The sequence below is a fragment of the Pseudorca crassidens genome, chromosome 3 (assembly GCF_039906515.1).
Source record: "Pseudorca crassidens isolate mPseCra1 chromosome 3, mPseCra1.hap1, whole genome shotgun sequence".
Classification (NCBI taxonomy): Eukaryota; Metazoa; Chordata; class Mammalia; order Artiodactyla; family Delphinidae; genus Pseudorca; species Pseudorca crassidens.
Window position 1 is genome coordinate 133,007,472 of NC_090298.1, and position 109,361 is coordinate 133,116,832.

General features: G+C 47.3%; 2 protein-coding genes across 5 annotated transcripts; one reads left to right on the plus strand and one right to left on the minus strand.

Moving 5' to 3' along the window:
* The first annotated feature begins 5,068 nt into the window (after nucleotides 1-5,068).
* NIPAL4 (NIPA like domain containing 4) lies at nucleotides 5,069-21,185 on the plus strand. 3 transcript variants are annotated; one of them, XR_010942212.1, is made up of 7 exons: nucleotides 5,069-5,341; nucleotides 8,477-8,716; nucleotides 12,164-12,220; nucleotides 13,395-13,485; nucleotides 15,725-15,885; nucleotides 17,063-18,329; nucleotides 19,178-21,185. XR_010942212.1 is itself a non-coding variant. In XM_067732391.1 (6 exons), exons 1-6 carry the CDS (start codon nucleotides 5,305-5,307, stop codon nucleotides 17,686-17,688), a joined length of 1,212 nt encoding a protein of 403 aa, XP_067588492.1. In that variant the 5' UTR covers nucleotides 5,069-5,304; the 3' UTR covers nucleotides 17,689-21,185. The 3 variants fall into 3 exon arrangements, 2 of the variants coding, with proteins under 2 accessions (XP_067588492.1, XP_067588493.1); XM_067732391.1 differs by having other exon boundaries at nucleotides 17,063-21,185; XM_067732392.1 differs by lacking the exon at nucleotides 12,164-12,220 and having other exon boundaries at nucleotides 17,063-21,185.
* ADAM19 (ADAM metallopeptidase domain 19) lies at nucleotides 20,315-109,122 on the minus strand. Of its 2 annotated transcripts, XM_067732390.1 has the most exons (23): nucleotides 108,923-109,121; nucleotides 106,196-106,281; nucleotides 101,727-101,797; nucleotides 75,103-75,181; nucleotides 69,761-69,837; nucleotides 60,600-60,792; nucleotides 59,860-59,925; nucleotides 55,060-55,131; nucleotides 51,540-51,706; nucleotides 49,302-49,386; nucleotides 48,476-48,615; nucleotides 46,245-46,422; nucleotides 42,706-42,795; nucleotides 40,070-40,265; nucleotides 38,700-38,808; nucleotides 37,283-37,487; nucleotides 36,464-36,541; nucleotides 36,245-36,353; nucleotides 35,060-35,204; nucleotides 34,130-34,214; nucleotides 33,619-33,843; nucleotides 24,783-24,935; nucleotides 20,315-23,964 (listed from the first exon to the last, which is right to left on the minus strand). In XM_067732390.1, exons 1-23 carry the CDS (start codon nucleotides 108,987-108,989, stop codon nucleotides 23,911-23,913), a joined length of 2,730 nt encoding a protein of 909 aa, XP_067588491.1. In that variant the 5' UTR covers nucleotides 108,990-109,121; the 3' UTR covers nucleotides 20,315-23,910. The 2 variants fall into 2 exon arrangements, with proteins under 2 accessions (XP_067588491.1, XP_067588490.1); XM_067732389.1 differs by lacking the exon at nucleotides 20,315-23,964 and having other exon boundaries at nucleotides 24,556-24,935; nucleotides 108,923-109,122.
* Nucleotides 109,123-109,361: the final 239 nt, after the last annotated feature.

Genomic DNA, 109,361 nt, shown 5'->3' on the forward strand with positions numbered 1-109,361 from the left:
ATAGCAGTACCTAACTCATAGGCTTACTGTGAGGAGTAAATGGGATAATGTGTGTAAAATTCTCAGTGCACTGGCTCAGCCTTAAAAAGTGACCGAAAAGTAATACCTCTTATTATTTGCCCTAAGGTCACCCCTTTCTGCCTAGAAAGAAAGCATAGTAGTAGATAAAAGTGCTGGATTGGGATTCCAGTGACTTTGAGTGAAGTACCGATTCTGCCACAAATTAGCAGAGTGATGTTGGGCATGAACTCACCCCTGTCTGTGCCTCAGTTTCCCCATCTGCCAACTAAGAGGGTTGGATTCCTTGAGCCCTTCCAGCTCTAACTCTGAAGGATGGCTGATGAGAAGATCGTATGGCCGCTCCATGTAGTTTCTGGATGGTCCCAGTCTTCCCAGCTACCCCATACAGAGGAGGATGAGGAGCAGGTCTGGGAAGAAGACCCTGGCCTCCTCAAACCAGTGCCTTGGTTAAGAGCACTACTCTGGGGATGCTCAAACCCAGCTTGGAGTTCTGTCCCCACCACTGTGTGTGACCTTGGTAAAGTCACTTCACTTCTCTGAACCTCAGTTCCTTCATCTATAAAATGGGACTTAAAATGGTACTCAGAGTAAGGGATTGTAATGACCAGGTGAGCCAATGCCTGCAAAGTTCTTAGCATACAGAGGAAGGACTCAGTGTGCTGTTTTAATAATCATGATTGATGCCAGTTGCGTGTAGACCTCATCTCTGGGCACGGTGCTCTTCTTAGGGCCAGTCTGAGTGCACTTGTGTCCATTCCAAGCATTATTTCTTAACGCTCTTTATGAGCATAAGACAGTAAAGTTCTTTTTGAGGACAGCAGCCATCCTGGGGAACCACATGGAAGAGAAGAGTAGGCTGGCCTCTTCATACTGACCAGATCCCATGGTTGGCTTGAAGGAGGAGAGAGCCCTCTGTCCTTCCCCTCCCTGCCCAGAAGACCAGCTCTCTAGGACTGGAAAGGACCATAAGCTACGTCTTTTTCAGCCCTTTTACCTGGTGTAGGATGCCAGGAGAAGTGGCCTACCCAAGTCTCATGGGATGTTTCTAGACTTGGGATTCTAAGCAGTTTGTGTGGTATTGAAGAGAGTGTCTGCATTTGATTCTTGGCTTCTCACGGAACAGGCTGTGTCCTCACTGGACTGGAAAAGGGGATAATAATAAACCTTTGCTTTCTAGGGTTGTTGCAAAGATTAAACAAGCATGCATATAATATATAGCAAGCCCTCTATAAATAGCATTCCTGTTACTCATGTCTCTACTCTATATTCCTCCCCCAGTGCTTTTCAGCCATACCACCCTGGAAACACCCAGTGCACTGATTTTGGGATTTCTTTTCAGCTGTGAAGGTGTGTGAGAGTAGTAGCATTGGTCTGGAGTACCAGTCTGGAAACCTGATTGGAACCCTGACTCTGCCTCTCTGTTGCTCTGTGACCCGCCACTGGTCATCTTCCCTCTCTGGCCCTCAGTCTCTTCCTCTATAAGAGCACTGTCCAATATAAATAGAATGTGAGCCACAGTCTATATGTAGTTGTAAGTTGTTCAGCAGCCACTTTATAAAAAGTAAAAAGAAGTAGAGAAAATTAATTTTAATAATATATTTTACTTAACCCAGTGTATCCAAGAAATAATCACGTCAACATGTAATCAAAACTAGAAAATTATTTAATGAGATATTTTACGGCTTTTTTCTTATTAAGGTTTGAAATCTGGATGATTCTTGATCTGGGGTGATTCGGGCAATTGTCTGGGATGTTTTTGGTCATCACGCCCAAGAGGGGTAGAGGATGGCAGGTAGAGGTATGTGTGTACTATCGGCGTCTAGAGGGCAGAGACCAGGGATGATGCTAAACATCCTGCAGTGCACAGGAAAGCCCCCCACAGAGGATTATCTGGCCCCAAACATTAACAGTGCCTATTTTACACATACGGCACAGTTCAGATTCGCCACTTTCCAAGTTCTCAGTAGCCACATGGAGCTGGTGGCTACCATATTGGACAGTGCAGCTCTAGAACATAAAACATTTGGACATGCACTTAAAAGCCAAATTTTTAGGAATTTGGGTTTTGGTAAATTTGTTTTCCTGCTCATCCCTGAATAAGTGACCAAATGAGATGTGGCTGGTTCACCCGTCCCTGGCTGGCTAAGGACAGATCCCATCTGTCTCTGGCTAGTTAGACTCTTCCAAAGCTATCCGCCCTCCCCTGGGAGACTGAGCCCGGGGTGGACAGTGAACCCTGTTGTTCTTTTCTGGGGAGACAATGCTGCAGGCCCTGCTGCCTACCTGACAGGGCTTTTGTGGCTCAGGGAGAAAAGGGCTTTGTCAGGACAGCAGCCGAGGAGCCTGCAGTTCAATGGGGCCCTTTATGTCTGCACTCCCGGGATGCTGGGATGCTCGATGCCAGCCCTGGGGAGGCCCCGCCCCCTCCTAGAACAAATGGGGACCCTGAGGCCCAGAGAAGGTGTAGAAGGCCCTCCAGTAGATCCCAGTTCCCTCCACCTCAGCCCACTGCCCTGAAACATGAAATCCACCTAACTCTGAAAAGCCCTGTCTCAAGTCACAGGGTGAACTCAGTATTGTCCTTAACCGGGGCAAAGAGGCCCCTGCCCCCTACCCTGAACTTTAGCAGCTCCACAGATCACAAACACATACACAATTAATGTATTAAAGTCTCCCAAGATCCAGGCCCATCTCTGGCACAAGGCAACTATAACCGAACATCTTCTCTTGTGACTTAAAAAGCCCAGGCCAAAGCAAAGCGCTCCATCTCTCTCATCCTATGTCCTTGGAACAAAAGCGATGGAGTTTGAATGCAGTGAGAGTTTGAGGGTTGTACCTTGGCCAGCCTCAGAGGTGGACACTCTTTTATAGCACAAGTGGGATCTGAGCAGCAGAAATGCTTAGGTAAGAGAAAAGACAAACTAAATTCCTTGTCAAGTCGTCCCTCCCTGGTGGCATGGATACATTCACTTTTCTCTAATGAAGTATCATTTCCCAGTAGGGCCAGTCTCCGGTTTCTGGCTCCTTTGTGTCTTGAAAGAACTCATGCTGGTCTTGGAAGTATTCACCTCCATTTGAACTCTGGTGCCACATCCCTCCAAGGTTAGGGACAGGCCTGGGTGTTAGGGGTAAAGTACATGAACTTGGATCTGGTATGTGGGCAAGACCTGTGGCTTCCCTTTCCTTTCTAACCTCTGCCCTACCCACCCCGCCCTGGACCCCATGGTGGTTCACAGACACAGACACACACAGACACACACAGACACAGACACACACACACAGACACACACAGACACAGACACACACAGACACACAGACACACAGACACACACACACACACACACACACACACACACACACACACGCGAGCAGGAAGGGCTGTCTTATTTGACAGATAAGGAAACTGATCCTTCTGGAGAGAAGGTGACTTTTTAAAGTCATCCAGCAAGTTAAGGGAAGCCACATGCTGCGAGGACCCTCCCTTTGAGGCCCAGCTAGAAGGCCACCAGCAGAGGGTGGAGGGTGGTGGCTTGGGAGACAGGGTGAGGATATAGCAGCTCTGTTTACTCCTGGCGCCCTCAGTTATTGGCTATGGGACCTTGTGGGGATGGGGCGGGGGTAGTTTATCAGTATTTAAAATATGGCTTTTTCTATTCCTATACAAAATGTTATTAGGGGAAGCTGGTGACAGGTATATGGGAACTCTGTGAAATATTTTTGTAACTCTTCTGTAAATTCAAAATTACTTCGTAATCAAAAAAATTTTAATACCGTTTTCCCTCATCTGTACCATGGAGATTAGCACCTGCCTCACAGAAGGCTTAAATGAGATAATGCCTGTAAGCCTTTAGTACAGTATCTGTCCCCGAGTGAAGACTCAGTAAATAACCACTTTTAAAAGCTACTTGCTCCAGAAGGCCAGTGACCTCTCGGCACCCACCACTACTTTCTTGGCAGTCCTCACTCCTTGGGAGCAGAGTTATTTCAGCCTAAAATGCCAGGCTTGGTGTGGTTGCTGGGAGCATGCATTTCATCTTGGCTCTTCTGCTTCCTAGCTAGGACCCCGGGGCAAGTTACTAGATCACTCTGTGCCTCAGTTTCCTTTCTATAAATCATAAAGCTACAAGTAAGTTTGTCATGAGGTTTAAATGAACTGGGAGTTTTCAGCACTAACAGCTGTGCCTGGCCTATAGCAAGCAATACACAAGTGTTTTTAAGGTCCAGCTCAGTGTTTCTCGAACTCGTTTTACTAGCACCCACAGTAACAAATATACTTTCCATCACCACCATTTTTTTTTTTTTTTTTTGCGGTACGTGGGCCTCTCACTGTTGTAGCCTCTCCCATTGCGGAGCACAGGCTCCGGACGTGCAGGCTCAGCGGCCATGGCTCACGGGCCCAGCCGCTCCGTGGCACGTGGGATCCTCCCGGACCGGGGCACGAACCCGTGTCCCCTGCATCGGCAGGAGGACTCTCAACCACTGCGCCACCAGGGAAGCCCCACCACCATTTTTCTTTTTGATGGTGATTTGGAAAACACCAGTCTCTAGATAGTTGATCCCATTTTGTTTCCCCTATTAATAATATATAAGGTTCTTGGGGGACAGGGAATATGTTTGATTCATTTTGGTCTCCAGTTACTTCATTTCCTTCTTTCATTCAATTTACCAAGCTTGTATCACCCATTCATTCCACATATATGTATCGCCCTTTATTGAGCACCTACTATGTGCCTGTTACATATTAGTGCCCCAGTGCAGATCAGACCTACGTTAAATGAATAAATAAGGCAGGGAGGTAGGAAGCCAGGAAGGTAGGCAGGAAGGGAAAAAAACCGAATGTCCTGGATGCCCATGGCCCGAGAGAGCCCCAACTGGCAGCAGTTCCCCCTTTTAGTCCCCACGTTCCCACTTCTACCTCAGCCAGAAAATTGAACCCTCTCCAGCCACCCTGGAGCCCATCAGCTGTCTAGGTGCTGGTCCGGCGTCTCGAGGAGAGGCGGCGCCCGGGGACCCGCCCCCTCTGACGCCCGCTCCGGGATCCAGGCAGCCTCCGCGCCCCCGGAGGGCATGCGCCCCTCCGCGGGCAACTCGAGCACAGGGCCCCAGGCCCACGGAGTTGCCTAAGAGGCCGGGCGGCTCCTCCCCGGGGACCCTCCCCCTCTGGGGCGCGTCATTCTCCCCACCCCCGGGTCCGACCCCGGCTGCTCCTCGCACGCCGGCCACGCGGGGGACAAATCTCAGCCACCTGCTCCGGAGCCGGGGAGCCGGGGCACCGTCCGCCCCATGGAGCTGCCGGCCAGCAACACCAGCTGCGAGAACGGTGCGTGAGGCCAGCGGGGACCCCGTGCGCTCTGCGCTTCGCCTTCCCTCCCTGCTGCTCCTTTCCTCTGCGTCCTCTCCTGCCAGGGGGACCGAAACGGGGAGGGGGTCCGCATGCGTCGTCCCCCACCCAGTTCTCAGGCCCGTCTTGGGAGGGAGCAGGGTTCTGGCTGACTTTCCCCCTCTTTGGAGCTGGGTAGCTGAGGGGGGAATGGGAGAAAGGGGGACGTGCGTGGGAGGGAAGAGGCGGGATTTATCGATTGGAGCGGGTCTACCAAGAGGTGTGGGGGGGGGGGGGGGTGTCTTTTATGTATAGTTGCTTCAGATTTTAGTACCTGCCCAGGTCTGTCCCCCTGGGGCTCATCAAAGACAGGGTAGAGGGCGCAGAGACTCACCACCCCCAAACCCACATCCACCTTTTAGGAAAAGGAGGGAAAGAACAACCCAGGAAAGGATAAGGAAAGATTCTGGGCTTTATGCTCAAGTTCTTATTATGAACCTGGGTAGTGGACTAGGCTCTTTACCTGCATTATCCCAGTTAATCCTTAACACAACTCTAGAAGGCAGGTAGATATTATTACCTTCCTGTCACCATTCTGGAAGTAGGGAAAATGAGGCTCTGAAAAGTCTGATGAACTTGCTCAAGGTAGTACAGTGGGGAAATGGAATATAGAACCAGGGCTCTTGGATTCTAAAACCTGTACTGTGCTCATCTCCTTTCTTGGTATTTCTCCATTTTCCTACCTGGTCTTGGTATGCAGCCTGTGGGATATACCTGTTTTTCTAACTTCTCCTCTCCAGTGAAGCTTTCAAAGCGGGCCTGTTGGGTGTTAGCTGGCCTTGGTTTTCTGAACAGTGATGCGGTCCATTTTCAGCCTCGTCTTCCCCTGGGGAAAAACATGTTCCCCAGTCTTAGCATATTCAGGAAGAGAAGCAGGAATCATCTGGCCCAACACCCATTTGCCAAGATGAGCACGCTTCTCAGAACTGGATTTCCTTTGGCCATCAGCCCTCTCTCCTTTTCTTTTTACCCCTGTGGGAGGACTTGACTCGATGGAGGGCACTGTGCCCCTTGGATGCCTCAAGCCTCCCCCAAAGAGCCAGGCCCACCCTTTGGCTCCACCTGCTGGAGGTGAACCTTCAGGAGGGCGGGGGAAGGGGGTGGAAATGGGCTTGGCCTTCCTCTTGGGAGTCGCCCTCCTTGGCCCACATCCTCCCAGGTTCTGGCTCTTTTCCTGAACTCAGGGAACTCCCAGGATTTGACTCTTGCCCTAACTGAGGAACAGGAGTGAGCAGTCAGAACAAGTTTGATTAGGGACCCAGATGGTTTCTCGTCTCATCTTCTCTGGATTGTGACACAGGTGTTGGAAAGAGAGGTCTCCCACTGCAGAAGACACATGGGCGTCCCCTGGTGGGTTCCAGACCCAGCTCTGCCACCAGGCTTTTATGAGACTCAAGCAAATCCTTCCCCATCTCAGGGCCTCAGTTTCCCCAGCTGAAAAGAAAGAGGGTTAGACAGGATGCCTTCTAAGGGCTCTTGCCGCTCTGCTGTTCCATGCTCCTGTGCCGTGGAAGAAAGGTCAACAGTGCCCTTCCTTCGTTACGCCAAAATGCCACTCTGTGCTCTAGCTATGCCAAAGCTAAAGCTGCCTGGCCTTTTGGACTTTGGGCCCTTCTAGTGCAGGCCTAGAGATCTAGCTTGGTTCAAGGAGAAGTGCCTGGCCCGGGCCTACATCCTTGGCACACGAGCCTGGGTCTTTGTGACCCACAGTTTGAAAAAGACCTTCTACTACCAAAGGTCACAAAGTCAGATGCTTATAGGGGCCGAACACATAACAAAAATGACTGAAGGGAGCCGCGTGTGGACTCAGGGGAATCGCAAAGAGCACATCCTCTCTAGGGGTAAAACCACTGCTGAGCCACAGCTTACTGTTGCCTATGGGACCGTGTGCCCAGCAGAGTAAGCAAAGGCAGCCCTGAAGCTGGACTTTCATGGGAAATCTCCTGATTTTTAAATGTTATCAGGGAGCTCATGTTTTAAGGTAGCCTTCAAGAGGCTAAATGACACCCCATCCCCCTTGCCACCTGCTGTGTCTGTGTGTGTGTGTTGTGTGTGTGGGGGCGGGGGGCGCTGGTGACTGAGAGCATGAACTTTGGTATGATATGGGCTAGGGAAGCAATTCTGGCTTTACCACTTACCACCAGTGTAGCCTTAGGCAGGTTACCAAGCTTATCAGGGCCCCAGTTTCTTCAGCTAAAACCCTGGGCATGACCACTCTGCCGTTTCCATGATAAGGGATGCTCCTGAGAAGCCCCAGGGTGGTGGGCCCTGGGAGTACCAGAGGATTATTGCCGTGCTTTGTACTGTCTCCTTGAACTTGGGCAGCTTAGTTCTTCTGACTGAGGGTCTGCCCCGCATGCCCAAGTTTGTCCTGTTGTCCTTGGTATTTGTGCCAGAAGAGCCAGCAAGGGTGTGCTGGCTCAAGGGCGTGAGAACTGATTGACTCTCATGGACTCTAGGACTTGGAAGGAGAGCTAAAGACAGATCCTGCATGGGGTGGCAGGGACACTGATCTCTCTGAGGCCTGAAGGAGGCCTCAGCCCTGACCACAGCACCAGAGGTCTTCGAAGTAAGGCCTGGGGATGGTCGGTTCTGACAAGCAAGGATGCTCGTATTTCATCATCTTCAGGCCTAGGAGGGGCTGTGGACTCCAGCCTCACGCCCTCCTGTTACCTGTCAGGACTCTGCACTAGGGCTGCAGTTAGGGATACGTAAGTGAAGAGGCCTCTGGGAGGGGAGAATCCCTGTATGATCCTGAGCTGTTGGAGGCCCATGTGCCCAGAAGCTGGGAGGGGATTCCTGTGGAGGCCGGGAGGTTGGATTTGATGAGGCCTGAGAGCTGTGGGGCCCTATGTGGTGGTGGGGGGGCATCAGTCTGACTTAGTGGTGAGGTGCTGGAGTTCTGGAGTCAGACAGCCTGTGTTCTTAGGCAAGGCCTCCATTTCCACATATATGAAGTGGGAATCAAAGACAGCACTTATCTGACACATGGTTGGAAGCACTTGATGAGTTCACGAAGGTCCCTAGCCTGCATGCAAATGTCCCCAGCGTGACTCTCACCGTGGTCTTCCCTAGGTTCCCTGATCAGCCTGTACTGCTCCTCCCAACAAGTCCTGTGCCAGATCGTCGGCGACCTCAGCCCCCAGGTGCCCAGCAGTGTCATCTCCAGCAGCTGGCAGGAGGGGTTCAGGCAGAACTACAGCTTCTACGTCGGCCTGGGGCTGGCCATCCTGTCCAGCTTCCTCATCGGCAGCAGCGTCATCCTCAAGAAGAAGGGTCTCCAGCGACTGGTGGCCTCTGGTGCCACGCGGGCTGGTAGGCTCCTGGGGGGCGGGGCTGGATGGGGCGCTGGGTGGCGAGCCCTCGGCCAGCCCCGTGAACCTCCCTTCACGGGGTCCACTGTAGCGGCTTGAGAACCTGTCCTAGATAGGCACAAAAGGCTCATTGTCAGTCCCGTTGGGAGGCCGATCCACCCACAACAGGAGACCTTCCTTTGTAATCCAGTAGTTCCTGAGAACTACATGATCAGTTAATTGGGGTGAAGACAGGGAAAAGTCTCAGGGCCAAGAATCAGAAACCCCGGGTCTAGTCCTGGTTTTATTTCTTACCAGTTGTGTCATCACAGGCAAGTCACAGTCTCCCTACAAAATGGGAATATAATACCTTTGCCCAGAACAATGTCAGACACTGGTGCGTCCTCACGTACTATCAATCTGAGCTCCTTTATAGGCTACAAAAGAATTACTGAGTCTCTGTCCACAGGGATTTGCTTGTTTGAAAAATAAGACGTGTATCCATGAAACGATTGTTGAGAAAAGGACTCCTATGTTAAAAAATGTGTTCATTTAATCATCATTCATTGTGTACCAGCTGTGTGCCAGGTGCCGTGCTAGACCTGGGGACACAGTGCCCTTGTGGGGCATTGAGTTGAGTGGAAGAGACAGGCAAGTCGATAAACAGTTGTTCTGTAGCATGTTAAATGCTATCATGGGGAAAATGAAGAATGTTATGGCAATATTTTGGAGGGCCATGTAAAGCCAGGCTTGAGGGGTAGGGGAGGTTTTCTGTAAGAGTTGATTTAGAAGCTGAGACCTACATGATGTGGAGATAACAAGGTGAGGGGAAAAGAGAAAGAAGTAGTATTCCAGGCAGAAAGAAGAGCATGTGCAAAGGCCCAGGGGTGAGAGAGCATGAGTGATATTAGAAGCTGAAACTGTCTCAGGATGGCTAGAGCATGGAGGGGTAAGAGATGGGGTGAGGGCCAGCTCATGAAATGTCTTGTAAACCGGGCTCCAGAGTTTGAGTGTAATTGTAAGTGACAAAGGTTTTAGGCAGGGGAGAGACATAGTTCGATTTACGATTTGAAAATCGTTAATTTTGGTTGCTGGGTGCAGAGTGGATTAGGAGACAAGACTGGAGGGTGGGAGACCAATTTGGGGAGAAAAACAACAGAACTTGGGCCAGGAAATTGCAGTGGGAATGGAGACAAGTGGCGAAGTCCAGAGATAGATTTTGAAGGTAGGACTTACTGGGTTTGGGTTTGGTGTTGCCTGGCCCCAAGGGGAGGATGAAAAAATGAGTCAAGGTGACTCAGAGCGCTCTGCTTTGAGCAACTGGGGAGATGATGGTGCGATTTTCTGAGACAAAGAAAGCAGGAGGAGCAGGTTTATAGGAAGATGATGTGTTCAGGTTTGGACGTGTTCAGTTTAATGTTCTATGGGACACTGAGCTTTGGAAGCAGACTATTTGTGTTCCAATTCTAGCTCCTCAATTCCAGGTGATATGATCCTGGGCAAGAAAACTAGTTTTTCTGCCTCAGTTTCCTCATCTGAAAAAATGGGGATAGGAATAGTTCCAGCTATATCTTGTTGTGAAGATATGTAGTATGTTTAGAAGGATGCTTAGCATGGAGTAAGCACCAGTATTAGTTTTACTGTGATCTAAGTGGGAGAGCCTGACAGATAGTTGGATACCCAGGACTAGAGCCGGGTGTGCTCTAAAATGGAGAGATGTGAGGTGTGGGCATGAAGTCAGGATCAGTGGTCATTGCTGCTCTATCTCTTCTTCTGGACAAGGGTTTGAAAGGCCAGAGACCTCCCAGAGTGCCAGAAAAATAGCTGCTTCCACTCAGGAGAGAGCAGAGCAAGTATCACTGACCATTCAGAAAGGCAGCTTCCCCAGAATCCATTTTTTCTCCCATCTGCTCTTTCAATATCTTCTCTGAGATTTCAACTCAGAGTAAAATGCTCTCAGAGCACTTTTATGGGAGATTCTGACTGCTTGCGGAACCTGAGGAAAGTTAAAGACCATCTTAGAAAAAAGGGCATTCACAAAAAGCAACATACAACTTTGGGATTTTCACAAAACTGTCTAAAACCCACCCTAATCATCATCATCCTCATTGCTAATACCGAGTATTGACCATGTGCCAGGCTCTGAGTCCATCATGTGAACAAAGCAGACACAATTCTTGGCTACATGGAGCTTCCATTTTAGTGGGGGAAATTTCAGAAAATAAATAGATCAAATTATAAATGACAAGTGTCATTAAGGAGAACTGAGTGTGACGAGAGAGAATCCCGAGGAAACAATAAAGATAAGGGGACCGGGGAGGGCATTTTAGTGGAAGCAGCATTCAAGCAGAGACCTGTAGAGTAAGTGTAGTTATAGGCAAATATTGTTAAGAAGACTATTCCAAACAGGGAAAAGCACATGCAAAGCCCTTAAGGCCAAAAAGAGCTCATCATTTTTGAAGAACTCAAAGACAGCCTGAGCAGCTAGACTGTAGTAGGAAGTGTGGCAGGAGAAGCCTTTGGAGAAGTGAGCAGGGTCAACACTATGAACAGGCTTGTTAGGGATTCTGGTCTTTATCCTAAGAGCATTTCAAAGCCACTGGCCAGCTAGACGCTGAGGTGTGACATAATTCTTAAAAGACTCCTGGCTGGGCTTCCCTGGTGGCGCAGTGGTTGAGAGTCTGCCTGCCGATGCGGGAGACATGGGTTCGTGCCCCGGTCCGGGAAGATCCCACATGCCGCGGAGCGGCTGGGCCCGTGAGCCATGGCCGCTGAGCCTGTGCGTCTGGAGCCTGTGCTCCGCAACGGGAGATGCCACAACAGTGAGAGGCCCGCGTACCGCAAAAAAAAAAAAAAAGACTCCTGGGTACTATGAAAGGAATGGATTATAAGGGACAAGAGAAGAACCAGAGGAGTCCTAGGAGGCAGTTGCCCCAACCCAGACCAGAGGTGATAGTGCCTGGGAGTTGGGTGGTGGGGTGGCAGTGGAGTGGACACACGTGAAATGCATTTTGGAGACAGAATCAGCAGGATGGAATGGATGCAGAAGGTGGAGTAGTGGGAGGGTCAGGTGTGATTCCCTGGTTTCTGGCTTAAGCAACTAGGTACACGGAGGTGCCGCTTACTGAGCTTCATTTGGTGGGTAGGGAGCATTTAAAAATCAAGAGTTCCATTCGGGACAGAGTTTGAGATGCCTGTGCGAGACCCAAGAGTTGTCAAGTAAGCAACTGGATATACATCAGGGCTAAGAAGAAAGGATCAGGGTGCATATATGACATAGGGTATCTAGATGGAATTTAAAACTTTGGAAGGGATGAACTCACCCAGGACAGGGCCCAGAAGCAGGCCTGGAGGACTCACCACAGCTGACATATACTGAACCCTTAGAGACTGGCGAGTGAAGGTAGAGAAGGAGAGGTCCTGAGAAAGTACGGCCAACCTCTAACTTCATGCCCATTCCTTTCTACAGTGGACGGAGGCTACGGCTACCTGAAGGATGCAATGTGGTGGGCTGGATTTCTCACCAGTAAGTGGGATCTTTGCTACTAAGGACAGTGCCCTATTGATGACAGAGGCAGAGATGAAAGGAGGGGTGGACGGGGCATTTCTGTCTCTCTTGTGCAAAATATGAATCCAAGGCCCAGATTTCTAGGGGGAGAATCTAAACAGTCTTTGCAGGTAGAACATTTTACCTGCATCTCAGGTCACTCTCTCCATCCAAAGTCAGTCTTTCATCCATAAAGCATCTGTCCCCAGAGAGGCTTGTACAGAGCTGGTAGTGATAAGGTGTAATTTCTCAACTTCCCCTGAAATTCAGGGAGCTATGACTGCCCGCTGGAATCTTCTGGACTCCTGCAGGGCACAGCCTGGGACTCCTAAGTCAGCTGCCCCATTCCACAGGCAATTGTTGGCTCACTTAGAACATGGCTGGTCTGCCACCTAAGGTTTGCCCGCATTTTCACATTCACACATTCCTTTCCACCCACCCTCTCTGGCTTTCAAACCCTAATTCTTTGGGACAGAAAATTAGCCAGCTTTCGATTTGTAATCCCCTAAGTCAGGTTTTGATCCCTGTCTTAGCCAGAGTTATCACATTCATCATCTGCTTTCAAAGGGCAGACCCAGGTCATTCCCTACGAGCAGGGAGACAGAAGAGGCACTTGCAGGAGTCTGCAAACTGGAAACTCATATGGGGAGAGGTAGGCCCTTTGGGAATGTCTGACTTTCTAACCACCCGCCTGTCAGTCTAGACCATCCATAACTCCTCTGGGAAAGACGGCTCCGTGGACCATTTGGTGCCTGGAGAATCAGTAACTGTAGCTGTGTCTTTATTTGATAATTAACACTTTCTAGGGCTTACCTTGAAGATACAGACCAATCATTCGCAGTCCCTGAGATACACTTAACCGTGCCTAGGCTAGAAGCCAAGGGACCTCAAGAACCAGAGAGCACCATGTGACCCTGGACTCCAGGCCACCTCCCTATCTTTAACATGGGAGGATTTGGTCAGGATCATCTGGGCCTGACCTTCAGATCAGATTCTGCAGGGAGACAGCATAAGGGTGGGGATTTTAAGGAATGCTGGTCTGGGATTCTGTGAGTGATTGAACACTGAATGAAGCCGTCTCCACCCAGATTCATTTGGGCTGGAGATGGCGCATCAGAGCCACTGTGACCTCTCTTCCCCCTTAATTTCCTAGTGGCTGCCGGAGAAGTTGCCAACTTTGGGGCCTATGCGTTTGCTCCTGCGACAGTCGTCACACCACTGGGAGTGCTGAGTATCCTCATAAGGTTGTTGTCACCTCTCTTGCTGTCTCTTCCTATTTTCAGTTTGTTGATGTCCGGAACTGCACATGGGGTCAATTGCTACTTGCAGTCAAGGACCTGGGTCAGTCTCAGCTTCCAGAAGGAGGCAGTGTGCTGTTCAGAGCTCCGCACCCTTGGATGGTTTGCTGCCTGGGCGGTGAAGGGGCAGGCCAAGCCCAAACCAGGTGGAAGGGCTTCCCCTGCCGCAAGGCTGAATGTCTCATGTCAGTGTTTTGGTGCCCCAATAGGAGAAGCACACAAGTTGAAAGTACAAGCCCTAGATGAACCCTCCCTGGGTTCTATCTAACCTTATCTCTGCCACTTCGTAGTTACATGGCAGGTCACTTAACTACTCTGAGCCTCAATTTCCCATCTGCTAAGTGGGGATGTTCATAATACCTGCCTGAAGGCACTGATTTAAGGACTAAATGAGATGACGGACAGAAAGTGCCTAGTACAGAACAGGCGCTGAAGAATAACCACAGCTAACATAGATTGAGGGTTTACTCTGCGCTAAATGTTCTAAATGTATTCCCTCATTTAATCCTCACAGCATCCCTACTAATTAGAAAGGAGGGGAGACCTGAGGCCAAGAGGGGTTAAGCATCTTGGCCGAGGTCACCCAGGTCCCAGGAGGCTGGGCCAGGATTCCCTCCCAGGCAGTCTAATTTCAGAGTCTGGGTGCTTCACCACTAGGCCCCATGGCCTGGAAGATGTTTGATGGTATTAAAGATAGCTGATATTAAATGTGTGTGCTTCCCATTGCCCCGTTCCTCCCAAGCTACAAACACAGTTCCCCTGTGGGGGTCCTGAGCCCCATTTGAAGCTGGCTCTGATTGTCACCCTAACCTTGGAGCCCCGGTAAGTCCCTAGCCCACCACACCCAGTACCTGTAATTTCCTGTTTTGTTTTACCAGCTTGATGACAATTTTGCAGCATTTATGCAGTCAAAAACCAGATAGAGCCGTGACTCACATGGCACGGTTGGCTGATGTAGCTGAGATACCAGTATTGCGTATCTGATTAGTTTACAGATTCCCATCCCAGGAAGTTGGGAGCGGCAGGGGATCCTCCACTGTGTGACCTCTGCCTTTGCTAATGCTACTGGGCGCTGATGAACAGGCATTGTGGGTAAAATGGTTTTGGGAGATTTAGAGGAGAGATGGGAGACATTCAAAGGAGGTTAGACATCAATCCCCTCTTTCCTGATACCTTTAAGCAGGACTCATGAGGCTCATTGGGTTACCTTAGGTCAGCCAACAGGTCTTTGCCCTAAACTAATGCCACCTGTTTAAAGAAACAGAAGCATGCCCCAGCAATTGTACCTGTCTCGTCTCACCACCCTTCTTCCTTCACCTTTGCTGGCTCATTTGGAGGATGTGACGGGAATGAAAGTCACATCACCAAGGAACAGCAAGGAACTGGAGGTGTTTTGTCCAGAAAAGACTCAAGGAAGTCAGGAGAATTCTTCTCAGTGAGGTGTAGAGGAAAAACCATAGGCTTTATAATTAGACAGAACTTGAGTTCAAATCCTGGCTCGTGTCTTACCAGTTGTATGATCTTGCCATCATTTAAGCTTCTATGGGACTCAGTTTTCTCCTCTATAAAATGGACATATTTTACTTCTCAGAGTTGCAAGATGTTAGTGAGATAATAAATGGGAAGTTCTTAGCACAATATCTAGTATGTAAAGTGTGCCCAAGTGTCACTGTGGTGGTTTATATTGGCATATACAAATGGAAGAAGGAATGGATTTGTTTTGTATGGCTCAAGGAATAGATATGGGATGAGTAGAAACTACCATATTTTGGGTTAATAACAGAATGAACCTACAAGGGATTCATTTGCCTTGTGAAGGGGGGAGCTGCTTGCCACCAGAGGTATACAAGCCAAGGCTGAAAGCCTTCTGTTTGCAATGTTAAGAGAAGATGTGCTCATTGGGTAGGAAGTTAGACAAGAGTGCTTTGAAGGGCTCTTCCAACTCTTCTCTTTGGGGATATTGTCCGTCTCTAAAATGAAAGAAATTCACATGTATGTCGTCGATTCCTCCAGCCCACACTGTAACCCTCCCCTAAATAAGTTTCTATTTCACACATTTCCTAGGGGGGGGTCTAGAAAAGCTTCCACGTGTGAGAGTAGTGAGCCCTTGCTCAGCCCTCACTTTTCTCCAGGATGCTGGGACTGGGCTGGCTGCTGTAATCCCTTTCTCCACTTTCACATGCAGTACCATCCTTTCCTCATATTTCCTGGGAGAGAGTCTGAACCTGTTGGGGAAGCTGGGCTGTGTGATCTGTGTGGCCGGCAGCACAGTGATGGTGATACACGCCCCCGAGGAAGAGAAGATCACCACCATCGTGGAGATGGCTGCCAAGATGAAAGACACAGGTAGGCTCCAGGCTCCCAGTGAGCAGGAAGGCACTGGGCGTGAACCATGTTAGAGGTCTGACTGGGTTCTGGCCATCTCAGGTGCTGCCATGTGGAGGAGGAGGCAGCAAGCTCAGGGAGGAAAGCTGATGGGCTGGTACTGAGGCTAGCTTACAGGTTCCCAGTCTGATAGGTAGGGATGCTATTATTATGTATTTGTTATGTGCCAGGTACTGGTCTAAATGCCTTGTTTGCATTGTCTTAGTTCAGGTTGTTTTAACAGAATATCATAGATCGGGTGGCTTATAACCAACAGACACTTACGTTTCACAGTTCCGGGGATCACGATCAAGTCCTAGATCAAGGCCCGATAGATTTTGTTCATAGATGGCCAGCTTCTCGCTGTGTCCTCATCTGGTGTAGAGGGCAAAGGAGCTCTGTGGAGCCCCTTTTATAAGGGCAGTATTCCCTTCCTGAGGGCTCTACCCTCATGCCTGAATCACCTCCCAAAGACGTCACCTCCGAATACCATCCCATTTGGGATTAGCACTCAACATGTAAATGGGGGGGGGGGGTGGCATTCCGTCAATTGCGTGTATTAATTTAATCCTACAAAAAAGCTCCTATGAGGAAGGTCCTAATATTAATCCTATTTTACAAAGAGGAAACTGAGGTCTTGGGGCTTTAATAACTTGTACAAGTTATTAAAAAGTTGTGTTGCTGGAACTGGGACCCATGTTTGACTCCAGAGCCCACGTTCTCTTTTTTTTAATTTTTTGGCCACACCAGGTGGTGGCATGTGGGATCTTAGTTCCCTGACCAGGGATCAAACCAGCACCCCCTGTCGGAAGCACGGAGTCCTAACCACTGGACCGCCAGGGAAGTCCCAAGCCTAGGTTCTTGCTTTATTTATTTTTGCGGTACACGGGCCTCTCACTGTTGTGGCCTCTCCCGTTGTGGAGCACAGGCTCAGCGGCCATGGCTCACGGGCCCAGCCGCTCCGCGGCATGTGGGATCTTCCCAGACCGGGGCACGAACCCGTGTCCCCTGCATCGGCAGGCAGATTTTTAACCACTGCGCCACCAGGGAAGCCCCAAGCCTAGGTTCTTAATGAGACATCCCATTGCCATGAGTGGAGGGCTCTAGAGGCTACTGGCATCCTCCCAGGTCAGGTTACCTGTCTCCATCCCCCACAAAGGGTACATCGTGTTTGCTGTGCTTCTGCTGGTGTCCTGCCTCATCCTCATCTTCGTCATCGCCCCACGTTATGGACAAAGGAATGTCCTCATCTACATCGTCATCTGCTCTGTGATCGGGGCCTTCTCCGTGACCGCCGTCAAGGGTCTGGGCATCACCATTAAGAACTTCTTCCAGGGGCTGCCAGTTGTGCGGCACCCTCTCCCCTACATCCTGTCCCTCGTGCTGGCCCTTTCGCTCAGCACTCAGGTCAATTTCCTCAACAAGGCGCTGGACATCTTTAATACCTCCCTGGTGTTCCCCATCTACTACGTGTTCTTCACCTCGATGGTGGTGACCTCCTCCGTCGTCCTCTTCAAGGAGTGGCACAGCATGTCGGCCGTGGACATTGTGGGCACCCTCTCTGGCTTTGTCACCATCATCCTGGGTGTGTTCACGCTTCACGCTTTCAAAGACCTGGACGTCAGCCGGACCAGCCTGCCCCACATGCACAAAAACCCAACCCCGCCTCCCGCCCCAGAGCCCAGCATCGTTAGACTCGAAGACAAGAATGTTCTTGTGGACAACATAGAACTCTCCAGCGCCCCATCACCAAAGAAGCCCGAAGTATTTATAATCCATTCGTAAAGCTTGGAATACATGAGTGAGAGGGTGAGCCCTGTGGTACAGCCTGACTGCTCAATTTCAGAGCCACCTGGTTATTTTCAACACAGCTCTTACCAGTGGGCTCTCTTTTCTTGAGACGTTCATTTATACCTCACCGCTGTTTCCGGGAGAAAAGTCCCTACCCAGTGAGCAGTGGCGGCAGAACCTCCTGGAAACACAGCCTCAGTGACCAAATACCCTACTACACGTTGGTGCCAGCAGGTCCCCGGCCCTCCCGTCCTCCTCGTTTCCTCGGTGCCACCTCTGTGCTGTTGGGAAGAAGATAGGATTTGATCCGCTGAATGTAGCACAAGCCAAGAACTTCCCTGAAACGTTGGTCATCAGGAAATCCTTCGCACTGGTTCTCCTCCTGAGACGGATTCACCGTTCCTGAGCCCAAGACTGAAGTGCAGCTGGCCCTCCGAGGCCCAGAGAGCAACTCGCCGTGCCTCCCACCCGGAACCAACAGACACACAATTACTGTAAAATGTCTTGTTGCATTTGCCACCTCATCTTCGGAGACAGAGGCGAGAACCTCAGCTGACCTGCTTACTGTGAAAGCCACCTGACGTCTCAGGGAAACACTTCCACCAGCCCCGTTCCCGGGAGCAGCCAGCCTGGAGGTCAGCATCTGTTTCCATCCGCCCGACCCCTTCCCCACCCTTCCCTCTCTAGACAGATCCTAAGGAGTCAGTCATGGAGACATTCAGGCAGTTATCTGAGAACTCAAAACAACACAACAACAACAAAAGGTGCTGGCTTCCCAGCCAAGCTCTGCTGGTCAAGCCCAGGGTTTCATTTTGCCTCACTCTCCAAAGAGAACAGCGATTGCACTGCTCTTAACAGTCGCCTGGCTGTCGAGCAGAATGCACTTTCCTTTTCCTCAAGGAGTAAACCAATATGATTTGGGGAGATGGGGAGAAGAGTAAGGGGCAGTCAGGAAAGCAGACACAGGCTCTCTGGAAACCAGGGGCTAACTTTTGTGTTTACTCTGGTGGTGAACCAAGAACCCAGGTGGAAAAGGCTCTGGGTAACTTGTTTTTTTTTTTTGGACACACTGCGCGGCACGTGGGATCTTATTAGTTCCCTGACCAGGGACTGAACCCGCACCCCCTGAAGTGGAAGTGCAGACTCTGAACCACTGGACCGCCAGGGAAGTCCCCTCTGGGTAACTTCTGGGCTGAAGCCTTAGAGGCTTGGCCAGTGGGATCAGCTTTGAACTTCAGTGGCCAAGTCGGGGGGTGTAAGCTCGGCACGGGGTGCAATCTGGCTGTTGACCAGATCACCACCAAGTCCCCAGCTCCACTGATGAGCTGCCCACACTGGGAAGCAGTGTGTCACGACTGCTCCACCACCACCTGCTTTGGGGACTGCCTTTGGTCCCCTCACATTTGACCAGAGGCAGTCAAAAAACAAGAGCAGCTGGAGAGAGACATAATTAATATCCCCTCCCTTCCTGTCTTCTCTCCAGCAGCAAGAATGTGAGAGTTGATATGAGGACCATTGACAGGGAGGTAAGGGAGCCAGTATATCTATAAAGAAGGAAGACCTGGCCCTCAGCCCCCAAGCTGGTGCAGAGCCTCCCCTGTGTAACTCCACACCTGTGCCTGTGTTTACGTCCTGTGCCCTAAGCATAGCCAAGCCCAGGCCAAACTGTTGCTGGCCTGGTAGCTCCAAGGAACAGACTGGCTTCCTGCACCGCCAGCCTCAAAGCCACAGTTTTTAATGAATGTGGATTTCTCTCTGTAACTAAAATCAATGCAACATGTTGGATCTTGAGAATGACTGTAATCTGAAGGCCCTGAGAGCGTGGTCTGCAGGGTCAGGAATAAAGACCTCTGAGTGTGTTTACTTGATACTTACATCTTGGCTTTCCTTGGACACGGAACAATTAAAGTGGTTCCTCTAGTGCCGGGGGGCCAGTCCCCAATCTCTGGAGAGTTCTGGCTGCCAAGGAAGTCCCTCCAGTGCCTTCTACAGCCACGCCTTCACTAGAGAGGGAAAGGCTGTTTGGGGAATAGCGTCAGTGGAAGACACCCATCCCATGCCTGAGCCCTTACGAGAAGCCAACCACAGTGCTAAGAGCTTCACGTGAATACTTTTTTTTTTTTGCTGCACGCGGGCCTCTCACTGTTGTGGCCTCGCCCGTTGCGGAGCACAGGCTCCGGACGCGCAGGCTCAGCAGCCATGGCTCACGGGCCCAGCCGCTCCGCGGCATGTGGGATCCTCTCAGACCAGGGCACGAACCTGTGTCCCCTGCATCGGCAGGCGGACTCTCAACCACTGCGCCACCAGGGAAGCCCCATGTGAATACTTTTAAGCTCTCACAAATCCTCAAGTCGATCTATATTATTCATGCCGTGAGTGACCCCCAGACCTATTAAAACTAGACTGGCCTGTGTCCAGGTGCAAAGACAAACAGCTCCCTCGACTGGTCATGGGAAAACCCAGGGCTTTTCTGTGGCTCAAGATCTTCCGTGGTGGCCTCACAGGCTGGACAGACGGTCTCTGTAGGAACTCTTCTGAGGAGTCCTCGGTGATGGATCCTATCCAGGCTGGCCAGTGCAACGTTAAAACAAAGAAACAAACAAGAGTTGCCAAACCGGACAACATTTCAAATGACAATTTAATTAAATACAAACAAGGAAAAAAGGCACCACAGCCCATTCAAGTATTTTGCATAGATATACAAATATTGTAAACAATTAATAGGTGGACGAGAGAAAAGAGGATCTGTTTTCTGTGAACAATCTCCCAAATAAAAAGAAAATTCACATTGCCCTGGATCCCAGACGCACACGTACATACACACAGTGGATGGTAAGAGAGGATGCATGGAAGGGTGACGTTGGGGGCACTTGGCTTGGGTTCTGCAGAACCTCTCCTTTGCACGGTTCCCTAAGGATGGGTGGAGCACCTTTCCAGTTGGCATACTCTTGACTTTCTTGCGTGTCCAGCAGAGCTGTTACATACACATTTAACGCCATCACCGACTTTAGAACTGGTCCCCAATTTAAAACGCGCAAGTTTTCCATACCCTCGGCCAAATAAGAACAAATTCTGACATAGGTAAGGGGAGGCTTTGTTCAAAAGGATTATTGCAAGAGATGGCGAGGGGCCATGGCCACAGGGGGATGGGGCTATGACAGTACTGTAAGGTCTACAGTGAGACCCTAAGATCTGCGAACCTCTCAGAGCTGGGGCAGAAAGGAGCTTTTCTTTCATAGGGAGAAGTCAATAAGGCTAAAAAGAACCCACGGCAAGCAGGCAGTTACCACTGGAGCCTGGTGCCGGGGCTAAAACTCCCACTGAGACAGGGAAAGAGGGTGCAATCCCCCTTGATGTCCCTTGAGGTTTACATTTCAGAGATGCCTCCTAGGCTCTTAAGGAAAACACACCTACCAAAAAAAAAAAAAAAACCAAACGAACAAACGAAAAAACACACCTAGGGTTGAAAAACTGGCAGGAGGCTAAGTTAGCTTCTAAAAAGATTTACATAGTCTCCACCTGAACAGAAGGCTGGTTAAGTCACTCCACCAAGCCTCAGTTAGGCTCCCCTCCTACCCCCCAGACCCTGAGCATGGACTCACCCTTGGCCAGAGCCAGCATACAGCCCCTCCCCCAAAGGCTGACCACAGAGATGGTCCCTGAATGTGGTTTTTTCCAGCTATGCTCACTCCTTCCTATAAAAGGCCCCTTCCGTCTGAGCTGTGGGATGCTCACAGATCTTGTAGCTGCTCAGCTCACCTGAGCATTCTCCTAATGCAACTGCCCCCTGCCCCTATCGCAACACTCCCTTCCCCAGTCTTGCAGTAATCCTTGAGAATAAAGTGCCTCTTTCCCTAAGTCCATATTGGTTTCCATCACCTCAACGCAGCACATGGACACAGGAGGGGAAGAACGGGCTATGACAGCCAGGCTTGCTCCTGGGCAGACTCCCCGCCGGCCTGCCGGAACACAGCCAGGAGTCAAACAGTAAATAGAACCGGCTGCTGAAAGTCTTACCAAATTTAGAAAATTCAACCATTTTCCAGTTCACAGTACAATGTTTATGGGATGGAGGTGGTATTAAAAAAATTGAAAACAAAAACGGAAACAAACAGGAGAGCAACAATCCAGGTCTCTTTCTGGTATGGTTCCAGGGAGGGTGGATTTCAGGTTCAAAAGGCTCATGCAGCCACAGTGGCTGGGGCATTTTCACTTCAGAGCCTTCAACCTCCTGACGTTGGGGAGAAAAGCTGGACAGGCCACAGGAATGTCAGTGAGGCAGGGGGTTGAGTTTAAGGGTGATTTCAGTGGAGAGGTGTTTTCACCGTTAATTTTCTGGGGCCCAGCCTCAAGGCCTGGGGCGTTTCGAGTAGCACACTTACATGGAAGGCCGTCCCCTGACCTCATGAGGCAGCAAGGATGGTGGACATCGGCTGTGGGGAGCAACCAGGGCCCTTGTCAGCAAGACAGGGGTGTGAACATCACCAATAACACAACCTGACTACCTGAGGAAAGAGAACTTCATTTTCCTGAGCTCTTTCTAAATCTATCCCAAGTGTCCCCCCGCAGGTGCACAGCCTGAATATCCCACTTGTCTACAAACCCAAGAATATCTAGTGAGCACCTATTGTATACAGAGAACGATAAGGGGGCCCCAGGGTAGTGGTTGGGAGTGAAAACTCAAGCCTCTTCCTTGCACTGAGGTTTTCAAGAGCAAACGTCTGTTCACTGCAGGAGGCGGGGAGGCCCCAAGCTGCCCGGCACCTTTCTGGGGTGGGAGACCATCCCAGACTACATCTCCTATGGTTCTCTGAAAATCCTCCCAGCTAGCAGAGCACCACACAGTCCCCATTCCCTGCTGCGGGGAGGACAGGACCAAAGGAAAGAACACAAGGAAGAGGATGAGAAAATGTCTGGCTGGTCCCGGCACAGACTCTGTTCCGTCAAGGCTGCTGCTTCTCTAGGGATCTCTAGAGACAGGTCTGCTCTCTGCTCAGAAGACAACGGCCCTGCCTCAAGCCAGTGACCAGGTCTGGAGACAGGCTGGGGCTCCCAGGATGTCCACTCTCCTCCCTGCACCCACCACTGTCCCTGAGGACCTTACTCAGATTCAGGTCAGGGAGTAAAAGGAAGACCCACACTCTGCTGAGGTCACCACACACCATGGAAAGTAAAGCTACGACCCCACAGCCATGGCCTGAGTCTACCCGGGTCAACACTCTTGAGAACCAACATAGGAGATCCCGTGGCCAACCTGCAGGCAGGACCCTGACTTGCAGGTCACAGCACCAAGTCCCAGGAAGTCGGGACTGCTGGGGATTCACTCTTCACAGCACCACACATTAGGCGGGTCCCAGCAGAGAAGGAGAACTCAGAAGCGTGAGGCACTTGGAAAATGCAGAAGAGAAAACAAGGAGCACTCAAGAACAGTGGCGAGCGGAGTCGAAACCTTTGGCTTGACGGCTCAGAGGGGGCCGGGGCTGTGCTCCCCCTGCTGTCTACACTGCCTGCAAATAGTACCTGTCTGAGTCAGAGTGACCCTTGGGAGTAAGGGGATGCGGGGGCTTTGGTGGGGGGAGGGGGGCGGCGTGAGGAGGGAACTTGACGTGTTCACATATGGCCACAGAGCCAGGAGCTGTGACCTCAACCAAGCCCTGGCTGGAGTGACCCCTCCTGATCAGTAAAGCTAAAAGGGACAGTAAGTGCCCAGCCTCTGTCCAGCCTGGGACCTCTGAGGAAGATGGAAGCAAAGGAAAGCTCTCATGCGTACCCTCCTCCATAGGACGTGGATGGATGGCTTCTCCAAGCTGAGTCCTGGCCTCAAGGGCTAAACAGACTTTTCCCAGCTGGGCTCGCCAGCTCGGACAGCCTGCACCAGCTCGACTGTCACCTCTGGGGTGAGGGGCCAGCTGAAGGGCGGATAGGGGACGAGCAGCCATTCAACCTCTTCGGCTCTGCCCTCCCTACCTGGGGCTGAATATTGCACAAAACAACACTTGGATGCCGTTGATGGTAGGCACTCTGGGCCTCTGTGGAAGCCGAGGTGGCACTGAGTCAAGGAGGAGATTTTTCAGAGATGCAGTCGTTCCAGGAGGAGGGGAGGGGGGGAGGGGGGGCTCAGAGGTGGCCAGGCATGCTTCCTCCAGATTCCGTGGCCACGGCTCCTCTGTGGTGTTCAGAGTCCTCACAGGAAGGGAGAAGCGCCTTCAGACGGGTCTAGATTTTCGAGCTAGCCATCCCCACAGCCCTCTGTGACCTGTATTCAGGAAACTGCAGGGAAAAAAGAGAGGGAGAGAGACATCAGCTCCGTGCTATCAGCGGGGAGCTGTCCTCTGGCTTGTGACAGGTGGGCATGAGTGGCAGACTGTCACCTGAGAAGAAGGGTTTCCGCAGAAGTCTGTCCACATGTCTGCTCGTCCAGACCATCAACTCTGCAGTAAGAGGCATGGTGGCAGCCCCCAACCCCCAGCTGACAAGCCATTCCCCTCCTCCCTCCCAGCAAAGCTGCAGCTCAGTCTGCAGAGTTCCCAGGGCCTCGTAGGAACACAGGGAAGTGAGCCAGCTTCCTCACCTGCTCCCCTCTGCCCCAACTCCCAGGACTAAGACTAAGTCCCAGGACTAAGTCCCAGGGAAGATGTATTAAGAGGGGCCATTTGTGCACAGCCTACCGTAGGCCAGCGGTTAATGTAAATTAACTGCCTTGACCTTCACAGTAACCCGATGGGGTTGGCTATTTCTGCTTCGTAAAACCTCTTTCTAGATAAGGAAACGGAGACTCAAGAGAGTGATTTGCTCAGGGCCGCTCAGCTCAGCTCATCAGTTGCAGACCCAGGTTTGAAGCTACCATAGCTCAGCCTCCTAAACATCACCTTTCACATGAAACCAAAAAAGGGGGTGTGCAAGGGTCTCACCAATTTAAGGGACAGTTATGCAGGCACCAAGAAATGCTAAGCTTCTGTCCTTTGCTTTTGTTCTGGAAGTTCAGCACTACATCAAGAAGCATGAACTGGTCTGTTTTCTCAACTCTTATTTTTGTCCCCTGGATCCCTCTGCCCCAGCTTCCACCTCGAGTGTTTCTGAAGACTCACCTTTGGGGTAAGCACAGCCAGGGGCCGGGTCTGCTGAGGTCTAGAGGCAGGGGGCCACAGAATGGAGACACCACCTGGCCTGGGGAGACTCTTGCGGCCTGGCACCGGGTTAGCCGGGAGTGCCTTCTGGGGCGGCCGAGGCCTGGAGAAATCCTGGGGAGAAAGCCACAAGCCTCACTCAAAGGCCAGAGGGGCCTGTTCGAAAGAAAATGTTCTCAATATTTTACAGGTCAAAAGCAGATGAGAAAAGGGATATAATATTTAAAAAGAATGGTCCCTCCGGAGCCTGTGCTCCGCAATGGGAGAGGCCACAACCGTGAGAGGCCCGCGTACCGCAAATAAATAAATAAATAAATAAAAATAAAAAATAAAAAGAATGGTCCCATTTAAAAAGAAATTGTGTACATACATGTTTACATGCTCAGGAAAAAGCCTTTTTGGAGAGCAATTTAGCAGTATCTATTAAGATTAGAAATGATCATTCTCTGACCTAATACATAATTTCATTCCCTCTGAGAACTATTTGCACAGGTGCACAAAAATGAAATTGCAAGGATGTTCCTTGCAGCACTGTATGTGACAGCTAAAATAAACTATAAATAACTAAAATTTCCATCAACAAATTACTAAAATTATACAGTGATATATAAAGCAGCATTTCAAAAGAAGGAAGTAGGTTGATAACGTGCTGAGGTGGAAAGATGGTCAAGAGTCATGGCAAGCTGCAGTACAAGCTATACAGGATAGTTTAGAGAAAATAAGTCACCCCACTACCCCCCACCAATGTAAATGCAGAGGTACAGAGGAAAGTCAGGAAGGATGAAGACCAAATTGATAACAGAGGTCAGAGGTTCAGAGTGGGCTGTGCATAAGGAGAGGGGTCGTCCAAGTGAACATTCAGTTTTTTTAACAAAGCATATATGTGTATTACTTGTGCAAATAAAAATAAAAATTGTAAAAAGAAGAAATCATATTTTCCGTATTGTTTGTCTATGGGTGGCACAGTCTTTCCTTTGTGCTTTTACATTACCTTCATGTTTTGCCCCCTTCTCAATAAGGTCTTCCCTGATGACCTTATTTAAAACTATAACACCCCCAAACACAACAATACACCATCAACAGGATGCAGCAAAAGCAGCCTAAGAGAGAAGTTCATAGCAATACAGGCCTTCCTCAAAAAACAAGGAAAATCTCAAATAAACAACCTAACCTACCACCTAAAAGAATTAGAAAAAGCAGAACAAACAAAACATAAAGTCAGCAGAAGGAAGATCAGAGAGGAAATAAATAAAATAGATTTAAAAAAATAGAAAAAAAAAATCAATAAAACCAAGAGCTGGTTTTCTGAAAGGATAAATAAAATCGACAAACCTCTGGTCAGGCTCACCAAGAAGAAGGAAGAGGACCCAAATAAAATAAGAAATGAAAGAGAAGAAATAACTACTAACACTGCAGAAATATAAAAAATCATAAGAGAATACTATGAACCATTACATGCCAACGAATTGGACAACCTAGAAGAAATGGACAAGTTTCTAGAAACACACAGCCCACCGTAACTGAATCAAGAAGAAACAGATAATTTGAACAGAATGATCACTAGAAGTGAAGTGGAATCTGTTAAAAAAACAAAACAAAACAAAACTCCCTGCAAACCAAAGGGAGTGGCTTCCAGGATGGCTTCACTGAGGAATTCTACCAAACATACAAAGAAGAGCTTACACCAATCCTTCTCAAACACTTCCAAAAGATTGAAGTGGAGGGAACACTCCCTAAGTCATGCTATGAAGCCACCATCACCCTGATACTAAAACTAGACAAAGACACTAACAAAAAAGAAAACTACAGACCAATATCTTTGATGAATATAGATGCAAAAATCCTCAACAAAATATTAGCAGACTGAATCCAACAACGTATAAAAAAGACCATATACCATGACCAAGTTGGATTCATCCTAGGGTCACGAGAATGGTTCAACACATGCAACTCAGTCAATGGGAAACACCACATCAACAAAAGACAAAACTCACATGATCACCTCAACAGATGCAGAAAGAGCATTTGATAAAATTCAACATCAACTCATAATAAAAACTCTCACCAAAGTGGGTATAGACGGAACATATCTCAGCATAATAAAGGATATTTATGACAAACTCACAGCCAACATAATACTCAACAATGAAAAGCTGAAAGCCTTCCTGCTAAAATGTGGAACAAGAAAAGGATGCCCATTCTCATCACTTCTATTCAACATAGTATTGGAAGTCCTAGACAAAGCAATCAGACAAGAAAAAGAAATAAAAGGAAATTGGAAAGGAAGAGGTAAAATTGTCATTATATGCAGATGACATACTATACAAAGAAAACCCTAAAGACTCACACAAAAACTACTACAACTGGGACTTCCCTGGCAGTCCAGTGGTTAAGACTCCGTGTTTCCAATGCAGGCGGTGTGGGTTTGATCCCTGGTCAGGTAACTAAGATCCCACATTCTGTGCAGCACAGCCAAAAAAAAAAAACTACTAAAACTGATAAATGAATTCAGCAAGGTAGCAGGATACAAGATTAACATACAGAAATCTGTTGCATTTCTTTACACTAATAATAAAATTATCAGAAAGAGAAGTAAAAATACAATCCCTTTAAAAATTGTATCCAAAATAAAAATACTTAGGAATAAATCTGATGAAGGAAGTGAAAGACTGATATGCTGAGAATTATAAAAAACATTGGCAAAGGAAACTGAAGATAATTCAAAGAAATGGAAAGATGCTCTTGGATTGGAAGAATTAATATTGTTAAAATGGCCATACTAACCAGAGCAATCTACAGATGTAATGCAACCCCTATCAAATTACCCATGACATTTTTCACAGAACTAGGGCAAATAATCATAAAATTTATATGGAACCACAAAAGACCCAGAGTTGCCAAACGATCCTGAGGAAAAAGAACAAAGCTGGAGGCATAACCCTCCCAGACTTCAGACAATACTACAAAGCTACAGTTATCAAACAGTGTGTTATTGGCACAAAAGCAGACATATGGATCAATGGGACAGAATAGAGAGCCCAGAAATAAACCCACACACCTATGGTCAATTAATCTCAACAAAGGAGGCCAAAATATACAATGGAGAAAAGACAGTCTCTTCAGCAAGTGGTGTTGGAAAGCTGGACAGCCACATGTAAATCAATATTTAGAACACTCTCTCACACCATACACAAAAATAAACTCGAAATGTCTTAAAGTCTTAAATGTAAGACATGACACCATAACACTCCTAAAAGAGAACATAGGCAAAACATGCTTTGACATAAGTCGTAGCAATGTTTTCTTAGGTTAGTCTCCTAAGGCAAAAGAAATAAAAGTAAAAATAAACAGATGGGGCCTAATCAAACTTACAAGCTTTTGCACAGCAAACGAAACCATAAACAAAATGAAAAGACACCTATGAAATGGGAGAAAATATCTGCAAATAATGTGACTGACAAGGGCTTAATTCCCCAAATATACAAACAGCTCAATATCAAAAAACAAACAACCCAATCAAAAAAATGGGCAGAAGACCTAAATAGACATTTCTGCAAAGAAGACATACAGACAGCCAAAAAGCACATGAAAAGATGCTCAACATCACTAATTATTAGAGAAATGCAAATCAAAACTACAATGAAGTATCATCTCACACCGGTCAGTATGGCCATCTTCAAAAAGCCTGCAAACAATAAATGCTGGAGAGGGTGTGTAGAAGAGGGAACCCTCCTATACTGTGGGTGAGAATGTAAATTGGTGCAGCCACTATGGAAAACAGTATGGAGGTTCCTGAAAAAGCTAAAAATAGAGCTACCGTATGATCCAGCAATCCCACTCCTGAGCATATACCCAGAGTTTTATGGTGTCATGTCTTAATTCAAAAAGATACACGCACCCCAATGTTCATAGTCGCACTATTTACAATAGCCAAGACATGGAAGCAATCTAAGTGTCCATCGATAGATGAATGGATAAAGAAGGTGTGGTACATATATACAAGCAAATGTGCCATTTGCAGCAACATGGATGGACCTAGAGATTATTACACTAAGTGAAGTAAGTCAGACAGAGAAAGACGACTATCACATGATCCCACTTATATGTGTGGAATCTAAAAAATGATACAAATGAACTTATTTACAAAACAGAAACAGACTCACAGACTTAGAAAACAAACTTATGGTTACCAAAGGGGAAGAGGCAGGAGGGATAAATTAGGAGCTTGGAATTAATAGATACACACTACTATATATAAAAGAGATAAACAACAAGGACCTACTCTATAGCACAGAGAACTACATTCAGTATCTTGTAATAACCTACAACAGAAAGAATGTGAAAGAGAAAATATATATATATATATATATATCTGAATCATTTTCCTACACATCAGAATCTAACACAACACTGTAAACCAGCTATACTTCAATTTTTAAAAATTGCAACACTCCCCCAGTCAGCATTCCCAGACCCGTTTATCCTAATCTACTTTTTCTTTTTTGGTATATATCACTTATCCCATTCCACCATACTATACAACTTACTTATTTTTTATTTTCTGCCTCTCCATCCCCCACTATATAAGAAACAGGGGCAGGGGTCCTTTTCTGTTTGATTCAGTGACACAGCTCAAGCTTTAGAACAGTGCCTACTATACAGTAAGCACTCAACACGTATTAGCTGAAAAAATAATAAAACTCTGCACCCGTCAAAAAAATTTAAATAACTATATTTATTCTGTGATCCAAAAAAAAATTTTAAGGGTCAAAGAATGGATCTCATGCCACCACCCACAGATCCCCAAGCTGGTGGGGTGCAAGAGAGAAGCTGATTCCACGGGTGAGAGTTCCAGTGCCTACTGTCCTGGATCGCTCCCCTTCCTGAGAAGATCACTAGCAAGCATAAAAATGGCTCAAAGGCAAGCATGAGGAGAGAATGGGAGTAAATCAGAGATCTTCTGAAAGCAGCTTCTCAGCCAGCAGAAAAGTGAGAGCAGAAATGAAAAAGAGCAGCAGATTCTCATGACCAAAGCGCCCCGTTGTCCAGCGCCATCCCTTCCCGGAAGGACAATGCGATCCCACACGCTTCCAGCCCAGAAAGCTGTCAAATCAGTGGCTGCTGGAGGCCAGGACAGAGACCTTCTGGGGGAAGCAACAGCTGGGGGCAGATGTCAGGATGCCGTGGGGAAATGCTGTGCTCCCTTGGCTGCTTTCTGTGCCAAACGAACAATTTGTGTGTGTGCAAGTGCACACGCAGGGCGGGTCATCTGGGCAGAAGCCTCATCAGCATGGCAACACTGGGCCTCCCAGAGCAGGGTCATGCACTGGCCACGTCGGCTTTGACCCAGCTCGGCTCTACCAGGGGCCTCACCCAGCACTGTTTTCTAGAGGCAGAAACTGTCCTTGAACCGCTCTGGCCCACTGCTCCTGTCCTCAGCGGGTGGCACCTCCATCAGTCAAGCTGCACAAACCAGACACTGGGCAGTTGTGTGGGGGGGGGGTTTTGGGGGGGGCGGGTTGTCATCCCCTCCCAACCCTCATCAGCAACTGTTCCCCTGTCTTTTCTCTTCTACACATCCCTCATCAGCAACTGTTCCCCTGTCTTTTCTCTTCTACACATCCCTCATCAGCTTCACCCCATCACCGCTGTCACCCCCCCTGCTCCAAGCTACCATCACCTTTCCTCTGGACGCTGTTTAAACTTGTAACCCCTGCACCCAGTCTCATCCCTCGGATCACAATGCCGCTACAGTGAGCCTTTCATTCTTTAAAACTAATTTTTTAATTAAAGTATAATATACATAAAAAGAAATGAGTCATACAAGCAGATGAATCATCAGAGTGAACACACCTATGTAATCCTCACCCAGGTCAAACAATGGAAGATTAATAGTCTCAGAAGCATCTCTGGGCACCCCCCCAGGCACTGTGCCTCCCTCTTGCCTAAATGTAGCCCAAAGTGAGATCCCTGTAGATGGCAAATCTGTAGGGAAATTTCCCTGTAGATGGAAATCCCTGTAGATGTCACCCATGCTCCACCACTGCCCTGTTCCCATCAAATGCAGACCAAATTCCTAGTCCGTGCCTGTGGCACAGTCTGGCTTCCCCTGGCTCTCCAGCCTTTCATCATAGCTCCATGGGCCCCAGGCAAAGGGGCCTTGAAGTTCCTTCCATCTGTGGGCTCTCTCCATCACAAAGCTTCCCTACCATCAGGTCCCTGGTCCAAGAACCTCTCCCACCCCTCACAGCCTGCTCACCCCGCAGGTCTCAGCTCAAATGTCACCTCCTCACGGAAGCCTTCCCAGATTTCCCAGGCTAAGTCAAGTCCCCCATAACTCTCTTTGTAAGAATGCTGAACCTCTCCTTCATAGCACTTACCACTACTGTCACTACATGTATACCAGTCTCGTCCCCAGCAAGCTGTGAGCTCTGTGAGGTGGAGATGGCATCTGCTTTGCTAACCACTGCCTAGTACAGAGTAGAAGTTCATACACATTAGTAGACAGAATAGAAGAGGTTACGAAGCTTCACCCTCCACCTCTCCAGAGTGGTCCATGTCACCAAGCTAGGAGGTGGTGGAGCTGAGATCTGGAGAGCGTGAATTCCCCCAGGGCAAGTGGTATCTCAGCTCTGGGCTCCAGGGCCTAAGCCAGGACCTGACCCACAGGGTGGTGAAGGGTTTGGAGTCAGCCCTGGGTGCAAGTCCTGGCTACTCCACTTACAAACCGCCACCTTGGGGTAGCCCCTTCAACTCCATGAGACACAGCTACCCAACACCGAAAATGAGGGCAGCAGAAACTCTCTTCTTGGAATGGTTCTGAGGAAGGGGGCGGCGCCCCGATTTAATCCCCGCCGCCTGCTCAGAGAAGCTGCCTCCCACTCCCTGCCCTTGAGAAACCCCCATCTGGGCCCGGGCCCAGCAGAAGCCATGCTTGGCATGTGTTTTGGGATAACTTCCACCGGCCAGGTGGCCCTCTGAGCTCTGGATTCCTGCCAGCAGCCACCAGGGAAAGTGGGAGTCAGGGCAGGACATGGAGCCTCCAGGCTTCCCGTCCCCCCAGCTGGAGTCCACTGCCCCTGGAGACCCCTCCCCCAACCTACTGCACGGCACCTTGGGGTGAGGCTGACACCATCTCCACTGAACAGGCCTCCAGTGTGGGTTTTTTAGGACCAGTGGTTTCAATGGACTGCTCCCTCCTCCTACACCTCTGTTCTTCCCATACCCCTGTCTGCACGTGGCTGCTTTCTCCCCTCTTCCTCCCTTTCTCTCCTCTTTCCTTCTGTTATGGGCTGAACTGTGCCCCGCCAAAATTCATACGTTTCCGCTCTAACCCCCAGTACCTCAGAATGTGACTGTATTTGGAGACAGGGCCTTTAAAGAGGTGACTATGTTGAAATGAGGCCGTTAGAGTGGGCCCTAATCCGGTCTGACTGGCGTCCTTATAAGAGGAAATGTAGACACAGAGAGACATCAGGGTGCACGTACACAAAGGAAGGACCATATGAGGACACGGCAGAATGCAGTCATCTGCAAGCCAAGGAGACAGGCCTCAGAAGCAACTAGCCTACTGGACTTCCAGCCTCCAGAACCATCAGAAGATAACTTCCTGTTGTTTACACCACCCGGTCTGTGCTGTTTTGGCCACCCAAGGAGGCTAACGCACCCTCCGTCTCCTCGTCCCTCCTCTACTCCTCTTGCTCTTTTCCCTTTCTCCTTCCCTCTTCTCTCCCTGTCAGTCTTTCCTTTCCCTTTCTGCATGGAATTTTCTATCCCCCCGCTGCCCCAGATGAGAAAAGTGGGATAGTAGCAGCTTCGCATCATCAGAGAACCAAAACTGATGCTCTCGGCTCTGCTAAACCATGACACTGCCATGTCCCAGGGACCCCCCCAAGACCCGGAGCCAACCACAGTCCTTAGGGGCAGAGACAGCCTGGGCCCCATGGAGCCCTCTGGACCATGCCCAAGAACAGCAGTCCCAGGAGGAAAATGGGCAAGTCCCCTACCCCACCTGAGGGGCTCCACACCAAAAAGCACAGGCCGCTCTGGAAGGCACCACGCCTGGCCACCGTCCTGGAAACATCTGTGTCTGTGCTACAGGAACTTCTGCCAGAAGGTAGAGCTGGAGCCATCAGACACACCGGGTGAACAGACTGCTGGGCAGGCAGCTCTGCTTCCAAAGAACACCAGTGGTGGGGGGATAGCCCAGCCCCTACTCAGCCCTCCCAGAGGCCCGGCCCCTTGACCAGCCTCCCAGACGAGCGAGGCATCACCACCGTATGTCCCTCAGTAAGACTTCCCGACTAGTGCAAGATACCAAGAGGCACAATTTGGTGGAATAAGTACTATGATGAGAGAAGTACAGAGGCACCAAACTCAGGCTTGGGGGTCAGAGGAGGCTTCTTAGAGGAAGTGGCATCTAAGAGGAGACCTAAGGATGAACAAGAGCTGGCCGTGCAAAAGGAAGTATATGTGGCAGAAGAAACAGCATTTGCAAAGGCCTAGAGGAGAGAAAAAAGACCATGGGGAACTGAAACATTAACTGAACATTAACATTTGGGGTGGAAGGTGGGTAGTGGCTTGTCACAGAAGAGGCCAACCAGGAAGGAAGTCCTTGGTAGTGTATTTCCTCATGCTCATCACCCTCACGCTCTGTGTGCCCTGTATCTACCAGAATGCAGAAAAGGCAGCCAGCCCATGAGTCAGCAAGCTCCCTCTTCCCAGCCTCTGTCATTCCTCATGGCTGATGGCCTGAAAAGTGATGCTTCCGGCCCAGGGTTGCTGAGAAACCACTTACCTGGGAGAGGATGCACTTTGGTGCGGGGGGCACTGGCCGGCTTGGGGGAGGCCTCCTGGATGATTCTTTCCTCTCTACTGGGGGTCCGGCCCCTGGGGAGTTCCTAGCAGTCCTGCTGAGGTGCGCTGGCAATGGCGCAGGTGGGGACCCACCATGCAGATAGTCCGCAGGGGGCCTGGGAGGAGGCTGGGAGGGCTTCCGTAGGGTTTCAGGGGTGTTGGTCACCTGTATGCATAAGACGAGGAATGCCTGAGACACAGGAACCCTTAATGCACTTAAAAAGTCAGGGGTGGTCTTGTGTGTCTCACTGACATGCACAGAGGCCTAGGATCCCAGAGGTCAGATGCAACGTTTAAAGTCATTAGGGGATGGCAGAACCAGCTGACCATCTCTCAAGCCAAGAAAGTGTCTTATCACCAATCCCGTGGGCCCACAGAGGCGCTTAGGAAAATCTAGCAGAGTCCTGAGGGACAAAGTTAAAGTGGCAAAGTTCATGGTGCAAAGCCCTTACCTTTCGCTTGCCCTGGGGTGTCTGCAACTTGAACGTTGGGTTGGCGTGGCCAGTTCCACTGTTCTGAGACACCCTGAAGGGACAACTAGTAACAAGGAAGGAGAGAGGAAGAGTAAAGGGGGTGTTGTTCATTGAGGATCAGTGCCTGACATCCCTCTGACCGAGGCATGGCAGTGAGCAGCTCAGTCATCCCAAGTCTGCTCTGGTGGAAGTGGGATGGGTCCTCCTGAAGCCCAGCTCCCTAGGCATGGACACGGTGGCCAATGGAAAACTCCCAAGGAAAGACAATTGGCCTCATACAAAGCAGAGTGTTCCTCAGCACCTTTCCTTCACCCTTTTAAGACCTTTCTCCCCCAAGAAGACGAGGATGTCACCAGCCATCAACCAATCTCCCTCAGGCGTCGTGCCAGGAGGACCTGGGATTTAAAATCCCCTCCGGAAAAAGTGTCATCTAATAGAGGACTCAGAGACTATACACCTTCAATATTCAAAGGAATGAACTGCTTAGGAAAAAAAATTACTCTGTCTTGAGCTGATGTCCAGCCACCCCTGTGATTGACGAGCTAGTCAGTTTTTCTCTGTTGCCTGCCTCAGTTTCCTGCCCTTTAAAATGGGGAGCAAATCAATTAGATAGATACACGCTAGCAAAGAGGTTTCATTTCTATTCCGACTTGAATTGGTGGGGGCATTCTGCTGAGAAGGATTCTGAAGTGATGACCAGGCTCAGCCAAGCTTACTTATTAATAAAAATCAGCTAGTAATGTCTGCCACGGTCAAGGAGCATGGCAGCAGCGGAGAGAGCGGCGTGTACCTGGCATTTGTCTTCCCCGAATTAGACCCACCACCACCAACTTCTTCACCAGGTACTGCTTATGGAAAGCTCTGTGATCTCCAAGTGGACCCCAAATCCTTCACGGTACCCCGTCATACCTGAACTGTTGCCTCAACTTGGAAGGGAGGGCTAGGGGCTTGAGGTAGCCCAGTTTGTTGTTCTGTTTACAGCAGCGGTACATCAGCATGAGGACCGCCAGCGCAAAGATGGCCGAAAACACACCGGCTACCACAGGACCAGCACCTTCCAGAAATAGAACCCAAGTGAAAGACTTAGAAGCGGTCTGAGCTTTAGCTGTGGATTTCAAATACTGTATTCCTGACACTCTTCAGATATTTGATCTTCATTTACATTGTATTACTTACTTTAACTTAAAAACTGTAATAAAAAAACACACATTATGTCCCACTGGGAAGCCACTATTATTAGCTTAAACAACCAGGTCAACTTGCTTGGCACAGATCTCATAATGAAGCTTCTCCGGCCACTTTGCCTAATTGAAGAGAGTGCCTTTTAAGGCAAGGAGTTTCAGCTCTATTATTATTTACCACTAGTTTTCAGCCTGAATCATGATGTTCCTGGACACAAAGCAACCAACACAAAACACTGAGAGTCATAGATTGACGTAAGATTAGAACTTTCACACATAATCCACAATTTCACATTGGGTTTCACCAAACTGCCTCAATGTTCTCACAAATGATAAATCTAAATGCACAAAATATATATAGACCAGTGACCCACTACTTTTATGTTTTACATGTTGAGGTTTCTTCCTTAACAAAAAAAAAAAAAGTTCTCTATTACTTTTTAAAAGCTTGGAAACCAAAGAGCTAGAATCCCTTAGATTTCCACTAAAAAAAACTGTAACATTTTCTGAGTTTCTGGTTCCTCATTTGAAGCTTTGTTCATCCAAGGAGATCTGAGCCACTATAACGTGCCCTAGGTTCGTGATTATTTTTAAGTGGCCGAGAAGGGGTAGTCGCCTCCACCGCCCCCCAGAAAGAATGTGATTATTCAGTAACCTGTGGTCTGTCTGAATCTCTCTCTAAGCAGAACCATGCCCCTCAATAGAAGGGACAGAGGAAGACCAACTGAGGCTGAGCCCCACACCAGGCTGCTAGCCTGGGCCACTCCTCCCACTCGGTCCCTCTTGTTCTCTCATCTACAAAATCAGGATAGTGATGCTGACTCGTCCTCTCTCTGCATCATGCCACCCGCCCCCATGGCACCCACCCCTCCTCACAAAGGTGGGCAGAGGCCCACACAGGCCAGGCACTCACTCTCGGGGGGCATGGGCCCGCTGTCGATGCTGCCCCCTTGGCCCGGTGTGTTGCAGAAGGGCGGGGCCCAGCCCCGGAAGCAATGGCAGTTCTGATTGTTGTTGCAAACCTGGAGCAAGGGCAGGGCAGAGGCGTCAGCACCCTGGAGAGCTCTGGCCTCCCATAGGGCCTGCCCCCTCAGTCATGGCAGAGGAGCCCCAAAACCCCAGGCACGCATACCCCGTGGCCGTGACACTTCTTCCCACAGCCTTCTGTTTCGAAGAACGAGGTGTTCCTGCACTGCCCCTCGAAGCAAATCTGTAATGAGGAAGAAGCCACTCAGTACAGCGGAAGGGACACTGGTTGGCAATTAGGAGACCGGGGTTTTGCACTCAGAACTTACAGGACTCAAAAAGGCAGCCTACTTCAGGGTATTACTGTGAAAAATTAAAAACAACCTAAAGAGCCAAGGACAGGATGGCAGTTAACTAAATTCTGCTATCACTTGTGTGATTAGGGAGAAAAAACCAAATATTATATTTTTAATAAATATGTGTTATTCCACTCTATATTACTATATGTTGGTGATATGTTAATTACTTAACTGTATATTAATATGCACTAATTGAAATATTATACTTAAAAATAATGACCATGGTGACAGCTGTCTGCTTTGTGCCAGGTAGTATACCAAGTGCTTCAAATGTTTTTTACAACATCATTCTCATAGTAAACTCTGAGACGCGGCCATTATTTTCCCCAGGCTTCCCTGACTCCTAGTCTAGTCCACTTCTCAATTCATAAGATAATTAATGATAAGGACAAAAGAGATAATAGCCAGCCTTCTAAATGGTTTACAGGGATTATCTCGTTTAACCCTTGTAACAATTCTATGAGGTGGGTCTTGCTCTTACTAACATGCTTATTTAACAAAGGAAGCAAACCACAGGGCCAGAGAGGTTGGGGAAGCCGGGACTTGAGCCCAGGCACCCTCGCTCCAGATTCACACTTTAGTCACTGCAACCCAGCGACTGAGTGAGGCTGGAGAAAGGGACTCACGTGGTTATGGCCACATTTGGTCCCGGTCATCACCAGGCCTGGGTCCAGCATGTCACCCTCCTCCTCGGGACCTCGGTAGACGTGGGTGCCCCGACATCGGATCTGCCTCCCGTTCATGATGATGGTGGTGTCGATGGGCACTGCATTGGACTCCAGGGGCCGGGCCTCAGAACTCTGACACTGGATCTTCCCACACTTGGCATCTCTGGGCCCGAGAGAGAAGGAGGGAAGGAGATGGAATCAGAGGCAGGGGAAGAGCTGGGGCACCAAAGAGCTTCAATCTTTCTTGACCAGGACAGCAGGCTTGGATGGGGGAGAGGCAAAAGGGCAATGAGTGTGCTGTAGGGACTCAGCAGGAAAGACCCCATGTGGACTGAGATCAAGGATAGGATGCTAGATCTTTATCCCCAAGCAGATCGAGGCCAGAGAGCTGGCCTTGGAAAGTCCTCTTTACTGCAAGGACAAGTGCCTGACCTGAGCAACCTGCCCCCTTATGCTCCTTGCACCCCCATGCACTCGAGTGCTGCAGCCAGAAGCCTGGTGTCATCCCCGACTTCCCATACTCCCTCCCTCCTATATACCTACTCTAATTCACACCACCATCCTTCCTCACCTGGACACCAGGAATCTGTCTCCCTGCCTCCAGTCTTGCCCTATAAGAGTCTAATTTCCAAACTGCTCTCAAGCCAAAGTCCAAACTCCCCTAGCCATGCATTCGAGGCTTCTCATGATCTGGTCCCTGCTTAACTAGCTATGCTCATTTCTCAGAAGCCCCCTCCCCACTGCACCCCAACCTTATACTTTAACTATATCAAATTGTTATCAGTTCTTCCTACCAAGGATTTTCTCTACTCATCTCTCTGCCTGGTACACTCTCCCAGGTACCAGCGCCATTCCCCATCCTGTTCAACTGGATAATTTCTCCAAATCTCAGCTTAGGCATAACTTCCTTTGGGAGACCACCTCAACCCACTAACACTTCCATTATTACACCGTATTGTTATGTTCCATGTACTCAGCACAGTATCTGGCACATGGTAGAGCCACAATAGATAGTGGATGGGTGGGTGGGTGGATGGATAGATGTTTGAAATGAATGAATGAATGGGTGAATAACAGGCTGTTCAGATGAGGGTATAATTCGTACCCTGTGGAAATGACCCAAGAGGGCTGATGCCCCACCCTACTGTAAGAAGGCCCCAGAAGGAGGTTGGACCAGCTTTCTAGGAAGCATTGCCATCTGTGCCCTCCCTCGGACTCCCTTGGGGCTGAATGGCACATTGCCAAAAGGGCCTGGAACAGATTTATGTAAAGGCCCAGTTTGGGGCCAGCCAAGCTGCTGAGAGGGCGGGAGTGAGGACGGAGCAGGAATTGCTTTGTCACCCTCATCTCATGGGGTCTACCCTATGGTCATCACCTCATGTTGCACTTCTTGTGTTTCCCATTCATGTCCTTCCCACAGTTTCCAAAGGTGTCCCCTGCCACATTAACCTTCTCGAAGCAGAGATCTGGAGCGGGCCGGGCTCCTGGGTGGGCAAGAAACATTTATCAGTACACTAGCCAACGTTAGCAGAAGCCAGAAGCCCCCAAAGGGCAAAATCAGAAGGTTAAGAAAGTTTTAGGGGAGGGAATTCTCAGCCTGTTCTTTCTTTACCCCTATCAGTTATTCGACCCCCACCTCCTCAAGACCTACTCATAGAAAAAGGTTTTACATCAGTTCTTTATACCTTATTGGGGTTTTATATCTGTGGGAGGTTTGTGTGCTAAGCCTTCTCTCTAATGAAGAAGGCCTGTCCCACTTCAGGTTTTTTACTAAAGGTAATACCTGCACAACATTTTAAAGAATAAAGCATGTCTTTCAGTTTTTTCTACCTAGTCGTTCCAGCTCCTACTTTCCTACAACCTGGTGAAGCAATCTTAATTAACAGTGTATCTTCTAAAGATAATTTTATCTCTACCGTCTAGATACAATTCTTGTGTATCTTCTAGAGATAATCTATCCAATAAAGAATGGCAGCATAGTCTATTCACTGGTCTGCGTCTTGCATTTTTCACTTAATTTATCACGAGAGATTTTTTTTTTAATTCAGTACATACAGAGCTGCCTCCTTTTATTCAGCTGTATAGTGTGGAGGTACCAGAATTACTTTAATTGGTCCCTACTGAAGGATTTATAGGTTGTTATTGGTATCACTAACAATGTTGCAATGAATATCGTTGTAAATCTATCTTCACATAAACGTGCAAGTGCAAATGTAGGATACATCCCCAAGGAGCAGTATGGATGAGCCCAGTGACAGGTGCACTTAAAATTCTGGTATCTCCAAACAGCTTTCCATTGGGTTTGTACCTACCTGTTTTCCCACACCCTCCACAACTATATTATTATTGTTCTTGTTGTTACAGTATTATTACCTTATTATATTAATTCTTCAGTCTTTGCCAATATGATACATGAAAAAAATCCCATCCCTCAGTTGTTATAATTTGCTTATAGCTTAAGGCCATTTGCATTTCCTTTTCTGTCTCCATCCTCTGCCATTTCTGTTGGATTATTCTTATCCACTCACCCACTCTGAGAATTTAAAGCATCAAAGAACAAGGAAGAACACTGCCTACTGCCTCTCCCTGAAAGTCTACCCTGAGGCAAGGGGTTTGAAAAAAGGTAATATCTGGAAATGTTGTTTTAAAGCCAAGGATTCTAAGCTACCCAGAGTGCCTGAAGGGGGAGGCTGGCTAGGAAGCAGTGGGGTGGGAGGAGGGCCATTCCCCCCAGGAGAGCCTTACCAGGACCCCACAGCTGCTGGCACTGCTCCTGGTAGGTAAGGCACATGCCATTGTAGCAGTAGGCCTGGCCACCCTCGCAGGGGGTGCCGTCCATCTGGTAGAAGTTGGTGGGGCAATGGGGGGACTTGCCCGTGCAGAACTCCGGGAGGTCACACTGCCGCGCCTGCTCACGGCACAGTGTGCCAGGGGCCAGCAGCTGAGCCGAGGAACGAGAGCAGAAAAAAAGGTCAATCTGCCACCTGCCCTCAACCCTCCCAGCAAGGGCTCATGAGCATCACTCTCGTGGAGCAGAATTTCCCATTACCATTATTTCGGAGTGCTTTTTACATGACCTCATTAGCTCAAATCACCATCATTCATCTAATATGAATAGTGACTTAGGGTTTCGAGGTGTTTTCACAAATGCTAACTCTGCATAGCAGTCTTAAGAAGTAGGTAAAAAATAATATTTATGCAACAATTTACAGTTTACTAAGTGCTTTAGTAATCACAGCTACTTTATGGAGCTCCCATTTAAGTGCAGTACAAATATTACTTCATTTAGTTTTCATGATAGTCCTATGTAATATAATTATCCCTATTTCACAGATTATGAAATCTGAGGCGAAAGAGGTTAAATAATGTCTCCAAAGTCTCATGGTTAGTAAGTGGCAGAAGAGCCAAGCCCAGTAATACATATGTAGAGATACACACACACACACACACACACACAGAGTAGCATTCATACGTCTTTTTTTTTTTCATTCATACATCTTTGAATTTACAAAGCACTCTGGCAATGATACATCCCCGTTACTGAGCCAAGCGCCAGGCTAAGTATGTTACACCTACTCAAGTCGTGAGATCCTCACAATATCCATGAGCTACATATACTGCTATTTGCCTCATTCTGCAGATGAAATAACCTGATCAATAGCACACCTTGGGCAACTGGTAAACACTGAGTTTCCACTTGAGTCTTCCAGCCTCCCAGGGTGGTCAGAGTTATTAGTACTCTTCCCGTCTTACAGATAAAGAACCTAGGCTTGGATGGGTAATCGGCTGCCCCAAATCACACAGAGGGCTTGAATTGAAGGCCTCAGACTCCAAGCCTCATCTTTTCCCACACACTTCTCTCCAGGAACTCCTTTTCAAGATCCAAGCTGATATCCTGGGACTGGGAGATGGGCGCTCTCCACACTCACTCTCAGGCCTCAGCCTGAGACTTGAGGACCTGACCCCAGCTAGCACAGCCTCCCTGGGGGACGCCGGGTGCATCCTAGAGTCAAACCAGATGGCGTGGGAGTTCCCCTGAGCCAGGCAAGGAGAGCTACGTCTGAGAACAGCACCCCTCCACACTCCCGGGTGACTCCACGCCACCCACAAGGCCCTCCCAAGACAGAAGGCAAGAATGGACCAGCTAAGCAGCTTTCTGACAGTCTCAGTTCAAGGGTGGCCTCAGGATGCATCTCTCCACCTGAGAGCAAGATGGAGGGGAAGAGGACCCACCATGGAGCCAGCCTGCCTGGGTTCAAATCCCAGCTCCTTAACCAGCAGTAGGACCTTATGTTTATGCACCCGTGAGGGTAATAACCCTCTCGTGGTTATTGCTAGAAGGTCATGCTAGAAGGAATGTTCTAATAAAGTACTTGAACAGTACGCAGAACATCATGAGCCCTCAGCAAGTGGTAGGTGGAAGCACAGTCCACAATCCTATCCAAAACCCTGGGATCAGATGGGCTTCAGACTTTACAGATTTTAGAAAGCAGACACTACACTGATGTACATACATATGTGTGTATGTGTGTGTGTATATATATATATATATATATATACACACACACGTACACATTACATATGTATGTTACATAACCCACCAGCAAGGCCTAGGATTATACTTTTTAATCACACACATTAATATTTCTGCAATGAAATATAATATTCACTTTAAGTATGATTTTTTTTAAGACTATAATTAGACTCATGTCAATTCAGGTCAAATTTTGCCACCAATAAGTTAAAAAAATTTTTTTGAGTTTTCAGAACTTCCTAAATTTCAGAATTATAGATAAGAGACTGTAGACCTATAGTAATATTAGTGGTAAAAATGATGTGATCTTTCACATCAATATTAAGAGAGTGGGCTCCAGAGTCAGGTCAGCCTGGTTCAGCCTCCTCCTGCTGTGTGACCCCAGAGAAGCCACTTATCCCTTCTGAGCCCCAGTTTTCTCATCTTAAATTGAGGATATTAATACACATCTCATGGGGCTTTTATAAGGATTGAATGAGATGACATATATAAAATTCTCTGTACCATGCCTGGCACCTAATAAGCAATTCATTAATGTTAATCAAAACTGTGATGAAGACCATTATGAGTTCCAAATAAAATCAAGCCTACTCTTTCTGGACACTTTTCTTTTTTTAATCTCCCATCTTCCAGGAGGCACACACAGCCCTCTGGGACGATCTGAACTCAGTGAGGCCCAATATAGAAAAAAGGTAAACTTTGTTCAAGGGCCCTTTCTAGCTCCATGTTTCTGAAACTTTGATGCCACCACTTCCCCAGGATAGAGGCTGAATCCTGGCCATTACCCCCCAGCAGACTCTTGGACTGTTAGGTCAGAACCCTGGGCAGGGAGGAAAGGGCCACTTACCTTACACCGGTGACAGCAGGAGCCATGGGCACACTCTGCCCCCTCTCTCAAGGTGCAATTAGAGGCATTGCAGCAGGGGTTATCACATTCCTGGGGAGGCAGTGGGAGGGGGCGTGAGCCTCTGGGGCAGCAGGGCAGGGATACAGGGGACTAGGCAGGGTGAGGGCCTTTACCCCCTACCCTGCCCCACAGGCCCCTGGGAAGTCTCCACCAAAAAATCACTTTATAGCTTTATCATTAAGGTAATACGTATACATTGTAAAAACACACATATGCATAATCATCAGTAACACACAACTTGACACAACTACATTTTGTATTTTTCTAAGCACTTTCCTATATACACACAGACATATACTCATTTTATAAAATCATAGTATCCATACTGCTTTTTTTATTTTTTACTTTATTTTTTTATTTTTTGGTAAGCAGGCCTCTCACTGTTGTGGCCTCTCCCGTTGCGGAGCACAGGCTCCAGACGCGCAGGCTCAGCGGCCATGGCTCACGGGCCCAGCCGCTCCGCGGCACCTGGGATCTTCCCGGACCGGGGCCCGAACCCGTGTCCCCTGCATCGGCAGGCGGACTCTCAACCACTGCGCCACCAGGGAAGCCCCATACTGCTTTTAACATAATATGCCCATTTCTCCTTGTAATCATGGATTCTTCTAAAACATGGTTTTTAGCATAGTATTACATTATATGGAAATTCTGTGATTTGGTTTTCTCATCCCCAACACAACATCCAGAGACCATGTCTTCTACTGCTGTGCCCCCCACACTCCTAAACCTTACTATCTGATAAAAAGAGGCCATCAGGAGTCAGGGCATGCTGGAACAACTCCTGAACAATTTATGTCAGCCCCCGGGCCTGCTTCCCCAGACTTGTCTTGCCATCTGCTGCTCCTCCTCAACCCTCACTGGCCTGGACCCTTCTCTAGGGGTTCCATGCTCTCCTCTCTTCCTTCCTGCCCTACGGGTCCTGATTTGCTGACATACAGAATGAGATTTAAAAAGAGGACAGGACTCCCCTGGTGGCACAGTGGTTAAGAATCCGTCTGCCAATGCAGGGGACGTGGGTTCAAGCCCTGGTCTGGGAAGACCCCACATGCCATGTAGCAACTAAGCCCACGCACCACAACGACTGAGCCTGCGCTCTAGAGCCCGTGAGCCACAACTACTGAGCCCACACACCACAACTACTGAAGCCCACGTGCCCTAGAGCCCATGCGCCGCAACAACAGAGCCCATGCGCTGCAACTACTGAAGCCCAAACATGCTAGGGCCTGCATGCTGCAACTACTGAGCCCGCATGCTGCAACTACTGATGCCTATGGGCCTAGCGCCTGTGCTCTGCAACAAGAGAAGACACCGCAATGAGAAGCCCATGCACCTCAACGACTGAGCCCACTTGCTGCAACTAGAGAAAGCCCGCACGCTGCAATGAAGACCCAACGCAGCCAAAAAATTAATTAATTTTTTAAAAAAGATGACTTTTATCTACAAAACAGAAATAGAGTTACAGATGTAGAAAACAAACTTATGGTTACCAGCAGGTAAGGGGTAGGATAAATAGGGAGATTGGGATTGACATATACACACTACTCTCTATATAAAATAGATAACTAATAAGAACCTACTGTATAGCACAGGGAACTCTACTCAACACTCTGTAACAGCCTATATGGGAAAGGAATCTAAAAAAGACTGGATATATGTATACATATAACTGATTCACTTTGCTGTATACCTGAAACTAACACAACATCGTAAATCAACTGTACCCCAGTAAAATAGGAAAAAAAAAAAAAAAGATGATGAGATGCCCAGTGACTCCAAATGTCCCTATCACACCCCTACTATAGACACAGGCCCATCCATGGGTCCCTCACAGCAGGATTATGAGGCACAATTATGCCCATTTCACAAAAGGGGAAACCGCAACTCAGACAAGTCCAGTGGCTGCTCAAGGCACGTACCTGGCAAGTGTTGGAGCCGAATTCAAGCCATGTCTGCCTGGGGCCCACCTCGTGCTTATTAACCATATCATAACCATCACTGTCCAGGTCTGGCTTGTTGGAGAGACACATGCCACCGCCTGACTACAGATACTCATCCACCTGTCTCCCCCTCAGAGAAGGAATAAGGGCACTTTGTTTCCATGAATCTCCTACCACCCTGGGCTGCAGGTAGACCTGTGTTCCTTCCCTTCTAGCACACCATGTTTCTTCTCACCCTAAGGCACGGTTCCTCCTCTAGCTGAAATGTGCCTTGGACTCCCAGCGCTCCTCGCTAACGCCTCCCTCAGCCTTCGGCTATGGGGTCAGAGGTCACACTCCCACCCGAGTAGGGCAGTTCCCCTCACATTACATATACTCCTAGCATCATGCCATTGGCCTTCCTAGCACTTACCACAGTTGTATTTATACATTTTTGCAATTATTTGGTCAATGTGTGTTTCCCCCACTGGACTATACCCTCCATAAGGACAAGGACCATGTCTATTTTTTCTGCCTATCTATTTTCCTATCCCTGGCACATGACATAGTACCACATACTCAGTAAATATTTGTTGAATGAGACGCTCCTCTGAATATAAGCCAACTGGCCAAGCCCGCTCACAGTCTGCTCTTCAACCCCACCGGGCCCGCCGTGATAATACAACTCTCTCCTTTCTGAAGGGTCTGGGCTGATCTCTCTGAACTCGTGGTGTGGATGGTGAGCCTTTACCTAGTCCTTGTTTTATTACGAAAGTTACGTGCTGGCATTAAAAAAAAGTCAAACCATGGAGAGGATTAGAAAATCAAAGAGTCTTATCCCACATATACAGACCCTCAATCTCACCCACATAGTTTATTCTGAATACATAGAATACTCACGCATTCTCCCACAAATTATTTTGCATGTTAACGTACATATTTTCATCCTTCAAAAAACAGATATGAAACTATTCAGTTCTGCTTTCTGCAGAACAGCGAGCATCTGTTAAAAGTGAGAGAGCTATGCTGTACGCCCACCACTCTCATTCTGAAGATTATAAGGAAGGAAAGAGCTTGTACACCAAGAGTTCTGCTCCTTCTTCCTCCTAGAAGCCCCTTTCAGACTTGCCAGTACTTCCTACATCCCCTTCCTTTCAATCATCTCTTCTCCAGGCCAAACAGCATGAGCTTGTTACTTTAAGCATCCTTGTAAGGCCCAGGTTCAAGTTCATATATCTGGCTGCATGGCCTCAGAATAAATTCAGTGCAGCTGGAGGGCCAAGGAGGCCACCTGTGGCTTCACTGGCAAAGACTGTGGTTTCTGGGTAGACCTGATGCTCACAATCTGAACATAAACAATGTCAACTTCAAACCGGGAGAGTCCATAGACATGGTCCATATTTAAGGCTTACCCCCCACATCTTATTTGTGACGGGGTCTTTGATAGCCACGTGTGTGCAGGAAATGCCTATGACTAATTTTTCGCTTGCATTCTCTTTAACCTTGAGATTTGAAGCCAATGCAAAGTCTTCCCCTCCCACTAGCACCAGCACAACAGCTTACCTCCTCCTCTCCACAGTCACACTCTTCCCCATCTTCCAGGTACCCATTTCCACATCTCTGGCCTCCATACAGCGTCCTGGTGTCCGGCATGTTGGAGAGACACATCCCTCCGCCTGACTGCAGATACCTGTCCAGCTCCTTCCTGTTGCATCTATTGAACACTCTGGGAAAGGGGTGCCTGGGAGAAGAACAAGGTTGGAATTAGCTGGGAGTCTGAGCATCAAGCAGCCAGAACAGCATCAATCCTGCCGCCCATGAGGCTGATTCCAGCTGGACTCAGACCCCTATAGTCCCATATGCACATATATTCTGCCCCCCTAGAACATCACCTGTACATTAATATTCTAAGAATTAAGAAATATTAACCACCCCATAATGCTTTTTTTTCTCACGCCCCATGGAGGATTTACTTGAGAATTTGAAGCAACAATTTCAGCCGTTTTCATGAAGGAGTTGCAATAAATAAAGGATAACTAGTGTGTCACAATAGGTCTCTTGAGCCTTAGAGCTGAATAAAATACCAGCCAACCCAAACTCTTCCTGAAGCTGATATTAGATGGAGATTTTCTTAGAACAGAAGACCAGGCCAAAAAAGGCCAAGTTCAAGGGTTTAATTTCTTTGTTGGGCCAGTGATCTGATCTCTGTTCTAAGGATGCAGGCAGCACTCCAAACTCAACCAGCTAACTCACAAACACATGGTCTTTAATCACAAGAATATAAAAGGTCCTGGATCCCGCTATTGGGAAAAAGAATCAAAAGCCGCACACTCTCTGGCGGCAGGTCCGTACCACAATTTGGGTCTGTAAGGGAAGAGTTATCCTGATCCCAATTCTCTAAACCAACTAAAGGTTAAACACTGGAGGGTTTTCTTCAGTTGTCAGGAATGTCACAAAGAACTTGTTACTAATAATTGTTAAACTATTGTTTAACAATAACTGTTAAACTACTAAATTTTGTGAACAGCTTAAAAACAAATATAACTCTCTCAACCATTTGTCTACAGATATGCTTTTTAGATTGAGAGAGAAAGAGGTGGACTTAATGGTGAGCTCACAGGGATTTGAGCGTGACCCATGGAGTTGTCCCCTGCATGTCAACATCATCCTTTGTGTGTCACTTTCTCTGAGAAGTGAGGAGAAAGCAATGGACACTGGAGCTCCAAGAAAGCTGCATCTCCTATCTATCTATCTATCTATCTATCTACCTACCTATCTATCTATCTAATCTACTTATGTATTTAGGCTGCGTTGGATCTTCACTGCTGTGTGCAGGCTTTCTCTAGTTGCGGCAAGCGGGGGCTACTCTTCGTAGCAGTACGCAGGCTTCTCACTGCGGTGGCTTCTCTTGTTGCAGAGCACAGGCTCTAGGCGCACGGGCTTCAGTAGTTGTGGCGCACGGACTTAGTTGCTCTGTGGCATGTGGGATCTTCCCGGACCAGGGCTCAAACCCGTGTCCCCCGCATTGGCAGACGGATTCTTAACCACTGCGCCACCAGGGAAGCCCCTGCATCTCCTCTTGGAGACACACCATTCCTTAAGAAGCATAAGCAGACCCTAATGGTTTGGGGTGGGAGGAACACAAGCTCCCACCATGGTGCCTTCTGAAGAGTGACTAGGGTCCCAGAAGAACCCAGTGTTCTTCTGTCTGAGTCCAGGCACTGACTTTTAAGCAACTCCAGAAGTCTCTTCAAAGGCTCTGGTTTAAAGACCCCTCACAGCTACAGGGAGATGGAGCTGCCTTGTCCTTATTCCTTGTGGTAAACACAGCCTGTAAATTCCCTGAGGAGTCACTGGGGGGGTGTGGATGCTCCCCTTCCCTTTCCTTGTTCTGGAGGCCACCTCAGCACGTTCAATCTGGCCCGAGGCATAACAGCACTGATCACACTTCGTTCACATGGAGGGATTAAGGACTGTGGCTGTTATAAATGGGTTCTCAGCAAAAATTCATGAAGTGGAAAAGATACACGTGGTTATGCCAATTTTATAGCTAAAGAACCCCAAGACAGAAACTAAGTATATCTAAGGTTACACCACACCTGCTAGAAACCTGTGCTCCTTCCACACGATTGTTTTCTTGGTCTTCTTCCAATGCTTTTGTTGTCAAAACCCCCTTTTTCTTCAATGCCCCCGTTAGTATAACAGAGGCTCCCTGGGCCGGGAGCAACACGGGGGCCATGCTGGCCTCTCGTGCTCTGCCGTCCTCCCCGTCCTCACCTTCCTGCTTGACTCACCCGGTGGCGGCTGCCATGATGCACCCACCATCCGCCGCGCTGGCGGAGCAGCAATCCGCAGAATCATGGCTCATGCCGAAGTTGTGGCCCATCTCGTGGGCCATCGTGGCAGCCACGCCAATGGCATTCTCAGAGTGGTCCTGCTCAGGGAGACAGTTCAGGTCAAGGACATCTCCCCACTACAGCCCTGCCTCTCCTTTAGCCAAGCCTCACAGTCCTCCACTGATTGTACAATTGCTGTGCGTACAGGCTCGGTGACTAAAGCCCGTGCTCTTAACTACCCTGCTGCATCTGTCAATAAATACAGGTGGATGGAGGGGTGGACAAATAAATGGACAGCAGCCTCCTTGCTGTCTACTTCACAGGTCAGACATGAGTAGTCCAAACACTCCCACAAAGTCAGAGAGCACTTCAAAAGAGGGCAATAATTTCCTGTGACTCTGAGACAGGCTCTTGCTCCATAAAGATATACAGAACAACACGAGACTTCAGATAAAAAAAAAAACATTTCATCTCTGTATCTTACAATTTCTCAACCCCTGATCTGGAACATATAAGACATCTAGTGATGTATGATTAACGTAATTGCTTCAAGGTGTCTCCTGAGCTTGAAAATTGGGAATAAATTACAATAAATGAAAATTCATCCCTGAGTACCTCCACCTCTTAGAACGTAATGCCTTCATTTTAAACAACGGCCCTTCTTTATGTTCAATCTCTTTTTTCCCGCAACAATTAATACAAAATTATTCTTTATAAGATGACCTCCTGTCTTGTGGGGCAGTCCTCCGCCTTCTGCAGCATCAATATATTGGCTGAGACTCACCATGTTGACCCCTCCAGACTGGTACACAGAGCACATGGCCATGAGGGGGGCCAGGCCGATGGTGGTGCCGTGGAAAGACATGCCCCTGCAGGAGGGAAGGAGAGAGGGTGACTGGAGTGGGGACCGAGAGGGCTGTTTCCATGTGCCCAGGAGTGGGTGGCCATCACGGCATTCCCTGGCTCTGCTGACATTCCCAGATCATTCCCAAGGGGACAGATCCCACTACTCTAGGCCAGCTGGACAACTTCCAGGTCACCACCCCTCTCACTTCCTCTCACCTACTCTCTCACTGCTCCAGAGAAACAGAAGAGAGAGCAAAAGTTCACTTCTTCCCACAATATGCCCGTAGCCCCATTCCCTGGAAGGAAATGGGCAGGGCTTGCAAAGCTGCATCCCATTCCTGCTGCAGAGGAAAAGGTCAGAGGGTGGGGATGAGGGAAGGGTGGCACAGGTTCTGAGGCTGAAGTGAATCATGCCCACTTCCGCCAGCTGCCAGGGTGCCCTGCCATATCCCTGGCTCTGTGGTATGTGTATGGGGAGGGGGGGTCAGGGCAGCAGCTGTGGGGGCTGATGCTTCATTCCTGCATCACTCTGGGGCCAAGGAAACAGATGTGTCCCATCAGGAGCCTCACAAAGTGCAGCTGGGTGCAAGGATGAACTGTTTCTGCCTTTGTTTTGCAACTGTGCTCTTAACCTGCCAACAGCCAGCTACATTCCCCCAGTTTAATACACGCTTTTCTCAGCTGTACGCATCCAGGGCAGGGGCAAGGGAATGAATAAAATACCAGTGTTTTCGTGCATACCACAAACATGAAATTTATTTAAAGCATCTACATGGACGTTCATTACATCATGCTTTTGTATCTCTGTGTTTGTCTTCTTACTTAGACCATGATATCTTAGAGAGTCAAGGCTATCTCATGTATTTTGGGGTCATTAGAACTTAGCAAAGAATCAGACACGTAGTGGGTGCTTAATACATGCTTGTTGAATTCAAGGCACACTTATCTTCAGAGAAACACTCTGCAAAAAAAATACATGCAGGGCTTCCCTGGTGGCGCAGTGGTTGAGAGTCCGCCTGCCGATGCAGGGGACACGGGTTCGTGCCCTGGTCCGGGAGGATCCCACGTTGCTGCGGAGCAGCTGGGCCCGTGAGCCACGGCCGCTGAGCCTGCGCGCCGGGAGAGGCCACAACGGTGAAGGGCCCGTGTACCGCAAAAACAAAACAAACAAACAAACAAAAAAAACATGCAAAGCTCTATGACGCCCTACTGGTTATCTGATAAACTCACACAGGGCTCCGAGGAAGTCCTACTGGAAATTGGATTCAAGGTCTTGCCCAAAGCAGAACTCCAGGCTTTCAAAGATCAGGCCAAAGTTTTGGTAACCAAAGACTCTTCCTAGGTAAATGTGCTATCATGAAGTAAGCACTTGGGTTTGTGGTACGGCTATTTCCCCGGTCTCTTTTAAAGAGTAAACAAAGGTTTAAATGATTGTTGTTTCAGAGATATTTAGGAAACAGGAAAAAGAAATTGGTTTTATTATGTATGTGCCTTTTGTTGTAACTTCCTGAGAATACCTTTGGAAGTCAACACTAATAAATACTAGATAATCACCACGGGGGACTCTCACGGGCCACCGCGACCCCCATCAGTTTCTGCTCTTTTCTCTCTGGGGATTGAACAAACTCCAACACATCCGCCCTCTCCCCCCACGTCTCTCTCCCCCCAAACACATTATTCCTGCACCACCTGCCACTTGACTGTCTCGCAGTCGACCCTGAGCCCCTGGGAATGACGTGAACGACAAGCAGAGGAGGCCCCTCTCCTGTGCCTGCTTTGGGCGATTAACACCTGTTCTAGAACAAAGCGCCACAAAGATCAAGGTGAGCCCCTTAGAAAGTCTATTTCAAAGCAGCCATGACCAACAGTCACTCACTTCCCAAATACACACCCAACTGTTTCAGAGACTCAACTAAATATGTCTAAGGCTAATTGTCTTATTTGGGCTGTAAACACTTCTTGGGATTGCTATGACTCAGGCTTTTTAATATTTTCCTGCATATACTGGGTACGGAGCACACGCCTGAGGAACACTTCGTTACCTGGACTGGAGAGTAAGGATGGCTTAGTCCAGCCAACCTTCAGCACTGGGGAGAAAAGGGCAAACAGCACACGCACTGCAGGCAGGGGCTTTGCAGCCAAGGCCAAGGCAACACATACGGAAAAGGCTATTTACGTGATTAACTGTGCATTGTCATGGTTCTTCCAGGCGAGCAGCTTGCGCCTCCAGCTAAGAAAGGACCAGAGGGTAGAGTACGGGTTCTCCGAAACTTCACACATATTTCCATGAGTCCACACTTCCAAGCCCACGAGGGCAATCCGGATATTCAAGGATCGGTAAAACTGAAAACACACAGAGAAGAGAGTCACAGCATCATCTGTCAACACCACTTGAGGTTATGAGCCCCTTCCTAGCCCAAGCGCTCAGAGCACAGATTCCAGATTTCCCTTCTATACATGCCTCCAAGGGGAAGAGGGAACACGTGTTGCTCTTCACCTTCTCAGAAGGGGGACATCCTGAGACAGGCACGACATCCTAAGAGAGGCTCTGTCCCTGGTGGCAGAGCTGGCGTGACTTAGCTTAGAGAAATGAAGACTGAGATAGGACACAGAGTTGTTTTCAAACATGCACGGGGTTCTCATGTGGAGAAAGGATCAGCATTTTTGCACATAAGTCTAAAGCGGGGCTCAGTCTATAGGTAAAAAAGACAGGAAGACATTTCATTTCAAACAGGAAAAAAGCTTTCAAAGTGAGCTAAGCCACACTGTCATCTATAATAAGGACCTTTGGCCCAGGTGTCTGGTACAATTATCCCTCCCAATTCCTTTACGGCCCTTATCATTTTTATACATGTCTAAAAAGTTCTCTTGTATATGCATTTTCAAAACAACTTTATTGAGGTATAATTTACATATCACAGAATCCACCCATTTTAGGTGTACAGCTCAATATTTTTTAGTAAACTTACCAAGTTGTAAAGTGATCACCATAATCCAATGTTAGACTATTTTCATCACACCAAGACCCCTTATGTCCACTTACCATCATTGCCCATTTTCACCCCCAGACCTGGGCAATCACTAATCCACTTTCTGTCTCCACAGATTTGCCTTTTCCAGACATATTCTATAAATGAAATTATACAATATGTAGTCTTTTGTTATTTCTTTCATTTAGCATGTTTCTGAGATTCATCCATCTTGTAGCCTGTATCAGGCTGCCATTCCTTTTTATTGCTGACTAGTAGTCCATTGTGCGGATATATTAATGGATTTATTGGAAGACGTCTCCGACTCATTTTGGAAGTAAATGGGTGTAAATGAAATACAGGTAGATAGATGTGCTTACTTTGAAAATGTCCTTCCCCATCACTGGGGGTTTTTGGGTTTTGTGAAGGATGCCATAAGCAGGTTGCAAGCTTTAGGTTGCAAAGGTCCCAGATAATCTTCAGGATTTTGTCCAACCCAGAGATCCTGAAATTCTATACACGAGCCTTGATCCTTGGGCTCCTTAAGGCTAGAGCTACGCCTAACTTTCATGACACAGTATATTTCCTCTCACACACACATAGCAAGCAAGAAGAGGGTTTTCCTTAAAGCGAAGTACTGGAAGGCGTAGGTACAAGGAATTCTTTGACTGGCTTATCCTAGAGAATACTGAGACAGCAACTTAAAAAAAAAAAAATTGCAGGTAAACCTAGGTCATGTGAGCAGGAGATGCCATCTTAATCCGAAAGTGGCAGGTACTGCCCCAAGGTAATTATAACAATCATAGCACCAATGCTTATCAAGTGCTTTCTATGTATTAAGCACTGAGGCCTAGAGAAGTTCAGTAACTTGCTAAAGTCTCAGCAGGAAGCTGGCAGAGCCAGGGTTAAGGCCCGGATTACTAGACCTCAGAGTCTAATCATGACGACACTACACTGCTGAAGTGCTACCATATTTACACATCCAGAGAATCAACTTGCCCCCAAGAAACTGTGATGTAAATGGGCTCCAGATTCAGCAGAGTATCAGTTGATTTCAATGGAAATTTTGATTTTCCTGTTTTATGCTAGGTCAATCATTACAGAAAATAAAGGGTTTGGATTTCAAGTTGAACTTGCTTCACTAGGGAGCTTTTTGAGGACTTAAACTTGGCTTTTTTCACAGTTAAGGAAAAACATTTTTGATTGGGTTCATGATTCAGCTGATTAGTGCAGTGCATTCCAGTTTTAGTTCCATAATAGTTCAGTTCAAGTAGGTGGGTCAGCAAGCCTCAGAGAAGTGAGTTTGCCTTCCCTAACCCCAGCCGGGAGTGACTAACCTCAGCTGCAGATGAGATAACCGAGACTGCTTCACAGAGCAGACCAGCTGGCAAGGCTGGGGGCCTTCCAGCAAGGATGTGGTTTGCTAACGCCTCTCTTCTCCTTCCACTTTTCACCAGCACCACTGGTTCGATCACCCAGACCAGCTGCAGAATCTACATAGCGGAGACCCAGCCAAGTCTCCCACCTGCAGCATCTCCAGAACAATAGATGTCACATGGGGGATAACATGGTCTACCCCCAGGGAAACAAGCTTTTCTTGTTTTCCCAGATGCTGAGTGTTTGGGTTGTGGGATCATTTAGATGTTATTGCTGAGTGAACTGAAGGCTAGAGAGAGGACTGGACTGTGTCCCTGGAGTCCTTCCTTCCAGGAAATGCCAGTGTTTGACTTTCACCAGGCACCAAACACTGACCAGCGTTTCCAGAGTCATCTACGGCAAAAACACAGGGCATAGACCTGCCCATCCAATGACTTCAGTACACTACCAAATTTGCTTGTAAATCCCTAAAAATATTTGTTCTCTTCCTTATCCTCTAATATTTTTTTAAAAAATATATATATATATTCCCCCTTGAGACCTGGGATCCAGGAATCCCTAGCAGGCCCAGAGTTAAGGTTCAGAAGTTTTGTGAGTGCCCTGAAACTGTACAATAAATGTGATCAGATTCTCAGAGACCTGCGATCCCAAACATTAAAATCTACTTTTTAAAACTATTTACCACTCGCCTATCAAGAGGCCACTGTCATTCTAGGTTACCTCTTCTGCATTTTGCACTCTTTCATATAAACAAAGTATTTCCAAGTCCCAGACCAGCCTATTCTAGTAAAATTCAAGAATCTGGGTATTTCCTAAGAGCTTGTTTAAAAGAGCCTGACCTAGGAAAGTTAACCAACTGCATGGCTTTTCTAAGAGACGAAACCAAATGATTTTAGAACTGTTTTACAGACGGAGATTATACAGATTGACCCCAAACCACCCACTCCTCAACTTTTAAGGCAGGGGAAGGGGGTCAGAGGACAGCACTCTGGGTCCTCGCCCCTGCTTCAGCTTAGAGGAGCCTGTTGTCATCGGACTTCTATATTAGACATTGGAAAAAGGATTCCATCAGAAAAACAAAAACAATCCAAAGCTCTTGATTTAAATCAACCCCTCATTTTGTAAATTAAAAAACAAAACAAAACAGCAACCCAAACAAGACAAGTTACTTGGCTAGGTCCATGCAGTTGACGGTCTTGTCGTGACCACTGAGCTTCGGCTGCATCGCTACTGCCTCCCAGAAGCTGGTGGGGCGGCCAGTCGAGCAAGAGGCAAGTCAGGTGTGATCTCCTGTCCTGCAGCTCCTCTAAGGTGCTGGCACCTTTCCCACAAGGACACACCTGGTCTCACCTTATCAACGTAATTGGCGATCTCCATGAGCTTGTGTTTGGTGGCGTCCTGGTCTCGTCGATTCTTCTGAAACTAAATGGGGCAAGCAGAACTAGGTGAGACCCCAGAACCCTTCCCAGGACCCCTCGTGTGCCCCATTACTGGTCTTTGAATTCCTTTTCATTTTCTTCCGTCTTCTGTGACGACTATCTCCCTGACACATAGTGTCAGCTTGGGAGGGCAGAACGTGGGTCACATCCATCTTGGTACCTCCAACTACTAGCTCAGTTCCAGGCACACGGTAGGCATGTTAACAGTTGTGCAGTGAACTGAATTGTCTTCCTCCAGCCTGTGAAGTCAACCTTGTTCTCCTGTCCTCCTAATTACAAGGCCTCCTGCAAACTTCCACTGGGGCTTAGAAGAGGGACCAATCCAATCCTTGCCTCGGTCATCACCCCAGCATGGAGCCGCCATCACAGGGATCTCACAAGGCCTCCGTGCACGTGATCAGTCAACATGGTCAAATTGTTGCTGAACAACTGCAGTGTGCAAGGCACTGCACTTGGTGCTGGGTAGGATACAAAGTGTGTGGTCCTGGTCCTAGCCTTGAAGGAGCTTCAGTTAAAACACAGAGCGGACCAGAAATAACAACAATGCAGATACTATATTTAAGGAGTATGAAATAGAAACGGGCTGAGAAAACCTGCACAGAAATAACTGCAACAGGAGGCTGTGTGAATGACACAAAATGAGTGCTGGCAATGAGGATCATAAAACCTTGGGAAATAGGCTTTATCTAGGCACGCTACTCAGATCAACTAGCAATGCCTTCCACAGTGAGAAGAATTCTAAGACTGCAAGGGGCTCGGCAGCAAAAAGTGCTGTGCTCCATCAGAAATATCTGCCGTGGGCAGCAGGAGGGGCACATTTCTGTAGGTAGCCTCACTTAATCACGCCTGCTTCAAAAGGGTAGATCACGGGCTTCCCTGGTGGCGCAGTGGTTGAGAGTCCGCCTGCTGATGAAGGGGACACGGGGTCGTGCCCCGGTCCGGGAGGATCCCACGTGCCGCGGAGCAGCTGGGCCCGTGAGCCATGGCCGCTGAGCCTGCGCGTCCGGAGCCTGTGCTCCGCAACGGAAGAGGCCACAACAGTGAGAGGCCCGCGTACCGCAAAAAAAAAAAAAAAAAAAAAAAAAAAAAAGGGTAGATCACTTTCAGCTGCAATGATGAAGGAAGGCTTCACAGCATAAACATAAAACTTGCTACAACTGAAACCTAAATTTGAAAATGATGGGTACGTCCTATATGCTGCCATTGTTACACAGAACCTGGGTACCTATCTGATTTACCTTGTGTACACACGATATATGTTACTTCAGTCCAAACCTTCACGTCCTTCCTCCACTGCATCCCACAAGAATATACAAGAAAGAAATGAAAAGAACAGCCAAATAAAACACCCTGGGATATTTGTCCAGATGGGGGTGTGTCTCAGCCACGATAGGGGGAGAAACGCACCGTTTCCTATTCTCCCACTGCTTCTGGACCTTCCTGGGCCTCCTGGGAACCGTGACTCATCAGAACTGCAATCGTCTCACTTTCACCATTGCTTTCTACGGAGTTAAATTCATTGTAAGATCCTGGGACTTAGACCTTTCCAAGGTGTTAATCCTGAAGTTTCTCTTTACTCAGTCATCCCATTTCTAAACTTGTCTCACAGGCACAGAAAGTGCTGCAGCATTTAGGGCGTATTTATTAGAACATCAGAGTCGGACTTCATTGTCTTTCAGATATATTAATCCTATCTTCAAACAGCTGCCCGATAATACCACCATAGTTTTAAGGAATGTACCATGCTATCCTGAAGAGCCTCAGGCAAGAGTCAGCAAACTTTCTGCAAATGGCCAGACGGTAAATATTTTAGGCTTTGCAGCCATAAAGTCTCTACCACAACTACTCAACTCTGCCATTGTAGCTCAAAAGCAGCCACGGACAACACATGCAGCGGTAGGCATGGATACGTTCCAGTAAAACTTTATTTATAAAAACCCGGAGTGGGCTGGATTTGACCATGGGCTATAGTTTACAGACCTCTGATGTAAAGAAAAGAGCATCTCCCACTTACACTTTCTGGGCTGACACAGGCCTTAAAACACGGTGCATCACCTGGTCTTTCCCAGCTGCCCCACATTCTGTCTGTATCTTGAAAAGTCCTTGGCATACCTGTTCTCACAGCTGCCCTGTCTCCTCCTCCAAATCCCATCTTGCTCTTCCCCCACCTGGATCTCCCATTTCACCTAAGGAATGAATAAACTGAGAACCACCCCCAGGTGCTCCCACCTAGGCCCAGGGAGCTGCATGGTCATTTTTACTGCTGAAAACCCTCTCTCCAGGCAGCAACCCCATCCACGTCTCTGCTCCCTGTGCTGAGTCCAGAAATCAGAGGCGAAGCCTGGCCTGTCTCAACACCAGGTTATAAATCACAGATAAGGCGCCCTCCTCTTCCCTGTCTGCCGTCCTCTCAGATTAATTAATTGTCAGGCATACATTTCTGCCCGCGGAGGATGAGAGGCCGCTTGGAGAGGGAGTGGGGGAGGAGGTGGTGAGGGGGGCAGGGATTTGTGAGCCTGTGAGCCCGGCCTGGCCTATTACTTCCCCACCCACCCCTGCCCAGGACCTGAGTAGTGAGCACATTCCCCATCCACCATCCACTGAGCTGCATGAATCATGGCCTGTGGGCAGCACCTATGGGGCGCTGCTGGAGACCCTCCCTCTAGAACAGGAAGACGGCTCTATGCACAGCACAGTTCTGGAGGCACCTTGGGCGCACACTTTTCCTTCTGGGGGTTTGCTGTGACCCTGGAGGTCAGGAGACTGAAGATGTCCGATCCTCACCCCACCCCCACTTCTCCAGCTTTCAGGCTCACACCCAGTGGGTTTTAAATCCCCACACCAGGAGTCCTCTGGTGAGAGTGCAAGGCCGAGGGGGAGCATCACCCCACCTTTCCATTAGAGCAGCTGTGTTTCTATATGCTTAACTATCGGGGTCCCAGGAGCTTTCATCTGAACAAAGGATTCTGCAGCACACACAAAAAAAGGTTCGAGACCACTGTATTAGAGGATCTCAAGATGTCCCAGAGCCGGGGAAGCTCAGCTCTCTTCCAGCAACCCGCCCACTATGGCAGTTCTGTTAGGCAGGGGCCAGCGCCATTAGCATCCCCCATGACTGCGCAGCTGCGGCTTTTAAATCACTTAGGATTTTGCTCCCCACACCACTCCCCCATCCTACACACACACCAGTCTTTGGAAAGGAAAACAAAAGGAAAAAAAAAAAAGAAAGAAAGAAAGGCTGCTGGAAAAACCAATACCGACACCAATTAAAAAGCAAAACTCCTCTCAAAGCAGAACAAGATGTTTCCTCGGGGCTTCCCTGGTGGCGCAGTGGTTAAGAATCCGCCTGCCAATGCAGGGCACACGGGTTCGAGCCCTGGTCCGGGAGGATCCCACATGCCGCGGAGCAACTAAGCCCGTGTGCCACAATGACTGAGCCTGTGCTCTAGAGCCCACTAACCACAACTACTGAGCCTGCATGCCACAACTACTGAAGCCTGCACTCTAGGGCCCACAAGCCACAACTACTGAGCCCGTGCACCACAACTACTGAAGCCTGCACTCTAGAGCCCACAGGCCACAACTACTGAGCCCACGCCACAACTACTGAAGCCTGCACTCTAGAGCCCGTGCTCTGCAACAAGAGAAGCCACTGCAGTGAGAAGCCCGCGCACCACAACGAAGAGTAGCCACCACTCGTGGCAACTAGAGAAAGCCCACACGCAGCAACGAAGACCCAACGCAGCCAAAAATAAATAAATAAATAAAATTGAAATATATATATATATATATAAAAAAAAAAAAGATGTTTCCTCGGCCTGGGAAAGCCCTTCACCTCCGCGTCTCTGCGCAGTTAACGACTCCGTGTCCTTTCAGACACTCAAGGGCCACCTCCTCCTGCCACTAACACTGGAAGGCAGCTCTTCCAGCGCGAAGTCTAGTATTCTTCCCCCTTCCCTGCACTGCCTCCAGGATCTGTGCTGTGGGATTGCTCCTCTGGGGGAGCCGCTCACTAACCCATTTGGATGGTATGTGACAGATGGGAACTGTGATGAGTTCTGTCAGAAAGGGAGCCCCAGGCGAGGTGCAGTGTGAGAACGTGGGGAGTGCTCAGCTCATCTGACCTTCCATGCCCAGAAGATATGTCAGTTCTGTGGTTGAGCCACTACATAAAGTGAGAATGAGGTAAAATATGGCTAATTTAGGCAAATATGGGCCGTAGGGCCTGAATCCATTCTTTAGGAGTCAGCTTCAACACCACTGCCTTGGGAAGCTTTTCCCAATTCATTATCTGCACTCTAATCCTCTACAATGAACCATCCTATAGCAGTCATCACACTTGGAACTGGAGAGTTTTTGTGCTGCTACTGTAAACCCTGTGATGTGAGGGGCAGGTCTATCTCTATTCTCCCAAAGAATAAGCACCAAAACCTAAGGGTCTTCAGACCCAGTCTAAGAAATGTTAACCCAAATAACATCCTTTATCCTGATGTTCTGATTAATGCACTGAGCTGGAAGAGACTTCTCCTTGTTTTTTTCCCAACTATGTTTAAAATAGCAAAAAGAGCCCTTGGTCAGATTTAAGGTCAAAATCACATGACAAACCGGAAAAAGAGGAATGCTTTAGTATTTCCCCAAAGCAGTTTGAAGGCTGGAATGGAAGCTATCAAGAGAGCAATTTTTCTGCTAAAACCCATTGCCTCCCCCTTACCTCTTCATAATCAGCCACAAGGTAAAGCTCCACATACTTCATGGAGTGTAAATCTTCCCTTTTCATCTAAGAAAGAGACATAAGCAGATCAGAGCTATAGAAATGGTGGACTTGACCTCATTTCAAAAAACTGCTCAGAAATGGTGCAGTTAATAAGCAGCGGCCCTCCTTCCTAAATTTGTACCTGGGATCTAGAGACAACCCCAGCTATGGTCGCTTCATCATCACCCTCACTACACCTTCCGCCCGCCATCTTGGTTATCGCGGGAGGCTGCTCTGGGACAGTGGGTCCAGTCCTTTAGTCTCCAGAAATAACGAGCTGGCTGCCTAGTGCAGACAGAACAGAGGCTGACATACCGTGAGGGAACATGCTGACAGTCAAGTTCCCAAAAGACATTTAAACGACATACCTCTATTTTCGGTATAAATAAATACAAGCATTTTGTGCACATGGTTAAGTGGCTATTCCAAAAAGGGAGGCGTATATTTTTTTCTCACATTTTAAAGTTTCTGAAGTCAGCACCTTATTTTAAAGGTAGTAATGTTTTCCCCCAAAGCTGTTATTCTGTCGAAAACAAGGGTTTCTCACACTCAACAATGACTTAGACTAAGAGGAAAAAGCTATTTCCTCCTTCTTCGCCATCTCCCTTTAATTTAGAAATACTCCTGGATCCAAGGTAAGGGTCCTCAGAAGGGACAAGCCTATCCCCAGGCTAACTCCTGTGCTAAGAAAAACTCACCCTGCGAGGTCGCTTCTTGGTCTGGTTTGTAAACTGAGGGACCCAGTCCCTGGCGGTGGGCTTGGAGTGCTCGAACCCACAGTTCCTGGGGGGAAGCTTGAGATGTTCGGATCTGTAAATAAGGTGGTAGCCCTCGCTGTCAGGGAGGGGCTCGATGATGTAGCTGAGGTTACTGCTCACCATAATCAGTCCTCTGTTGACGGGAGAAATAGAATCTCTGGTCAAAGATTATGGTCCTGGAAAAGTCCCTTGCTCAGGCCTCAGTTTCCCCCTATAAAAAATTTCACAGTTGGTTTTGATCATTGCTTCTTAATCTTATTATGGGGTCGTGCACTCCTTGGTGAGAATCTGACGCAAACTCAGACTTCCTCTCCAGAGAAATGCACATGTACGTGAGATGTGGTGCACGGTTTCAGGGTACAAAAGCATATCACAGAGAAGCTTGAAGGTTCTAAAAGGGCTGGACCAGGGACAGTTCATACTCATAAAGGATGGCAGGACTAGGATTCCAAAAAGCCTCCCAAACCCAAACATAGCATACAACAGATCACAGGTCAAAACTTGATAGACGGAGAAAAAGACAGTCTGGTGACTGGAGGAAGAATGCTGGCCTGAGGATGAGGAGACCCAAGTTCTAATCTTAGCTCCAACATTAAATTGCCAAATGCTCTTCAACAAACCTCTTCAATCACTCCAAGCCTCAGTTTCCCCAAGTGTAAATGCAAATGATAATTTTCTAACTTCACAGGACTCTTGGGATGATTAAACGGAAAGACAAGTGTCCTTGCTCTTGGAAACCAAAGCTAGAGACATCACTGATGGCATGCCTACCAGCCCCAATTTCCCTGTGTCAGCAAGGCAGCTCTGCGGTGAGGTGACACCCACAACCAAGCATGTGTGACTACTCTTTTCTCTGGGTTACAGATACTAGCCTTGAACTCAGAATAAATATGTGTGTTCATTCATTATATTTTTTCATTCACTGAACCCTTACTCTGTATTAGATGTAATCTAGACATAATCCCTGCCCTTGTGTAATTCACATTCCATTGGAGGACAGACATTCTTTCCACAAACACTTCCTGAGCTGCTGCTATGTGCCAGGCATCGTGCTAGTTGCTGAGGACGGACTAGTGAACAGGACAGACAAGATGCCTGCCCTCACGGAGCTTAGAGTCTGAACATGGGAATAAATCACTACAGTATGTTAACAGAAAAGGCAAAAAGCTTTCATCGCCCTTAACACTGATGTTGGATGCTGCGGCCTGGGGTGCTGCATCAATGAGGCTTCTGGGCGCTTTATCTGGACTCGGTGAGAAAGAGTGCACAGCTTATCACCAATCGCTATCACCAATAATCAATGGAAGGGACAGCAGAGGCCCCCGTAGCAGGTATTTGCCATCCTTGACACCGTGAGATGAAAACTAGAGCAAGGGAATGTTATCAGGGCCCTGGGGAAGGAAGGTCCCAGCAATGTACCCCAGGGACCCCACAGCATTTCGTGTGCTCCGAAACCTCAGGCTCTATCCATCCAGAAATTTCAAAAGGTAAAGTGTAGCCAAGTCAGTCTTTGCCACTCCAAACTGGCAGGACCTCTCTTCGGCTGTCTCGGCTTCCATCCCTGCCCCTAACAACTCCGGATCCCCGCCCAGGTTTTGCCCTTTGGGAAGAGCCTGTGATGCTCTCAGGAGAGACAGCGGCAGGCCCTGATCAGCAGCAGTCCTTCCTGGAATCCATCCCTGGTTGACCTCATTCCTGTGCCAGGGAGCCTGACGACTTCCCGGCTACCTCATCCAGGCTGACGCAGCAATCCCAGACCAGCCCCCCAGCGGGACGCCCAATGGGCTGCCTGTGCAGCTGGGGGTGAGAGTGGAACAAACAGCAAGGGTCACATCCGCTCCTGAGTCCGGACGGGAAAGGGCAGAGGGCAGAGCTGCTGTGGGCATCCTGTTCTCAAGCTATCTTCTCATCTTGGTTGACCAAGGCCCCTCCCCGTCACCTCAGTTTCCCCCAATGGCTACAAACACTACAAACCAGCCGATGGCTTTGTGTGCACTGGGTTGTGGCTGTGGAGATAACACCCAGTGGGTGGAAAGTTCCAGTGTAGCTGACCAGGCATCACTTGAATAAGCCTCTAGGCCGAATAGGACAGAGACAACACAGAAGTTTGGTGCACAGTGAACAACAATCATGGTGGTTATAAACTATTGAGTCTTTACTATGGACCAGGCACTGTGCTGAGTATTTTATTATTCACATCAACTTCTATGATCCTTACAAATATTATCCTCATTTTACAAACGAGAAAACTAAGGCTCAGCGAGGTTAATCAACTGACCAAAGTCACACAGGCAGTAAAAACCTAAGTAGTCTGGCTCTAGGTCCCAAGACCTTAACCATGACCTCACACTGCCTCTGTCACCAGAGCCCTGTAGAGTAGCTATAAGTGACAAGAATCAGCAACTCTCCTCTGAGGCGTGATCAGCCATTACCCAACTGGCCTGTCTGAAGTAAGACCCCAGCTGGGAGAGGCAGTCAGTCCACTTCTCATTTTTAGACACCATTTTTTGAGAGTTAACTATATGCCAGGCCCTGTGCTTATAACTGTCATTCTTACATCAATGCTGTAAAGCACCATTATGGGTCCCATTTGATAGATAAGGAAACTGAGCTCCAGAGAGATTAAATAACAAGCTCTCATGGGTATTCTGGGGCCAAAGATTTAAGGTCCGGCAGACTCTGGACCCCATGCCCTTAACTTCTATGCTATCTGCCTCTATCAGTGAGTTCCAAACCTAGGGGTCAGAGATCTTAGGATCAAATCTCCCAGATCTATCCATTAGAATATTCTCCAGGGTGTACTAGAAATGGAGATGTCCAGGCCCCACCTAGGAGATGCAGGTTCTGTAGGCCTGAGCAAGTGAACAAGTCCCATAGGAATGTCCTGCACAGCCACACTCAGGAACCTTGACCTGGAGCCCAGCCTCTGGCAGGGCCCTGTCTTTTCACAGAGCTCTAAGCAATTCTGTTCCAGGGAGTGGGCAGATTATAACTGGAGAAACACAAGCTCAGAAGGACATTGAAGGTCCTTCCAGCAATAGGACTCTGCAGCCGCTCCCCTCCCCTGCCCCTGCTGCGGCTGCTGGTAACACGCCTGTGTCACAGTTGCCCCCTTCCCGACTGCCAGGGGATGGAGAACAGGCTGGCGCAAGCCCTAGCGTGTCACAGCGAAGCCCAGCTTTGAAAGTGGGGGGATTTGTGAGAATCTACTTCCCAGGGCCCTTCACTGTCACCAATCCCAAGCCCTGCTAGCTGCCCTCCCCTGAACTCACCAGTCATTTCTCCTTCTAAGTGTCTCAGTTGATCTAATTTGCTAAATGTAAGCACTGGCAGAGCTTAGCGGGGGCTGGGGGTGGGGTGGGGTGCGCGGGAGGGGGACCCATGAGGTTGGGTGGCCAGGACCTCACACGCTATTCATTGTTGAGAGCTTGATACAAATGAAATTGTACAGAGGAACCCTGGCAGGGCAGGCCAGGCAGGCAGCAGGTTTAACCCCTGAATGACTACAAGACTCGCTCAAATGCATCCTTCCAGGAACTAGGCAAGAACTGCTTCTTAGGAATTTGTCCATTCAGAGCTGAACCCAAGGGGACACACCCTACATGCCTCCATCCAGAGCTGCCCTAAGAGGTAATCACTCTGTCACACTTCTTTCCTTCCCCCAAAATCTGCATGCAAGCGAGAAGGAGTTACAGGGAGCTTCAAAGGCAGCACAGAGGTGACGTGGTCACACGGGTGATGTGGTCCCTCTGGGATGGGGTGGCAAGCCACAAGTGGAGAGCATGGGCTCGGGAGTGGGACACACCTGGATTCAAATTCTGGCTCTGCTGTCTGCTAGCTTTGGGCTAAGTTACTCAACAAAGCTTCCCCTCTCACAGGGCTGCTATGACAGTTGACTGAAGTAAGAGGCAATGTTTACTAATAATTAGGGTAATATTTAAAAAGGATAGCTAATAGTCATTGAGCATGTATGATACACAAGGCAGGGTACAAGGCATCTTATTCAGTAGCCATTCAGCACATATGTATTGAGCACGTACCATGTGACAGGAACAGTTCTAGGCACCGGGGATGCAGCGTGATAGGAAAACAAAAAAAAGTCCCTGATCTCAAGGAAGTTGCACTCATCACCTCATGTAAATCCACCAATGATGTCACTATTGTTGCTCCCATTTTACAGGTGAGAAAACTGATGCTAGGGAACTGAAGCAACCTGTCAGGTTTTATACCAGGAACTGCCTGGCCCCAGAATCTACACCTGACAAAACTTGATGCTGCCCTGTGAGCGCTTACTCTATGCTTGACACAGAGGTAGCATTTCTTATCTGTTCTGCAGAAGGAAGGCCAGGTATTCAAATGGGAAAGGGCCACGCCTCTCCTTGGCAAAAGGGCAGATAGGCATGGACTGGCTCCTTCTGTCCCAGGCGCCCCACCTCCTGGAAACTCTGCCCACTCTCTCTGCAGCACAGACATTTCTACACTGAAGAGTCCTTTCCATGGTCTTGTCTACCCTGCTTTCTCAGATCAGAGGAACCAAAGCCCAGAGAAGTAGGAACTTGCCCAAGGTCACCTAGTGACCTACTGTTAGAGCTGGGGGCAGATCCCAGGTCTCCTGACATCCAGGCTCCTTACTCATGGGCGGAGCCATGACACGACCCTCAGCCTCCCACCCAGGACTCAGCAGCCCCCTGCACCGTGGGCATCATCTAGAGAGCTGAGCTGGCCAAGGCAAAGACAAGGAGGAAATGAAATGAAACGGGGAGGAAAGCTCAGAGATCACACAGCCGGGAGGTATGGAGCTAGATCTGAAACTCAGGTCGCTTGACTCTAAATTGTGAGCTCCTTCTAAGCCATCACATAACGTTCACACACATCCTCCTGTGCACACTCTTAATTTCATATCCTCTCTCTCCCTCTCTCTCCCACAAAGTCTGAGTCCAGGGACCTGGGGTAAGGTATAACCACAGTGAGTATGGGCCCCAGGGTTTTGAGGACAGATCTGCTATAAGAGTGATGCATCAGGGCTTCCCTGGTGGCGCAGTGGTTGAGAGTCCGCCTGCCGATGCAGGAGACACGGGTTCGTGCCCCGGTCCGGGAAGATCCCACATGCCGCGGAGCGGCCGGGCCTGTGAGCCATGGCCGCTGAACCTGCGCGTCCGGAGCCTGTGCTCCGCAACGGGAGAGGCCACAACAGTGAGAGGCCTGCATACCACAAAAAAAAAAAAAAAAAAGAGTGATGCATCAAATAGATGACTACAGGTGATCTACTGTATGTCTTTGAAAGACTTTCTATGTAATTAAACTTGCCAGACATTAGTACTTAAGATACTATACAGCCATTAAAAGAATGAGCTAGATCTATGTGTGCCTATGACATAATGTTAAACTGGAAAAAGAAAAAAACAAATTACAGAATGGTATGTATAACTCTATAACCAATCTCCCTTGGATTAAAAAATCATATATACACATAATTTTGTATTTCAATTATGTATACTCCCCAACAGATTACAGATGGGGAATGAGATGGATTGAAAGGGCAGGACAGGATAAAGAATTTTCACTTCTTTTAGTTTTATGCTCCAGTATTATTTGGATGTTTAGCACACTCATTAGTTACGTAATGATAATCTTCAAGCACTTTCTTTACAAACAAAGTGACCAATCAGGTTTAAAAAATGTTTTTACTGCAATCAATACCTCTCCTGCTGATAGACAGTGAGTTGGACACACATGTGCGCACGCGCACACACACACACACGTACATGCACGCCCAGTGTCTGCCAAATCCCACAGGTTCAGTCAAGGACACCTCAACCCAGTAATGTCTAGATTTCTTCACAACTAATCGTTGCTCCTAAAATTTATACTTTATGTTAATTTGCAAAGCATTTGTGCACACAAGACATCGTATAGGACATTTAGATGAGTCCTTCATAGGAGACAGGCTTGGGGAGTATGGACACTAAACACCCCTAGGAAATGGTGTGCCACATCGTTTCATTGGTGTAGCTTATAAATATCCAGAGCTGCCACTCTATTCTCGAAGGGGTCAGGGGCCTAAACAAGATTACAGAGCATTATATTACATACCCCTGTTCCTTTTTGGAAGGAAGATTTCTAAAAGGATACACAAGAAACTGGTAACAATGGCTGCCTCTGGGGAGGGGGGATTCGGGAAACAGGAAGCGTACTCTTTCATTGTACGCTCTTGTATTATTTGAATGTATTTTTACTATGATCCCGTATTACCTCTTCAATTAAATTAGCCTAAAGAACTGCTTTGGAGAGAAGAGGACGCCCAGCAACAATCTAGAAACTCAGCTGGATTCCTCTGTATTTGTATCATCAGCCAGAAGAGCCCACTTGGTATAAATCCTACCTATTTTCTCCAATCACAAAGAGCATGTTTCCAGGAGAGAAGCACAATCGCTATGGAGATTTTCCATTGCAGCATCGCTTTATGAGCCTTAGTGGGGGGCGACTGGAGTGTTCCGCGTTCCGTGGGTTTGAAGCCTGCTGCTGCTACAGCTGCTCCTACTCCAGAGTCTGAATCGAGCCATCTGCCAGGCGTCTCCAGCTCTTAAATCAGTCGGGCCCACAGACACCCTCGGTTTCTTAAGGTGTGTAGTGAGAAGGCTGGGAAAATAAGGCGGGTGGACCCCATAAAAGGGAAGCGTGCAAAATAGAAACACATGGACGGCTCACCCAGTTCCCCCCTATCAGCACAGCTGTGGGAACGATGTACAAGAGGCCAAGCCAAATTCCCACTGCCCCAGACCAAGAGGACAGAGGAATAGGCAGAGAGAAGCAAGTCACACCCGCATGTTCCCTTTCCTCCTTCTTGGGACAGATGCTGTTCACTTGCAGACTGCAGACGACTGGGCCCGTAAACACCACTGGAAGGCCAGTTGGCTAGGCTCAATCAGGTCACTTGAGCAGGGGATTTGGGGTCTCTGTTATGGCCTCCCAGCCAAAGCTTGTTTCCTGCCTAATCCCCTCCGGCCAGCTCACCATGAAGCCTTACAGATGAGACATGGCTCAATTTATAAACAAACACGTGGGATCGGCAGCATGATGGGCCTCACGTTGGCATGCGAGCCTGGGTGAGTCTTAGCATGGTTTCACTGTTATAAGATGATAATAATCCCGTCTGCATGCTGTGGCGTTAACACAGCACTTAACATTCTCTACCATGCCTATCATCCATGCCCACTTTACAGATGAGAAACTGAGGGCTCAGGAAATTACTTTTATATGCCTGTCTTCCCTCCACCCGTGTAGGACATGGGCATAGAGCAGACACCCACTGTTAATTTGCTGAATGAAAGAAACAATCATTGGCTCAATCGATCAAGAGAGAGGAAGGGTACACAGTGGAAACACCTCCTACTGGCTCATGAGGGCCAACGTGTGCATATCTGCCCAATGCTGCCTTCAGTAACATCATGTTGATAGCTTCGAATTGGTCATGGTGGGAATATTTTTACCAGCATACTGGCAGATGCTACATATCAGTGGTTTTTTTTTCTTTTTGTTTTCATAGAGCTAGGTTATCAACACACTGGGTATAGGTACCACATAGTATAGGCAATTAAAACCCAGGCAATTAGTATAGGCAATTAGAACGCAGGTTTTTCAGATCATCATCTCTTTTCCAAAAGGAGGGGAGGGTGGGAAGAGTCTAAATAAATGATTTTTATTACTCCAACATACATGTATAGATCTTACTATATGCAAAGCACCAGGGTAGGCTGGAGGAGAGAAACAGATATTGAGATAGAATTCACATTCTCAAGGAACACATATTCTCAAGTATAAACTATAACGTGCACACATATCACCTGGGGATCTTGGTAAAAATACAGGTTACAATCCAGTAGGTCTGGGTGGGACCTAAGATACTACATTTCGAACAAGCTCCCAGGTGATACTGATGGTGCCCCGCTGCGGGCCCCGCCCAGGAAGCACGGGTCTGGGAGGTGACTGAGTGCTTGTATATACTGGCCAGTTCTAAACGTTAGATATCTATTAGCACGTGCAATCCTCACAACACGACAGATATATATTTTACAAAAGAGACCATCAAGGTCCAAGGTCACCCCTCTGGTCAACTGCTACTTGCTCAAAGCCAGGTCGTCTGGCTCAGAGAATGAAGTCACTCTCTTTCCAACACGCCCCCTCGTTGGAACTTTTCAGTTCATTTTCTGTCTTGAAGATTATCCCTGCTTCTCCCTTCTCTTCCTGCTCTTTTCACTAGCTGCCCATTTCCTTTTTTGCCGCCTATAAGCACTTCTACCAGAGAAGAACAAAGGAGAAGTGGGAATAAATGCTCAAATTCATCAATTTCAAGTGTATGAACCATGTCTTCTATTTCCTATATCCTGGTGCTTTGACACTGGGACCTTGCTCCTGCCCCCAGGGTTAGCCAATTCCTACAGATGGTAACTCACCAGTGAGCACAGCATGCCTTTCCAATGGGCTTCTCACTCTCTGGGCTGCCCACCTCCCCGGGCCTGTTCACCCCAGGGCCAGGTACCAGACAACTAGGGACAGCCCCATGCCCCAGATCCCACCAAAATTATTCAAACTAGCCAATCCTAAGCCTGCTTACCCTGCCTTTCCTGTTCCTTTCCACAGAAACCACAATAAAGACTCTTGCCCACGTTCCCTCTCCCCTCTCTGCCTCCTGACTGACCCCTGTGCTGCCCTGTGCCCCAGCCCCAGCATGGCGTGCCCCTCCTCCTGGGATCTTGAGTACAATAAAGTGTCTTTTCAACGGCAGTTGTCTCCTGCTCTGTGGGCTTCACCATACCTAAATAATAATAAAACCTCAAGCTCCTCAGGAAAGAGTATGCTCAATCCCCAGTGAATCTGTGGGTTATCTATTATTAACATTATTATTTTTACCGTCACCATCATCAAAGGATTACTTCCCTTGTCCCTCCCAAGCTCAGCCCTTCTCAGAGCTGGCTTGCATACATTCTCAATAGACAGCTTCTCAAAGTCCCTGCCCAAGGCCAGCCCCGCTTAGCTTAAAAAATTCCATTGCTGGGGAGAGTCTCAGGTGCGCCCCACCCAGCACTGTCAGGGCCTCTTACCTCATTCCCCGGCAGGTGCTGAGCGTGACACTGGACTGTTCTGCCTTCCTCACTGTCCCATGGTAAAAGCAGTGATCCTAGCGTGGAGAAAGCGGGTGGTCAGACCACAGGATACTGGTAAGCACAGCAATGTTAGCGTCTCGTGAAAGTCAGGGATGATTATATGCCTACCCTAAGCTTACAGTCTGCAAAGAGCTTTCTAAGCCACCGTTTTGTTTGACCCTCGCAATGTTCCTGGGTGGTGGGACAGGGCGGATGCCATCATCCTCACTGAAAAAATGAAGAAGCTAAGGCTCAGAGGAGCAAAGAGATTTGTCGCAGGTCTCACTGCTAGTTGCGGAACCCAGGATTTCAGATCTCTTTTTTTTTTTTTGCAGAGAAACAGTTTCTTTATTTATTTTTGGCTGCGTTGGGTCTTCGTTGCTGCGCGCGGGCTTTCTCTAGTTGTAGCGAGCGAGGGCTACTCTTCGTTGCATTGCACGGGCTTCTCATTGCGCTGGTTTCTCTTGTTGTGGAGCACAGGCTCTAGGCACGTGGGCTTCAGTAGTTGTGGCACGTGGGCTCAGTAGTTGTGGCTCGCAGGCTCTAGATCACGGGCTCAGTAGTTGTGGTGCATGGGCTTAGTTGCTCTGCGGCATGTGGGATCTTCCCGGAGCAGGGCTCGAACCTGTCCCCTGCATTGGCAGGCAGATTCTTAACCACTGCACCACCAGGGAAGTCCCTCAGATGTCTTTCTATGACACGATGCTGGCCACAGGAAACACTGGCTTCTCAAAAGCCTGCCTCCCCACTAGACTCACATCTTTGACCCCCCGGTAAGGACTGAACACTGTCCCCCGCAAAATTCATGTCTACCCAGAACCTCAGAATGTGATCTTATTTGGAATAGGGTCTTTGCAGATGTAATTAAATTAAGATGAGGCAATACTGAACTAGTATTCTTATAAAAAGAAGAGAGGACACAGAGAGACACACACACACAAAGAGAAAGGCCATGTACAGACGGAGGCAGAGATTAGACAAAACTAGAAGCCAAGAAGCACCAGGCATGGCCAGGAGCCACTAGAAGCTGGAAGAGGCGAGGAAGGATCCTTCCCTAGAGACGACAGAGGGAGCATAACCTTGATTTTGGGCTTCTAGCCTTCAGAACTACGAGAGAACACATTTCTGTTGTTTTAAACCTCCAAGTTGATGGCACTGGTCTATCCCCCATCCTCCCTGCTCCCCTTGAATCCCTACCCGCCTGGAGCAGACTTGATTTGGCACCTGTGTCCATGGACGCTTGCAGGTCTGCTGCTGCTCTCTGGCCAGGGCATCTCACGGCCATCTGGTCTTCTGAACCCGGCTGGATTCCTCATGGCTACAAACCACTCTGTGCTAGGCCCAGGACTAGGCCCCGAGACACAACAGCGAGCAACAGACACAGCTCCAGCCTTCGTAGGACTTAGGGTCTTGTGAGAGCCAATATTAGTTTAAAAGCCATACAAAGATAAATTACAAATCATGAAGAAGGGCTTGAAATAAAGTTCAAGGTGCCAGCAGAGTGTTTGATAAGTAGGGTAGCCAGAGCATTTATGAGGCAAACCAGGACCCCGCTGAGAGTGATAAAGTGCTAAACCAGACAGACGGACACAAACCAGGACTGTTCCCAGCACACCAACGGGTGATAACAAGGGACACATTCCTACAAGCTTCTTCCCAAAAGGTCAAAAGAGATAAGCTGGTCCGAAGAGAAAGAAGGTAAAGTCTCCAGGGCAGAGCCAGGTTCTTAAAAAGGGCTTAAGAAGGATGTAAACTGCGTAGTTGCAGACACAGAAGCTTTCTCTTTCCCCACCAACGTCCTGGGCCTGAGCAGGGCCAATTGGGAATCTCTGGCATTCACCTACATAACAACAGTCCGAGCGACCCATCACCAGGACCACACTTGATTGTGGTTGTTCCTTGGTCCCCAGCAGGCAAGCATGTGACCCAGGAGACAGCTAACCCATTCGGCTACATTCTCTGGTTCCACCCTCTGCTCAGCTCTAGGCATGAGTATAGTGCAGCACACTTTACAAAGGGCTGTCACACACATCACCGCACGTGATGATAATGCCTGCCATTTACTGTTATTAACAGTAAGAGCTAACATCCACCCAGCTCTTGCTCCTGGATAAACAATTTACATGATTTTTTTCCCTTTAATTCTGACCACAGCCTTATGAGGTAGATACTCTTATTCTCATTTTTTAAAAGGGGGAACTAAAAGTTGGAGAGGTTTTAGGTCATTCACAGGGCCACACGGCAAAGTGGAGATTCAAACCCCAGCAGCCTGACTTCAGACTCCATGCTCTGTCTCTCTTAGCAAAAGCAGACCCAGCAAAGTGCATGGAACTTAGTTTGTCAAAGCTCTATTATCTTCCAGCACCAACGGAGACTGAGGTACTAGTCTAAGCCTTGCCTCTCACTGGTTATCTCGACTTCGGCATGTTCCTTTTTCTCTTCTCCCCTCAATTTCCTCATATGTAAGATGTGGCGTTGGAAGAGATGTTTATAAATTCCCATAAAAATCAGTGATTCATCTTACCCTTCCACAGCCCTGAGAGTCAGATCTTAGTATATCCAATTTTCAGATGAGGAAACTCAACACTAGTGTGGTCAAAAGGGTTTTTCAGGTCACACAGCTAGTTAAAGCCAAGACTAAAACCCTGGCTTCAGACCCCAAACTCTGCAACTCGTTCTACTGGAACACACTCACAGACCATTCCCCCAGTGATCTGACCTAGATCAGGGCTGGAGCCCACAGGCCCAGCAATGGGTTGGATAAGGTTCCCACAAATCCCACTACCCCTGGCCAAGTTTGGTAGGAGAGTGTGATCCGCAACATTTGGGTCAAGCGAGGCTAAGTGGTTTATTCCATTCCCATTTCTCTTGGAGTCTTCAGCTCCCAAGTAAGAAAGCTGACTGGAAGCCCCCTGGGGCTGGGTGGGGGGCTTTGCAAGAGCCCAGGAGCAGGGGATGTAAGAAAACAAAGAGGCATCCCAAGCTTCAGGCGAGATGTGCTTCTGTGCTTCAGTCAACGAGACCTTCAGGAAGGAGGGGCTCTCTGGGAGGGAGGGGAAGTTCTCTCACTGTCCTCTGTTTCTCAAAGGCCCTCACAACATCTCTGCCTAACCCTGAGAGCACAAAGAACAAGTACACAACAGCCATGAAGTCATCGCATTCCTTCCCAGCTTCTCAGCCTGAGGGGGCCACCCTGAGGGGGCTTTCGTAGCAGGAAGCATGAGCTCATGGCAAACTCAGAGCACTGAGACCCATTCTTCAGCACAGAAGTGCAGAAGCCAAGCCCAGAGGAGGGTGCTTTGTGAGGTCATAATGGCGAGGGGCTTTTGAGGCATGTCTGTCCCTTCCCCACCGAGCTGGAGACAGAGAACAGAAGTCTCAAGGGAGGAAGAAGTTTCAACCAAGGGGCCTTGAAGAAGGTGTGGAGCCACAGCTGGCCAGCCTTCCCAGAGATGAGAAGACAGAGCCTACTTGCCTCCCGTGGGCACCAGCCACTCCCCCCACCCCAGGAAGGTCTTGGTGAAGAAGGCAGCCCTGATCTTCACACCCAACAGTCCAACATAACCCCTCAGCTACCGAGTTACCACAGACCTCTTAGACCCATCGAAACCTAACTGTCCTGTGTCCCTCTCCTCATTCAGGGGTGATCTGATAAACTCATCTGTGCTGCTAACAACTGTTAGTGGCTGTCATTGTCTTCTAGGCTTTTGCATTCCGGCAGGGCTACTGTAGAGACTGGATCACGTGGGAACCTCAGGGTCATGGGAAGCTGTGGGAGGAGCCCATCGTGCTGCCTACACACCACACCCCCCAGATACGCACACCACAAAAGCCCATGACATCCAGCCCCAAAGGCAAAAGACTGCTCCTTCTGCTGGAGTCTGTCTTCCCTTCTCCTGCACCCCTGCTCTTTGGCACAGAGTCTCAGAAGGGTCACTCAAGTCCAGAATGTCTCAGCTTGGGCACTATTGACATTTGAGGCCAGATAATTCTCTGCTGTGGAGGACTGGCCTGTGCATTGTAGGGTAATTGGCAGCATCCCTACCCACCAGATGCCAGTAGCATCCACCTCCCAGTCATGATAACCCAAATTGTGCCTACAAATTGCCAAGGGTCCCCTCCTTTGTTGGCTAAAACAGTCAAAGAGACAAATAGAATATTTTAGGGTAATTGCACCTGATTAAAATTGGTATAAATCATCACGAAGCATATTTCCTTTGCTTTATGTTCATTACCAACATATTTAACAAAAATTTAAGGAAAAGAAATGATTTAAACCAAAATCACTCCTAGTGGAGAACCACCACTCTAATCCTACAAATTCTAAAAGGTGCCCTGTAGGAAAAGCTAGCAAACCATGAAATGTGTATGATTCATGACCTTAAATGTCCACCAGTGACCAAATGGTGTGGTGGAGCAAACTAAAAGACTAAAACTGAAACACCATTTTTTAAATGACAAATCTCCGTGCAAACAGCCAAACTCAACTTGGAGGGGAAAAATACCCAATATGAAGATAGCAGCAAAATAAGAAAATCTTCACATCCTAAAACCACATTAAAAAGGCAGAGTACAGGGCTTCCCTGGTGGCGCAGTGGTTGAGAATCTGCCTGCTAATGCAGGGGACACGGGTTCGAGCCCTGGTCTGGGAGGATCACACATGCCGCGGAGCAACTAAGCCTGTGAGCCACAACTACTGAGGCTGCGTGACTGGAGCCTGTGCCCCGCAACGGGGGAGGCCGCGATAGTGAGAGGTCCGCGCACTGCGATGAAGAGTGGCCCCCGCTTGCCACAACCAGAGAAAGCCCTCGCACAGAAACGAAGACCCAACACAGCAAAAATAAATAATAAAAAATAATTAATAAACTCCTACCCCCAACATCTTAAAAAAAAAAAAGGCAGAGTACAAAACCTTACATGTCCATATGAAAAAAAAACAAACACCCGACTGGGTGAGATGACAGGATTACCAGTAAATCATTTCTCTTACTTAAACTTTTGTTAGTATGTGGGTAATTAACATAAAGCAAAGAAAATGTATGCTTCACGATGATTTATATCAACTTTAATCAGATGCAACTTGCTTAAAATATTGTTTGTTTCACCATTTTAGCCAGCAAACGGGAGGGTACGCTTACGAAACAACAAATTCATATTTCGTGTCTCCTGCTCACTCCCTGGGTCTCAGTCAGGGAAACAATTTCTTCAGGGGAGGGACTGTCTCCACTGAGCATCTCCTCACTTCCTAGGGGTGGGTCTGGGATAGGGCATCTGCTTGACAGATATTGACCTGAACTTACCTCGGATTTCAGGGTGGTAGTTCGAGGGTTGCCACTTGGAGTATATTGGGTTTCTGTGTAGGCTGGAGCAAAAAGGTGCCTGAAAAGAATAAAAACAGGCATTTGTCTCCTTAGATGATGGACTTCACGGTCCTGGGAACAGCAGCCAGTGATTCTAACTAAACTTGGTAGAGCCACCCCAAGCGTCTCCACACAGAAGGAACTAGGCAGTCCTATGGAACGGCTCAAGGAATAAAAAGAAAAACAGAGTGAAGTTTGTTATGAACTTTGTGTTCATTGGGATCATCGCTTAAGTCAGCCACAACCAGATAGAGTTGACCACAAAAGCAGTTATCTCAGATCTTAACTCGTTCTGGGTCCTGGGAAAATACATGTGCAAACACATTCACAAAATTTCCCAGGGTCTATGGACCCTATTGTGTACCTTGACTGATTATTTCTCCAACGTATCCACCAACTTTTGGTATCAGCACACCAATTTTTCTTTAAGGGAACCCCTATTCCCTGTTGCATGTTTTGGTAAGACTGTCAGTCAAGATATCCTACCTGGCCTTGGCCAAGGGTGGCCCTCGGCGCGAGCCAAGCCAATGGAGCAATGCTGCAAGAACTTAACAAATGGGAGCTATTCATCTGCTCCTGTTCCTGCTGCATGGGTTCCAGGAGTTTCCTTTGCCCATCTTTTCTGAGACCTAGTGGTTCAGATCCCCTGAGACCTGGTAGTTTTACGTGTTACCCTTCCAATATTGTTTTTTCTTTCCTAAAATTGGAAATTGGTTTCTCTCTTGCCACAGACCTCTTGCAGCTGGGGTTAAGAATCCCTCACCAGGGCTTCCCTGGTGGCGCAGTAGTTGAGAGTCCACCTGCCGATACAGGGGACACTGGTTCTTGCCCCGGTCCGGGAAGATCCCACGTGCTATGGAGCGGCTGGGCCCGTGAGCCATGGCCGCTGAGCCTGCGCGTCTGGAGCCTGTGCTCCGCAACAGGAGAGGCCACAGCAGTGAGAGGCCCCCGTACCGCAAAAAAGAAAAAAAAAAAAAAAAAAAGAAAAGAAAAAAGAAGAATCCCTCACCAAAGGCAAGGTGAGCTCAAATAAGGCTTTTAGAATTTCCCTGAAAGTTAAAAGACAAAAGAGCCAAATGGACGCTTCAACTAGCTCAGCCACGTTAAAAGCAGAACGAATCTAAAGAAAATCGTGGTCAGGGGGCAAAGTTTGTAATGGAAGGCACCAGTAAAAATTGAAATCTAACAAAAAAGAATTAAGTGGATCTATATCTACTAATGTGGAAAGATGTCTAAAATGGAGTTAGATAAAGACAATAAATTTCAGGAAAGTATGTACTTTTTAAATCCCTTTTAATGAAAAAGTAACAGCAGTACACACTAGTGCATGCATCAACAACAGCTGGAGGAGGGCACGCCCGTCTTTAATGGTGGTTATCTCAGGGAATTATGGAAGATGTTCACAATGTAAGCTGTATAATATTTCTGAAAAACTGGTTGATCTTAAAGAATAATTATCATGTTTTTATTCTGAAAACAGAAAATCTAATTTGAAACTGCTTTTTAAATAAGAAGATACAAGCTGAGGCCAGCATAGAAAGCCAAAGGGACCTGCAGGGACCACCCTGGTTTTGTAAGAGGTGACATTTCCCACAAGAGAGGGTCATTGAAGAGGATCTCCAGAGTCTCTCGGAGTCACTTCCAGCTCTAAGTTCCGGGACCCCAGACTCTCAGATTCCCCTCCACCCAAAGAGTGCAGTCGGAAGGCAAATGCCACAAGGGTTGTCTCTTGCACTATGTCAAGCCCTTCAACGTGCTGGCTTGGACGAGAAGAAAAGAAACCCAACAGGGAGATGTAAAAACAAAGCAAAACAGAAAACCCAGCTTGTGTAGAGAAACTCCAATTCACATGGAAAGCTTGGGTCAGTAGCTAACTTGCCAGATTCTGTCTCCCTTTCTCTTCCTCCGTAGCATCTAACCAGTCAGGGATCGAAGGGAAGAGTCACCCATTTGTCTGAGCGAGATAAACTGTAAGCCCCAGGAGGACAGAGGCCAAGCTGTTTTGCTCACCAGTATATACTGGTGTTTAACATGTACTCAGTGAAAGAATGTGTTAACTACTTACTGAATGAATGAATGAGTGAGTCGTTGAGCATACTAGGAGCTTAGAACATGGTCTGGAGTCTGAGAGACTAAGTTTCAGTGCCAGTTCTGACATGTACTGTCTCTATGGCCATGAGCGAGTTGTTTTACCTCTCCAAACCTTTGTTTCCTCTTCTGCAAAATCCCTTCTACTTGACAGGGTTGTCATCTGAGTAAAATAACATAATGCATGAAAAGAGCTTAAAACCAGTCCTGGCTCAGAGTGGAGCTCAGTAAAGGTTAGTGATTATCATTATTGCTTTCAACAGGGATTATGATGGGAAGAACCCAGAAAAACTGGTGGAATTTACCTATTTCCTTTCAATTCCCCCCAGCCATTAACTCCCCAGTATATCACTTGAGAGAGGTGAAAAAACAATGAGCTCATTCCTGCAGCCCATTTCCTTGGTCTGCTTTCACAGACTGCATAATGGACGGCGAGTCAGGAGTTCAGAATTTAACAGTCCATCCTGGATGACAGTAGGGAGACGTGAGTTTTCCCACAGTAATGCACTCCTGGAAAATACACTCCCAGCCTCTTCTGAGCCTTAGTCGGGGGGGGGGGGGAATATTCATCCAGTGACACCAAGATGCTCCAAAGAGAGCAATCCAGACTGAACCTCAGAGGAGTCCACATTCTTGGTCGTTTCTTGGCCACACATCCTCAGAAGGGTAAGCATCTTTCTGCACCTTCTTATTCAGGAGTTCTGCCACTGTCATCATAGGACTCTCAGAGCCTCAGTGCTGAGAGGGACCTCAGGAATCATTAAGCCAAACTCACTAGACTGTGGACTCCCTAAGAGCAGGGAGCACGGCTGCCTTGTTCAATGCTTCTCCCCAGCTCCTAGTACCAGGCAGGTTTATTCTGTGGAAAAAGTGGATGAATGAATAAATGAACGAATGAATGAATCTTCTACCTTGTGTAGGAATCTGCCAGATGGCCATTCGGCACTGGACATCTCCAGTGACAGGGAGCTCCTGAGAGCACCCACATAAAATAGTTAGAGAAAGTTCTTACACTGAACCAAAAACTACCTCTCTCTGTAACCTGCACCCACTGGCCTCATTCTTGTCTGCTGAATCTACAAGAAACAGTCTGCTCCCTCTTCCACCTAACTGCCCTTTTCAGGACCAGCAGCAGTAGCGTCACCTAGGAACTAGTTAAAAATGCAGATTGTAAAAATATATATATATATATATATATATATATATATATATATATGCAGATTGCCAGGCCCCACTGCAAACATCCTTGCACACAGAAACTCTGTGGTTGGAGCCCAACCATCTGTTGTTGTAATAACTCTCTGAGTGAGTCTCGGGCAGAACCACCACCCTAGACCACGAGTTCTCAACATACTTTTAAAGCAGGCAAACTTCAGAAATATCCACTTGTCTCACTACCCAAGCCTCCATCACCCTTCTACCTCCACCACACCCTGGATCATTCTGAGCTTAAGAAACCCTGAAAAGTTGCCATCAAAACAGTTCACATGCCTTTAAGTGAGAAAGCATTTCACCTTCACAACATGCCTAGGAGGACACTGCAACCTCGGAACTGTAACTTGTCCAAGCTGTCATGGCACAGTGTCAGAGCCGGGTTTCAAAGCCAAGTCTGTTGGGCCAGACCATACTTTTTAAGCAGTTCTCTGCTCCGTCTCTATTAGAAGGTAGAAGCATAAAACTCAAGCACTGCCAGCAGTAGTCCAAAGCACAATTTGACGGTGATGACAGCAGCCTTGAGAACATGTGATGCCACAAAAAGGAGGCTCCTGGGTCTTAGATGTGAATACATGCAGAGAAGAGCCGTAGGGGTAAGCAAAGCACAGGGCAAGATAAAGAGGATAGACATGTAAGGACGTCAGGGGTCGTTTTTTGGGGGGGGGGGTTGTTTCTTTTTTTTAATAACAACCCTTTCCCCAAATGCGGTTGCGGATGTTGACCAGGAGGGTCATCCTTCCTTCTAAAAGCAAAAGGAAGGGTCATGTTCCATCACCACTATCTGTGCAATTGTACCGATTCACAAGACACTGCTTTCACACGCTCCCCATCGCCCCAAGCCAGGCCCATCTATGCCTCCAGTCCCTGGTGGTGCCTTGGCGCTGCTCTCGGCACCAAAGACACTATCCCCTCAGAGACAGGGCTGCAGGGCCACTGAGCAGCCCAGCTCAGCCCAGCCACCCCTTCTCCAACCACATCTTGTTCTCATCTCCTCTCTGACAAGGGGCTGGCTCAGCAGATCTGCAGGAAGCTGTCTCTCACCACTGGAGTGTGCTAGGATTTTCAGGAAACGAGTTGTGAGTGATGTGCATCCAGGAAGAGAGAAGAACTGTCCAAGATTTCCCACCCTGCCCCCTCCTTTTTCTGGCTTTGATGGAAAAGCAATTTCTGAAGAAGTGCCTCCCACCCGTGCCCTCAAGGCTCCCAAGCCCACAGGCAAGCAGAGATCACACATCATCCCAATGCTAATAGCAGCCGGCACTGCAGTGCTCCCTTTGGGTGAAACTCAGGTTGCCCAGACCCCAAAGTCCTCGAGCAATCTTCTGAATCTTTGTATCTTCTGCATCCCAGCTGGGAAAATAAGCTGTCCCCCAAATATTGGACATAAAACATAAGGTCACTCTTCAGGGAGGGACAACAGAATTGCCCTTGGTGGCCTGGTAACTGTACACGCAGCCACACCCCCCAAAACACACTGCAGCTCCAACAGCCCTGACCCACCTTTCCTAAGGCTCACAGCCTTTGAATCCAGAACCGTCCCTTTAAGGACTACGCACTGTCAGACTAATTTCAAATGCTTCTCTAAGCTTCTCTAAAACCCCCTCTAGGGAGAGAGAAGCAGCAGGACTAAAATTTGCAAAACATCTTCCGGAGTCCAATCGCCCCATCCAGCATGCTGCTTCAGATAAGCAAATGCGTGAAGACAAAGTCAAAATTTCCAAACTACCTTGAAAAACAACCCTACCCAGATATGCTCAGCATAAACAAACAGCACTCTGCTCATCCCAGCGGCTATGTTTACTGACTCCTCCTTCTCCCAGGTCTTGCTCCATATCTAGCTCTTTCAGGAGTATTGGGGGCACTTATACACTGGTGATGCTTGGGAGGTACAGCCTTGCTGGTCCCTCTTATCTTCTCTGGAGGAGCCTCACCCTCACCCTGTCCATCCATGCAGGTGATAACATAAGGCTCTTTCATTTCTCACTTATACTTACAATGCTGTCATAACGGGACTCAGCCCAGTAACACCACACCCGGAAATGCTGTTAAAAAATATAAAATCCCAGGCCCCATCCCAGCCCCACTGAGAATTACATTCTCTAGAGAAGGACTCAGAAATCTATATTTTTAATAGTTTTTCCAGGTGATACTTTTTCAGTCTCTGGGAAGTCTCCGCTGTACCAATTTTAACATTTTTAATTCTTTTTCTTAGTTCTAGCCTCCTAAGCACCCAGTCAAAATCTAAAGATGATATCAGCACAGCCTAGAGGGAAAGTCCCGGGCTCAGAAAGGTTTGGTTCGAGCACCAGCTGCATTACTCTCTACATGACTGTCATTTCAAACCCTGCAAATGAGGCAAAAGATCACCGTAATGCCTTTCAAGGTCATACAAGAGCACCGTCAAATCACAGGCTCTGGGAGCTCTAAGGTTCTTTGGACTCCATGGGGGGAAATGTAGCTTTGAAAGACTATTTACAACTAATTAGGGCAGCTCTTGTAAAACTCTGTAAAATCAGATGTTAACTTGTAAAACCCTAATAAGATACAATAGAGATACAAATGATTTCCATCTAGCAGAAAAGATAACTCTCAAGGTTATGATTTTATTGCCCATAGAATATTAACCAGTTTTGTATGTAATTTAGCAATGTTATCTCAGCATTCCTTCCTCACTATTGAAAAAATATATATGTTTCCTTTATCTATCCAATTTTTAAACCAGTTTTATCATTTTGTTGGTTCCCCATTAATTAAACAAAACTTTGACAAACGCTCACTATCTGTATTTGTATGAGAACTGTTTTCACTTGAGCCACATAAATTCTGTTTTTTTTTCCTAGACTGAAAATGAACAGGGTGATAATTATGATCTCACAGCCCCACTGAGAGGATCAAATGAGAAAATACATTCAAATACTAGCTAGGACGTTTATGAGTTCTGTGAACTTGGGCAAATCGGCTAGCCTCTCTGTGCCTCAGTTTTCTCATCTATAAAATGGGGGAAATAATAGAATCTACTTCATAGGGTTGCTAGACAATGTTAGGAGAGTGTCTGACTATGAGTATTTGCTAAATAAAATGAATAAATGTGAAAGAAATCTTTGCAAAGTATAAAGTATTTCTTTCTACAAATATCAGTTAACATTTTCTCCGGGACTATCTATGTGCACATGTGGTAAAACTCGGTAATTGTTAACCAAGATAATGGGCTTCTGAGAGTTCATAATACTAGTCTCTCTCCTTTTGGGTATATTCAGAAATTTTAATATTCATATTTCTTAACTAGCAAGGTGATACTATACACATCACAAGCTATTCAACCTCAGTTTCCCTTTCTATCAGTTGGAAATGGTGATGCCCAGGACAGGCAGACATTGGGAAGAGCTTTTGAAAAGCAGAGAATGATATTCTAATGTAATGGCTAGTGCCTGTCCATATTTGGGACAAAATAACAAATTCAATAAGTAGTGTTTTGTTGTCTTTTGTTTTCAAAGAGCAAGAAAGAAAAGGGGAGAAGAGACAGCTCAAGCTGTCTCAGAACCAAGATTTCCAAAGCAGTGCTCACTCCACCTCTGACTCCAAAGGAATGGAAACAAACCAACATGCCAAAGGCATGGCCCTAAAGCCAAATAAGGGGCCCACAGGCAGAGGCATTCCTTTTTGAGGGAACAGAAAGTTTAAGGAAGGGGGAACTTTAAAGGTTGCTCCTGATGTAAAGAGTAGGAGATCTCCTCCTACTCCAAGGACTCACTTGAGCAAGCATCATCGCTGCTAGAGGCCCAGGTCCAGAAGCAATGCCGCAAAGCAAGATGGTGCCACCCACAAGCCTGGCATAAAGTCGAAGCATGTTGTCTTTAATCTTCTATTAAGGAAGTGTCCAAACAATGCATTAAATCAACACTCCTTGTCACCAAACGCATCCCATTACATCTTCTCCCAGTCCCCACGAGACCTGGCACCCTTCCGACCAGGCCCTGGTCCTGTGTTTTGCTTTTGTGTTGTCGACCAAAGGATGTTTGGATGAGCACTGTTTACTCCTTTGACCAGCAGGGTCTTTATTTAATCCTCTTCAGGCCTCGCTCTTGGCTGCCTCCACGAAGATGGAGTAACCTCTCTGTGCAAATAGGGCTGACCTCTTGGGATCAAGATGCTTAACTGTCAGGGACCCGAGAGGCCCTCCAAATGGCTCACCCAAGAAGAGTTTACGGGTTTGTTTTGCAGTGTCCTGTAAAGTACCCATTACAGGCACTTATTGGAATTGGATAAGAACAGTTCAGGGAAATGGGGTACTATGTTTACTACTTCTGAGAAAAATAAAGAAGTGGAAACCAGTTACCACGAGCAACCAAACCCATTTCCGATAGCAACAAGTTTCTGGTAAATCACCACAGTTATCAGATTAACGTGAAGGGAAGGGCCAATGCAAGAGGCAATGGTTCAGTTGTACAGATAAACTTTGGGGATAAGACACAGGAAAAGTGAAGAAAAGAAATCTCTAAGATCACAGGACTTATGAAAATATGCTTAGAAAAAGGGGAGTAGGTGGGCTATCCCATGAATAAAATCAAACAAAGAAAAAGCAAAGACCACAAACCAACCTGCCCTAAAGGTGGGTTCTTGGTCCCTTTTAGGCTCCCAGTAACTCTGATAAACCTTGACCAATGTTTCTTAGCATCCTAAAGCACAAATCACAGTGAATGCACAAGTCAGGAAAGTTAGAACTTGGAAAGTCCTCCTAGAACATAGTGGACATACGTTGTCCTGCACTGCCCAGCAGCCCTGCCACTTTCTTGGGAAAACAGTGCCAAATTTACATTTAGAGAAATGTTCCCCTCTTGCTGCATGCTTACTGGGCCCACCTGGAGTCAGTCATAACAAGTCAGGACAATCAGGTCTCATTTCACTGAATTTCTAGATGAGTGACACCGGTAAAAATGGCTGGAGCTGAGACACACCATTGGTGGTGCCTGAAGATGATGTTGAAATCTCAGCCTCTGCTTACTGATGCTGAATTGAACCTCAGAGACAGAGTTTCGGGTGAAGTAGAAAGAACAGTGTTACTGCTGTGCCAGGCAAAGGGGACCACAGCAGGCTCCTACACTTGAAAACCATGTATCCCAATCCGGATGGATTTTTTTTTTTTTTTTTTTTTTTTTTGGCTGCTTTGGGTCTTCGTTGCTGCGCACAGGCTTTCTCTAGTTGCAGCTCGTGGGGGGCTACTCTTCCTTGTGGTGCGCAGGCTTCTCATTGCGGTGGCTTCTCTTGTTGCGGAGCACGGGCTCTAGGCACGTGGGCTCAGTAGTTGTGGCTCACAGGCGCTAGAGCGCAGGCTCAGTAGTTGTGGCACACGGGCTCAGTTGCTCCACGGCATGTGGGATCTTCCCGGACCAGGGCTCAAACCCATGTCCTCTGCATCGGCAGGCAGATTGTTGACCACTGCGCCACCAGAGAAGTCCCCAACCTGGATTTGATGAGGGGTTTTATAACAGTGGTTCAAGGGTGGGGTCGCTGACAAGATCAGGGTGTACACACAGGCCTGCACTCCCTTAATCCCAGGTCTCAGGTCTCCTAATCTTGATGAGCTTCTTGGGTCCCTTTAATCTCGCCTCAGGCAGTTTCTGGGCTGCTCCTCCCTTGATTAGCAGCTGTTCGAATCTGCCTTTTGGAACTCAGGGAAGGTCATGGAGGCTGGAGTCTGGCCTACAAGAAATGGGGAACAAAAAGGCCTCCGTGCCCGGGAGCCCCACAGGGTCCTGCTCGGTTTCAAAGAGACTCTCTATGAATTCCTAGACCCTGTCCTTTTCAAGCCCTAGTCCTTCAACTTTTCCCTCACTCTATGTGTTGCCTCATACGCTTCCCATAAAGTTTTTTTGGAGGGGAGGGGGACTGCTGAATAAATGGCAGAGTCTACTGCAACAAAAGATCTTTACATGTCACCCTCTCTGTTCAGTGCTTACCCCCATTCCATTCTCATGGATGAAAAATTGGAAAAAGAGCAAAAGCAACTTCCCAACATCACAGAATTATATTTGGCTTCTAAACTCGTCAGTCTAAATGAACGAAAGCTACCTAAACATCAGCATCAGCAGTAGATAAGCCAAGACTTAGGCCATCCAGACACTCCCAAAAGGCAGAGAGGAAGGATGTTCATGCAAACTCATCAATGAACGCTTTTTAAGCAGCATAATATGGTACAAACTGCGGGGCACGTGGCCTCGGGAAGACCAAGTTCCTCCTGGCTTGAATTCATCACGTATTTGCTCTGGATTCTTGGCCAAGCTGCAGTGCCTCTTCGGAACACCCACTCCACAAATATTTAATTGAGGCCAATCATGTGCCAGGCACTGTGCTGGGGGACGTGAAGGAGGCAAGCATAGCTTTCCTGCCCTGCGCATGGCATCTCGTTCATGAAGATGAGAGGAGGCTGAAGGGCGGCAGCTTATGCCACCCCAGACATGCCACTTTAGCATAAGGATCATTCTGAGCTGAAGGCAGCTGAGAAGAAGCAGATACAAGAAAAGCTCCTTGCCCTCCTATTTGCCTAAAAGCGGGTCATCAGTTCTCAAAGGTGTCCCTCCTCCTCTCTCTACCAGGAAGGACAAAAGTTAATCACCAGAGACAACTTTAGACCCCGTCAGCCTGGAGACGGCACCAGAGGAATCCACACAACAAACTTTAAAAACTAGCCTTTATCTATCATTTCCCAAATATTTACCTTCCCACAGTGTACGGCCTTTAGAAGCCTAAAACCTCTTTCCTTTTTCCTACCATTTCTCTACAAACTTATTGTTCTTTGTTAAAGATGCTACAGAAGCCTCAATTCTGTGTCACTCATTTTTCTCTGGGTATCTCCCATGTATACATGTTAATAAACTTCTGTTTGTTTCTCTTTTGTTACAGGGTATCCAGCCGAGAACTTAGAAAGGAAGACAGAAAATTATTTCCTCCTTTCCAAAGTCATCTGTGAAAGTACTTTGCAAACACTCACAGGCCACACAGAAGGTAGGTATTACTCTTTGATCCCTAGAAACCAAGTCTCTATATTACAACCTATCTTCCTTCCTTCCTAGAACTGCTGCAAACCACAGCTGCAATCAACTTCCAATTTCCCCTAACAAGCTGCCTACACAGCGTCGGAGGAGGGGTGCCTGTGCATGAGTATGAGAGAGAGAGAGAGAGAGAGAGAGAGAGAGAGAGAGAGAGAGAGAGAGAGAGAGAGAGAGAGAGAGAGAGAGAGAGAGAGAGAGAGAGAGAGAGAGAGAGAGAGAGAGAGAGAGAGAGAGAGAGAGAGAGAGAGTGTGTGTGTGTGTGTGTGTGTGTGTGTGTGTGTGTGTGTGTGTGTGTGTGCGCGCGCGCGCGCGCGCGCGCGCGTATGTTGAGCACAGAGAAAAAGGGCCGCCTAGGGATCAGGGACTCAGTATCCTCAACACTGCTGATCTCCTTTTCCACAGCCATATTCCTATCACCACATAACTGAAAGGCCAGTTTAACCTTCGCATTCTTACCCAAGCCCCAAAGCCAGCATCGATAAGAGATCACGAGTTTCTAGAATACAAGGGGTCTGACATCTTTCCCAACACTTAGATCTCCTCCTTCTCTAGCACTCCAGTCTTCCTCCAAAGGAATCCCTTTCCACGACTTGTCCTTCCTTTCCTGGGAAGGGGGGCAGGGGGGCGGCCTTGGAAAAAGAAACCAAGCCTGATATAATGCAGTCATTATAGCCCCTTTGGCCCATCTAGACCTCTCTCCAGGGAGACTGATGCAAGAGGAGAAAACGTGGGGGCTGCCAGTTTCCTGCAAACCCGTAACCTCGGGGGTAAAAGAAGGAGGAAAAGCGGGCAGTGGGGCACATGGGAGCCATGGAGAGGACTGGAAGGGAGCCATAAGTACAGAAGTCATAAAGACCCATTTCTCCTTAAACTGGCTCAGGAAAGCCTGGCCCAGCTCCACCCACTCAATGATATCATTGTTTTCAACAAAAGCTGGTTTGAGAACCCGAAGGGAGACCCCCAGCGAGGCCTCACCAGTTCCTGGGAGATCAATCAAGTGCTCAGAATTGTAGATAAGGGGGGAAGTCTATGTAAGGGTGCAAATTACAGAGATAACCAGGGTAAGGACACACTTCGCTTCTGCCAGGACTTTTAGGGTCACGGAAAGAGTATAGGATGCTACTTGTCACATAGATTTTATCAGTGGATTCCCCACCACCAGAGCTGATGACTGGAGATTATTACCTTCAACTAATGAGAAAACTAAAGATCTGAGAAGTGGCTTATCCGAGGTCCCACCACAAACTAAGGACAAACACGGGGACTTGTACCACTGTCCTGCTACTTACTCAAGCCTGGAACCTCAGATTGGCCTCTGAATCCATCCCCTTCCTCAGCTCATATCCAACCCATCTCCCAGTCTCCATGATTCCACCCTATAAGTATCTCTGGAATCTGTCCCCTTCTCTCCATATCTGCAACCACTTCCCTATATTAGATCACCATAATTACCCCCTCAGATTAAAATAAAGCTTTAGAATGGGTCTTATTACTATCGCCAGTCTTGCCCTTTCCAATCCATCCTCCACACTGTAGTCTAAGTAATTTTTCTCACATGCACTTTGGATGCTGTCACTATCTGGCTTTTAAAATTTCTTCATCGGCTCCCCATTGTCCTCAAGATACACACCCAATCCTTTTAAGGAGCCTACAAGGCCCTTCGAGGACTCGCCCCTGCCTACCTGGACAACCTCTTCTCTCACCGTTTCCTTCTTCTTCTTGCTCTCTGCTCTAACCACAAAGAACATCTTTTCATCATCAACAAAGGCCTTAGAGCCTTTGTTCCTGCTACTTGCCCTGCGTGGAGCCCATCCCCCTCGTATAAGCCACAACTCTACCACCACCCTACTTCTCCTTTTACTTCGCTTCCTCCTAGAAGCCTTCGCAGGCCCTCAATCCAGGGTAGGTTCCCCTTCCCCATGCTCCCATGGTACCTTCTACTTCCCCCAACATAGCCTGTCCCAGACTGCTCAGTAATGGTTGGATTATCTCTCTCCTCCACCAAGCTCTAAGCCTCATGATGGCAAGCTGTGTTTGCTTGCCGTTACTCTTCCAGGAATACTCAGGACCTAGCCCAATGCCAGCCACCAAACTGGCACGCACAATATTTGCTAAATGAAGGAAGAGAAGGTAAGAGAGAAAGGAAGTTAAGAATTCCCAACGAGTAACCCAGAGCTCAAGCCCTGGAGACTCAATACACTGGAGACTCTCGTCAGAAAAACCACGGGTTCTCTGACCCAATACCTACTCCCAGTTGAGTTTGAGCAAGACCTGCAACTTGCTCCAGGGAGCCCAAAAGCCTATTCATTTAGCATCCAAGGTATCAGCCAAAGGTCTGTGTATGTCACTGAGTTCTAAACAGAGAAAGAGTAAAGGTTACATTCTTAAAATCAGAGTATCTCCTGGGCAAAATGTAAACGTGGCTTCATTCTCAGGACAGAACCAGTCCAGAGGCCTCAGAACTGGCCTCCTCCTGTAGACATTTCCCCGGGGATGATCCTGCCCCATGTCCTAAGCACCAAGGTTGGAGAGTAGAAATCCAGCTTCCAGGGAGTCTGCATGAAGAGCCTAGGCACATCCTTGAAGGTGAAAACAGAGGTCTGGAAGGTGGGACTTCCAGCACATCTCCCAAGTCCTAATGTAGATCCGTCCCGCCCACCAGACCCTGCTTCTCAGGAGACTCTCCCAACTCCCCGAGTTATGAAGAAGCCATCTTTGCCTTGGGCTCAGCCCCTTGCAGTCCACGGCTCCATCCGCCAGGTACACCTCCACCCACTGGGCTCAGCCCAAATTTCCCTTCGACGGCGAGGGGTTGGGGAAGAACTTCTTCTCATCCGAGGTGCAGAAAACACAGCTCAGCTTTAAATTGCACCTCAAGCCTCTTTCCTAAAAATACCCCATCTACCTCTCTGACAATATGGTTTTACCAGAGGCAAGAGAAAGCCCAACTCAAAGTCAAAAATAAGAGAACAAAAAAATTTGAACTCTAAGCCACTCAAATCCTCAGGTAGCCCAGCTGTGGAAGGGAGAGAAACCCCTTTCCCACTGCCACATACCACTCTTCTGAATTACAATGATTTGGCTAGCTGGAATCCTGAATTCCTAAGAGCTTATTAGCACTCCAGTTTTGGTTCCCCTAGATCCAGACCAAATATTTATATATTAATTTCTCAGTCTGAATTCCTTTCTCGTTCTTCCACTCATCTCTCTTCCCTCCCTCATCCGAAGCCTCCCCTCCTTGCTCCCACAAGACAGAGCTCCAAGGTACCCTCCTGAGGGAAGTTTTCTCTAACCCCCAGGGAGAAATTCCCCCTTCCTTATCACCTCCTCAGCACTTTACTTTTAACGGTATTAAGTAAATTTGTAACCAACCTCGGATTATGCTGTTTGAGCATTTTCTCTCCCTTAGAGAGTAAACGGCCAGAGGGCAAGGATATGGTCTTTGCATCTGCTCCCTACAGCACCAAGCATAGGACTTTACACACAGGTGCTCAATCAATATTTGTTGAAATCAACACTACAAAGCTACAGTAATCAAAATAGCATGGTGTTGGCACAAAACAGACATATGGATCAATGGAACAGAATAGAGAGCCCAGAAATAAACCCACACACCTACGGTTAATTAATCTTCGACAAAGGAGGCAAGAATATACAATGGGAAAAAGACGGTATCTTCAGCAAGTGGTGTTGGGAAACTTGGACAGCCACATGTAAACCAATGAAGTTATAACACACCCTCTCACCATACACAATAATAAACTCAAAATGGCTTAAAGACTTAAACATAAGACCTGACACTATAAACTCCTACAAGAGAACATAGGCAAAACATTCTCTGACATAAATTGTACCAATGTTTTCTTAGGTCAGTCTCCCAAGGCAATAGAAATTAAAAGCAAAAATAAACAAATGGGACCTAATCAAACTTACAAGCTTTTGCACAGCAAAGGAAACCATAAACAAAATGAAAAGACAACCTTCAAAATGGGAGAAAATATTTGCAAATGATGCAACTGACAAGGGCTTAATTTCCAAAATATACAAACAGCTCATACAACGCAACAACAAAAAAACCAAACAACCCTATCCAGAAATGCACAGAAGACCTAAACAGACATTTCTCCTAAGAAGACATACAGATGGCCAACAGGCACATGAAAAGATGCTCAACATCACTAATTATTAGAGAAATGCAAATCAAAACTACAAGGAGGTATCACCTCACACCAGTCAGAATGGCCATCATTAAAAAGTCTACAAATAACAAATGCTGGAGAGAATGTGGAAAAAAGGGAACCCTCCTACACTGTTGGTAGGAATATAAGTTGGTGCAGCCACTGTGGAAAACAGTATGGAGGTTCTTCAGAAAACTAAAAATAGAATTATCCTATGATCCAGCAATTCCACTCCTGGGCATATATCCAGACAAAACTATAATTCAGAAAGATACATGCATCCCTATGTTCATAGTAGCGCTATTCACAATAGCCAAGACATGGAAACAACCTAAATGTCCACTGATAGATGAATGGATAAAGAAGATGTGGTACACACTGCTATTTTTAAAATAGATAGCCAACAAGGGCCTACTGTAAAAAAAATTAAAAATTAAAAAAAAATTTAAAAAGAACTATATGTCAGTAAACGTTAATAACATTAAAAAAAAGATGTGGCATACACACACACACACACACACACACACACACACACAATGGAATACTACTCAGCCATAAAAAAGAACAAAATAATGCCATTTGCAGCAACATGGGTGCACCTAGAGATTATCATACTAAGTGAAGCAAGTCAGACAGAGAAAGACAACTGCCATATGATATCACTTATATGTGAAATCTAAAATATAACACAAATGAACCTATCTATGAAACAGAAACAGACTCACAGACATAGAGAACAGACTGGTGGCTGCCAAGGGGAGGGGGGGTCGGGGGAGGGATGGAGTGGGAGGTTGGGGTTAGCAGATGTAAGCTTTTATAGAATGGATAAACAACAAGGTCCTACTGTATAGCACAGAGAACTATATTCAATATCCTATAATAAGTCACAATGGGAAGGAATATTAAAAAAAAAGAATGCATATATGTATAACTGAACCACTTTGCTGTACAGCAGTAATTAATACAACACTGTAAATCAACTATATTTCAATTTTTTAAAAAATCTGCTGAAATCAAACTTGTAGAGTGGAGTCAAGTTAGCTCTGGTTTATAAGGCAGGAGATCCATCAACTGATGAACAGATAAACACAATGTGGTACATCTATACAGTGGAATATTATAAAGCAATAAAAAGTAATGAGGTACAGATGCATGCTATACAACTTGGATAAATCTCAAAAACATTACACAGTGAAAGAAACCAGTCACAAAAAACCAATATTGTATAATCCCATTTATATGAAATACCCAGAATAAGCAAATCTATAGTGACAGATAGCAGATTAATGGTTGCCTAGAGCTGATGGCGTTGGGGGAACGTTGTGGGTAACCAGTCATATTAGTTTGCTAAGGCTGCCTTAACAAAGTGCCACAAACTGAGAGGTTTAAAAAACAGGAATTTATTGTCTCACAGTTCTAAAAGTTAAGCCTAAGATTAAGGTGTTGGCAGGGCCATGCTCCCTTTGAAGTACTAGGGAAGGATCTGTTCCAGGCCTCTCTCCTAGCTTCTGGCATTTCCTTGGCTTGTGGCCACATAACTCTAATCTTCATATGGCATTCTCCCTCTGTGCGTGTCTGTGTCCAAATTTCCCCTATTTATAAGGACACCAGTCATATTGGATTAGGTGCAATCCTACTCCAGGATGACCTCATCCCAACTAACTACATCCACAATGACTATCTCCAAATAAGGACACTCTGAGGTATCAATACAAGGGGTTAGGACTTTGACATATGAATTTTGGGGGGGGGGGACATATTCAATCCATAACACTGCTAATGGCTTCTTTTTGGGGTGATGAAAATGTTCAAAAATTAGAATATGATGATGGTTGCACAACTCTGTAAATATACTAAAAAACATTGAATGGCATATTTATATAAATGGATCAGCTGTATGGTATGTAAGTTACATCTCAATAAAGCTGTTAAAAAAAAAAAGCAGGAGAGTTGGGTTTAAAGATTCTGCCCAAGCTCAATAACCAACCCATTGGTGAGAGTGTGTGAAACAAATTCTCTCAACACAGGTGGTGGATTTAACTTACAGAGAAGCCAAAGGCAAAGTGCCTTTATCTACCTGTTCTGTGTAAATTCCCTGTGACCCAGTGATTCACATCTAGGAGGTGATTCTCTAGAAGTACCTCTCAAAGAACATGAAGGTGTCCACTCCAGCACTATTTGTAAAAATGAAAAAAAAAAAGAAAAGAAAAAAAATAGTTTGAATGCCCATCAATATGGGGTGATTAAATTGATCATGACATCTTGATTATTACTGAATCTGAGTGATGGGTATAAGGGATTCATTATATCATTCTCTCTACTTCTATGTGCATTTGATAATTTTCCATTATACGAAGTTCTAAAAGTTAATTATGGCATATGCATACAATGTACCATCATATAGCCGTATGATCTCAAAAATTTACATGGAAATGTATCCAAAATATACTCCCATACTGTGTTGTATGAACGTAAAATGGTACAGCCTTTGGGAAGGAATCTGTGGAATGGGAGGTACAATTTGTCAAAATTTAAAACATTTTAGACATATATGCTATATGACCTTGCAACTCTATTGCTAGGTATTAATCCTACAGAAATACTTGCAAATGTACTCAAAGATTATGTATAAACCTATTACTGCAGCATTATTTGTAATAGCAAGAAATTAGAAAACTGTCTATTAATAGGCAAATTTTTAAATTCCGGTTCATCCATTCAGTGGAATCCTATGTCATCATTAAGAAGAATGAAATAGGTCTATAATTATGCTAATGTGGAAAGATATTGAAGAGATAAAATAAAAAAGCAAATTATAGAATGGTACATAAAGTATGATCTCATTTATTTTAAAACTCTATTACTTATGTAATTTTTTGCTAGAATTTTATTATCAAAGTTTCAAACACTCCAAAAGTTCTTCTGTAAATTTTTAAAAATAATTGATGATTGCCCATGTTATATTTCCAAATGAAAAAAAAAATAGGTAATAAAACTTAGGATATAGTATAACCCCATTTGGATAAACTTACATGGAAATTTATACAGGGTTAAAATAAAAATCCATATGAAACAGTATGTTCAGGGTAAATGTTCACTCACTGGATGCCAGCTATCGTTGTTATCTTAAGGTAAACAGCCTGATGGTCAAGGGTTCCTCAAACTCAAGAATCAACTCTCGACTTCCTCCAAGTACACAGCTTCCCTTCGCTCTGACAAGGGTCCATCTAAGGCCAACAGGGCAGCTGACAGCTTCCTCCCATTCATTTTACCCTGTGCTCCTGCTGAAGGGCCGCCAGGAGAAATAAGCTTGAGACAAAAGAAAACCATGGACATCCTTCCTGGCTACACAGGCAGCCCTGGCGGCGGGTCCCTGAAAGGAGATAGAGCCGGAACTGGTGAACAAATCCCAACCTCCTTATCAGACAGCTCAGAACCTTGCCAAGGGAGTGCCCAGGCACTGATTCTGCAGGCAGAGACAAGAGGTACAGTTTGGCCGCCTGGAGAACACTGCACAGCTGTATTCTCGAGATACAGTTAGGTCAAACTGGGCACGGCAGGGGAGCAGAATTGAGTTTCCTCCCAGGGGCAATGGGTTTTAAGGTCATCTTCCTAATTACATTTGGAAACCAGCTCAGGGGAATTCCCTCTTACTTCATTCTTAAATGTTTTTCCCATCCTGCAAAATACAAATAATAGCAACTATTTATTGGGCTCTCACAGTGCACCAGGCACAGTGTCCTTTAAGAGAACTGTGTTACTGAATATCACATGACACCTGATGAGGTGGCCACTATTACGAGCCCCATGATGTGGATGAGGAAACTGAGACTTGCATAGGTAAGCAACTTGCCAAAGCTTACGCCTCCAGGAGGTGCAAGGAGCCAGCCTGACTCCTATGTGCCTGGATTGCAGCACTACAGTCCACTGAAATCCAAATTCTAACCTAGGCCTAGGGAAAGGCAGGAGGAAAAGGAAGAAGTAGGGCAGAGTAACAGAGAAGTAACACCAGTGTTCATCGAAGAAGAGCATACCAAGTAAGGACAGGGCATCCAAGAGGCAGTATGAGGCCACAGCTAAGACCCCGGGCTTGGAGTGCCCTTCCCACCCAGATGTCCTTGAACAAGTCACACGGCTCCATGCCTCAGGGTCCCCATCTGCCAAACAGGACTAACACAGGTACCTACACCTCACAGGGTTGCTGGGATGATTCAATTAGAGATTGCACAACAGAGCCTGCTACATAGGCATCTCCTATGTTGTAGCTATTACTACGGTTGACGATATCATTCTTCCTATCTGACCATCATTCCTCAGCCAGAAGCCGCCTGAAGGCAGACTGTGCATCAGACAACACGAGCTGGAACTTAGGAAACGCTGATGAACGGTAACCACACATGCTATGTCTCAATATGTTTTTCTCTTGCTACTCTTACTTGAAGACAGTCACAGGGGCCACATGCAATGCTTTGCGTCACCAAGACACTTTAGAAAACATCCGTTCTTGACTCTGCATTAATGAAACTTAGCATGTACTGAAAACCAGCTTATTTACGTGCCACGAGTGATACTATGCACAGCGTAATACATTATCGCTGGGACTTCCCTGGTGGTGCAGTGGTTAAGACTCCACGCTCCCAATGCAGGGAGCCTAGGTTCGATCCCTGGTCAGGGAACTAGATCCCACATGCATGCCACAACTAAGAGTTCACATGCCACATCTAAGAAGCCCCTGTGCCTCAACTAAGGAGCTGGTGAGCCAAAACTAAGGGGCCCACCTGCTGCAACTAAGACCCGGCCCAACCAAAGAAGTAAATAAATAAATATATATTTTTAAATACATTATTGCTAAGGCTCACAAACCTGGTGTATTTGTTTCCTGTGCCTGATGTGTAACAAATTACCACAAACTAGGTGGCTCAAAACAACAGAAAGCTATTCTTTCATGGTTCTGGAGGTCAAGAGAGTGAAGTTAAGGTGTTAGCAAGGCTGCACTCAGTCTAAGAGATTCCATTCCTGGCCTCTCCCAGCTTCCAGCGGCTGCCTGTATTCCTCCGCTTGTGGCTACATTACTCCCATCTCTGTGGTCACACTGCCTTCTCCTCTTCTGTCTGTCAGCAAATCTCCCTCTGCCTTCCTCTTACAGATATACTTGTGATTGAATTTACAGCCCACCCAGAAAATCCAGAATTATCTCCCCTTCTCAAAATCCTTAATATAGTCACACTTACAAAGATTCTTTTCTGCCACGTAAGACAGCATAGTCTCAGGTTCCAGGAATTAGAATGTGGGTCTCTGGGAGGGTGGGGAACATTTTTCAGCCTGCCTCATCCCGCAATGAAGTTATTTCCCATTTTCTATGCAGGACATAGAGTATAGTATGAAACAGACAGACCTGAGTGTGACTCCTGGATCTGCCTGACATTGAGTGAATTACTCAAATTCCTCACACTTGAGTCTCCCCATTTATAAAATATGAATACTAATATCTTCTAAAAAGAGTTGCTATGCGGATTAAATAAGATGGCATGTGAAGTGCCTCTGCACAGTGCCTGGCTCTCAGTAAATGCTCACTAAGGAGTGAGCGTTATCGTGAACACAAATGAATAAACAACATTCAGAAGGCAAGTGACTTGCCGAAGGCCACCTAACCAGAAAGTGTCAGTGCCTGGAGCTGAATCTGGGTCTCTCTGGCACCAAAGCCCAAGCATGTTCTACCCTATGGATTAGGCATTTCGGGCTTATGTGCTCACAGCCTTAAGAGGCAACACATCTAGGTTATTTCAATTGTGGATGCTACTTCATACTCTCTTCCGGCTACTGTACAGCTGCATCCCTTCAGATCACCACTTCTAGTTACTGGGACTGAGTTTACACAGTCTACCCTAAGAAAGCAATATCATGTTTCCAATGATTTAGAAATACTGGAGACCCTGCTTATGCAGGGGTGCGGTTAAGAGTTTGGCTTGTACAAAATCACATCAGATTGGCTGGCAATCCATTTGGTCTGCAACTCCAGGGGTTCTGGACAATATGGGAATTATAACCGAAATCCATCTCCACCTACAAAGCTACAATTGGAAACTGCATTTCAAACAGGACCATGAGGTCTCTCTGGGGCAAGGTGCCTAGCCCAGCACTTAGAATTTAAATCCACCTAGGCATTCGCTGCCTCAGAGTCAACGCAGCAGGGTTAATTCCAGTTCCTGATACTTCAAAAAAACGTTTGAAGAAAATTTCAGACACTCACAGGGAGCTCTCTTCAAATTCTCATGTCCCCACCCATCCATCCAACCGTTTCCTCGGCACCGGTCTCCTCGGGTTATACAACATCGGCTGCGGGGAATGGGGAGCCCAGCTGTGTGCAGAGTTTGGAGAAAACATTCTGAATACTTTAGCTCTGCCAAATACTTGGTCAAAGAACGATATCCTCTAATTTCTTAAGCCGTGTGTATTTTAAGTGAAATGTAATCCATATGTCTGTGACTCATTTAAATGCACTTCAGTGAAGCATGGTTCACCAAGAGCGCTGGGATATGTCTAAGCCTTTCTTAAGCTTCTCTTTGATCCAGGAAATTGAATTCTGCCAACGACAAATGAAGCTCCTGACAAGAGAGGGGCTAAGAGAGCTGTCCTTTATCCTAGATAAGATGTTAAAATCTATTCCTCACCCAGGAGGAAGCCGGGGAGAACTCCACAGCCTGGGTGATATGCAGAGTTTTGCTCCAGATCAGCTACACAATTCCACCAGGCCTCCTTGGAAGAGAGGTGCGGCAGCAAGCGGTGGTAACCTACCCCGTCTACTGCTGAAAACACTCCTCTTCTGCCTATTTCTCCCCTTCTTGGGTCCTCCAGTATTATACAACTCAAATAGGAATGAAGGGGGAAAAGCCCAGGAGCTAGATCACTCCATTAGCAGTGAATGTTAATTTTCCAGGACAATTAATTTTGTTGCTTGATTTCCAAGACAACAAAAGCAGTCTCCACCCCTAAGATATCTCTGAGGGACTGGTAAGAAGTTAGAGATATGAAGTGAGATGAAAGTCGGAAGTAGTGGTAGGTACAATCATCAGTAAACCTCCAAATGCCTAAATTCTGCCTTGACCATTACTATTCCCCATGAGGTCTGGAGGTAGATATGCACACAAAAGAAAACAAATATCCATTCTTATTAGCTAGCCTTATACAAACAGGATTTCTCTTTCGCTGAGCTGGAGCACAATGAATGGGGTGAGACCAAAGGACATCTCTCCTTTTCCCAAGCCAAAACCTAAATCTGGCATCATTTGGACTCAAGGAAGGAAGTCTACTGAAGAGATGAGAGTTGCAGAATGTGCTTCAGAGACTAGCAGAGAGAAGTATATAGATGGCCAGAGATCCTCTGGGCACAGCGCCCACTGGCTGAGCTGCTCATTTGCTTTTGAAGGTGATCTTGTAATGTAGTAATTGAGCCAGTGAGCATCCTGCAAGCAGGTTCAACAGTTCAGTGTGCCCTCCTCTTGGGAGAAAGTGGAGAAGGGAGAGAGCCAGGGCCTACATCTCCCTGGAGGCGACCAACTCCCCAGATGCCTACAGCTAAGGAAGATTCCATTTGATTTCAGCAAACAAACTGTTGTCCAATAGGGTTTCTGGATTGATGAGGCAGTCCTCAGAGCCTGGGGGAAATTACGTGGAGAAAAAAATATTATGGATTTATACCTCAAAATTGTGGGTTGTGGAAATAGCAGCCTATAATTTCTTCCCTGTAATTTCCCTTCTCGTGCTTACGTTGCCTAAACGGTGGGTCCTGAGCTATCAGTTCATCCCCAACTTCAAGGTCTGTGGTTTTGGGGGTATTTGCCTTTATTCCACTGTCCCCTATTTCCAGGAATGTCTACAGAACTGGAGAATAAATGCCCTGAGGCAGGGACCTCTTTTCCATTTTCCACTTATGTGGTATCCTTTCAATAGGTAGCACAGGAAAGGCTTTTAGAACCCAACTGGGACAAAACCCTCATTCGACAGATGAGAAAGTTGAGGCCCAGGAGGGCCAACTGGCTTGTTGACCAATTCCACATTGTCTGTCTCTGAGCTCAGTACTCTCTCCACTGTACCACACAGCCCTAATCACAAGTCAGGTTCTCCTAACGACAGCTATGTACCAACAGTGGCAAATGATGGATAGGTGTGAGTAAATGTAAGACTAGGGAACATATCAGAGCAGAGTACTACCTTCATCACATACAGGTGAGTCTACAAAAACACGTGTGGAGCAACATGTAGAGTATAATCTCATTTCTGCTCCTCCCTCAGCACAAAAACAGCAGCCTGGTGTGCTTCTGTGTGATTGTGCCGATGAGTATCTACGTGCGTGCTCTCACACGCAGAGAAAAGGTCCATGGCAGGCTCACCAACTGTTCACAGGGGACTCTCCTTGTGGGTGGGAGACTTTCATTCTTTCACTCATTATATTCTGGTATTGCTACATGTTTTACAATGAGCACGTACTGCTTTTGCAATTTAAAAAAGCACAAGCTAGAAAAAACTAGTGGCTGCCATTTACTGGGTATGGAGTACAAACCAGGCACTGTGCTGACCCCCTGACGGGCACCATCTCATTTCATCCTCCCAGCGGCTCTACGGTGTGGGACTCTTATTATACCCCAGATAGGGAAACTGAGGCTTGAAGAGGACGTACAGTTAGTAAGTGGCGAGTCAGGATCTGAACCAGGACCCTCCAACATGAAAGCCGCATTGAGGTTAGCCCTACGATGTCACTCTATTCCACCTGCACTCAACAGAGAAAAGAGTGTGTGTCCCCCACGGGAATGTCATCCGTTTATCCGGAGTTGCTTCACAGCAGAAGAAGGCTGCCAGCTGCTGTGCTATGGAACTAAGGCACCTTGGGGTGTCTGCTGCCTGAGCTGAAGGCCCATTTGCTGTGCCCCTCTCTCCTGGCCTAACCCCCATGTTCCTCCATCCTCACTATGCTTGGCTATCTCTCCATGTGTGAATTCCATTAGAGGCCTGCTCACTGCTATTTTGGGCCATGCATTAGCACATGGGCTTTGATTAGACGAGAGAAGGCCAGACACTTCAGGATGATGAAAAAGAAATTAAATGTCCTCTCCCTCCCCTCAGAGTCCCAGAAGCCCTTGTCCACAGCTCCTAGGAGGCCTGAGAATCCAATATATGAGGAGACGTACGTGGGGGCAAGGGGAGGGAATGGAAACCCTCATAACCTATTAGGACCTTTGAACCCGGCTGTTCTTGCTCCTTGGAACTGTCATCTCCCCGCTGTCCACGTGGCTCACTTCCTCGCCTCCTTCAGGTCTGGACTCAAATATCAATTCACCACCAAGGCCTGCTCTGGCCACCGTTCCCAGCACCTCCCTCCTGAACCCCTGCTCTCCAGAGCCCTTATGTTCCTTTTGTTTCTGCCACAGCAGTTGTCACTGGACATACTACACATTCACTTGTGTATTTATTGTTCCCCTCACTGAAATATAAGATCCAGGAAGGCAGAACTGTTTTATTCACAACTATATCTGCAGTACCTGCACTGGTGCCTGGAATGCTACAGATGCATCCAAGAGGGAAAAGATAAATGAACCAACTGAGGAAGCTGAGAACCAGAGCCTGAGGATCACTTAGCACAGGGCCTAGTTTCCCCCTCAAATATCACGGGATTATAAAAACTTTATAATTTTGATAAAATGTGAAAAATCAGAAAAGCAGCACCACCACCCCCCAAGCTGTTTTGAATCCAGACTTGCACGCACCATGAATGAGAGGGCTTTTGGGAAGTAAACACACTAGGAAGTCATGTGCAGTTGGAGTTCCGCTTGCTAACACATGTTCAAAAACAAAAAGCCCAATTTAGACGAAAATAGCAGGAAGCCATCCCCAGGGATACCTGGTGAGGTCATATTGCTTGGCTCTGCTGCTTCCACTTTTGTCAAGTCTTCTGCCTGCTGCCAATTCAAGGACGCCAGGAATCACATCCAGGCCACTGCTGATCCTTGGGAAACAAAAGAGCTCCAGGCAACAGACAACAGAACCCCATCTCCAGGCTCTCCCCTGGAACCTCAGTGTGGGACCGTAAAACATCACAATAGTAGTCAACTACTTACTGTGTTCTCTGTAAGCACTTTGTGTACATCACTGTACTCAGCCCTCACAACCACCCATATGAGGCTGGTGTTACTAGTCTCATTTTTAAGTGGGGACATTGAGATTCTAAAAGACGCAGCAATATGCCCCAGGTTACTCGGCTAGTAAGTTGAAACTAGGTTTCTGTGACTCCAAATCCAAGAACACAAATGATCCTCATTTCACCTCTCTCATTTACTTGCTGTGTGGCCTTAGACAAGTGCCTATCCTTCCCTGAGTTGAAGTTTCTGCTTCCATGCATAAGACTGCTGCACTCAGTGTTTTCTATGGCATCTTCACGCTCTAACTTCCTATGACCTCTTGCAAAGAGTCCAAAATACGAAGGAAAGATGAGTCCTGGGATCCCTGCTTGGCTAGTCCAACTCCAAAGGATTTGCCCATGACACTAACCCCATCACGTAGGCAGCCCAGAGGAAGCTGAGGGGTCAAATGCCCCAGCTGGTGGCAGAATAGGACAGATTAGACGGAGGTGGCAATAGGGAACAACAGACTAGAGCTAGAGGGTTAGGGCCATGAGAAACTGAAGAAGGCCCCTGAGAGAGACTAAAAACAGACCCTCTGGGGGCCTTTCCTGCAAGACCAAAGGAAGACAATACAAGGAGAAATCCCAGGCAGATTTCTGGGCCTGCACCCTCTGCAGACACAGCCAGCTGGGTCTATTCCAGGGAAATGGGACAAAAGGAACACATTCTTGGGCTGGTTTTACTCCAGGAGTAACGTAGGAGGAAAGTAGCAAAAATGATTGAGATGCCCATCTTTCTGGCTTCCCGAAGGCCACCACATTCTGGAGGCAGAGGAAAGACTCGGATGAAGCCCGTTACTGCACAGGCTGCTTAAGTCATACTTTTACTGCACTTCCGACACCACTCATCCTCCTCTGAGAGTGTCCAAAAAGCCCAAATTTGGAATAATTTATATTCTTGCTTTCCACCCAAGCTTAGCAGTCATTCCCATCCTCCTGGATATGGGAAGGTCCCTATCCATCGCCTTCTTGGCAGGGATGCGTGTGATTACTCATCTGCTTCCAAGGGACTCCGGAGGCTGCCAAGAGGAGACAGGCAGTTCTGAGAGCCATGCAGCCTTATCTGCAAGGTCTGTGCGGCAGAATGTAAGTGGGACTGTTGGTGGGGAAATATCAGAAGCCCTCAGAGGACCCCGGCCAAGTAAGGAGAGCTCTCCAGTGGCCAAAGCAGATTGGGAATGGCCAAAGAATGGGCAAAAGACACAGCCGTGCCTTATGTCTATTCACCTGCTCGATAACGTGAATCAAGATACAGCTGCACTTGATGGCAAATCCATGTGGAAATATTTCTGAGCCAGGCAGCCACCCAAGAGGAGTGAGGTTAGGAAGATGGAGGAACCAGCCCGATGAAGCCAGGATACTGCTGACCATATGCCCTTATTGGCAGGAGCTCAGATGCAGCTGACCCAGAATGGACAGAGCAGCCAGGGTGTGAGCATCAAATCCCAGAACACTCCACCTTGCCTCTCTCCTTTCTGCTGTTTTCCTCTAATCTCCTTCACTTCCTGCTGTGCGCTGTGCTGGAGCTAGTAAGACAGCTGCCAAAGTCCTCCAGCCCATCCCTCCCTTCATGTCTCCCACATACACACACTCACACACACTCACGTGCAGTGAATTCTAAGAGGCCCCAGAAATACAGCCTGAGGAAATTCAAGGAAGACGTTAAACAGTCCACTAATTTCACAGCAAGTCAAGAGACTGTGGAAATGCTGGCTCTGTAAGATGCTCCCCACAAAGGAACCCTAGCTTGAGAGCTTGGGTCACTTCGCTAACTGTTTCCTTCCAAAACAGCGGCACCTGCGTCCGGCACTGACATGCAAGTGGGTTGTTTCATTTCAGACAAAGGAGAAGTCCACTTACTCATTCTTCTCCAGGTCCAGGATCAGTTCTCGCCCCTCGGCCATCACCCTGAGCTCAGCTTTGAGTGGATGCTAAAAGCAACAACAAAAGAATGTCAGTTCCTAAAAGCAGGGGACGAGGCTACCAGGAAGGGGCGCACGATCTAGCACAGGGCTCTGACCTGGATCCACAGGAAGTGGATCGACAAAAAAGGCTCAATCTCATTTCCAGCCCAAACGTGAAATATCTTCACTCCCAGAAGGACCCAATTCCCCTCCCCCATCTGCATTCTCCTCAAAGACAAAGGAGAGAAACTCCAAGCCGAAATGTGGTTTTAAGCGCCTGCATGCAGGCCTGGTAAAGGCAAACCCTGAAGAACACGATCTTGGAAGACAAATTCTGAGTGGAGTTAGATCTGGCTTCAAGTGCTGGCTCCGACACTATAGTTGTGAATTGGGCACATTACCGAACCTCCCTACAACTCAGTTTCCTCATTTATAAAACAGAGGAGTAAGAGTCAACTTTATGGGGATCTTGTAAAGACTAAGTGACATGGTAAATGTAAAGAATTTATTACAGTGCTTGGCATACAGGAAGCCCGTTACATGTTGGCTGTTATCTAAAGTACCAGGGAAAGCCTCTTCATCATGGTCTCGTATTTTATTTTATATTGGCTCTCAGTTTGGATACCCCTCAATCATCTCAGAGGAGACAACTAGAAGAACCTCCTACTAAGGTTTTAAAGGTCTGAAAGATACATTTTACACACAGGAGAAAATTTGCTGAGGGCCGAAGTAGCTACACACCCAGAATAGACCATTTAAAGTATCATACAAATGGCCAATAAGCATAAAAAACATGTTCAGCATCACTGGTAACTTTCCCTCACCCAAAAAGATTTTTTTAAGATATCTTTTAAAAAACCAAAGCAACAAAGATTTTTTTTAAACCATAAATCACAATGCAGTGGAGTATACTATAGAATGGGCACTCTCACACCCTACCAGTGAGAATTTCAATCAATACTGGCTCACCGGAAAATAATCTGTCGGTGTGGACCAAGAGTTTAAAAATGTTTAGGCCCTCTAACTCAGAAATAGAAGATTCTACCTGAAGGGAACAAATGGAAACACAGGCAATGCTTTATACACAAGGATGCTCATTACTTACAATAATGACTAATGAAATAGAACCTAAATGTCCAAAAATAGGAGAATGGTTAAATAACTGATAATCCATTCACATGACAAAACATTACACAGTCACTAAAAATGATGACTTTCAATAATTTTTAAATTATCAAGAAAGTACATATGATAATGATTAAGCACAAAGGTTTAAAACATAACATTGTATGTTTTATTCATTCACACTTTTGTAAAGGGACTAAAGTAGAGAGAAATAAACCAAAAGGTTACCATAGTTACTTCTCAGCAGTGAGAACATGAGTTAATTCTATTTTGTGCATTTTTCCATGTCTTTATAAATATATATATATATATATATTTTTTTTTTTGGACTGCGTTGGGTCTTCACTGCTGCACACGGGCTTTCTCTAGTTGCAGTGAGTGGGGGCTACTCTTCGTTGCAGTGCACGAGCTTCTCACTGCAATGGCTTCTCTTGTTGTGGAGCTCTAGGCACGCGGGCTTCAGTAGCTGTGGCGTGAGGGCTCAGTAGTTGTGGCTCGCGGGCTCTGGAGCGTAGGCTTGGTAGTTGTGGCGCACAGGCTTAGTTGCTCCACAGCATGTGGAACCTTCCTGGACCAGGGCTCGAACCTGTGTCCACCGCACTGGAAGGCGGATTCTTAACTACTGCCCAGCAGGGAAGCCCAAGCTTCTACCCCTTTTAAGGTTGACCTCAAAGCTTAGTTCTGGCATGTATGAGAAAGTGGGTCACCTGCTTTGCCACCTCTGGTTGGCGCCTGCCTCTTCCAAGCACGTTTCTCTCCTTATCAACTTCAAACTCCACTTCCCATTAGGGTCCTGGGCATCCCTGAAACTTTTGTGCCACTGAGGGCTCTGATGAGATCCGAACATTGTGATCTAGAATGCTTATGCAACTCTGTCCTTTGCTATTTTTTGCTAATTTATCCTACTCACTTCTCTTAACAAGGGACATTTCAAAAACATGGGGAGAGGAAGCTAGGGGGATGTTTACCCAATAACTTTCACTAAGAAATTCACTTCTCTGTTTCTGATGCCTATTTCTGATTCAGCTCCACCAATACCTATTTCTGGTCGCTGGTCCTTTGCCACTTCACTCTGGGGGGTCTGGAGCAAGGGCCCTGCCCAATCACATTAAGCATCAGAGACACAGTCCCAAGTGGGCATTTGAGGAAAAGCGCACAGCAACAGAGCTGTATCAATCCCTTATCCAAGAGATAGGTGGCCAAGAGTCCACACAAAAAAATGAAAGTTGACACAGATCAAAGCACTTTCACTTCTCCCCCAAAGAGACACAAGCTGCAACATGAGTATGAACATTTATTTTTAAGTGGGTAATCCAAAAATATTTCTCTAGTCTGGAAGATGCTCAGACACTGATATTTAAGATATGATGTTTCCAGGGGACATTTCAAGCAAAACAATGAAATAGCACTGTAAGGATTTATGTAGCTTCCCTGTCCAGATTCACTGAGTTTTTGTCTTGCAACTCTACTCTGTGCTAGGAAGGGGCAACATCACCCCTCCTAGGAAGTGTAGGAGCTGACCCACTGCTTATACTTCCCCAGGGCAGGGTTAAATGCCTTTCTCTTTTGAGCTAGATTAAACAGATCTTCAGCTCCACAGGGTATTGGAAATCTGTCCTATATATCTGTACCCCCCTTAAGACATAGTACAATATTTAGCATATAGTGTTCAACTAACGTTTGATGAATGAAGTAATTACAAAATGAGAATAAGATGCCTGAGTGAGACCTACCTCTCCCTCCCTTGACATTCATTCATTTGTTCTTCAACAAATATTTATGGTGCCAGGCACGGTGCTAACTATTCCTACAAAATACAATGACCCAGATTCTGGGCAGACAATGGCTGGGAACAAAGACAGGATCTGAGCTCCACTTTGTTTCTCAGGCCCTTCCTGAGGATGCCCAGCATCCCACATCTGGAGGGAACAGAGAGGCGTCTATAAAAGTATCAGATCCATTCCTCGGACAATAATGGATAGGTTGGAATATCCAAGATCTTAATTTTTAAAAATAACCTTCTCTAGGACGGCCATCCATTAATTTGTCTAGACTTTTCCTGAAGCTATTTTCAGTCTCTCCTACTTTTTGATGAAATGAACGCCATACATTTATTGTCTTTAGGATAAAACATTATTTGCTTTCATTTGTCCTAGTATTTTTGCTGTAAATTCCCTTATTAAATCCAAACTGGAGCATTTTTGGACATGTCTGTATTACTCTAGGCATAACTTCATGTATTCTGGGCATTTCTACTCTCCATTTACCTTTCCAGACTCAAGGACCACAAGTCTGAAATCTTTCCTGACACAGCTCTCTCCTCTCTCTGCTACCGTAATCTGGCTCTCATATGTTGCCCAATAAATCACTGACCATTTGAACCCAAAGGGCTCTTGTTAACTACCCCTCCTCTCCAGCCCTCTTCCTTCTTATCCCATCTAAGCCCTATTTTATAAATGAGGAAACTGAGTTCAGAAAGTGAAAGGTCCAGTAGCTGGTTACTGACATGCAGCAATCACATCTTCCTTTCCAGTTCTTTCTTGTCTCACTTGAGCTATAAGAACCAGAACCAAAGACTATCCTAGATGCACAGATCCTTCCTGCAAGAACAGGATAATGTTTTCTGTCTTATTCCCAATCCCCTTTATAAAGCCTGTGCATTCTGCTGGTGTCATGGCCCAAGGAGCCTACTGAATTTTAAGATTATTGGATTTGAAGACAGATTCCTCAGTACAAGGTCTCTACCCTGCGTCTTATTTTAAAAATAGTTTGGGTTATCATTTTTCTCTCCAAGTATATTATCTCATCAATAAAGTGAAGCAGGGACTTCCCTGGCGGTCCAGTGGTGAAGACTCCGCACTCCCAATGCAGGGGGCACGGGTTCGATCCCTGGTCAGGGAACTAAGATCCCGCATGCCTCACAGTGTGGCCAATAAATAAATAAATAAATGAAGTGAAACACATATTATGCAGAGCAAAAACTAATGACAAAATTTAATCAATCCCAGCTGAGAGTCGGTGACTTTTGTGACACATATTTGCACTTAGCTTATGTCAGCATTAACGTGGATTTTCATTTCCTCAACTACTTGCATTTAGAAGTGTTTCTAGTAGGTTGTCACACAACGAAGGAAAGCCCCATCTGGGATATCCAAAACTGGAACACAGAGCAGAAAGAGTGGGCCAGAAACGGAACTAGTGGTGATAACTGGGCTTCCAGGAAAGTTGAGTAGGTGACCTCAAGCCTCACAAAATGGAGTTGTCAGCTTCTGCCTGTGAAAATGAGATTCTTTGTCTTACCTTTTCCCTCAAGGGGCTTTCTGCAGTCTTCCACTGAGGTATTATTAGTTCATGCTGTGGCTGGGGGCTGCCTTCCCCACTTCCTCCTGCCAACACAGGAAGCACACCATTGGAATCCCAGACCTCTGCACCCTAGCTAAGCCAGGCATGCACTGCCAACCGGAAAGACCCATATTGGGTTGTCAGGAGACCTGATGGATTCCAGGCTCTTGGCACTCACTATGGGTCAGGCACTCTGCTAGGTGCTGATAATATAGTGGTTGGTCTGTGTATACTTCACAAAGTTTATCTTCTAGAGATGGGAAGCAGACAACACAAATATTCTCCAATGGTACCAGAGGGTCATGAAATAAAGAGACCCTGAAGAGGAGGTACCTATTTTAGAGAGGATGATCAGCAAGGATGGCATTTAATTGAGACCTGAGGGACCAGAAAGTTGCAAAGATCTAGGGGACGGGTGTCCCAGGGAGACAGGTCAGCAAGAGCAGAAATGGCCTTGGCCTGTTTAAGGAACAAGCAGAAGTTAGGGGTAGCTAGAACGTAGCAAACGAGAGGGGAAATTGGTAGATATGGTCAGCAAGACAGCCATGGGTCTGATATCACAGAGGGCATGGAAAGTGTCTGGATTTTATTATAAATAGACTTGGAAGGCACTGGAGGGTTTAGACACAGAGCAATATGATCTGTATTTGGTTTTTAAAAGATCTTTCTGCCGCTGGGTGGAGATGGAGAGGGTGGAGGTGGGGGAGGGAGGCAGGAGTGCAAGTAGAAGCAGGAAGGCAAGGCTGGAGACTTGCAGGAGCCCTAGTGAGAGTTGCTGGTGGCTCAGACTAGAATGACATCAGTAAAGAGGAATGAAGTGTTTGGATTCTGGGTATATCTGAAGGGCAAGCCCCTGGGTATTATTTCCATTGAGTTTCAGTTTTCTCATCTGTAAAATGAAGACAATGATACCCACCTGCCCATCTCACAGCATTACTGGGGAGAGTTACTGTGAAAGTGCTTCCCAATCCGCAAAGCGTCATCACGTTAACCTGAGCTTCCTAAGGGCAAGTTTGCTTTTTCATATCACTTTCTACTTTCCAAATGATTCTCACCACCCAGTTCTCTGTACTCAAGACAACCCTGGGAGCTAGGTAGGAGGATTCCTATTTTTCAAGAAAGGTGAATTGAAATCTGTTTGAGGAGACTTGTTCCAGGCAGGGCAGACCTCAAACATTGGTCGCAGGCAATCTTAATAAAGTGGTAATTGCTCAAGACCTAGGCAAATTAGTCTCCGTAAGAATAGGCCAAATCCACAGGGCTCCTGGGGTTGAAGTGAGGACTCCAAAATTTATTCTTTCTAAACCAACCACATCAATCACATAGCATACAATGAGTGACACAGAAGATGGCCATAGTTGTTCTGTTAGACTGGCCCAATTATGAGTGATTAACTTTCCTTTGAGATTACTGATATGATGTGTTCTCAATCAAAATAGAACCTAAAAAATAACCTCATTAGAGTAGAATTAGTTTCATCATATTAGTAAAAATGAGAAGCAATTCATTCATTTACTCATTACATATTTTCTGAGCGCTTAACTGTATGCCGAATACTATGCTAGGTGCTTGATATTCACTGGGGAATCAGGCATAGTTTCTGATCTAGTGGCTCTGATCAATCTAGATTCTCTGCAACAAAAAGGAATTATGCTATTCAATGGAACATTCAAAGGAATGAAATGATCTTTATGATTGCAAAAATTATTGAAAGCTAGGCTCAATAACAGGAACACAGTACATCTTAAGAAAAACTATTCAAACCTTGGAAATAAGGCAAAAAGAGCAAGCAGGATGTCCTTTCAATGTCACATTTGGAGCATTGTTTAATGGGCCTTCCCACATATTAGTGAATTATCTAGAGGAGTGTACCTTTGTTTGACTTTTTTGTTTCCTATTAATTAAAGGCTATACTCTGTGAAATTATCTGTTAACTGTAGCTTTCAGTCTGGTAGAGATGCAAATGACTTCAGTATAGTAGAAAGATAACTAAGAATTATGGTTGTTTGGCCCCATGGAGCACTGACCACTTGTGTATCTGTCCCAGCACAGGATTTCAACATTCTTTCTCCAATGCTTGTATCACTCCTGTTCCTCTAATGCTTTGAACTAGCTTTACCATTCTATTCACTGCCTCATTAATGAATCAAATCAATCTTTGCCAACCTTTCATCCCATATTTGTATAAGAGTCATGTTTTTAACTTTTTGAAAATTATACTTCTGCGATTTCTTGAAGGAATTTATAGTCATTGAAACCATGTTTTTGGAGAATGTAACGATGTGGCAAATGCTCATAATGTGAAGTGGCTTATGCAAGACACAAAACAGTACCTATGGTATGGCTCCAATTTTACCAAAATATATTTATAGGCACACACACAAAGACTGGAGAAAAGAGGAGAGACTAGGAAAGCAGCGGAAAGAAAAGCCAAAAGCAGAAAAACCGAGGAAAAGGAGAGAGAGGGAGGCAAGCCAGGGAGGGACCGACTGTTTTCTGCCTGCTCCGGGTCTCCCGCATCTCCACCACCTCCCCTGGCGCACAACGTGGGAACAAAGCCGGGGCTCCCGGCCTGGGGGCCGGCGGGGGCGCTGCCCCGAGGAGTTGCGGGGGGCGACTCCCAGCTGCCCAGCTCCCCCAACCCACCCACCTCCAAAGCCCCCCGTCCCCCGCCCCGCTACTTACTTCTGGTCCACCCCGGCAGGGCGAGCGCCAGCAGGCAGAGCTGGGCAGCGCCCACGCCCCGGGGCATGGTGGCAGCTGGCCCCTCGCGCACTCTGCGTTCACCAGCACGCGGCCATGCCAGCACCCTAACCAGGCCGCGGCGCTTCTGGAACCCACAGTCGCCCCGCAGCTCCCAGCCCTGCTCCCAGCCATTGGCCGGGACGCTCCGCCCCCGGCTCCGCGGAGGAGGGGCGGGAGGAGCCAGGGGCGGAACCGGGGCGGAACCAGCGCGACCCCTGGGAGCCAGGCGAGGTGGGGGCGGGGGGCGGTGTTCGGCGGTGCTCAGGTGCTGGCGATCAGGGGAGGGCGAGTCCGAGCCGGAGGAAGGGTAGGGATTCACTGTGGGCGTGGCCTGAGGAGGGTCGGGGGCTTGGGTTTGTAGGAATTAAGCTGGACCCCT

What these genes read in the sequence shown, in the direction of transcription:
- NIPAL4 (XM_067732391.1), top strand. Translation starts at nt 5,305, where the DNA reads ATGGAGCTGCCGGCCAGCAACACCAGCTGCGAGAACG. An exon ending in CTCTGGTGCCACGCGGGCTG is followed by an intron (nt 8,717 to 12,163) that starts GTAGGCTCCTGG and finishes TCCTTTCTACAG; the next exon opens with TGGACGGAGGCTACGGCTAC. An exon ending in GTGCTGAGTATCCTCATAAG is followed by an intron (nt 13,486 to 15,724) that starts GTTGTTGTCACC and finishes TTTCACATGCAG; the next exon opens with TACCATCCTTTCCTCATATT.
- ADAM19 (XM_067732389.1), bottom strand. Translation starts at nt 108,989, where the DNA reads ATGCCCCGGGGCGTGGGCGCTGCCCAGCTCTGCCTGCTGGCGCTCGCC. An exon ending in CTACCACCCTGAAATCCGAG is followed by an intron (nt 69,838 to 75,102) that starts GTAAGTTCAGGT and finishes TCTCCACGCTAG; the next exon opens with GATCACTGCTTTTACCATGG. An exon ending in TCGCCAATTACGTTGATAAG is followed by an intron (nt 51,707 to 55,059) that starts GTGAGACCAGGT and finishes GTGTGTTTTCAG; the next exon opens with TTTTACCGATCCTTGAATAT.